Raw genomic sequence first — 144,179 nt, 5'->3', positions numbered from 1 at the left:
TAGGAAGAACCTTGGTGGAATGAGATCCCAAAATGAGCAGAACCGTAGCAATTGCCCAGCCTTGCTCAAGTCTGGCAGCAGCCACAACAATACTTCATGGTGGCAATATCATGTGTGAACTGTTTTAAGGGCCAGTGAACTGCATTCGCTTAGGTACTGCAGGATGCTGCTTGGCTATTTAAGAAGACATTTGATAAAGAAGTGCAACGACTGGTAATTTGACCATAGGAATGGAGCAACGGAAATGTTATCGGATTGTGGGATTGACGATGAGACGACTCGGAATGGTTTTGTAGTAATGTTGATGTTTTGATGAGATGTTTTCTGATAACGGATTATTTTACACTATGTTTTGTATTTTGCACCTGTTTCTCTATGTTGTACACCGCAATGAGTCGCCCTAGGGCTGAGAATTGCGGTATATAAGTGCAGTAAATAAATAAGTAAATAAATATAACAGGTCACTGTATCTCAGCTTCAGTTCCCTACTAACAAACTGGAAAGAGGAGGAGAACAATACCAATTTTTCAGGATGGCTAGCAAAAACCCGATACATGATTACATTATTAGTCACAAAAAATCAGGAGCACGTGGAAACATGAAGTTCCTACCCAAATTCAGAGTGTCATAATTTCCTGCCTTTGATTAAATCCAGGTGCCTTTCCATTTTATCTTTGTTTCTTGCATTACAATAAAACTGTAAAGAATTGTGTGCCACCTTTAAGACTGAAGGGTATTGTAAGATTGAAACGTTTCCATTTTACTAGTGCAGTTGTCGGAATCACAGACGCCTTAAAGGGCCAAACTCAGAGTTAGTTCCAAAACAGAGTTTATTGAAGCAAAGGAAAAAAACACAGAGACACTTAAACTCAATGCCTCTGGTCAAAACTCAAATGTAAAACCAGACCTGGTTCAAAAGGTAAACAGAAATATAATCCGGATTAACCGGATAAAAGAACCAAATCAAATACAGTACTCCGAGGTCACACAAAGAAGGCACAGCATGCAACTGGTAAACAAAAGCAGTAAAGCCACAGAGAGAGAAGCGTAGTCAGGTGAAGTCCAAGGTCGTAGCAAGAGAAATCTGAAATAGCGAAATTCCAAAGTCCACAGAAGCAGCGTCGTAGTCAAGCCGGTCCAAGGTCCAGGAAGGGAGAAATCCACACTCATGAGAATCCAATCCGAGTCGAAAACACACACAATCAAGAACAGTAACCTGCAGATCCCAAACCAATGCCAAACACGAAACAGGCAGCGACAAGTCCAGACAGTACCCAATGCACGAACGTTCACCAACACCTTGCCTTCTGCAAAGATCCCTCATTCCTGAACCCACTTTTATCTACACATCATCATCAGAAGATGAACTGACCACCGCCCCATGATTATCCCTTGCAACTGCTCCCAACCCTTCATGTGAAGCTCTACGCTCATCCCTCCATCTTCTCCATCTCCTTCTCCATCTTCCCCCCAAGACTCAGTTGGATTCCCCGATTGCCAGTCTTCACTCCCAGAAAATCCCATAAATGTATCACTAGATGTTGGCTCTGCACAAATAGCTTGCACTTCCTTTACCTTAGTCCAATCCACGGTATCATCCCTGTTTTCACCACTCTGTGACCCATCATCCCCAGAAAATCCCTCAAATGAATCCTCATCTGTAGGTGCCGTAAGTTTATCCCGGATCCTCTTTCTTTGCCGTTCCTCATCCGATTCCTGCTCCCAAGTAACCCTCTTTCTTCCCCTAGTCCAATCCAATGTGTCTCCTTCTTCTCCTTCACTCATTGACCTTTCATTCCCAGAGAACCCCTCAAATGAGTCCTCATCTGTAGGACCCATAAGTATATCCTGGATCCTTTTTCTCTGTTGTTCCTCATAAGATTCCTGCTCTCGAGTAACCCTTTTTGCCTTTCTGGCACCCATACTACTGCTTGCAACGTTACTCACAGGCTCTACTACAACAGCAGAACTGTTTTTCCTGCATGGCAGGGAATCGGACCAGATGACTTGTGTTGTTCTCTTCCAGTTCTATGATTATATGGTTCTAACCATCAGCTTAGCTTATCCCACATCAGCTTTATGATTTCCACAGATTTGCCACCAAAGTCCTTACCTACATTTATTAATGCCTCTTGCAGATGATCATAATTTCTTTAAATGCCATCTGAGGAGGTAGGTATGGAATTTTTATGATTTTTAATGAAAGCACAAGAGACGACCAACATGAGTTCCTGCTTTCTATGAAGGCCAAAATGGAGCTACGCTTATGTTTACCTTGAGTTTTGAATATGTTAAATATTTTTTTCATTAAAAAAAATACTTCCCAGTCTATTTCAAAGTTGTAATCAAAGTGCCCTCTTGTGCCTTAACTGTGTTACTGCATATATACATTATTTTGCTACCTACAGAATGTAAAACAGAGCTTTTCAAGCTCTGTGTTGTGCAGTTATGGACAAACCCAGGCCTGGGGGCTGGATGCAGCCCTTTGGGCTCTTTTCTCAGGCCCTCCTCTCTCGCTCCTTTCTTCTTTCTCTCTCTTTCCTTCCTCCTTCCCTCTCTCTCTTTCCCTTCCACACTTCCTTCCTCTCTTTTCTTCCTCCTTCCCTCCCTTACCTCTTTCTCCCTCCCTCCTTCCTTCCCTTCTACCCCTTCATCTTTCCTTCATTCCTTCCTTCCCTTTTGTCTTTCCTTTCTTCTCTTTCCTTTATTCTTCCCTGCCTTGCTCCTCCCCTTTCATCCTTCCTTCCCTCGTTCCTCCCTCCTTCCCTCTTTCTCCTTACATCCTTCCACCCTTTCATCTTTCCTTCTTTCTCCCTCTCCCTGGTTCTCCTTCTTTCCCTTTTGTCTTTCCTTCCTTCTCTTTTTCCTTTATCCTTCCCTTCTTTCCTTCCATCATTCTCTTCCTCCCTTTCTTCCTTCGCTTTTTCCTTCCTCCTTCCCTTTCATCCTTCCTTCCCTTTTATCTTTCCTTCCTTCTCTCCCTTCCTCTTTCTCCTTCCATCCTTCCCTTCCTTCCCTTTGTCCTTCCTTCCTTCCTTCTCCCTTTCCTTCCTTCCTCCTTCCCTTTCTTCCTTCCAAACCTCTTGCAGCCAGTCCTCCTAGCAGGGAGTGCTAGCATGCAGTCCCCAAGTTAAAAAGTTTGCCCATGCCTGTGTTAGTGTGTTGGCTGCAGTGTGTGTTTTGCACAAACATAACAAGAAGCCTCTGAGTCTATGTAAAAATATGCACAAAATTATATATTTTCAGAAATATCAATGAAGGTTTTCGTGAGACATGTTGTGTCCCCATACATCTTGTTATTACGATTTATATACGTGTCCGTATCTTTTATAAAGAATTGTTTTTACCCCCGGGTTGCTGGTAAAGTTGCTTTGTTGTTGAATGATGCATGTCTAAAAGGTGTGTCACCAGGCATGTAGCCGGGGGGGGGGGGGGGCTCGAGGGGCTTCAGCCCCCCCCCCCCCCCGAAATTCTCATGGTGGTTCGCGAAAAGGCCTTACTGGTGCATTATTTAAACTGTTATGTTTATTCATATCATGATCTGATCATCATACACAATATATCCCATATGCATGGGGGTATTGGGGTAATGATACACAAGGTTTGCTAGGCTAGACCCTCTTTCACTCAGACTCAGCCCCCCCCGAACCCCCCCCCCCGAAAAAAATTCAGCCCCCCCCCCCCCCCCCCGAAACGAAATCCTGGCTATGGGCCTGTGTGTCACCAACATGAAATATTTAAAACTCTCTGATGTAGGATGATAAATGAATCAAGAAAAATCAATTGTATACTTACCAAGGGCATACATTAACTTTACCTCTCTTTGTAACTGCAGCCTTCACTAACTCAGCCCTCCAGATGTTCTACTGTAGAATACAACTCCCAATATTCCACTGGCTGTGCTGTCTGGTGGGCGTTGAAGCCCCAAACATCTGGAGGGCAGCATGCTGGGAAAGGATTTTCAGTTTGTAAAGCAAACTTGCACAGTGGCATACTCTTCAACATTTCACAGATATAAACCAGGATACCTGTGGCCAAGGAAGAAGAGAGTGTGGATAAAATAGCAAAATACAATAATGAGAAAGAACACAGAAGCTAAGAGAGGCTGTAGCAATTTGCATTTACATGAAAAGTATGTAAGATTTCATTCTTTCTTCTCCTCTCTTCCCTGTTGAGGCAATTCCTCACCAAACTACAAACCCCAAGTTCCTGTAGCATTAAGCCATGGCAGTTAAAGTGGTGTCAAAATACATTCATTCTATAGAGTAGGTGCATCCTGAGTGTGCTTGAAGGCAACATTTCCTAAAACCTGGGCACTTCAGCGCCCTCTGGTAGAGAAATCTAAAGATCTTATCAAACTACAACTCCCAGGAACCCATAGTATTGAGCCACTACAGTTAAAGCGGTGCCAAACTGCATTCATTCTACAGTGCAGATGCACTCACATATACATAGAAGGTGGTAATGCACCGTTGATGCTAAATCATCTTTCTGATCACTCCTCGAATACAATTTAGAAGTATTTACTGATCTAAACACTTATTGTATTGTCAAAGGCTTTCATGGCCGGAATCACTGGGTTGTTGTAGGTTTTTCGGGCTGTATGGCCATGTTCTAGAGAGGCATTTTCTCCTGACGTTTCGCCTGCATCTATGGCAAGCATCCTCAGAGGTAGTGAGGTCTATTAAAAACCCAGTAAACATTATTAATTGCTACTCTATGAGCAATAACAAGCTTCTACACATTAGTTTCCATTGGCATTCGCGTCCGCCCACTTTAACTAATCTGACCCTCGTCCGTTTCCGTAGCTCAACCCCGAAGTCGGCTTTTAAGTCCCCGGATGCGGAAGTAGTTTCTCTTTTCTGTCTTTGACGGTTTGGTGGCTACGCTGAGCTTCTCGGTAAGCGGCGGTTTGGATCCGGTGCCATCCGTGGCGGGGGGGCCTCGAGGAGTGGGAGAGGGGCCCGTGGGGGAGCCTTGGGGGGCCAGGAGCAGATCGATGGGGTTTGGGGGTGAGAGGAACGGGAGGCGGGCGGGAAAAGTGAGGGAGACTACGGTGCCCCCCCCCCCGCCCTTTCTCCCTTTCATTTGCCATGTTGGTTTCTCTCCTGCAGGTCGCCGCCGCCGCCAGGAGCCGTTACCATGGTGAGTGGGCGGGAAAGACCACCTTTCTGAGTCCTGGGGGTGGGACGAGCGGGCCCTTGTGGCCCCTTCCCTTTTTGTGAGCTGTGGATACAGAGGCCTAACTGTACTTCCTGGAAGGGCTTAGGAAGTACAGTTAGGCCTCTGTATCCACGGAGTCTGCATCCATGGATCCCACAATCCATGACTTGGAGATATTCATAACGAAATCCCAAAGCCAAACCATAATTTTGCCAGCAGATATAAGGAATGCCGTTTTACTTATATATAAGGGGACATGAGTACGCATCTTGCTATCCATAGGGGTCTTGGAGCCAAACCCCAGTGGACACCAAAGGCCCAATGTAGGTTTAGTAAAGGGAATGAGCTGCAAAACGATGGAAGGCACATGTTTTTTCTACATCTGTGGCCAAGTAAGCCATGTTATGCATGCTGCTGTGTGAGAGTATTTCTCTATAAGTGTCTGTCACTGAATCATTATGCAGACACATTTGCTATTTTATATTGCCTCTCCAATCTCCACAAGTGGCTAATACAGTTTCCAATTCAGGACCATCCTCGAGACTCAGCCTCCTTCCACACAGTGGAATAAAATCCCACACTATCTGCTTTGAATTGGACTATATGGCAGTGTGAACTCCAGTAACCCAATTCAAAGCAGATATTGTGGGGTTTTCTGCCTTGATATTATGGGTTCTAGGGCTGTGTGGAAGAGCCTTTAGGGGGAGGCTCATTTGACGTGAAGTGTTGATCATAACTTTGCCATTCAGATACACACACACACACACGGAGAATGCATTTTCATTTTTGGGTTTGGTTTTTGTTGCTCTTGTTGTTTTTTTCGTGTCAGGAGCAACTTGAGAAACTGCAAGTTTCACAGCCATATAACCCAGAATATCAAGGCAGAATAACCCACAACATCTGCTTTGAACTGGTTTATCGGAGTCCACACTGCCATATATCCCAGTTCAAAGCTGATTTTGTAGGATTTTATTCAGCTGTGTGGAAGGGGCCTTAGTTTATTTAGGAGATGGGATAAGAAACATCTAAAGTTTCCAACTGGTGATCCTTCCACCTGGAACCAATCTTGCCAAGAAAATTGTATAATAAATCAGAAATGTTTTGAAGGTACACAATAACTTGCTTTAGCTAGAAGGTGGATTGAAATCAAGATTGAGGGTGAGCTCTGGCACCTCAGTGTTCAGTCAAGAGTAAGTTCACAGACCCCTTGGAGAGTCTTCTCAAATAACTTAAGCCTTGCAGCACAACACCCTTTCCTCTTGCCCAGAGCTGAACAAAGATAAATGAGAACTTTGTGTCCCCACCATGAGATAATGCATGAAAACAGAAGACTAGCGGGCTAGCTGTGATGTTTAGTTGTCTTGATATCTCACAAGCATCTCTTGGCAATTAATATATTTATATGTACAGTAGAATCCTTGTATTTGTGGTTTCATTTATCCATCTCCAACAAAATGTGCCATTGGTTGCTATGAGTTTTACAAGCTGTATGGTTTGCTCCAGTAGCATTCTCTCCTGATGTTTCACCTGCATTTGTGACTGGCATCTTTAGATATCTGTTTGAGGTGAGATAAGTGGGATGTGTGTGTGCATGTGTATCTGTAGAATGTCCAGGGTAGGAGAAAGAATCCTTGTCTATTTAAAGCTAGTTTGACTGTTGCAATTAGCAAGCAAACTTGAGTAGCCATGAAGCTGCAAAGTCAATCATTGAGGGTATCTGCATAGAGATAGCCTGGCTGTTATTGCCTGAAGACATCCTCTTTTTGGTAGGCATTCACTGCCACTTGATTGGTTGCTGTCTGGAGTTCCCCTGTTATTGAGTGGTTTTCCTTATTTAGTGTCTTGATTCTGGTGTTTTAGTACTGGTAACCAAATTTTGTTCATTTTCATGATTTCACCCTTTCTCTTGAAACAGTTCACGTGCTTGTGATTTCAGTGGCTTCTCTGCGTAGTTTGACACAATGGTTGTAGTCTGACATGATGGTCTCCCATCCTGGACATTCCATAGATATATATACACTCCACGTGCCTTATCTCAAACAGACCTCTCAAGATGCCAGCCACCTATGCAGGCAAAACGTCAGGAGAGAATGTTACTGGAACATGGCCATACAGCCCGAAAAAAACTCATAGCAACTCAGTGATTCCTTCCGTGAAAGCCTTCGACTACAAAATGTGTCCTTTCTAATCTTTTTCTACACCCTCCAGTATGACTCTATGATACTCTCGGGCTTTCCTTCAACTATTGAAATAAATTATCTATGGCTTGTTATATCTATACGAAGTCCAGAAACATGGATACAGGGGTTGTATTATATGCTTGCAGGAGGCTTGATGTTTCTTTCCTTAGCAGTCTTGAATATTAGGACATCCTTTATAATTCAATGTGCTAAATATCTAAATTCCTTTTGGGAATATCAGTTGCAAAGCAATCCTTGCTTCCTGTGACAGATCAATACACTTGCCCTCATAACAGATTCTGAGGTTTCCTTCCTACTTTGAAAGTCCAGGGAAGAGTGACAACATCCCAAGTGTTGCAAAGCTGTCGCTGCAGCTTTCAGATTTGGCTGAAAGGCTAGGAACTATTAGATAGTGATGTGAACTTAGTCACATAGAACCCATCAATCTACTACTCTTGGGTTTTCTTTCCCTCATGTACAAAAGGGCAATACAGAGGAGGCACTTGGGGTCATCTATATGCTACTGTTCAGCCTTCCCCATGGAAACAGCCTGGGAAGATTGGATCAGAATAAAACTTCTTTAAGGTACTTGGGTGAAGCTCAATGCAGCATACTCCTGAATGGACTGGTGAGAAAGGAATGTTATTGGGAGGCACTCATGGTGCCATTAAACAGAAGAAGACAACCCAGAAGTCATGACTTTTCTCCTTAAAGGAGGAGGAAAACAGATCGAAGTGCCTTCAACCGATCCCTCACCCACTCATGCCCCTGGGTGAGCTTGCAAAGATTATAGACTCTTTTTTTTTTTTTTTTTGAAGTTCCTAGCTGTTCAGAATGTGTGGTGTGGAAATTTGAAGGAAAGTTTATCAGAGGTAGGAGGTAAATTTACTTTCGAAATGCATAGGACAGAAAACATGTTTTCATAAACTATTTTCTTATTGCAGCCTCGCAAAATTGAAGAGATCAAAGACTTTTTGTTGACAGCTAGGAGGAAAGATGCTAAATGTGAGTAATGATAACTAGCTTTGGTTTTGTCTGAGGGTGAATTTTTTTGCTATTTTCCCTGCAGAGTTTCTGTACTTCCTGTCCTTTAATTTTGTGAGTCCCCTTTGGTAACACTCTGGGAGAAAAGACAGCATATAAATGAAATCAATCAATAAATAAACACTTCTGGTGCCACAAGCAGCTTGAGAGTGATGCAGCGTATTATTAAATAATACTAGTAATCTGTTTTTTCCTTGTCAAAAGACCTTCAATGTTATAAAAGTGGACTCCTCTGATTGGGAGTCCATGCAATTCTCATTTTAATATTCACGCTTGACTTGTGTGCCTTAGGTGTGGGCATAAAAAGGTACTTGCTTCTCATTTGAGCTGTTCTGTGTTTCATGTGTCTTTGTATGTACACATCTAGCTAGCTCCATCCTTTATTGAACCATTAGGCTTTATAGTCTCTTCTGTGAAATGTCACCTGGTTATGTGTAAAATTCTGCACCTGGATGCAAAATTGGAGAGTAGACTCTGCATAAGATTTTCTGTTTACAACAATTATTAGAATTGAGTGAGTTGCAGAAAAGGGAAAATATAAATGTAACCATCAGTTAAAACCTCCTGCATATGATAAATGTTCACCAATATTTGGATTCTTTTGGAGGAAGGCATGATTTTTTTCTTCTTCATCAAATGATAATTTAGGTCAGAGTGAAACCTACTGCTATGAGATTTTAAAATTTGTGTAGGTTAATACCACACAATCTCCTTTAGAACCAGGTATCTGATGTTTAAGATTCCTTAATGGTCCAAGATAGAATCTTCAATGGAATCCAGAAACAAATTGGTAGCAAGCAGAACCAGTGTTTGAACTTAATCAACTTGTACCAGAAGCTTGGCAATCATGTTCTCTACTAGTTGTAGTTTCCTATGTTTTTTCAAGGACAGATAATCAGTTCTAGATATTATCTAGATATTACCAGGAGATGAATAAATAAATCAAGAACCATTAGTATTACATTTTATGTAATACATAATCAGGGGCAATACATAACTTTTCTTGAATACTAAATGAGTAAACTGTCAGTATATCCTTCCTACAATACAGTGTTGCCTTGTGCCTTTTTGAGTGGTGCTTTCAAAAACCATACCACTTTATGATCATTTTCATCAGTTTCATGTGCCTTACAGCTGCTGCTCAGGACTCTTGAAAACTTGTTGTGAATGTTTTTTCCATCCATGCTAAGATTCAGAAGGAAACTAGTTCTCAGACAATTTTCTGTCAGTAACTAAACACCACCTTTGCAGTGGTTTTGCATAGCTATAAATATATGGGTTGTTACCATGAACTGCACAGCCCGACAAAAAAAAACTTTGTTGTCTTGGTTTTTAGCCCTGTTGTGGGGTTATTTGTGGTGCTGATCAAATCAGTTCTAGGTAGATCAAATCAGTTCTAGTTTCTTAGATATTTTTCGAATGACTGGAAAATCTGTGTTATGAATGTGTGCTTTTCTTATGAAAAAAGTATTGTAATGTAGTACTATTTTAATGTTTAAATAATATATTTCCTTCATGCTTAAAAGATATTAATTTAAACACTACAATAAAATATCCATATTTTTATGGGTAAGCAGAGGATGAATGCTATAGGGCATATTACTGTATCTCAAGAACTATAGCTAATAGGGGAAAGCTGGTGGCATTTTTGGAATCAGCAGGTCAAATATACCCAGAAAGAGGGCTAACATTTGAGGCAACAAAATGTGTGTTGACCAGTGTTATTAAATATGGGGTGAGTGCTATAAGGTGCAATGTGGTATTTAGAGGTTGCTTGTTTACAGAAACTTGCTTATTGTGAGTTAAAGCAAGAACTAATTTGTTTGTTTGTTTTTTTAAAAAATAGTTTGTCTCAAAAAAGGAACATGCAATTCTGCAATTCTGATGTTTTATTCACCAGCTTGTTGTTTGGATCCTATGTTGCTAATCCCAATGTTCTTACATTGTAGCTGTCAAGATCAAGAAGAACAAAGATAATGTCAAGTTCAAAGTTCGATGCAGTCGGTATCTGTATACCTTGGTCATCACTGACAAAGAAAAGGCTGAAAAACTGAAGCAGTCTCTGCCACCAGGTAACTGAACGATACAGGAAATGGAAGGGCACTACTGATTATACTAGCCCTTTTATGCTTATTTCCTATGCTTTCTCTATGTTTTTGAGTGTTAGTAGCAGAATATTCTTGTCCAGGGTCGTTTCTGTTAATTTTTCAAAAGTTCTAGGTGTTTATTAAAGTCAGGTCTCATTTTGAAGAGATACAATATCATTTTTTAAATTAGGAATCCCGCTAAAATAAATTTTATATCAGTCCTAACTGTCTCATGATATAACTAAAGTAGGTAAGTGAAACTAGTGGAACGTAACCATAGACATAGAAAAAATAATATTAAATGGATGGAAATGTATTTAATAGTGGGTAATCAAAAACAGTGCTAGTGCTTGTATCTATTTCAGCAGTTGTATTGGAAACAAGAATACATAGAAATTTATGTCATGAAAAAAATGGAAAAATTTATTTCTCTTTTAGTCAAAATGCATTATGGCGGTAGAGGAAATACTTATTTTTGCCCCAGAGATTGTAGAAGTGGTGGTCTAATAAACATTGCTTCTGGAGTGTAGTGTTTAAATATCACTTGTCTAGGAGGAAAGCCAGTGAGAAAATCCAGATAAGTCAACCTTTTAAAATGACACATTGGATATTCACTGACATTTCATATCAAGCCAGAGCAGCAGTACATTTTTGAAACTATCTCTGAATGTTCAGATCATCTAGTTCACAAGCAAGCAGCCAGCATGTCTCTTGCATACAGTAACAAACTTCAGCAGTCTTTGTGTGGGATGTCATGAAAACTCTTTTGAGAACATGATCGCCTTGCAGGCAGAAGTTACACGTCCTTCATATCTACTTACCATCTTTATTTCCCTTCTCTGTAGGTCTGGCTGTGAAAGAGCTGAAGTGAGCTGGTCATTCCTGGAATTTGTCCTATGGATAATAATAAAGGGGTCAAATGTTCTGCCTTCTCAGTGTTTTCTTTAAGGGGTAGATTGAGCAGTCTGCTCTTCATGCTGTTTTATTCGTTAGGAAGTTGCAACTGTTTGTGGACTCCAGTCTACAGAGTCCACAGTTTTACAAACGGTGTGCACCCAATAGAAAGAGGAAGAGAAACTCTAATCCTTAATCTGCAATTTTTTTGTAATAAAAGTCTATAGTTAAAGGCAGAAAAAACAGTAAAATTGAGTACCCAAACTCAGTCTCTCTCTGAAGAAATTCTCTAATAAAATTTGAAATCCTGCAGTATGAATTTATGGACAGACTTCTGCTCCCACAACTTCTAACATCTGGTAAGCTGGCTGGGATTTCTGGGAGTTGAAGTCCAAAACAACTGAACAAAGGTTGGGAACCACTGATCTAGAAATTTAGGTGAAAGTAGGATTCATTTAGCCTGCTCAACTTGTAGCCTAACCTGTAATTCTCTGTAGCAAGATTTGCATCTCTCCCCAGGCAGCCCCTAGAGAGAGGCTCTAGCAGACTGCACTGCTGCATAAAATCTGAAGTGAATCGTTTTCAGCTGATTTGGGGACTTTTATGAATGATGGGGACAGTGACTTCTTTTTCAATACAATTCTTTTAGGGGATTGGAGGCTTAGGAGCATCCTGAGGGCTTCAGGGATTTGTGCCTGACATACAATTTATATGTTACATTTTTGTCTGTCCTGTTGTATTGCTACCAGTTGAAAGGAATGTTTCTCTACAGAATTTAAAATGCTTTGTAGAAGAAAAGAATTGCAGCAAATCACATAATACCTCAGAAATGTTCATGTAGGATGTTTTTAGTCTACATATTTTCCAGGTGTGAAGAGCCCTTGAGTAAATAAGGAAATTAACCTAAGGTTCAAGCTGCTAAAAAATAAAATTTGCGAAATACCAACTGTATAGTGCTTGAATTTAAACATTCTTAATTCATAGCAGGTCGTTAACATTCAGTAGTCAAGGTTGTGTATTTTCTACACAAGCCAGAAGCCTCTTAACAGATAAGACTCATTAAATTTTACTGCAACATAGTTTGTCCTTGCAGACCAGAATCGGTTTCTGAGCAAATTTATTTTCCCCAAAAAAGATATTAAAAAGCAAAGCCATTCAACAGAAAGCATCCCACTGTACTCCAAATCTAATATATGCAACAATGTGAGCAGAGATCATTTTACAGTGCAGCTATTCAGTCTACTTGGAATGTAGTGCTGATTCATGACTTGAAGTTGAATTGTTCTAAAGATAATTCTGTGCTTAAACTACTTGAGCTCTAGAACTTCCTGCATCTTTTTGTACGTGTACTCAAGCTCAAGTACAGTTTTAAGGACAGAATTCTTTAGAACAATTTGTAGCCTAGCCTGTCAGGCACAAATCTCTTGGAGCTCCCGTTTCTAAACCTCTAAACCAAGCATGGGCAAACATTTTTGCCTTGGGGCCGCATTGCGGGCCCAACTGAAAGGATCAGGCCATCAGGGAGGGCAGCCAGGCACGTGCTGGGCGGGACCGGCCTGGGTCTTCCTCAGGTTGTCGTCCTGGCATAAAGATGGGGCTGCTCAACCCATCCTTATGCCAGGAGGAAAATGAGACATGCGGTGACTGTCCTGATCCTCCTCCCCTGATCTTTGGGCTGCCCTCTCAGCATTATGCCAGGAGAATGTGAGACAGGTGACGGCCGAGAGTGCTCCTGAGGGCTCTCGGCGGCTGTGTGCCTTCCTCGGGCCATCCTCTCAGCATAGACGGGCCGCTCAAGAGGACTCTCAGGTGCTGCGTGCCTTCATCCCCTGTTCTTTCTGCAGAAGCATGTGGTGGGCGGTGTCCTTTTGCTGAGAGGACAGAAAATGAGGGTCTGAGATAAGTGCCCAGGGAGCTGTATCTGGGCCCCGGGCCTTAGTTTGACCATGCCTGCTCTAAACTCTTTAAAAAATACTGGAAAAGAAGCCATTGTCCCCACCGTCCATGTAATCCCCCGAATTATTTGAACATCTCTTCAAAGACCCAAATATACAACCTTAGGTACAGAAGGAGATTTTTTAAAATACAGTGTTTCATTGTGCCATGTATTTTACAGTGATGCAGTTCAGTTGTTACTGGAAAGAGTGAGGGTAGCTTCTTTAGTTTCTGTCTTACCTGCAGATCTGTTCAGACATAGAACTTGTTTGCTTCTGAGAAAAGCATATCTGTAAAGATCTTGTTTGAACATCTCTGTTACTAAAGCATACACATACTGCACCATTACAGAGTTTGATTCCATTGTAGTTGCTGTGCCTATCCTCCAAGGGGTTTTTGGGATTGTGATTTGGCAAGAGACTTTGCTAATAAATTCTTTTAGTGGTTCCTTTGGGGCTCCCTGGCAGAGAATTCTGAACCCTTCACGAGACCACACATCTGAGGAGTCCATAGAGCAGAGCCATAGCGGTTCATGTACTGAAGAACTAGAATTGCACTGTGTGGATACATATTAAGACTTGCAAGAACCACCAACATCAAAAAGGTCTTACTATTTTTTACTTTTGTCTTTTACGGTTGATATGGTCAATAAACAAATTGATCATATCAACAGTAAAAGACAAAAGTAAGTTTTAAGAAAATCAATAGATCTATTTACCAGAAGAGAATCTCTTCTGAGTAAAAAGGATACTTTATGTGTAGGAGTCCAAAGAATATTTGAAAGAGGGGTCTTACTGTTGCCAGCTTACAGGAAAAAAGGGCATTTGTTCTGTATTAAACTTCTTGGCTTCCATTGCAGCTGTTTAGGAAATGGAATCACCTGAAAACAAGCCGGCAATGTTCTGTGTGTCAGTGCAAATTGTCAGGTCCTGTGCTGGTCTTTATCCCAGTGGAGCCCCCCTGACAAAGGAGGCACATACCCACTCTGCCTCATGACACACCTCTCATCTGCTCATATTTCATGCAAATTCTCAAAACCTTTCATGCAATTTTAGGACTTGTACCATAATAATCTAAATTAGCCAGTCAAAGGTTGGGGAAAAAGTTTTAAAACCTTGAAAATATAAAGTCAGTGACAATCTTAGCTAGATCTATTGAAATAAAGTCACCACATATGCAAGTCCAATTGAGATCAGTCAGTGATTAACATAAAATAGTCTAAATTCCCTAAAGCAAGTATGTCAAGCTCATTTTCACTGAGGACCACATCAGCCTTCAAACACATCATTGTTTTCTGAAGTATAGACAGTCCTTGAGTTACAAACATCTGACTTACAAATGACTCATAATTAAGAATGGGGTGAGACAACAAGAAATGAGAGAAATCTTCCCCCTTGTCAGAGAAATTCACTCATAGAATCATAGAATTGGAAGAGACCTCATGGGCCATCCAGTCCAACCCCCTGCCAAGAAGCAAGAAGAACTGAAAGAGTTACCATGGGGGAAAGGTGTTTCCACTGAAACTTTATCACCAATCCTTGTTTCCACAATAAGCCAGCTTTTCAAAGTCCACAGGGAGAGTTAGGTGAAACCTTCTGAACAGGGACACAGACAGCAAAATAAACACCACGGAGCTGGGCATGTTTAGCCTGCAGAAGAGAAGGCTGAGAGGAGACATGATGGCTATGTCGAAATATGTGAGGGGAAATCATAGGGAGGAGAGAGCTTGCCTTCTGCTACTCTGAAAACTAGGACACTGAACAATGGCTTCAAACTACAGGAAAGGAGATTCCACCTGAACATTAGGAAGAACTTCATAACTGTGAGAGCTGTTCAGCAGTGGAACTCTCTGCCCTGGAGTGTAGTGGGGGCTCCTTCTTTGAAGGCTTTTATGCAGAGGCTGAATGGGCATCTGTTGGGGGGTACTTTGAATGCGATTTTTCTGCTACTTGGCACAGGTTTAGACTGGATAGCCACAAGGTCTCTTCCAACTCTGATTCTATGAACACTTCCTTATGCTTTGCAAAGCTAAATCTTCCTGTGTATTTCACAGTTAAGTGAAATATTCAGAATCCCGCCATTAGGTGGTGCTATCTGATTTTTAAAAACAGCAATTTTATGTTGCCGGTTGTGAGACCTAAATCCTGGGGCTTTACTTACATGAATAAGTCTGGAATGAAAAGTCATCTTATGCACTTGCTGCTTTATGTGTATTCTACCACATGGAAATATGACCCTATATTGGGTAATAAACTTCATAATCGTCCAAGCCTGCAGCCTTTCAAAGTTTAACATGCTTAATTCTGCTTGAAAAGCTCTTTGTCATTCTTAATCCATGTTGGATTTGTTGTGTCAAATGCTAAAAGAAAGAAACTTTCTTCACATCTAGGAGTAGTTGGCTGGTTGGGACAACATTTGAATTAATACTGGAAAATATGATTATTCTAGCTTATTCTAAGGCTGAAATGGCCCCCTTCAAAATTTTGGTGATCTAAGTCTGCGACCTAATCTTCCTTGCTCCCTGGTGGCTTGGCTAACATATCATCTACCAACTAGGAATTAAAGATTAGCAGACCAAGTTGCCCGTTGCACTGACAGGGACAGTGTAGTCAAGTCTGCAAGCCTTTTGAGACCTGGCTCCATGCGTGTGAGGTCTTCTTCTGGACTTTTGGCTTGGGAGGATCTCACCCATTTTTAAAACTCACTGAGTGTTTTTAAAGCTGTCAAGTTGTGGCTCAGGTTGTTGAGATGGATAGAGACTGGTAGAGTGCTTGGAGTTTATTTCATGTGCTACTTTTTGGTCCTTTTAATTGTATTTATGTCAATGCTCTGCCCATTGGAAGAAAGACTGTTATAAATAAACCTTGTTTTTAGATGAAAACGGTTGTGAATGAGGAAGATCATAATTCAGTTGTTCCCAACAGATCAGATAAGAAGTCCAGCAATCCCATTTCCCTGATGCAGCCTGATGAAATTAGTTTTACAGTTACATTATTAAAAGCATGTGGCATCTGTTTGTTGCCTCTGGAGCAGAAATACTGCTGTGAAAAATTTAAGCCACTGTTTATGTGACAAGGCAATTTGGTGAGAAAATGTGCTACTGTCCTATAAAATTTGCACATGACTGTTGTAATATTTAAGAATGCTAGCTCAGGCAAGTGGTTCAGCTTAGTTCAGTGTTCCCATTTTGGCTCAAGACATCTGCACCCCAACCTGAAGTGTCAGAAAATACTGAGCTGCATGAATGTTTGTGCATCTGCCTTCAAGTTGCCTCTCAATTTATAGCACCGCATAGATTTCACAGGCTTTACTTAGGCAAGAAATACTCTGAGGTGTTTTTGCTCTAAAACAGAGCTTTCCAAATGATGTGTTGCGACACTAGTGTGTCTCCTGTAGTCCATAGGTGTCATATTAAAAATGTTTCCCCCACCCCCACAAACAAAGATTACCTGGCAGCCACTTGGGAGGTTCATGATGGTGCCACATGAAGGTGCAGCACCAAACCCAAATCTGAGGCCCTGCCATCCTCTTCCTCCTTGTCCTCAGCTTTCCGCCTCACCCCGATAGCAGCGACACTAACAGCAGCCACGGCCATGGGGGGGGGGGGGGGGGGGGAGAAGTGGAGAAGGAGGAGGAGAGTGAGGGAGAGAGCAAGGAGGAGGAGAGTGAGAGAGAAAGCAAGGAGGAGGAAGAAGAGACCCTCAAAGAGCTTCTAGTCCAAACTCCTTCAGCCAGGCAGGACATCACAGTCAAAGCCCTCCCGACATAGAGCCATCCAAACTCAGTGTAAATACTTCCAGAGAAGGAGACTCCACTGGACTCTCAAGAAACCTATACCTCATGAAAGTTGAAAGATGTCCCCAAAGGGAATCTAGTCCAACCTACTTCAGCCAGACAGGAAGATACAGTCAAAGCATCCCTGGGTGGCCATCCAGCATCTGTTTAAAAACCTCCAGAGAGGTTTAATCATTACAGAAGTGGAATCTGGTGCTACTCAAGTGTAGGAAGTATTATAATTCTTATAATTTGTACAGTTTGTTGATTGAGTTGCCGTAATTACCACTAAAATGGATAAGTTTCTAATTAAGAAAAGAAAATGTGTTGACTATGATATTTGTGATGAACCATATGGTGCAGCTATAGAGGAAACCTATTCAAGCATCAACTGTAGTACATAAGAAATGTTTAGGGAAAATTTCCAAACCTCCAGTTTCTTAGTAAAGCTGAATTACTATGTCATGAATGGATACAGGTCTAGAAAGTGGGTCACCAACATGAAATGTTTGGAAATCTCTGCTCTAAAATATAGCCTACGACATCAGGTATTTGTTGATGGTCTCCCATACAAGTATTAAGCAGATCTGCCACTGCTTCACTGGATCAATGATTCAGAGGCTGAAAGGTTTTCCTTAACAGCACTTGTCCTGTGACAGAGTCTGCTTGTGAGTATGTTCCTTGAATCCCATGCTATTTCTGTCACCTTTCATTAACCTGATGGGGCTGATGGAAACTGAAGTCCAGTGGCATCTGGAGAAAGAACTATGGATTTCCCACCCCTGCTTTTGTGAAAGCTCCCAGGGATTCTTTATCCTTCCCAATGCTTGTTTTAGGATTTTTTTTCCTGGGATGCTAAAAATTCTTAACCTCAGTAGGATATGATTACTGCAACACCAGAATGAAGCACACCCTGTGCACAGTAGTTGCTTTTGTAGTTATTGCTTAACGTAGCTGAACACAGCAGGTGGGGTGAAAAGTAATATGTACAAAGCTTTCGCTTCACATCTTTAAACAGTTCACAGTGATGTCTAATAATAGGTTTCCAACTCTTCCCATTGTGCTATTGTTACAAGCTGGGGAAATATTTGCTAAATAAGACTCTAAAGGCTTCTGATATGGCTTCTGGAATGAATGCTTTGTTCATTGTTCCCACTGCGGTGCACATGAAGAAATTTAGTTTGAAAGGAACAGAAGGTGCATTGGCCACAGAAACAAACAACAGCAGAGTAAGTGAGCCTAGGGTTTATCAGCACCACAATGGGAGATGTTAGTCCAAAGCAATTCTTTTGTTTCCTGGCTTGAGTCCGGGCTTTGAACACAGCCCCGTCCCCCGTCCCACCCACCCCCCATACACACCATGTGTATTTTGCTTTGTCATAAATTGGGATATATTTCCTCTATTTTTCCTCTTTCAGCAATAGCTCTGAAACAACCACAAACTGATGAGCGTGACAATAGCGTTCATAAGATCAGTTGCGATGATAAATAGATGGTCCCCTTCATTATTTTCAAATGCAATCTTTCTCCGTTTACAAATAACAACCAGCCTCACCAGTTTGTTGTAGATTTTGCGTCACTCCCCTTTTGCCACCCCTTTGAAAGTGGAATGCTTGGCACTTTTCATACAACCTTGTACATACAGTACTTACAAGATCCATGCTGCTACATTCTGCTTTTCCAAACACCAGACCTTCTTCCTTGCTGCTTTCTACAAGTTATATTGATAGCTCCAGTTCACTAATTGTCCATTAGTATTTGTAGAAGGGTTGTTGTAGAAAGCAGAAATCAGCCTTAGAGTCCCCCTCTCCCATCTGCTGCAAGAGCAACGTATCAGTGGAACTAGGCATTTGGCCCAGCATAATTATCTTTGAAATACTGTTACAAAGGGACCCTGGATTTATGAATATGATTATTTGACTATCTGGCTTTGGATCTATGCACAATAGTCATCTAATGTTTACATATGTTATTTTAATGTTGTTTTCATTTGTTGTTTAGTTGCTTTTAATTGTTGTTGCTGTTTGGGCATGGAGTCATGCCAATTATGTAAGCTGCCCTGAGAAGGGCGGGATATAAATGTAATAAATAAATAAATAAATAAATAAATAAATAAATAAGGCATTTCAATCTAGTGCATTGAGTTGCTATTTAATTTCTAACTCTGGATTACAGCAAAACATAATGTTGATCATGCAAGACCTAAGATCCCCCCCCCCCTTTAGTGAATACACACTGCTTTTAACACTACAGATCTGAGTTTTTTAACCATGTGAACAGCTGAAGGGTATGAAATAATCTTTTCATATCTATTTGATCCCAGGAGTGAAGATACCATGGTTTTTTTCTGGGTGTGCCGTTTTGTGTTTCCTAATAGTTCACTTTGTCCAAATTCTTTGGAAGGGATTCTGAAAAAAAGTACAGAAATAATATAACAAAATGAGGCATTTTGTGATAGTCTGATCAGAAAGATAGTATAGAGTCAAAAAAGAAAAATTATGGATGAACGTCTGGATCCCCTGAAATGTGTTATGAAGGACATCATCAACAAAAAATGGCCTAATGAATTGATATAGACTCAGTGCCAAACCTGACTTTCCAGATCAACTTGGACCAGTCACACCGTCTCAGCCTTTCCTACCTCATAGGGTCTTTTATGAGGATAATGTCCAGAGAGCCTGGGTGATATAATGTTTTGAGCACTGAACTAGGACACTGGAGATCAGGTTCTGAATTCCCACGTGTCCACGAAACCAATTGGGTGACCTTGGGCAAGGCACACTGTTTGAGCCTCAGAGGAAGGCTAAGAAGCCCTTTCTGAACAAATCTTGTGAAGAGAACTGCATGATCAATTCCTCTTATGGTGACCATAAGTCAGAAATTACTTCAAAGCACACAACAGGAAGGAGACTAGCCATGTACATTGTTTCTTTATGAAAAAGACGGGATAAAATATATCTAATAAGTAAATATAATAAATGTAATAATAAATCATAGTGTGAAATAATTGTATTTCCATGCTCTCTGATTTCTCCTTTTGAACGGCCAATAAATGGTTGCTTTCAAAATCTCAACTTGACCTAAGTTTGCAATTCTGGGGCTGCAGGCAAAATATGACTTGCAATATTTGAGATATAACATGCTTCATAGCTAGCTCAGAAGTTGGGAGGAAACTGGAACACGGAAAGGGAGATGATCAAGCACAGTGCTCATGCTTTGTCATTATTGCTAAACACATTTATCAAAGAATGAAGTAGAAAAATGCTATTGTGTGTGCACCACTGGTAATGTACAGTTTTAGAACTGGTATTCTAGTAGAGCGATAATTGCCTTTCACTAGAAGAAGCCATGAGCTGGAAAGACATGTGAGATTCATTGGCTGAAGCTTGAGGCCATGACATCATGCTGAAAAGGCTTTGGGATTTACAAACGCTATTATATCAAAGGCATAGGAAGCTATAAATACAGAGCAGAGCGACTGTGATTCATAGATAAGGCGTCTGTCTAATTTCCTGTGACCCATTGCTTAATACCCTTCTGTGAAGGCAGGCTTTTTATCCAGAGCTTTTCTCAAATATAATTTGTTTTAAGCAAGCGTTTAAATGTCAGGCAAAGTTCAGTTCTCAACTGGGGTAATCAGATTGTCACCCCATTAGCAGACTGAGACAAGGGACTCAGGTGTAGAGGGGAGGCGTATTAACAGGACTGGGAAGCAGTTCCTCTCCTCAACAGAAATTAGAGGTAACACAACTGGGCAAGTGATGGTGCGGACGGGGAGAGAAAGCAAAACAATGCCAAAATATGGCAACCTTTTCTTTGGGAAAAAGAAAAATTCTGATGAGGCCCAGTTCAAACTGAATTGTACTGTAAAACGCCACAACTGGGTGCACTGGTCCTCTGAAAAGCCTCTCATTCATCTGGAAAAACATGTAAATTTCCTGGAACTTACTGTGTGTTATGGTTCCGGGCCCAATTGAAAGTGCAGATTATTATCTATAAAGCCTTAAATGATTTGGGCCCTACGTATCTTCATGACCATATCTCCCTCTATGAACCAGCATGAACTCTAAGATCTGCCAGGAAGGCCCTTCTCTTGATCCCACCTCCGACACAAGCACAGTTGGTGGGAATAAGAGGGGGGGCATTTTTGGTGGTGGCCCCCAGCTCTGGAACTCTCTTCCCAGGGAGATTAGATTGACCCCCACCTTGTCCACCTTCCAGAAAGACCTCAAGACTTGGCTGTTCCCATGTGCCTTTGAATAATGGTTTAGCTACCAATAAAGTCTGCCTAGCCCTGATTTTCTGGTTGAATCCCCAGCACTTTATTCCCAGCCCCGGCCCTACAGGTTGCATTTGCATAAGCCCTTGTCCTGCCCTATTAGTCTCAAATCTGCACATGCCCACTTCTCTCGGCTACTGGTTGTTAGATGTTTGGTTCATGTATTATGATGTCTTATATTTTATTGTTACATGTTTTTAACTGTGTTACTTTGTAACCTTTGTTTTTACTGGGCTTCATCCCCATGTAAGCCGCTCCAAGTCCCTTCGGAGAGATGGAGGTGGGATATAAGAACAAAATTGTTGTTTGATTGGACCATTCATCGTTGAAGACATTGTTACTGGTGCGCTGTATCCTGATGTGCTTCAGACATCAATTTTACCTGGCAACTGAGAGCTGTAAGGGGACAAAAGCTTTTACTTACAACAAGGTGGCACTCCACTATACCACCACTGAGATGTCAGGGTGTATCTGGATGAAACTCTACCTAGACAATGGATAGGCTGAAGAGGTCCTGTTGAGTTTCCATCACAGTCCCTAGATCTAATGACTCTTGACTTCTACCTAAGGGGGTGGGGGTTCCCTAAAGGATGATGTCAGAGGAAACCAGCTACACTGGATGCTGTATGAGAAAAAATTGCAATGTCTTACTTACTTACTTAGGCGATCCCTCGTAGTCCGAAGATGATGGTGCTCCAAGTGTAGTATCCTGGCGGTGGGTCCGTAGGTGACTGTGGAGCCCTATTCTTGATCTGCGTGTTCTCCCACAGTGAGGGCATCGTTTTCCAGACAGAAGGCGGTCCCAGTCAGGGTTGGCTTGACGCGCCTTCCTCTTGGCACATTTCTCTCTTCCGCCCTCCATTCATGCCTCTTCAAATTCTGCAGCACTGCTGGTCACAGTTGACCTCCAACTGAAGCGCTCAAGGGCCAGGGCTTCCCAGTTCTCAGTCTCTATGCCAAAGTTTTTAACGTTGGCTTTGAGCCCGTCTTTAAATCTCTTTTCCTGTCCACCAACATTCCGTTTTCTGTTCTTGAGTTCGGAGTAGAGCAGCTGCTTTGGGAGACGGTGGTTGGGCATCTGGACAACGTGGCCGGTGCAGCAGAGTTGATGGCGAAGGACCATCACTTCAATGCTGGTGGTCTTTGCTTCTCCCAGCACACTAATATTTGTCTGCTTGTCTTACCAAGAGATTTGCAGGATTTTTCAGAGGCAGCACTGATGGAATTGTTCTAGGAGTTTCATGTGACGTCTGTAGACTGTCCACGTCTCACAGGCATATAGCAGGGTTGGGAGGACAATAGCTTTATAAACAAGCACCTTGGTCTCCGTACAGATGTCCTGGCCCTCAAACACTCTCTGCTTCATTTGGAAAAATGCTGCACTCGCAGAGCTCAGGCAGTGTTGAATTTCAGTGTAAATGTTGACTTTTGTGTGGCTGCCAAGGTAGCGGAAATGGTCAACATTTCTAATGTTACACCATTAAGCTGTATTTCTGGCATTGGAGAGGGATTGGCCAGTGACTGCTGGAAGAGGACTTTGGTTTTCTCAAAGTTTAATGACAGGTCGAGCTTCTCGTATGCTTCTGCAAAAGTGTTTAGAGTGGCTTGTAGGTCTTCTTCTGAATGCACACAGATGACGTCATTAGCATACTGGAGTTCTATAACAGATGATGTTGTTGTAACCTTGGTTTTGGCTTTCAGTCTGCTGAGGTTAAATAGCTTGCCATCTGTCCGATAGATGATTTCCACTCCTTGGGAAGGTTCCCATCAACAAGATGAAGTATCATAGCAATGAAGATGGAAAATAAGGTTGGGGCAACCTTATTGCAATGTCATGTGCAGCTCTCACACTGGACATATTTCAAAAAGTAGTTTGTGCAACTTTGGCAGTGTTTCGATGCCAATGTTGGCCACTTCAAACATCTACATTGAATCTAAAATTCAAGGACACCTCTCATATCATTTTGCTTTTGTATAAATATAGTAGCGATAATTTTATAATACTATTTTTAATTTCAAAGTGTGTATACTTTTTTAGGCCACTCTATATGGGGGGGGGGGGTGCCCTCTCTCTCTCTCTCTCTCTCTCTCTCTCTCTCACACACACATATATATATACTTTTATTATTTCAGATATACAGCATGTAGCAAATATTTTGTAAATATTTTGTAAAATTTTGTAATTTATATTTTGTAAATAAAGATACATTTAGCTAGAATTTTGCATTTTCCCTATGTATGGCAACTTTTGGAACACTTTGTATTTCCAAACCCTGGCTGTATACTGAATTGTAGATGAAATTTGTGTTTGTGTATAAGGACACACGCATGTCTAAGTATATGCAAAAATAAAAACAAGTAAGAACTTTAAACTGATTGGCCAGAGGCAAGTCATAACTCAACTTCAATCTCCTTCTTGGAAAATATGGATTGATGCTGATCCTCTTATGGAGTTGATATCTGAATTCCCAACTCTGGAGAGTGTAAACAGTATGCATGCATAATAGTGTGTGTTGCAGCAAAAACAAGCAACGCAAAATTGAAAATTCCTTCCAGTTGGTCAGAGAAGAGATGTAGCTAGTCATCTAATTTGGGGATGCTATATACATAGACATTTGCTTTTATACATGTATAAATTGTTAATGAGAATGAAAGGAATGTCCATTTGGATTTTTATGACAACATGTATCTTAATGTTTGCTTGATCTCGTTGCTTCAGGGGAAAATTAGTGCACTGTGAATTTGCCAGTTCTAGCCTTACATTCCCCCGCAATTCCCCAGGCCCCACAATACGTCCTCGTGTGTTTTATATGTGCTTTTTATAGCCTTGAGATGGAATAATGATAGTAATATTTTAAAAGAGTATTACTTAATATTTAGGAATATTCATACTGCTTGTGTAGTTAGTTCAGAAATCCAATCAAGTCCCTGTAACATATTTGGAGAAGGCAAACTTATTGATTTTATACCTTTTCGTAATCATTTGTAAGATTTTTTTTTCTTTTTTAGGTTTCATTTTATATCCTCCTGGATCAAGTCAACTCATTGCACAGAGAGTAGAAAGTACCAATGCCAACTCCGTGATACAGTGAGAATAGAGATGCTTTTCAGGTTCCCCCAAGGCAAACTAAATTCTTGCCTTTCACTCAGAGGAGAGGATTCCTTAAAAATACAAATTAAGATACAGTGCTCACACTGACCAGTGGGTGAGTCAATCCAGGTATTTGGGGTTGATTTTTGATGAAAATTTCTGGACTTACACATTAATATATAGAGTACTTAGATAGATGGGTGGTTGTCAGAGAATGCTACAGTCCCCAGACTGCTACTAGCCAGAGATTTATTATTATTATTATTTTGTCGTGTCAGGAACGACTTGAGAAACCACAAGTCGCTTCTGGTGTGAGAGAATTGGCCATCTGCAAGGACGTTGCCCAGGGAATGCCTGGATGATTTGATGTTTTTATCATCCTTGTGGGAGGCTTCTCTCATGTCCCTGCATGAAGAGCTGGAGTTGATAGAAGGAGTTCATCCGCCTCTCCCCGGATTCGAACCTACGACCTGTCGGCCTTCAGTCCTGCCAGCACAGGGGTTTAATCCACTGCGCCACCAGGGGCTCTGCCAGGGATGATAATACTGGGTTCAATAATCTGTCACTATATGACTGCCCCCTATGATCTCTCCATGAAAGCTAGTCTAAAAAGTGCCATTGGATTCTTTTGTCTCTGTCAGTATTGTCTCTAATGGTCAGTGAAATAGTTCTGCTGCTGCAGTATTAACCTCATTGTGCAGCTCATTGCCAGCTGGAAGTAGTTGTGGATCAAATGCAAAAGTCTGATCCTTCTTTCCCTTTAAGAATTCCTTCACCAGATAGTAGCAGTCATGTATGCATCTGGCATTCATTTTTAAATCTCACATAAGATTGTGGAGCTCAGCACACACACTTGGAACACATTGCTGATTCTGTTTGTCTATGGAACTCTATGGGTCCCATCAAATAACACACAGTCATGGGTTGTCCATTTCATAAACAACCCATAGGATCCCGTGGGCCAGAGGTCCCCAAATTAAGGCCTGTGGTCCAAATGTGGCCCTCCAAAGTTATTTAGCCAGCCCCTGCCCTAAATTTTAGTTATATGGTCTCTCTAAGTCTGAAACAACTTAATAATAATAATAATAATCATAATAATAATAATAATAATAATAGCCCACCCTCTCTCCCAAAAGGGACTCAGGGCGGTTTACACACAGGGACAGGCAAACATTCAGTACCTTACAAAGTATAAACAACATCAGAAATAATACAAAATAATGCACAATAACAACAGTAAATTTATAATGAAAGTTCAACATTGAAATGGGAACTAGGTATAATAATCCAAATTAATGTTTTGTCCAATGTTGGAAACCACTCTATTGAGTATTGTTGTTGTTGTTCTGTCGCCGCTGGGCTTGTATTTGGTTGGCTTTAAATATAGGATGTGTAACCTTTGCCCAGCGGGAAGCCAGGGGCCTAAGAAGAAGTTCTAAGCGATTTCCACTACAAAAGAGTCTTGATATGGCTTGAAAAATACAACAAAGTATTTTATTAATGAATCAAACAGGTACTTCAAAGCTTTATTGATAAAGAATTAGTTCTCTCAATCTTGCCCACAGGGGACAGGCACTATCTCCAATAACTTTCTCTAAAGGAAAATTCCCCTTTTTAAACTAAAATCCAACCATCACTGGTGTGGGTTCCGCTGCCAGGCCGAACTGCTTCTCGAGCACTGAGAGGACCTACCAGCAAGGCAATGGATGTTCTCCAGCTGGAGTTCTTTAGACCTTAAGGCTGTCTTCCTGGAAACTCAAGGCTGTGGAAGGCTTCCCTGGAGTTCTTAGGAGCCTCTTAAAGCTGTTCTCCCCTGGAGGTTCTGTTAGAGTTTCTGTGACCCTGGAATTTTTAAAGGTTGAAGCCTATGTACAGGGGAAGTAAACACATCCTATACATTGGCTAACCTGGCTGAGACTAAACTCAAAATGGCTCACTTCCCTACCAAAGCCCAAAAGGGGGCGGGACTAGGGAACCTAACTATAATTGACAGGTGGCTTGCCCTATGATTGCAGCCAAAAGAAGCCACCTATCTGCAGAGTCCTTGAAACTTAGGACTACAACAAACATTCAATGCAAAACAAACAAAATTGGGGCTCCAGATACAGTTGTACCTGCACAGTTGTTGTTGTTGCTGTTGCTGTTGTTGATTCATTCAGTAACTTCCAACTCTTTGTGACCTCATGAACCAGCCCTCACCAGAGCTCCCTGTAATTATTATTATTATTATTATTATTATTATTACATGAGTGAACATTAAACATATTATTAAAAGCAGTTAAAACAAATTGCATTTGAAATGGCTAACAGAGGTGTTTATTAAAAATATATCGTAGCTGTCATATAGTGCAAATGGGTTTGCCAACATTCCGGTGGAAAGCACACCACAACAACAATCCTAATGAATTTGACTATCTCATCAGCCAAAAAAGCAAGTCCACATTTCCCATTGAAATGCTGGTAAGTTTACGTTGGTTAAAATTGTGCTTCATTTTATATTGTTCTTTGTTTTACATTGTGTATTGTTATTCCTTGGCTTTTTTGCACTACAAATAAGAGATGTGCAGTTTGCATAGAAATTTGTTCATTCCCCACTCCCCCCTGCAACAGTCTGAGGGACTATGAACCTGCAATCTGTTTGGGGACTTCTGCCATAGACAAAAAGTATGCATTGAGTGGTTTTTGAAAATCGGAAAACAATTGGCTCCACTTCACCCTAAATATATCTAGCAGTGGGAAAGTGAAATGACATCTTAGTGAAATGACATCTGCCAAGTACTAAATGCTCATCTCCTTGATAGCTCAGCCTACAAACAAGCATCTTTTCTGTTCCTGAACACCTTTTGATGGGATGTCAGATTTCACTGTCTTTGCCGAACCAACCACAGCCCCTCCTAAAAGGCCACAATAGCGTAGAACAGCTTCAACAATTTTCTGGGGGAAAGGGATGAAATCTCTGTTCCCTGAGACAACAGATCCCATGCCTGCTAATTGAAGATAAGCATGGATCTGAGACTGCATTGCAATGGCCCATGCAGTCTTGTGTCACAGCAAAATGGTTTGCCTGTAAAGTTGAGTCATATTCTTTGATATTTTTGCAACCACACCAGTACTCTCCTAGAACTGGATTGGAAAGAAACCAAAGAAAGTATTCTGATAATATATCTTAGCAATGGCTTTGCTGCATCCAAGTGACACAAAGGAAAAATAGATGGAAGGGCTACTGCATTCGCCATGCAGCCAAATACAACAAATTCCAAAATACACATCATGACAACTTTATTATCCTAACTGCAAAATACACTACGTGTAAAATGTGTCCTGCCTCTTTTATTGGCCTGATAAAGGTATTACTGTGATATGTATATTCCTGTACAAGGGAAAATATTTTCTTCTCTTCCCCAGCATTTGTCTGTGCTACTTACACAGTGAAAAATAGCCTTGTTTCCTGGGCTATGGTCAACAGGTCAGATTTGATTAACTTACCTTATTTCCCATTGATTTGCTTGAACAGTGCTTCGAAGGTTACCTGATGTGTTGCGTCTGAAATTGTCCTTTTCCTATTTTCTTTGACTCACACAAATAGATTATTTGTGTCTGCACAGTGCATTGTTTGGAATTTTTAAAGCTATTAGTGTGTGTGTGTGTGGCCCTGCCCATTCTTAGGGCCTCATCCCCTTGCTTCTTGGTAAATTATTTAGTTCCTTTTTATCCATTGCTGCAGGAGCACTGAAGGAGGATCATGAGGTTTAGCAATATGTGGCAGTGGGCTTGACAGTCAGGGAAGCTACTTCATATTTGATTGTGTTTTTTCTGCATAGCAGAGGGTTGGACTAGATGTTCCATGTGGTCTCTTCCAATTCTATTATTCTATATTGAGGGGTTTTATCCATGATCTTTTTTTTTGTTCAAGGTATGACTTGCTTCATTTTTTTGTTGTCAGATGTTCTTGATTTAGATTGTTGTGCAACTTTGGTTCGATAGTTTTCAGCGTTTCTGCAGTTTTTGGATTGATACATATTTCCTCTGAGTGTTTTGGACTGCTGTTTGCCTTGGGTCTGTTTGACGTCATCATACAGGGTGAATTTAGCATCCTAGGACACTTTCACCCCATTTAATGGACAGTGTCCCATGTTGGACTGTTTCCTGACTTGCACCATCTCTTTCCAACAGGAAAATGTTTTCCAATTGGAGAGCCTATATTGGCACACTGTTTCAGTCCTGTGTCACGTTCTCTGCATTAACTTATGGATGCCTGGATCAATGGACCTACTGTGTAGAGCAGCGTTTCTCAACTCAGGCGTTGTGAGGGGGTGATGGTCAGAGGAACCCCTTTGGCAGAGAATGCTGAAGATCTCTCTGCTTGTCCTTCTCTTCCTTTTTGGAAACAGATGGCAAATCCTCTCTGCTGGCCTCTCAACCAAGGGAAGGGCTGTTTCTGAGACTCCAAGCAGGAAGAAGAGAGCAGGCGTGTCAAGGTCTATTTTCCCCAAACTTCACCAGTGTTCAAAATTGAGTATTTGTGCCAAGTTTAGTTCAGATCCATCATTGTTTGAGTCCACATTGCTCTCTGGATGTAGGTGAACTACAACTCCAAAACTCAAGGTCAATGCCCGCCAAATACTTCCAGTTTTTTCTCTTGGTCATGGGAGTTCTGTGTGGGAAGTTTGGCCCAATTCTTTCGTTGGTGGGGTTAAGAATGCTCTTTGATTGTAGGTGAACTATAAATCCCAGGAACTACAATCCCCAATTGACAAAATCAATCCCCCCAACCCCATCAGTATTCAAATGTGGGTGTATTGGGTATTTGTGCCAAATTAGGTCCAGTGAATGAAAATACATCCTGCCTATCAGATATTTACATTAGGAATAATAACAGTAGCAAAATTACAATTGTGAAGTAACAACAAATATAATTTTATGGTTGGGGGTCATCACAACACAAGGAACTGTATTAAGAGGTCGTGGCATTATGAAGGTTGAGGACCACTGGTGTAGAGGATGCGTCGACCAGTTCCTCCCATTAATTCTTGAGTTCCCTGCCTGCTCAAGTCACCCCGCAGTCTTCTTCATCAAAAGATTCTGATCTTTCTTTCTCATCTAAGAGCAGTGCAAGAGCAGAAGAGATGTGCTTTCACAATCTCTTCCTCCAGATGTCAGAGTAAAGAATTTCGACAGGGAGGAAAAAGGCCCGAAACACATCTGTTTTCCTTAAATAGATAGCCTTATTGGGTTCATGTGATTTATCCATGCATTACTTCAGCTGATGATCTGAGCTTGGGGGAAATGTGGTGAAAAACATGGCTCCATCATAAAGATTGGATTTAATAAGTCATTTCCTCAATCTTCCCCACTCTCCTAGATTCCACATTTACAAATTGGTCATGAGTGGGTAGCAATCAACACTAAGCCATTTTTCCACAAGAGCTAATCCTTAGCACTCCCTCCCTTTTCTCCCTTTAAATGAGTACAAATCAAATCAGCTGTACTTAGGAAGCTTCAAGGGCAGGCGACCTGGTGTTTGCTAGCGGTTTTAAAACTGCAACTCCCAGTCTATGCTGACTAGGCTTTGTGGAAACTACAGTTCAAAACATTTTGCTCCATCCTTGGTCCTCATGTGAAATAAAAATTATGCTTAACCATGGTCACATTAAGTCAAATGTATCTTTGGGTTCCATCCATCCTAAAATTTAATTAAGTTCATTGAGACAGAAATCTCATCTTTTTTTGTGCCATAATTACTGATGGTTTGTTGTTGTTATGTGCCTCCCAGTCAACTCTCACTTATGGATACCTTACCCTAGAATTTGGTTGGTCAATTTATTTCTTTAGAGGGTGTTTGACATGACCTTTCTGTGAAGCTCTAAGAGGATTGTGACTCGCTCAAGGTCACTGAATGGGTTTCTATGTCTGCGTTGGGTATTCAAAGCCAGGTGTTTCAGAGCTCTTGCTCCCTACTCAAATGACTATGCTGCACTTGTGCTCACTAACACTTACTGAGGATACTATAAAATAAAAGTGCCCATAGCTTAGAAGTCCAGACTGAGAAGTGTCTTTGGGCCCTTCCACACAGCCCTATATCCCAGAATATCAAGACAGAAAATCCCACATTATCTGAATGTGGACTCAGGTAGCCCAGGGCCCGTCTAAACAGTACTTTTATCCCAGGAGCTTCTGCAGCAAACAGGAGGGTGGCCAGACGCTGTTCCCTATAAATGCAGAAGCAATCGCTACAAAAGGCAAAAAAGCGAGATTTCCAAGTGTGGGAATATTGCAGTTTTGATGCAAAATGCAGATCTTCACAGACGTATGCCCCTGCAACCAGAAATCACTCTATTGTTTGTTCCTGATTGGTTGGTTCCTAAAAAGAAGGTGACAGTTGAGTAGAACGTGAAAACTTTGTTTGTGTGGCAGATACTTCATGAAACATCTGGAGGCATAGTTTCTCTGGACAGGACAAAGAACTGAACTCACATCTGCATCTTGAGTTTGTTTTAAAAAGCTGCCGAAGTCCCGTGGTGGCCATCTTGGGATCCTCTAAAGCATCAAGTCTGGACAATGGAGGCAGAAATCCCGGGACCAACAGGTCTGCATGTGGACCTCTTCTGAAGTCCCGGGACTTTTTGTCCCTGTTTAAAACCCTATTTTTGCCCCTGTTTTGAATGCATTGTGTTGGAAACCATCCTGAGTCCTTTCAAGGACATAGGGCAGTATACAAATAAATTATTATTATTATTATTATTATTATTATTATTATTATTATGTTGAATTAGTTGAGACTCTTATGAGATATTCATTGAAAAATTATAGCAAAATCTGCTATAAATTAGTGCAGTTCAATACCCCTTTCTCATGTTTTTATGACAGAACCCATTAGGAAATGACATTTATAACCCAGGAACAAAAATTGTGTTCCACGGTGATATTGATTTAATTTGAATTCCTGGGTTTTGAAAGGAATGAGTGGCAGGCCCTTATTTGTGTTCATGCCCTTGGACTTGAACTGATAGAAACAGTGCGAACACTGGCCCCATTTACACTGCCTTATGATGTGGTTTGAAAATGCATTAAATGACAGGTCAAATGGGGCTACCGAGGGGGAGGGGTGTCTCCTTCTGTGGATGGGAGCCCCACGTATATGTAGATAGAGAGTTAGGCCCGTTCCACACAGCTGAATAAAATCCCACATTTTCTGCTTTGAAATGGAATATATAGTGGTGTGGACTCGGGGATTTTCCGCCTTGATATTCTGGGATATAGGGCTGTGTGGAAGGGCCCTAAGAAACCAGAGCTGATGGGGTCAATCCAATGCAATTTTCTGAATCGGCACCCCAAATAACCCCAGGAACAGGCCTAAAAACTAAGACTCTTGGGGGCCCTTCCACACAGCCCTATATCTCAGAATATCAAGGCCGAAAATCCCACAATATCTGCTTTGAATTAGATTATCTGAGTCCACACTCGGATTTTCTGCCTTGATATTCTGGGATACAGGACCGTGTGGAAGGGCCCTCAAATAACCCAGTTCAAAGCAGATAGTGTAGGATTTTCTGCCTTGATATTCTAGGAGCCCTTCCACACAGCCCTATATCCTAGAATAACAAGGCAGAAAATCCCACATTATTTGCATGTGAACTCAGATAATCCAGCTCAAAGCAGATATTGTGGGATTTTCTGCCTTGATATTCTGGGATACAGGGCTGTGTGGAAGTGCTCTGGGTTGTATGGCTGAGTGGAAGGGCCCTGAGCTCCCAACCTATCAATCAGGTGGGTCAAAGCTTTCCTGGGAAGCGTGTGGAGTTGTGGACAATGCCTGTCGCAATCCCAGTCCTGGCCTGCAGGGGGCGCCGTGCCCTGCCAAGGAGCGGAGTCCCGGCCCCGCCCGTCTCCACCTTCCCTCGTGGCCCCGCCCAAGAGAGCCCCTCCCTCCCTCCCTGTCGGAGAAAGGAGGAGGAGGAGGAGGAGGAGGAGGAGGGGCGGGGCCTGGAGGGAGGGAGGGAGCTGGGCGGCGAGGAAGAGCGAGCGAGCGAGCGGCGAGGGCGGCAGGGATGTTGTTGCCGGCGGCGGCGCGGGCGGACTACCTGGCGCCCTGGTGGGCCACCTGGCTGCACGGCTTGCCCCACCTCAGCCTGAGCCTGCAGCCCGTGCCCAGCGCCTTCCGGCCCAGGGATGCCGACTACCAGCAGGTGCGCCCCCCCTTCTCCCCCCTCCCTCCCTCCCTTCCTTTCTTCCTCCCGCGCTCGCCCTCATTGCAGCCCCCTCCGTCGCCCACCTACCCACCCATCCACCCACCCGCCCTGCCTTCCTCCTCCTCCATGCTCCACATCGCCCCCCCCCCCCCGCTCCCCACCAGTCTTCCACATCTGGGGGTGAATCCACATTGTAGAAGGAATGCAACGTGACACCGCTGTGGCTCCGTGCGATGGAATCATGGGAGCTGTAGTTCTGCTTTTGCTTGAGACTGAGCTGTGGGGTGGGGAGATGGGTAGTGCAGGCGGCTGAGGGGGGAAAGGAAGGGGCCCGAGGCTGTTAGGAATGGTGGGAGTTGAAGCCCCAAACACCTGGAGGGCCCAAGCTTACCCGTGCCAGGGTAGTGGCTTCTCTTAGGGTTAAGGCAGTTGGACCCCACACTGGTTGCCATGGCTCAGGATGGGACTTGAGGTTTTGCAAGCCCTTTAGCTGCCTCTGCCAAAGAGCGCTGGTGCCTCTAGACTTGGAAGATACCACAGAGGCCATCTAGCCCAACCCCTGGCCATGCAGGAAAAGCATACTCGCTAGACTACAATAGCATTGAGCCATGGAAACGGAAGTGGTGCCAAAATTCATTCTGGGGTGTATTTACTTATTTATTTTATTTACAGTATTTGTAGACCACTTTTCTCACCCCGGAGGGGGACTCAAAGCGGTTTACACAGAAATAGTGGCAAAATTCAATGTCTTACAAAAAATACTCCAAATTACAATCAGATGCAGATGCATTGTGGGGCTTTGCTTTCAAGGGGGTCTCCTTGGCCTTAAGGTAGAGTGAGCTTCTGTGACTCAGCACTTCATCTACCCCAGGCATGGGAAAACTTGGGCCCTCCAGGTGTTTTGGACTTCAACTCCCACCATTCCTAACAGCCTCACTTCCTTTCCTTTCTACTTATGCAGCTGAGGAAGAAAGGGAAAAGGCCTGAGGCTGTCAGGGGTTGTGGGAGTTGAAGTCCAAAACACCTGGAGGGCCCAAGTTTGCCCATGCCTGATCTACCCCATTGCCTGTCTGGGCTTTCCATATCGTCCTCCGTACCTCAACGTCCTCCGTACCTCTTCCATCAGAACAAGGGGTCGAAACTACACCTCCCCCATTGTCCCCCCTCCCCCTAGAATAGAGGCAGTTTGACTCCACTTTAACTGCCCTAGCTCAATGCAATGGGATCCTGGGGGTTGTAGTTTGGTGGAGCATTCACACTTTTGGCCAGAGAATGCTGAAGACCTACAATGGCAGCTCCAAGGATTACGTAGCATTGGGTCATGACAGCTGAAGTGGTGTCACAGTGCATTCATTCTGTGGTATAGGTCAAGGTTTCCCCAACTCTTTCCATGGTGTTTTGGACTTCAGCTCCCAGAATCCCTGGTCATTAGCCAAAGCAACACAGGTGTCTAGGAGTTTAAGACCAAAACACCTGGAGGATTCGAGTTTGGGAGTTGCTGAAGGAGGCCTCCAAGCATAGCGAATCAGCAAGAGCTTTGCACTTCTAGGGAGCTGGTGAGGACACCACCCCGTTGCCAATTTGGCCTTTCCGTGCTATCCTCTCACTCACTTTCAGAATGAATAGTTCCTTACATTCCTTCTTTGTTTATTCTACTCCCCACCCCTGATGGGTGCCTTCTGCTTGCAGTGTCCTGGACTATTGAAGCCGTCCTGATGTGCCCCCTCCTCCTCCCCCACATGAATTTCCTTGAGGATGCTGGTCAGTCCAATCTCCACTAGTGCTGCTGTGCCATCCAACCCACCACAACCCATCCCTTGTTTAAGTTGACCCCCTTCCCTGACACCAGAGAGGCATCCCTGCTCTCCAGTAGTCTATGCTCAGAGTTGGGGTACTGTGGGATCCAGTATTCAAGATAGGCATTTGCTTGATCTTTGTCATCAATCTTGATCTCTGGAGCATGGAGATTAAAATGGGCAGAACTTTATCATCTATATAACACAATGTAACAACAAAAAGGTTCTTGGCGTTTCGGTTTTTAGGCCTGTTCCTGGGCTTATTTGGGGTGCTGATTCAGGAAATTGCATAGAAACTCATTATCTCTAGTTTCTTAGATATGGTCAAGCAGAGGGCAACTGGTAGATGGCATATAATTTTTTTTCTGTGTCAGGAGCAACTTGAGAAACTGCAAGTCGCTTCTAATGTGAGAGAATTTGCCGTCTGCAAGGACATTGCCCAGGGGGCGCCCGGATGTTTTTGATTTTTTACCATCCTTGTGGGAGGCATCTATCACGTCCCCGCATGGGGAGTTGGAGCTGACAGAAGGAGTTCATCCTCACTCTCCCTAGATTCGAACCTGCGACCTGTTGGTCTTCAGTCCTGCCGGCACAGGGGTTTAACCCACTGCGCCATTGGGGGGTTCCTATGGCATATATTACATATCAGATATGGCATATATTACATATCTGAAAAACTAGAGCTGTTAGGGTGGAACTGGTGCCAATTTTGGAATTAGCAGGTCAACTATACCCAGAAACAGGGCTAACATTTGAGGCACCAACATGTGTGTTGGCCATTGTAATCGGTATTTTAAAGGCATGGCATTTCGGTAGGATGACTTTGTGGAGCCCAGGGAAGGTTATATGTTAGCTTTTTCTTATCTTTGTGAAGGCAGATGTTTTTTTCCATCGGTTTTCTGAAACTTGACTCCTACCTTCATGAACCCTGTCTCACCTCAATGCCACAAAAGAAAAATCAGGAAGTTCTTCCTCTTATCTGCCTGTGAGATAGGCTAAGACTTATCTGTGGTTCAGATAACTCGACCCTGTATCTGTTCTCAAATTCCCTATATATTTGCTTAGTGGTGTAAACCTCTGTGAGCAGTGATCCCATCAAACTCAGTTGGTTAGCCGCATTTTCAGAAATGTCATTGGCCGTTAAAGAAATGCAGCATGGTTCCCGGACTTTGTGTGTATTCAAGAAACTGCAGATAGTAACAAACCTTTCTAAAATGAAGGACTTCTGGCTTAAGAATATGCTAGAGGCCTAGAAAATGCCTAAAGAGGACACCAATAATTGAAACCAAGAATCCCGGTGCTGCAGTTTTAGGGATCATGCTGCATCATGTGTTTTCTGTTTTGTACTACTTCTGTGCATCTGCTTTCCTGTGTCAGTTGCTTCTGGAAAACTCTTTGTGTTTCAAGATTGGGTACTATTCTGGAGAACGCATATTGTCTTAGGACGCACCTGAAGAAGTAGACGTCGGGTGCATCTATACAGTTTCGAATTAAGGCAGTTTAACACCATTTTAACTGCTAAGGCACACTAACTCTGCAAAAGCTTATGCCATCAACTGCATTCTCTCAGTCTCTAAGTCACCACACGAGCCCTTTGTATACTGTCTTAGGCCGTTTGCCCAACTCCAAAGACTTTGTAGAACCGAATAAATTGGGAGGGGGGTTCTTGTGCTTTTTGTTGCTATTATGAATAAAATATTTCTTTCAAGTGGCTACATACTAGTTCAGCAAAGGAAAGGGAGATCACAGAATGTAGAAAGAGAACCTTAGATCTACTTACATCTTTGTCAGTGTGGACTTTTCTGTGGTCTGTCCTAATTTAGGAGTGCTTGTGTATACAGTTGTATGATTCTGTGGGCAGGAAGTTGTATATGTTTTATGCAATACAGTAGTATATGATGGTTCTCTAAGAACCCAACATTCATGCTAGGAATCTAGTTCAGAGACTTCCTTATGCAATTATAGTGCTTAGAAGTGTGAGAAATGTGTTTAGACTTTGTATAGACATTCACAATTATAGATGAGTGGTTATTTATAAATGACTTGGCTGAAGGCAGAGAGGAGATGCTTATCATAGAATATAGATGAATAAGTTTATTCCTTAATATCATTTCAGAAGCACATGACTGTTCTTGTAGAGTTTGCTACTGTATTTTTGTGTCTTTTGCACTTGAATTCACTCAGGAAATACAGTACATGTGTTGCGGAAGATGACCAGAAACTATGTTCCAGTTAACAGAGAGTAGATGGTTGCAGTAAGGAAAATTCCTTTCCAAGATTAGTTGGAGTCATGCTACCTTAACTGCGGCAGGAGATTTGTTGAGTCATCCATTTGGAAGTGAACTTGGAGGTTATTTAGTCCAGTCACTTGCTTATGCAGGTCTGCAGTGCAGGAAGTAGGCATAATGCCATTGCCAAATGTCTTCCCGGTCTTGGCTGAAATGTCTCTAGGAAAGGAAAGTCTTCCAAACAGTCTCTATCCATGTTGAGCAACTTGCATGATTATACCCATGTATAAGTCTAGATATTTTACTCCAAAAATAACTACAAGAAACCCTTCCGGTTCGACTTATCCATTAGTTAATGCGAGTACTGTATCTTAACTCTTATCAAGAAGAACCATGACCATCTCTGAATAGAGTAGCAAAAGCCAAGAACTTAGTCCATTCTGGGAGAACCTAAAAGAAGGACTAATTCCCTCTAGTCTCTCTGGCCCCTTTATAAAGGAAAGTGGTACCCATGGGTCGTTGACCTCCTGATTTGGCATTGATACATTCCTTCTGCTGATTGATCCTCAAGATGTCCACAGTCATATCAAAATTTGCCGTTTTGCCCCCCAAACCTGCCCTCAACTTAGACATGAGAACAGCAAGAATATGCTATGCGAAATTGTGGAAAAAAGAAGATATACCAGAAATTAGTGATTGGATAGAAAAAGTGATAGACATTAAAAATATGGACAGGTTAACATATCTAATAACAAAAAAATAAAGGGACCCCAATAAAAGAGACCGTCTGGACAAAAGTAACAAATTATTTGAAACAAAGAAATGGACATATAATAACATGAAGGGAAGAGAAAACAAGACTGAAGACTGAGAGGAGAAGAAAGAAAGAAGAGGAAGAACCACCAGGAAGATACTCAGGAAGTCAACACAGGAGTCACAACAATCTGCTCCTATTTTTATCTTTTTTCCTTTTTTTTCTTTTTCACTATTTTTCTTGTTTTTCTACTTTTTTTTGCTCTCTAATATTTCTTTTCCTTCTTTTTCTTTCCTTCTTTTTCTTTTTCTTTCTTCTTGTTTTTCTACTTTTTTTCTTTTTAGCACTACTCTTCATCTGCACAAAATGGAATTTTTTTTTAAAAAAAAACTTAGACATGAGAATGGCTTATACATGAGCATATCCAAAGCATACTTATCAGGTTAGCCAAAACTGTTTTCTGAAATTTCAATCATTTGGTTCTTTTTCTGCCATCCAAAGTGGCCTGCCTTGTGTCTGTACAACAGCCCTTTAGATGTTTGAAGGCTGCTTTCATGTCTACACTTCATCATATCTCAACTAAACGTATCAGCTTTTCAATCCTCACTCATTGATCTTGGATTCCAGACAGTTGTCATGTTCTAGTTTTGTCCGTTCTTAAAATGTGACACCTAGAACTAGATGTGGTGCTCCCCATACAGTCCGTCCCATGCAGACTAGAGAGGAAGTCATCTGTACACTCTTTCTGTTGGTGCAATTTGAGGTTCAAATTATTTTTTAACCATCTGCATTCTACTAGAGCAGGGGTTCTCAGATTTTTTCAGTCATGGAGCCCCTTTTGAAGCAAAAGATTGTTGTGGAGATCCAATAAATGTTTATATAATATATCTCAGGCATTGGTAAACTTTTTGATGCATTGAGTTTTAAATTTTGATAGATAGGCCGCGCCAGTAGCAGATGGATGTAGAGAGTTTGTGCAAACTAACTTAAAAAAAAAAACACAAACAAATTCCAATGCATACAGCACATATCTCATTTGTAATGCGAAAAAAGGGAAGAAAGAACAATACAATATTTAAAACAGAGAACAATTTTAACCAACATAAACTTAACAGTATTTCAGTGGAAGATCCCAGGGGCCATCCAGTCTGATCCCCTTCTGCCATGCAGGAAAGGCACAATTGAAACACCACCTGAGTGGTGAGAGGGAAATAGGGTTTTGGAAACAAGGAAGGCGAGGGGAAAAGGCTTTCGGCAGCAAGGGAGGCAGAAGTGAGAGGAGCAAGAAAGAGTAGGGAAAGCTTGGAGATGGAGGAGGGCGAGGGAGAAGGAGTAAGAGGGAACTGCAGGGTCCCTCTGTATGCTTTGCAGAGCCCCAAGGACTCAGCGGAGAACACCTAGAGAACCCCTGTACTAGAGGTTCAGTGTTCTCAGCTAGAACGCCTGGTATGTTTTTGTACTGATACAACAGCTCTCCTTCATACTGTGCTTTTGCTATTGATGACAACATTATTATTGTTGTTATTTTGCTGCTGCTTTGTATCTCAATACAAGCTTTATATTTAGATCTTGAATGTGATCTTTCTGATTAACTCACCAGTGGAGCTATCAAGATCTATCAAGATCTCTTTGAATTTTGATTCTGTACACTTTGATGTTTGCTAATCCCTCCCAGCTTCATTGTGACTGCAAATACGATAAGCATCTCCTCTCTGCCTTCAGCCAAGTCATTTGTAAAATGTTGGAGCCGCAGCTGGCCAAAGCGAGAGCCCTGTGGCATTTCATTTTGAGAGTTCCCTCTAGCCTGATACAGAGCCATTAATGAATGCTTGCTGGTTGTAGTTGTTCAACCAGCCATAGATCTGCCTAATAGTTAGTATCATTGAGCCCTTGGGAAACTTTTGTCAAATAATTGCTAATATCAAGATGTATTAAGTCAGGGATGAGAATCTGTAACTTTCCAGATGTTGCTCTGCAGCTTCTGTTATCTCTCGGCGTGAGTTGTCCTCACTAATGCTGATGGGCATTGTAGTCCAACAACATCAAGATGGCCACATGATCCCTACCTCTGAATTAAATTGGGAGTAGTATTCCCATGATTTAGTCACAAGCTATCAGAAGCATTGTCTGTGGTGGGGGGACAGGTAGATTAAGCTAGAACAATATATTCTTTATAAACCATGGTGCATCCTTGTATTATTTTAATTAGGATGCTTGCCATAGATGCAGGTGAAACATCGGGAGAAAATGCCTCTAGAACATGGCCATATAGCCTGAAAAAACCTACAACAACCCAGTGATCTCAGCCATGAAAGCCTTCGACAATACAATAAATAAGTAGTCCATACTTTGCTGAATCTACCCTTTTATATTTCATTTTATTCATTCTACAAAAAGTAATCACGGCTTTCAAAAAGAAGGGTGTACGCTGCAGGAAGAAGCCAAACAGGAAATCCTTTGTTTCTCGATGCCCACATGTATTTTGAAGGAGGAAGTTCAAATCTGTACAGTCAGCCCTCTGTATCCACAATTCTACATCGAAAGGTTCAACCATCTACTGCTTGAAAATATGTTTTCAAAATTATCCAAAAAGGAGATGTTGATTTTGCAATTTTATATAAAAGTTTCCATTTTAAATAAAGGGCTTGAGCAGCCATGGATTTAGACGTTTATTAATTGGGGTGGTAGTGATGCATGTGTCCTGAAACCCAATCAAGTGAATACCAAGGACCCACTGTACACTGCCATTCTTGTCTAACACAGTATGGACAAGATCTTACATTGTTCCAACATAACATAAATATTTTGCGATAGGGTTACATTACGCAGACCTTCACTCGATACCAGTGCAACACAATGTTTGTGAATCAATGGTCAGTATGGATGATCAATGCAGTGGTCAATGCAAAATAGTAGTTCATAATGTGAAAAGCCATGAAGCCCCCTTTGAACATTGTTTGCCAGATGTAATGGGTGGATTTCTATGTTCGCTTGTTGAACAGCACAAAAGTAGGCTGTTCAACTCCACCCGAGAGTTGATTGTGTTTTTCTTGTGGCAATGCTATAATTAATTTTTTATTCCACATATAGTTCAAAATGTACTGCCTCTGGTTCCATGCTTCAAAATTTTGGCTGCTGTTGATGTGCCTGTTTGTGGGTGAAAGCTTTCCAATTACGTTAGAAGGCATGCTGAATCCAAACTGGGCTAATTGAATCCAGGATTTCAAGTAATTCCCCCATGTGGTTGAGACATGTTCATGTCTGCTATGCCAAGAGCTAGCACTGTAGTCGGCCAAAGTGGGTAATGGTATTGACAGATCTGTAGGGGAAAGCATTGGAGTGGTGGGGGAAATCACTTAACTGGACATAATTGAGGCCAATCTTTCGATGTTTGCCTGGAAGGCAAATTGATGGAGTTTGGGTTCATGGAGAGAAATAGTGATATTATTTAGTCTGTTCTGTTTTGTATAATATAGACTGTGGTTCTCGGACAACTGCTATAAATGTAAGGTTGCTAAACTCATTGGGGCTAAAGCAAAATTTTAATATGAACTCCCTGCTACAGTTTAATTGTATCAAAAGCATTGGTTCAGGGAATTTCACGCAGTATTGCGCGATTTGTGCCCCCTGTTTGCATCACTGTCTCTTGTTGTTATTAATTGCTGCCAAACCAACTTTAACTATGGTGAACCCCTGGATGAGAGATTTAAAATCTCTCTATTATCAACAGCCTTGCTGAGATATTGCAAACTTAGGGCAATCGCTTTCTTGGTTGAGTCTATCTACCTATAATAGTGTCCTACTTTTTTCCTACTAGATTCTACTTTACCAAGCATTATTGTTTTTACTAGGGGATCATGTCTTCTCACAATATGTCCTGAGTATGACCATTTCAATTTGGTCATATTATCTGTCAGGGAGGGTTTGGGCATGATTTCCTTTAGGACCCATTCATTTGTCTTACTGGCACTCTATTGCCTCTGCAGAACTCTTTTCCAGCACCACATTCCAAATGAGTCAATTTTCTATCAGTTTCTTCACTATCCAGTTTTTACAACCATACATAGAATTCAGAAACACTTTCTCTTACATTGACTGAAAAGCTAATCCAGGAGATGAGAGACTATGGAGCAGCATCAGACGTGGCAATAGAATCTGCAGCTGGATGAAGAAATTGGCAAACAACCTGCAAGGCCTGTTTCCAATTGCATGCCTTTTGCTGGCGCACAAAATTTAAGAAATGCATAGCTTCTGTTGCTTTGCAGCAAGTGATACTGCTAGATAACAGACTGAGCAAATCATAGCTAGCGCTGAGGGTGACAGAAGTAGTATTTGTGGCAAGCACACCTGATCTAAGATAAGTCTGTTGAGTCCACAAAGAAATACAACCCTCTCCTATATTTCATGTTGCTCACAGGAGCACTGCAAGTTTGTTGTCTTGAGTAAATGGTTGGCAGGCACTGGTAAGTCATATGTTTATGTGGACTGAAGCTTGCTTCAATGGGTTGAATTATTTATCAGTTCTTCCAGGAGGAATGTTTGTAAGGATGTTCTGTTTTGCATCCTTACAAAACAGGATGCAATGTACGGCTGTGTTGATTTTTAATTTTATTTTAAGTTTATGCCTCCATTGACATACTCTTGCAAAGTTTCCATAGAAGTAGTCTTTAAAATTGCTCCAACACGTTTCTGTCAAAATAATAAATTATGAGATGATGTCATGCTAATGGTAGTATTTTTTAAAACTTTACGCTTTTCCAGAATCTGTGGAAGGGGGGCAGATTTCTAAATAGCCCCCAAATAATATCACGTCCTCAACCAAACATTTATAGATCTTCCTTTGCAGGCAAAATTGGGTGGGAGAAGAGGGCAAACTGATAATAACTAAGGCATTGTGTGTGTGTGTGTGTATGTATGTATGTATGTGTGTGTGTATACACACACATACACATACATACATACATACACACACAGAGAAAATGTCCAAAAAATTGAAAGAGAATGCCAAATGTTTTTACCTCAGCTAGTTGTGATGGAATTCCACATGAAAACATGGTGCCTTTATGTACTGTGGTTCAGCTGTTCTGAATTGTTTGGCACATTGTTTCCTTTTCACTTCCACCTGTCAATTCAACAGCTGCAAACAAGTGCAGAGGAGCCAGGTTTTCATTTGGAAACATCTGCAAGGCTGAAGCATTCACTTATGAGAAGCCTTCTTTGCCACTATCATTGACCACGTTACAGACCTGTGATTCTCCATCCTCCAAAAGCGCCCCTCCCACCAAACTTCTCTCTAAATGCTGTTTCATTTCTAGGCATGATTCAAAGTGCTGGTTTTGACCTTTCATTTTGGTAAACAATGCAATCAGTCAATTGATCAATACTCAGATCGTGGTTTCTGAACCTGCTTTTGAACCCAACTATCATTAATGCTAACCTTAGTTTACAGCTTGAACATAGAAAGCTGTAAATAAATGAAAGAGAAAGTAACGGCTTCCAAATTCCTTGGGAGCCTTGGGTTCATTTCAATCCTGCTTATGTGTTTTATATAAAACCCTATTTTAGTGGGACCAAAAAGGAGGCCTTCTTACTGCTGATTAAAAGTACATTGTCATTATGTGGGATCCTGGGATTGTGTTGTAGCCATTGCAACACAATACATTATTTCATAAATGCCTTTGCTAAGGCATGGACTTACAAAATAACAAATGCCTTTGCCTGAACACTGGCTTAAGAATTCATCAGTGATTTCCTTAAAGCCTTCTGATGACAGATCTTTGAATTGTCCAAAGTAGCCACTATATTACAGTATATTAAATGGGCTTCATTGTAAATATCAGTAAAATGTATTCATCCAGTTTCAGAATACCTGAATCACAGTTATTATCCAAGAACTGCTAGGCATTTTACCTAGCACATGCTATCACATGATTTTAGAGGAAAGATACTCTTTTGCCAAAAATGCTGTGTAAGTGAAAATTATATTAAGACTTTTTCTTCCCTAGACTTTCAAAATGATGCCCAAATGCTTCCTCCCGAAAAGTACAAAATATAAACAGTTCATAAAGCCTGAAAAAGATAGGTGTTTGTGTGGATGTAGCTGTCATCCAGAGAGTAGAGTTACTGCCAGATTCTATCCCAGAAACTTTGGTGATCGTCAACGTGATTGGCAGCATGCATGTATAATAGTCTCCTTCCCCACTTCCACAGGAGATATGCTCCTGGAAGTTAGATGTGAGGCAGTGGAAGGTGAGAAGTGCTGAGATGCTTATGTGGGTTTGATTGATCTCTTCTATTACCAAACTTTGTAGAGTAGTTAAGTGATGCACCAAGGTATTGGAATCTGAAGATGGGTAATGACAGTTCCTAAGACAGAGGGGTCCTGGTGGGTCCCTCCACAGACAGAGAGGCACACTATTTGCAAGGCACAATTGTTTGTGTCTGGTTGTGGGGCACATTGCCAGGATGGAACTGAGCAACCATTTACCAGCTCTCCACTGACGGTTGGAGAAGGAAGTGGATAGAATTATCCTTCCCTGTTTCTCCTTCTCACCCACCCCTTTGTGAATGGCTGCTCTGAGCTCAGGACTGGAAATGACCCAAGTGGGAGCAGATCTACACAGCCCAGGCAGTGGAGTGTGGCCTCTTAGAAAGCCTGGCACTGCCTGGAAAGATTTGTGCCAGCAGGGGAACAGAGTGTGGCACAGCTGCCTGATCTGGAAGATTCCTGCTGTTTATTCTTCATTCCCAAGGGTACTTGATGATGGCGGGGGCGGAGAAATGCAGACTTGTATCATTTTTCATTGCAGACAGAAGATAATGGGCTGGAGGTCTGCTGCCAATTAAAGGCTTTCATGCACGCGACTGCTGCAGCATCCTCTGCCTACTGTTCCATCTGTGTCCAGCTATTACATACTGTAAGTCACTGTGCATCTGTATAATATGCACTGGTGAGTTGAAGAGCATTGTGTCCCCCAGTACAGTATATCTCAGAGCATCACAGATTCAGTGCAGTGACAATACTGGAGCCTCCTCAGCACAAATCAACAAAATGTCTGTACTATCTTGCATGTCTTGCATGCACCCCCATAGGACTTTCACTTTGCTCTGGGGCTTTTTCAGTTTAACACAAAGGGTTGTTTTCTATGCATCTTAACTATATGCAGACCAGAACAACACGAATAACACAACTCTCCAATTAAAATGACATATGAAATCTATACATACAAAAATGCACTTGAAAGACCATGATTTAAAAATAGTCTGGATTAGCTGCCAGAAGAAACTGGTCTGTACTGCTGATTTAAATACAGTCCGTTCTTCACGTCCACTGAGGTTTTTGGAGCAGGAACCCCATAAAAGTGTAATTTTTAACCTGAGCAGCTCTCAAGTAAAATCTCTAATGGGAATTGATCATAGAGTCACACTGGAGGATCCAGAGATGAGACTATAGTTATCAAATCTGCAAAACTTAAACCCACAAATTTGGGCTGGCACTTCTGGCGGGTCATTCTATAATCCAGTAGCAGCCAAAGAAGATATTCTCCGAGTAACAGTCTAGTTTTGGCTGATTTAAGTAGATGTTACACAGAGGATCTGAATGTACAGGGTAGATTATAAAGGAGAAGGTGATCATGCAGATAATCTGGACCAAACCATGGTAAAGCTTTAAATCTAACAATAAAACTTTGTCCAGATACTAGTTGTTCTAATATAGTCACTTTTAGATGTAACAGTAACCCATCTGGCTGCCACGCTTTGAACTACAGTAAACTTTCTGAATTTAGTATGGAGCTATTCCAATATACAGTGCATTAAAGAAGTCCAGCCTTGAAGTTACCAGCTTGTGCATTCCCATCTTTAGGTCACCAAATTCTAGAAGAGAGCATAGCTAGTGGAACATCTGAATTCAATCTACTGGAAAGAATAAGTATTCTGTTCCTCGATTGTAAATTCTCTTCAGTCTCCAAATTTCTACGTTTCAAAGAGTGAGACGTTGGAAACTGTTCAGAAGTAGAACTCTTATAATGGTTTTGTTCGCATCCTTTGGTACCTTTTCCTGCCCCTTTTCTTTAGATAATCTGTATTTCTGACTGGTGAACTGAAGTTTTAAGGTACTGTAGCACTAAAGATGTCAAGTTTGAAATAAAATTTGGAAGGAAGAAATCTTATTGGCGAGGGCAATGTTTTCATGCCACTACTCCATAGATATGTCTCCCACATAAAGACTTTTAATGCTGCATTCATGGATGTGAGGTATTTGATATAAACTTTCCTTCCAGAACAGTGGTTCTCAACCTGTGGGTCCCCAGGTGTTTGGGCCTACAACTCCCAGAAATCCCAGCCAGTTTACCAGCTGTTAGGATTTCTGGAAGTTGAAGGCCAAAACATCTGGGGGACCCATGGGTTGAGAACCACTATTCCAGAAGGGCTAATGTAGACCCAGGACTTAGGAGTATATCAGTATTAAAGTGCATGGTTACTCCTTTCCATGTTGCCCATTTCTATCCTCTTAATGGTGTTTACATTCTCAGATTCTTTTTCATCCATGTGTTTATAACGGAACATTTGCAACAATAGTCAAGGAAGAAGAAAAAACTGATTTGGAACTGATTTGGAGTTGAGAAACCATGAGTGACGAAAGAGTGAAAAAACCCTCTCACCCTCAGTTTCTCATGTATTTTTTTTTTAAGATATTGAGGATGGAAGGAGGATCTTATCTTCAAGATAAACTGTTCTACTTTGTACAAACCCTGCATTCATGGATTAGTACTGTTTTGCTCTTCTTTTCTTGACTAGTCCCCTGCGGAGGCATTGCTTCTTAAACCTTTGAAATGTGATGGGCTATAGTTCAAAACCATCATGAGAATACTAGTTTCAGAAAAACTAGACTATGTTTGCGCTCTGAGGAATCTATATATGAATCAGGGCCGTAGCCTGGGGGAGGGTGGGGGTAAAAGTTCAACCCCGCCCTGAAATATGTCAGAAACCTGGTTACAAACTTTGATTCATAGGATTGGATTTACAACCTGTGATTTACATAGTCCTCCATGTAGAACATGAACTTTATATGATATTGGAATCAAACCTTGATTATAAGAGAGATGCCTTCTATGAGTATGTTTGTAATACATTGACCATATTCCTTTGGATCCTGTTTCAGTAATCATTTGTCTGTCCCATATAAGGAAGATTTTGTGTTAAGAGACTTGTATTTTGAATCATTGTGTAATATACTTTGAACTTTGACAGTCTTTCTTTGCACATTGAATGCTCTATGACTATAGCATACATATGAAAAACATTCTTGTGATTTACATTATTGGATTGTATTATTGTCTGTAGTGGCCTTTTGCCTGTGAGAAACCTGGTTTACTCATAAATTGGTTAACCAGTTAAAATTCATGAGTAAACCAGGTTTCGGGGGGGGGGGGGGGTTTGAACGCTTAACCCCCCCCCCCCCCTTCTTCTGAAACCCCTCTGTGGCTACGGCCCTGATATGACTAGCCCCTTTTCCTCAGTAATGTGTTTGTGCTTCAGCACTGGTTTCCTCGGGGTTGCAGATGTTCTCCTGGCTTAAAGTTACTACATGTGTTTGCTTCATCTCGATCTTTCCTTCCTTCTTCTGGGGATGTCACTGTACTGAGAATTAATGATGTATACAATGATGGTGGAACAATGGGAGACCATCAACAAATACCAAGTACCTGTAGGCTATATTTCCGAGTAAGGATCTGGTAAAACTACCTTTTGAGGTTTTCTTTCCCTATGAAATTATGGGTTCCTCATAAGTCAGCAGACAATATGAAGCCACACATGCATATGCATACATAAACACACACCACACGTTATAACTTTAATAATAAGAACTTCATTAATAACTTTAATAATAAGAACTTTATTTATGGAGCCCCGGTGGTGCTGTGGGTTAAACCACTGAGCTGCTGAACTTGCTTACCGAAAGGTTGCAGGTTTGAATCTGGGGAGCAGGGTGAGCTCCCTCTGTCAACCTCAGCTTCTGCCAACCTAGCAGTTCAAAAATATGCAAATGTGAATAAATCAATAGATACTGCTCCGGCGGGGAGGTAACGGTGCTCCATGTAGTCATTCCAGCCACATGATCTTGGAGGTGTCTGTGGACAATGCCGGCTCTTTAGCCTAAAAATGGAGGTTAGTACCAACCCCTTGAATCGGACACGATTGTCAGAGGAAAACCTTTATCTTTACCTTAATAATAACTTTATTCTTACCCTAAAACAGAACATAAAAATATGGCACAGTATAAAATACAATTGAATAGAACATATAGGTATATAAAACAACAACTTAAGACTAAATTAAAACAGCGCTCATCAAACAATAAGCTACTGTACATATGATCCTTGTATTTCAAGTTGAACAGCATATCTCTAGTTTATATGCCTCTTTATAGGAAAAGTATGTCCTGTGACATGTTTTTAGCTTGACTTTGCCAAAAGGAATCTTTTTTTCCAATCATGGTACCAGTTGGCATCTTTCCAGAATAACAATAGCTAAGCTTATGTTCAATTTATTTATCACTTTTAAAATATGATTAAAAGTTGGGCTTATACTGTATTAATCCAGTTTTTAGCTGCATGATGTGTTAATTACTAGGACATGGGATAATAGCCCCTCCTTTTAGAAGCAGATAAAAACCTCACCCTCTAGCATTTTTTCCCTGTCATTCAGAGTGGATTTTGCAAAGGGTGGCTTAAAATGTTTGAAGTAGGGAGATGAATTGAGTGGTTTAGGTCAGAGGAATCAAGGCACAAGATCACAAGTTCTTGGTGTCTGCCATGGGGATTTTGGAGGTTTTGCTCCAAAGGCAGTAAAATATCACACTGAGTATGGCCTGTCTTTGTTCTTCTGTCGCTTCCTGTTTAAGGTCTGCCATAAAAGGCTATAATAAAGTCTTTCTTTCTTTACTATGCCCCCCCCCCCCCAAAGTATGACCTTGCAAACCTCTTATCATTCATCCTCTCAGACAACTTTCCACATCATCCAGATTGGAGCTTTTGCTTTCCAGTGGGGTGGCTTGGCCATGTGCTTCGCAGCCTGTGCTCCCCTCCACCCCTTTACTCCACTGCTGGTCTGAACCTGCTGATGGGAGCCGCTGATCCTAACCCATTCTGACAAAGCGTCCTTCTATCCTAGTGGGTGAAAGAGACGCCTCTTGACAGGAGCTAGGAAGAGGCCGAGAAAAGCTGCTCTATGCCTGCAGCAATCCCTGTGATTTTCTTTTCTCTCTCTCTCTCCTCTAACAAGCTCCATCCTATTGTAGGGACTCATATTTAGCCTATAAGAAGACCTTCACTGTTTCAAAGCTTAGATGATGAAAAGCAGCCCCACAACTGCTGAAGTCACTAAGATAAACAAAGCCTCATTGAGCAAAAGTGTGGGAAAACTCCCTCTTCTTTTCAGAGAACAGCCTTGATGTGTGAGCTATACATTCTTCTTTGTCGCTAACTTAAATTGATATCCCGATTATATGTATAGTAAAAGAAAAAAGATTATTTTGAGAACTGTGGTCCCAACTGGCCAGAATATGACATCATTTAAAACAGCGTTTCTCTGGTCTTCCAGGCATTTTGGACTTCCCAGAATCCCCGAACGTTGGTCAAGTTAGCTGAGACTTCTGGGAATTGAAATCCCAGATGTGGATACAGAGGGCCAACTGTACCAGTGTTTTTCAAAAATTCTTATGCCGATAAAGGGGCTTCCTTTTATCTATGAGTTGTCCTTGAGAAAAATCTCCAAAGTAAGAGCAAAGCATTTGCCTTTAAGTGATCTATAGGCCTTTGTAGCCCACAGCACTTGGCATTCCTTGGTGATCCCTTATCCAAATGCTGACCCTGCTTAGCTTCCCAATCCAGATGAGATCTGGTGCCTTTGGGGTATTTAGACCTTTCTGTGGTACCTGCCAAATAAGTCTGATAACAATAATTTTAAAAAGCAAGACAGCAGAACCTGGGATGAAGATCTTAAGACTTGGTAACAGGGTCAGTCCTATCATTAGGCAGAGTAAGATGGAGAATAAAAATAATGGAGTGAATTAGGGCTGCCATGAAAGGGCAGCAAATTAATTTGTGGTTATTGTAGTTTTACTTTCTATGAGGAGAGAAATCACTTTGGGGATTTTCTTCTTTATGTGCACTTGAATGGCTTTAAGTACTATGCACCTTGACTTGGATTAAGGGTGTATGTGCACCCCATTTATAGCTGCCCTTTGAGTAGCAAAATATCTGGGGCTGGCCCAGTCAGTTGGATTCATATGAGGAGAAGCAGTCCTCCCAGTCACCAGGTTGCAAAGTGTTTAGGACTTTGAAATTCAAAAGCAGTTCTTTGGATGGTATTGAAAAGAAATTTTTCACCAGGGCAAGTGTTAAAGGATAAGTGTCCTGTGATCTTGCTGTCTTATGTTCCTCAACATCTGGATGGATGCATTTTAATACTGAGGGTGCTGCCTTGCTACTAATTTGAGCTAGAAGTGATCCATGTGTGAGGGCTGCCACTGTGTGCATGAAGCTTATGGCGGACTGACAGGACTTTCATCATGCTCAGCTCTTGCAAAACACTGCCATAGCCCTGTGCTATTCTGTGGCTCCCAGATAATTATTCAACCATGCTTTGATCTGAACTATCATTTGGCTGTATCATTTGAGCCCCCAGTGGTACAATGGGTTAAACTCGTGTGCCGGCAGGACTGCTGACAAAAAGGTCAGCAGTTCAAATCCTGGGAGCAGGATGAGCTCCCATCTGTTAGCTCCAGCTTCTCATGCAGGGACATGAGAGAAGCCTCCCATAGGATGATGAAACATCTGGGCATCTCCTGGGCTACGTCCTTGAAGACAGCCAATTCTCTCACATCAGAAGCGACTTGCAATTTCTCAAGTCGCTCCTGACACGAATTTTTTTTTTGGCTCTATCTTAGTTGGGAGAGCAGGCATAGGGACAGGAGAAGGAAGGCTGGATGTTTATTACTTCTACTTCTCCCAGAAGTTATTTGTACTAAGGGTTAAAACTTCAACCTAAATTTGCACAGAGGAGGAAGGGAAAAGAGAAGCAGCATTTGTAGAGCCATGAGACAGCTCTGCCCCTTTGCTCCAGGAAATGGTTGTGTCAATTTAGGAGGTTATTGACTGCAATGCAGCTGTGTGTATGAGGACTGTGAGAATCTGGCTACCAGGCCTAGGGTCAGTATATCAGCATGATGCTGCTCAAATGGACTTCCCTTGATGACATGCTACCTTCAAGCATGCTTTAAAAGTGAGTGCTTCAGAAGTGCTTTTCTGTGCATGGGGCAAAGACACATCTGAAAAACAGAAATAAACTAAAACCACCAAAATAGATTAACTGCATATGTGAACCTGCACTGAGTGTATGTTGTGATGGGCAATTTTGCAGGTTGAATGAGTAGGCATTGAAGAATGTAATTGGGAGCAGTGGAAGAGAGCATTACCCAGTGCTACCCTACATTTCCCCTCTGAATTGTTTCTGTTTTCATTAAATTAATTTGCAACATAATTAATGAATGTAGCACCAGGCAGGCTGGATTATTTTAGTGGTGTGTGCATGTGAAAACAAAAAAAAAATGTCTTCCTGGGAAGTCTTTTTCTATATATAAATGCAGACTTTTAATGGCATGTTGATATTAAGGTCAACGGTTTGTGGAAATTGTTCTTTTTTCCCTTATCAAGAAGCAGCTTAATGAAATGTAAGCTGTGGAGTTGCCATGTCTTAAGAATGCTTGCATCTGTTGTAGTAATATACAAGTCAGGTTCTTGAATTTTGTGGGATATAACATTTATAACACACTAAATTTGTTGGATTGGATTTTTCCTAATCCAAGACCACTTCCAGTACTTTTGGCAGTGGGAAAACACTGTTGGGATTGGGTTGTTGTAGGTTTTTCAGGCTATATGGCTATGTTCCAGAAGCATTCTCTCCTGATGTTTTGCCTGCATCTATGGCAAGCCTGCCATAGATGCAGGTGAAATGTCAGGAGAAGATGCTTCTAGAACATGGCCATATAGCCTGAAAAACCTACAACAACCCAGTGATTCCAGCCATGAAAGCCTTTAACAATACTGTTGGGATTTGTGCAATTAGTAAGATTAGCAAAGCACACTCTTTAAAAAAACCTTATTTTTTTCAAAACATAGATGAAGTTTGTGGCTTAAAGCATTTGGCAAATGTCCATATTCAAAATATTCTGGAAAATTAATTTCACTGCAGATAAAGTTAAAGAATACTAATGTTTTTCATGGGTTAGTCATAAAGATGGCCTCCCTGTAGTTAGTGATCCACACAGGAAGTTACACCATTAACTTGCACATGCCATGACTGTGTAAAGACCTGCATCTAAAGCACTCTCAGCTTTTTGAGGGAATAATGTTGGTATAAATCCAGTTATTATACTCAGCAGTGTTGAAGTGACTGCCTTGTGGTAGGTGGGAGGACTCCTGAATGAGGGCAGTAGTGATAATCCCATGATATGAAGATATGAAGAACTAGTAACTTACTAGTCTTTTTAAAACAATGAAGGGGTGAGGAGGGGGTCAATGCATTTGTTTCAGCCTGCTGTTTAATTGTAGGAAGATGAAACTTGCTTAAGTGAAGCTGTAGAGCTTTCAAATAAGGCAGGGACCAAACTATACTCAGTGTTTGCCTGTCATGCTCTATCCTCCATTATAATTGCTTTGTAATGCAATTATGTGTGTTTGCAGAAGTAGTTTACTTATGTATTTGCATAAATAGTTTACTGTGACGTTTACACAAGCAATAAGAGAGTTTGCAGATGATGTGAGCTGCTTGATGATGTGAGCCCCCCCCCCCCCATCCTGTGTTCTCATACCCACCACCATATCATGGTAAAACACTGTGGATTCCATTATTGATGTTGTTTATTCATTCAGATGCTTCTGACTCCTCGTGACCTCATGGACCAGCCCACACCAGAGCTCCCTGTCAGCCATGACCACCCCCAGCGCCTTCAGAGTCAAGCCAGTCTCTTCAAGGATACCATCCATCCTTCTTGCCCTTGGTCGCCCCCTCTTCCTTTTTCCTTCCATTTTTTCCAAGCATTATTGTCTTCTCCAAGCTTTCCTGTCTTCTCATGATGTGGCCAAAGTACCTCATCCTTGCCTCTAATATCTTTCCCTCCAGTCAGCAGTCAGGCATTATTTCCTGAAGTATGGACTGGTTGGATCTTCTCATAGTCCAAGACATGCTCAGAATTTTTCTCCAACACCACCGTTCAAAGTGTTTATTTTCCTTCTCTCAGCCTTCCTTATGGTCCAGCTCTCACACCCATAGGTTACTATGGTGCATACCATTGTGTTAACTAAACGGATCTTCATGGATTCCATATTGTTTCTATTATGCCATGCTGAAGAAATGTAGGCCAAAACACCTGGGGACTCACCAGTTGAGAAACACTGCTCTAAATGTTGTTGGATCATAACTCCTTTGATCTCTGACTGGAGCTGAAGGGACATCTAGAGGACTAAAATATTCAGAGGCCCAAACATTTGTGGCAGCTCCAAAATAAGCTTTCAAGTCATAGATAATTGGGATGTCAACCGTGGAATGATCTGCAGGAATAGATCCAACAGCTAAATCAGCTGTTGGAATTTAAGAGACAATTGAAGATCTGTCTCTTCTGGAAGGACAACCCAGTAAATTTTAACTATTAATTTTAAACCAATGTCCTGCATCTTAATCTTTGTTTTGTGTGTTTTCAGTGAAAGAACTGGGCAGAGTCTGGGATTGGTGCTAAAAACTTCAAATGGATTAATTAAGAATAAGTGACATTGTTTTGCTGCCTTGAGTCCCTGTATTGGGAGAATGGTGGAATTCAAAATATAGCAAATAAAATAAAATTAATGGTTGAGTTCTGAATGTTGGGTTCTTATTGTTCTTTTATCACCGTTTATCCATAGATTCATGCGTGGAAATTACTATATTTTATCTTTAAAATACAGGCAGGCCCCAAGTTACGAACAAGATAGGCTCTGCAGGTTTGTTCTTGTGTTGAAGTTGTATGTAAGTTTGTCCAGATACATTTTGTAAGTGTAACTCCAACCAAAAATACGTATTTTTAAGCTTTGGATAGCATATGGAAGAGTTAACACCCCTTTGGTATTTGTTTTGCTGTCTGTATCCCTGTTCAGGATATTTCCCATCCTATCTCTGTGATAATTGGATTTTGAAAAATTTGACTTGTTGTGGAAACAAGGATTAGTGATAAATGTATTTATTTGTTTATTTATTTATTTATTACATTTTTATCCCGCCCTTCTCCCCACAAGGGGACTCAGAGCGGCCTCACATAGGCATCAACGATACTTACAACATATACATCAAAGAATACATTAAAACAATAAAATCATCTTAAAACATAAAGCTTCAGTGGAGGCACCTTTCCCCCATGATAACTCTTCCAGGAGTGAATTTCCCTTCCTAGGGGTAGATTTCTCTCACTTCTTATTGTCTCTCTCCCGTTCTTAACTATAAGTTGTTTGTAAGTCAGATGGTGCTGGACAATTTGATTGCTGCTCAGGATCATTCAGTATGTTTTATCTGTAATGGCTGAATAGAAATGTGAACCTAGATTTGGGTGCTCTGAACCAAATGTAGCATTTCATTCATTGCAGCCCACTGCCTATATTGAGTGAATTGGAAGCCTAGAATGAACTGAGAAAATGCTCTTTTAATCTCTCTGCTAGGATATGGCTAAAATCCATATGGTAATATGTTAATTTGTGAATTTTGAGAATTTGGCTTACAGCAGGAGAACAAACTCTTCTTATACCTTCATCTGGCCACAATCTACCGCCAGCAACTGCTCCATTCCCTTTTGTCTCTGTTCACATAGGAGTTTCTGCTCTTTTCTCCAATTTCTTGGTTAGCCTGCACCAAAATCCCATCATGTCATGTTAGCTGACAAGCTAGAACTAACGCATTTAAATGCTAGTATTATTTCTGTCTCTGTTGCTAGGGAACACAGCCTAGTGATAGCCTTGCCTTTTAAAAGTTTATTTACTAAATCATGAGTGTTTGAAAGTCTGTTTGAGGTAGTAGTGTTAATACTTTCGTGGAAATCACCTCTAGGGGAAGCAGCGATGATTCAGAAACCATGTCCACATCTTGGTTGTGACTCTTGTGCGTTTCATTCCTTGACCTCTGAGTGATTTTTTACTAGTGATTTTATTTTATTTTATTTTATGTTGTGGTCCCTCTGTCCCATTCTGCTTCCACCTGTGTGATAAAGATGTCACATGAAACTACAATTGTGTAAAGATGCAGGATACAGGGACACCTGGATGTTTTTGATGTTTACCATCTCTCATGTCCCTACATGGGGAGCTGGAGTTGACAGAGGGAGCTTATCCATGCTGTCCCTGGATTCAAATCTCCAACCTATCAGTCTTCGGTCCTGCCAGCATAAGGATTTAACCCAGTGTTCCTCAACCTGTGGGTTGGGACCACTGGAGCAGTTATGAGGGGGGTGTCAGAGGAATCGCCAAAGACCATCAGAAAATACAATATTTTCTGTTGGTCCTGGGGGTTCTGTATGGGAAGTTTGGCCCAATTCTATCTTTGGGGGGGGGGTCAGAATTTTCGTTGGTTATGAGTAAACTAGAAATCCCAGCAACTACAACTCCCAAATGACAAAATCAACCCCCCCCCCCCCCACCCTACCAGTATTCAAATTGGGTGTATCGGTTATTTGTGCCAAATTTGGTCCAGTGAATGAAAATACATCCTGCATATCAGACATTTACATTACAATTCATAACAGTAGCAAAGTTAAAGTTATGAAGTAGCAATGAAAATAATTTTATGGTTGGGGGTCACCACAACATAAGGAACTATATTAAGGAGTTGCAGCATTAGGAAGGTTGAGAACCACTGGTTTAACCCATTGTGCCACCAAGAGCAATTCAGTAGCTAAGGTGGGTAGATTAGCCAAGCAGACTGTGAATTGCTCTGCTCTGGACTTTCTATTGAGAGTTAAGCAGAGTTAGGTTCCTATTGCTTCAGGCGCCATATTTTGGATGTCCCCAAAAAGGAAGCATATGATTATTGTTTGATTATTTGATTTATTTTATGTTTACAGGGAAGAAGTTCTTAAGGGACAGCTTAGTTGGGGGTGTGGTTGTCACTTTGTTGTAGGAGTTTGTGTGCTGGGCAATGACTATAAATGAAACTGCCACTCAGCCATTAAAACCAGCTGGATTGTCATGGGTAAGTCTCAATTCTCAGAAGAGGGCAATGGCAAACTTCTACTGAAGAAATCTTGCCAAGAAAACCCTATGATAAAGTCGCCATAAGTCAAAATTGATTTGAGAGCTACAGTTGCTACAGTTGCCAATAATACAACTGGCAACTACAGTTGCCAATATAATACACTATTTGATTTGGGAGCAGGAGCTCTTTGAAGCTGTGCCCTGGGTAGGAAAATATCCTGAGCTGTTGCTGCCACCTTAATTGGCCCACTGTGAGTGAAAGAGAGGGCAAGGACTGAGCATTTCCATAGCATTTCTTTTTCAAGGGATTAAATTTGTACTGGAAATGAAGAGATGACAGATATAAACCTCTTTAGAAATTCTGGCTAATCACGCAAACTGCCTCTGGGTGTATGTATTGCACTGAGTACCTGACTTACATGAAAGCCCACATTTGGAAATCAGAACCACTTGTGCCTGGTGATGTGTAGTTTAGAAGCAAAGCTGTCCTTTAGATCTATATCAAAACATAGGCTGATAACCAAAGACCTCACAACCACTTTGAGATCTCGAATAGGCACTAATTAGTCCCATCATTAATAGTATAACAGATTGATGTGAGAGGCTCAGAGTGTGGGAAAAGTTGCTTTTTTGGACGACAACTACCAGATTCTTCTAGCCACCATGGGAGTTGTTGCCCAAAGCAGTCAGTGTATTCTCAACTCAAGGACAGAAAACAGAATGTCAGTGGAGAACAAAAGAGATTTAAATATGAACTTGAAGCTAATCTTTTAAAAAACATGGAATAAACACCAAGAACTGGGAAAACCCTGGCCCTCAAGCATTGTAATTGGAGGTCAGCTGTTACCAGCAATGCTGTGGATTTTGAGGAGGAACAAATAGAAGGCGAAAGGGAGAAACATGCCAAGATGAGGGCACATCATAGAATAGTAGAGTTGGAAGAGACTACATGGGCCACCTAGTCCAACTCCCTGCCATGCAGAAAAAGCACAAAGTATCCCTGACAGATGCAAACCCTTGTCAGGAAATGTGTGCCCTCACTGCAAAAGACTGCATGGATCCAGAATAGATATTCACAGTCATTTACAGATCCTCCACCAAGACTACCTCTGAAAGACAATCATACTCAACCACGAGGGATCGCCTGTGATGATGACTAGCTAGAGTGAAAACAGTGGTGGGGAAACTTTGGCAATGGAAAAATTTATCTTCTTTCCCACCAGACTCCCTCTTCAACTGAAAGATTACAACTTGCTGATATAAGGTGGTAACACAGATTTTGCAGGTTGTTTTACTTCAATGGCATATTTTTTTCTGTTTGTTCAACAACTAGGGAACAATTTTATATTTACTTGCTGGTCAATGGCTGGTTTGGCGGGATGCTGTTAGCAGAACTTTTCTATGCACTTTGATAGCTAAGGGTAAGCATTCTGCATTGCTGATTTGGTGTTAATATCTTTCTGTGACTTGATTGTTAGCATATTTGGGGCGTGATGTAGGCTATATTTGAGAGGAAGAAATTGGTAAAACCACCTTTGAGTATTCCTTGCGTAAGAAAATACTATGAAATGCATCAGGTTTCCATACGTTGACAGGCAGTTTGAAGGCAAATACACACATAAGAGAGAGAATTCGACATACACATTGTACCAAGTTTGCAGATGAGCAATCTACCATTTGTCTTTAGGCATAAGTCGAGGGCAAGTTTGGAGACCAAAATTTCAGATTTTGATATGACTCGTGAACAGGTTGAGGGTTATTCTACAGAGGGGAAAGTGCCAGCATCCCCGCGGGGGGTGGAGGAGCGGCCCCATTAAGACATTAAAAATAATGAAAATCTGTGCCAGGGTGAAAAGAGAAGGAATTGGTGCATCTTTTAGGTTCTTCCAGGATGGAGTGAGCTTTCCCCTTTCTCTTCTTAGAGAGGGTATGGTTCTTTTTTGAGAAGAATACTTACATTGAGCTGGAAATAAGTCAACTCAAGTTTTTTCAGCTAAATTTTCTAACTTTATCCATTAGTACATAGGGTAGTTAAATAAAAAAGTTGATTGCTGTATGAACTGAAGGGGAATAACTGCAGAAGTGGTGATATCATATATCTACCTGTGTCCAACTTAGACAACGCTCTCTAAGGCTGCAGAAAGAAGTAATTTTAGCATATAATAGATTTCCTTGATGCACTTTGGTGCAGCTTGATATGTCAGCTAGTCATCATTTGGTTTGATTACCATAGAACATGGATGAGGGAAGTAAAGTCTGTGGTCAGCCTCCTGATACTACTTTTCATTGAATAATAGAGTTGGAAGAGCCCACATGGGTCATCCAGTGCAGCCTTCTGCCATGCAAGAAAGCACAATCAAAGCACCCCCCGACAGATGGCCATCCAACCTCTGTTTAAAAGCCTCAGCTCTCATGGTCAGGAAGTTCTTCCTAATGTTCAAGTGGAATCTTGTTTCCTGTAATTTGAACCCATTGCTCTGAGTCCTAGTTCCCAGGGCAGCAGAAACAACCCTGCTCCCTCTTCCTTATGATATCCTTTCAAATATTTAAACATAGCTATCATATCTTCTCTCAACCTTCTCTTCTGCAGGCCAACCATATCCAGCTCTTTAAGCCTCATAGGGAATGGTTTGCAGACCTTTGATCATTTCAGTCATCATCGTCTGGACACCTTCCAGCTTGTCAATATCCCTCTTGAATTGTGACTCTTCCATTATCTATAAGTCCTCCAAAGATATTAATTGTGAAAGAGTGCATATTTGGGGGGAAACCACTATTGAATCCACTTGTATAGTACTTCATTAAATTTTTCTGCTTGTCCATGCTGCAATATGGGCAGGTTACACTCTCTCAGCCTCAGAGAAATACAGTGGCAAACCTCCTCTACATAAATCTTGGATAGGATTGCCATAAGTCAGAGACCTTGAGGCCACAGATTCACAACCCCTATATTTATATATTACTGAAAATTGTGTTTGAGTCACAACAAAGGCCAATAGTGTAGACCACTGTAAATTTCAAAAACTACTGAATTAATATGTGGAATTTGGAGGAATAAGGAGAATGATATTGGATAATAACTTAACTGTTTTGGGAATATTGGCTCTGATTAACATTACAGCTTCAAGTGTGCATGAGGGATCTTTCTTTTGCAGAAGGAAATATTTATCATCCATCTTTCCCTTTTCTGTGTCCTTCCCCAGTCCTTGCTGTTCTTGGCCCTGCTGGGAGCTGTCTTTCTGGGCCTCAACCTCATCTTCCTTGGCATCTATCTCATCTGCCTATGCTGCTGCAAGAAGGAAGAGGAGACAGAGACAAAAAGGCCCAATTCTTGCTGCATCACTTGGACCGCTGTGGTTGCGGGCCTCATCTGCTGGTGAGTTTCTTTTGAGTAGAGAGCAAAAAGGGTGTATGTGAGAGAGTGGGAATGAGTGCTCGTACATTGCCTAACTTGTGTGTTTTGACAGCACTTTAACTGCCATGGCTCAATGCTATGGAATCGTGGGAGTTGTCGTTTTTAAGGGTGTTTAGCCTTCTCTCCCAAAGAGTGCTGATAACTCACCAAACTATAACTCCTTTGATTGCATACCATTGAGCCAGGGCAGTTAAAGTGGTTCCAAACTGCATTAATTCTACAGTGTAGATGCATCAATATTGAGAGACACCCACAGAGAGGACCGTTCTTTCATGGACAAATTACAATGTGACTTGTAGGAAAGGTCTTATGTCCAAATCATGTGGTGCCCTAAAATCCAGCTCTTCCCCACAAGCTCCACTTTCTTTCTTTTGTCTATTGGTAATAACTGGCCTCTGCTTCCACTCTGATTATAGACAGTCATGGGGATGGGTGTGCACCATAGGTCACAAAGCCATTTTTGTTTTGGACTCTCAGAGGGCTGCATGGTGTGTGAATCCCATCCCTGAGCAATGCAGAAAGCCCAGTGATTTTCCACCCTGGAGATTTTCTTTCTAATGAGAAGAGAAGGCTCCATATGGCAGGCTATGACTTCAAATTTGTGAAAGTGTGGAGGCTGTGCCTGAGGGGCCTTTCTGAATGGGCTACAAATTGATCAAAGAAGTCCCTGGGAAAGCTGACCAGGGACAGGCGGGACTCCTGGGATGTGTAGCTGCCACTTCCTTTCCTCCTAATTCAGCTGGAGAAGTAGAAGAGTATGGATCATGTAGAAGAGAAACAGAGCTGATGCACAGCATCGCTAGCACCAACAGCAAGCGTTGATGCCCCTTAAGAAACAGTCCTTCCCAGGCTTTTCCCTGACCTCTCCCACCTTCGAGTTAATGCCAGAAAGACAAAATGTGTGGGTGTCCCAACCCCCCCCCCCCCACCACCACCACCATACGTCATTAGTATCTGCCTGCCACGCCATTAAATAGGAAGTCTGTTTAGAGTCACTTGGTGTGTTTTCCCTCTGAAAATGTTTAATGGGGAAGCAGAGGAAGTGAGTGAAGTCATGCTAGGCATCAGCAGTAACATATTGCTCTGGGTACGGAAACAGAAGCAGAAACGAAAACCCTATTTTGAAGTGATCATTTGTATTTATTCACTTGCTGAGAAAGACTGTGTGTGTGTGGGTGCGCGCGCGCGCGCACGCAGTCAGCTTTTAGGATATGAGCCAATCAATAATGGACATGTTAGATAGCAGAATTTAAAGGCCAACTTGTTTGGTTGCACTGAGTGCGTAAATTCGTTTACCACCTTTCCGTTCTCTCTGAAATCCATTTTTCTCTGTTCAAGTAAAAGAGATATTAGGGGGCTACCTCATGGTGTTTGTGTGAGGATTAACAAGGTTTATGCTTATCTCTCCTGATGGAGATGCCAAGTAATCCAATATAGATAGGCCCCTTTAACTAAAACAAAGATGATTTCTTGGAAGGGTTAATTTGATTTCAACCAAATTGATTAAAACCATTTATTTGAAGGGCTCAATTTTAATTATTTTAATGCATCAGATAGGAGGATTTGTGATTGTGATTTTTCATGGACATATGTTTTTCTTTAATTATTATAACTTTAACACAGAAATGTAGGCTTCTTTAGAAGGTAGGTGTATAAGCAATTACTATGTATTGTTTTCAGACTAATTTTCAGTTGGGATTCCTTACTTTGATATCCAGAGTTGTCTTCCCTATTCAGATCTAGTACATCTTCTCAAAGTCTCTATTTATTGCTTTCTCTTGTCTTTTCATTTAGGGAGAGGTTTGGGGGAGAGACAGAAAGATATTTGTTATATACCAAGGCTATTCAAAGTAGTCTTTTATTGTTTATGATTTGATGAGTTTGTTATGTCTTGTTGGCATAAAGCAAGGGTCCACAAACTTTTTAAACAAAGGGCCAGGTCACAGTCCCTCAAACTGTTGGCGAGCCGGATTATAATTAAAAAAAAACATGAATGAATTCCTATGCACACTGCACATATCTTATTTATAGTGCAAAATCATTTTAAAACAATACAATAATTAAAATTAAGAACAATTTTAACAAATATAAACATATTAGTATTTCAATGGAAAATGTGGGCCTACTTTTGGCTGTTGAGATATGATTATTGTTGTTGTTATGTGTGCATTCAAGTAGTTTCATACTTAGGTTGACCCTGAGCGAGGGCCGGGTAAATGACCTTGGAGGGCCGCATTGAGGACCCCTGGCATAAAGTGTTTGTCATTTTTTGTTTTAAACCACCTCTTAGTCCCCTCGGTGAAGTAGGCTTCTTCTTCTTCTTCTTCTTGTTATAGATAATTTCTAAGAGGGTGTGTTTGGGGATGAGGGAGAGACAGAAAGATACTTGATATATATCAGGGCTACTCAAGGTAGTCTTTAGATCATTTCTAGGCCATCATTTGCAGAACATAATATGGCACAGATAGGGTACCATTACCAAATATATTGGGGAGGTGGAGATTGGTGATCCATCACATCAGATATTTGATGTATCGTTATTAAAAACATTTGAACTCAAAGGAAGAGGAGTTGCTTCTCCAAAAGCTTCAAAGACTGTTCAGTAAAACATGCATAATTTTGACCCTTCATCCTACTGAATGGAGCCCCTGGTGGCGCAGTGGGTTAAACTGCTGAGCTGTTAAACTTGCTAACCGAAAGGTTGCAGGTTTGAATCTGGGCAGCAGTGTGAGCTCCCGCTGATAGCCCTAGCTTCTTCCAACCTAGTAGTTCGAAAACATGCAATTGTGAGTAGATCTCTCCAGTGGGAAGGTAATGCAGTCATGCCGTCCACAAGACCTTGGAGGTGTCTACAGAAAACACTGGCTCTTCAGCTTAGAAATGGAGATGAGTACCAACCCCCAGAGTTGGCATGACTGGACTTAATGTCAGGGGAAGCCTTTACCTTTGCCTTACTACTGAATGGAAAAAAACTTTAGCATACTCGTTACACTCTCTTTCTCAATGCAGAGGTTGTGGGCCATTCCCTGCTCTTGACCTCTCTTATCTATCTTGTTAAGAGAAACAGGCACAGCCTGTCTATTTGCAGATGCTCCTCAGATCCACTGAAATGCTGTTTTCCTAGAAAGGGCTTCTGTGCTCCAATATTCATTCCTCTTGTAGCTAATCCCAAGAGGAGGGGGAGGAGGAAGGAGATTGGGGTGTGGAGGAGTCCTTTAGCTTTTAATCTCACCCCCTGAGCAGATGGCACAGCTGGCTGTCAGGGCTCATGTGAGGCAAGAGGTTAATTGTCCATGGAGTCTGAATCAATTAAAGGAGGACATGCAGGGTTGGGTGTCTCTGGAAAGGGAAAGCTCCCTATCCTTGGCATCTCCTTCCCTTCTTGCCTTCTGCTCTCCATGACCAGGAATTCTCTCATTTAAGGATGCTGCATGTGGCATAATATTGGATTCCAGGGATTTGAGACTAAAAATTCACATCGTGTAGTAGTTTGTGGGTTGGACTGTGACACTGGAAACTCATTGGGCGACCTTGGGCTTCAGAGGTGGTGAGAAAACCCCTCAAATACATCTTGCCAAAAAACTACTTGAAAACACACAACAATAAGAAGATGCTCACAGTCTCCCTTTGATAATGAGGAGCTGTGAGAAAGACTGCAACAATGCACAAAGTAAGCATGATTAGCCCATCAAATTCTATGTTGTAGCATAGCATTTGTTCACTCATAGGGCATATTTGTGTAACAAACTGAAAAAACTACTAAGGTAAACAAAATGTGAACGGAATCTCCTCTAGCTTTGCACCAAAGAAGAATCTTCTATGGACTCCAATATTGTTTCAGTACAATTTGTACAGTATAGGTTCATCTGCTGATGGTAGGCTTCACAACAGTGACATGACCTTTAAGGATGTCTTTACCACCAGAGAGCAAGTCCTGCGGCACAGGTGCAATTGCTCCTGCTATTACTACTGCAGGTATGTGGCTACCATGTCACGTCATCTTACTTGTACGATCAATATTCACCCTTCCTGAACACATTCACACAAGGAATTGCAAGCTTTTAAACCCCACGAGAAGCTACCCCTAATTTGTCCCTGAAATCTAGTTCACTTTCCTAAGTGTCCTGTCTCCAATGAGGGCTATCCTTGCCATCATAAAGAGGCTGTTTTCCCAGGGGCCAGTGGCAATGTGAAAACTATGGACACAAGCCCTATTTCTGTATCTGCAAGTTGCTCAAGTTGATCACATCTTGTTCTGCAAACACTCACTGCCTCTGTTGGGGCTTCAGGGACTTTTGGCAATACTACTCCCTTTTCCCAGCAGCATGAAGGAAATGTTGCAATGCTTGCTCTCTTTTGCAGCAATTTCCACAAAAGGGATTTTGGTTAGGGCTGACTTTGCAAAGCCATAGCAAGCCAGTTCCTGCATTTGTTCAACAGTCTATCAATTGCCTTTCCTGTGGATTCCTAACTTTCCACTAATGGGGAACATGCTATATACTACCAAGGGGCAGTTAGTCTATCCAAAGGATATAGCGAGAACTAATAGCTAAGAGGGGAGTAATAAAACTAAGAAATGAGATATAGTTCTCCCCACCCTTCCCCCCCAAAAGGAAACCAAACCCTAGAGGGGCTTTCCAGTGAGCCATGAGTCATGGAAGACAGCCAAGGAAGGATCAAGGGGTAATAGGCGCTTTAATGTAATGAGAGGCCGCTTTTCCCTAGCTTTCCCCTCCACTTTAAAGCCAATGCACATGCCTTGCTCAAGTTGATCACATCTTGTTCTGTGGCCAGGCTGACGGCTTTCTGCTCATGATAAACTAGCTCTCCAATTAGGAACTGAACTCCTGCCCACAAATGCATGTGGCCTTGCTGTTATTTAGAATTTGGAGATGTAAAGACCCCATAAGTGTGCCTTGTGAGTAGCTGCCAAGAAAGACAAACACAGTTACTGGAACTAGTTGTCTCATTCAGTCATGCAATACAACTGTTATCTCCCTGTGCTTCAAAGACAGGGGACACCTGTGCTGTCTCTCCTTTCATCATCATCATCATCATCAATACCTCACTTTATCTCCCAAAAGGGGACCGATAGCATCTTGACGTAAAAGCGTCAGTATACAATTTAAAGTATAAAAATATTCAAATATTAAAACAGAATTAAACACAAACAGCACTAAAAATTCACAGTTAAAATCCATCAAGACATATTTAGACATATCTTTCACTGTTGGCTATGCTGGCTTGGGCTGATGGGATGTGCAGTCAAACAATATCTGAAAGGCTACATCATCACTCCTGCTGTATTTGACCTCTTTACTTCAGTTTGGATCTTGCAGAGAGCTGCATCCACTTCTGTGCACCTGGATGGCAGCTCGTTTTGTAGGTCGCTCGTGACAATCTACAAGGATGCCCAAAGTCCATCTGTAAATGGAGAGTGATTTATGTATTACTTATTAGCTATGTATGTGTTCTGCTTCTCTTTCAAGTCAACAGGTCTCCTCTTTCCTGATTTATCCTTGCCAGGTTGAAATAGATAACTGGTCCAAAGTTACCAAGTAAGCGCCTGGCCCTCTCAAGTCTAAATCCATCTCATTAATCACTAGGATGCATGGCTTCTTTCTTTCACTGAATGAAAATGTAATTCTGGGTGAAATGAAGGAAATGAAGCCCCTTTCCACAGTTCTTATAATTAAACCTGTTGTGTGCATCTGAAAGTCCCCATATGAGCTGCATTACATTTGCCTTGCTTCTGATGTATAGCGAGTAGTCAAATTATATGAACCTGCCTGATCCTTGTATAACCTGAGTTTTAGGATTTTTGATCTTCTTTCCCCCCTCATTGTCAAGCTTTGATCTGTCTTCCATCATCCCAGCATATTGAAATAGCACACCATTTTAGTCCCTGTTAATCCCCGGATGCAAACACAGAGGAAGTGACATCCTTACATCAGATTGCTTTTCCCAGCCTTCCATATGCCTTGTTGGAAAGCTTACATGGCATTCTGCTGGCCCTTCCTTTGACTCTGTATGCCCTCCTCAATTAGCTCATACAATTCTCTGTTCCAGGGACTTTCCTTCCGTTCCAAGAACTTTAGTGCTTAATTGTTTGAGGGTGATCCGAGTCTCCAAATGCAGAGGAAGGCTGTTAGTTGAATAGAGCTATCTGTGTCTTGGAGTAAACATGCTGATTGAATCAGCATGCTCTTCCCATGACTTGCTTTCTTTCCTTACCCAAGCACGTGACCTTGTGGGCTTTGGGCTTCTTAAAACTCTGGATATGGTATCTCCTGTGCAATAATACAAATCCATAACGTTTGGAGGAGTGAGACGAGCAGCAGGCAGAGTAATAATACAACCTTAAGTGCTTTTTTTGATCCCCAGGGTGCTTTGATTGCAAGCGCAGCCATATGGAGCATTTCTTCACCAACTCCTAGGCATCAAGGTTCTTTGAATCTTAAATGCAGAGTGAGAGCATCGATCAGAGGGAGGCCGCCCCCTGCATCTCTATATCTAACTCACTGGTTTTTTGGGGTTTTTTTGCTTGTCAGATGCTATGAAATGGATGATTTGGTCAAATCTATGGGGATGTAGAATGCTGAGTTGCAGCACACACTGAACATTCAGATCAGGAAAGTTTACCTCTTTAAGCTAGATTTCTCTCTACTTTTTACTGGCTTTTTGGCTAGATTTTTAAGCTAGATTTCTCTCTACTTTTTACTGGCCGGCACAAGGGTTAAACCCTTGTGCCGGCAGGACTGCTGACTGAAGGATCAGCAGTTTGAATCCAGGGAGTGGTGTGAGCTCCTGTCTGTCAGCTCCAGCTTCTCGTGCGGAGACATGGGAGAAATCTCCCACAGGATGGTAAAACATCCGGGCATCCTCTGGGCAAGGTCCTTGCAGATGGCCACTTCTCTCACACCAGAAGTGACTTGCAGTTTCTCAAGACACTCCCGACACACACACATGCACACACACACGCACGCACACACAAGGCTTTTTTCTATTTCAGGCCTGTATCACCATGAATTTATCTCAAGATTTGAGTAAAAGCACTGTAAATCTGTACAGACTATTTTAAGACAAAGAGAGGGTTTTCTTCCCTCCCATCTGTAGGAGTTCATCACAAGCAGCCTGCACCACTTTCTGATTGTCTCACTCTCACGTAGCGCACGTCAATGCCAGCTCAAGGGATTCCTCAGAAAAATCCATTTTGGACAGGCGGTTTTGATGGTATTTAAAGACAACCTGGTGTTTTCATGGTATTTGTGGATAAAATAGAAAACATCAATGGCTACATAATCATAGTTTTCCTTATTATGGTAAACTATTTTGATCCAAAATCAGATTATTTCAATTTCCCCCCTCTACTAGAACATTTTGTGCAACTCTGTATCCTCTTTTCTCTCCTTTGTTTGGATGTGTGAATGAGGAGAGTGTACTTCCTATTTTTTGGCAATGCTTAAGTGGCTGCCTGTCATAAACCCATCCTCTGTTCTTGAGATTGAATGAAGTAGTGAAGAAAGCATGGCACATGGGCCACAGGTTGTCCCAGACTCTTTTTTTGCAGTTTCCCAAGCCCCCCCCCCCCCCCCGAGATATACAGATGATGGAAATAATTGCAGAAGTATTAGATTGCCTAATTTACACCCCTTAGTTTGGTTCTTTGCTCCCAGGAATCGGAGAAGTGAGTGATTTCTGCTCACTTCCAGGTCAAGTTTTATAGGGTAGTGCAGCCCATCATGGGATGCTGGGGTAAATTTGGTCTCATCATCACTGCAGCTGCCCAGAAATAGATGGAAACAGCAAGTGGAGAAGCATACTGGGCTTTTTCCCTCTAGGAAAAATGATTACTATATCCTGTATCCTAATGGATCCTTTATATCTGATGGAAATGTGTTTGTATCCCTCTTTTTTAGTTATTAAACCAAAGTTTCAATTGCCATGTAAGGCAGAGGCGGGCAACTGCGTGGAGGATGGAGCCCATTGCCCTTGTGCCCCCCATGTTGTAGTACTATGCTTTTGTGTGCTAGAAGTAATGTCACACCATTTTTGGTTGCTATTTTGAGTGGTATTCTGCTTTTTTAGTTTAGAGGAATTTGGAGGAGGGGATGAACTCCTGCGCTAATGGCTAGTATGGGCTAGTTTTGCCTGTTGTCTTTTTAAGGGGAGGAATCGCCCCTGGCACAAAAGATCTGGAGGTTTTCAGAGACTTCAGAAGAGCCAAACTTTTGCCTAGCCATAATTTTAAAAGTAGCTTTAGATGCATGAATGTCAAAGGAATCGTGAATGGGAAAGCGAGCTACACAAAAGAGAGAATGTGTAAAATGCAGCAGAAGAAAGGAAGGAGATCTGCTGGAAATCTCTCTTAAATATTTGCAAATGAAATTCTAAAAAAGTGGCAGCAGAGTTAATTCTGCACTATTTGATATTCTGAATGTACAGATATATCATAAGCATCCTCAATAATGTATAAGTTTACAAAAGAAGTTGCAATGTACACCACCTATCATTTAAAACATAATTCACACTCATAACTGCTAAAATCCGAAAACATGGCTGTGTGAGCCTGAATCAATATGCTTTTACACTCATACGTGTTTTATTTTATTTTATTATTTGTATATGCGCTATTTAGTTTTCAGCATTGGTTGGATTGTGCTTCAGTTAATAAGTGGAGTATGATGAGGCAAGACTAAAATTGGAGGTGCTAATGATTTAAATTTGAACCCAACAGATTCTTCCCCCACATGAATGAGATGGCTGAGCTGACTTTCTTTTCACCCTGGTTAAAAAATTGCTTTGGGAAATCTCATGCCAATTTTGACACTTTGAAAAAAGCTCTCCCTGATTGGCATGTGTACTTAGAGGCCATAACTGATGTGACAGCTTTAAAATACTATAATTCAAGGCTGCATCAAAAGGAGTATTTCTGGGTAGCACAATTCATGAAGGATATTTACAGTCTGGAACATGTCCAGAGGAGGGTGACCAAAATGGTTAAAGGACTGGAAACCATTCCCTATGAAGAGCAGCTTAGGGACCTGGATATGTTTAGCTTGGAGAAGCGAAGGTCAAGAGAAACATGATAAACATGTTTAAATATTTAAAAGGATGTCATATTGAAGATGGAGGAAGCTTGTTTTCTGCTGCTCCAGAGACCTGGACACAGTGAAATGGATTCAAGTTGCAGGGAAAAATATCCACCTAAATATTAAGAAAGACCTCCCAATGATAGGAACTATTTAATGGTGGAGTCTCCTTCTCTGGAGATTTTTAAACAGAGACTTATGGCCATCTATCAAGAGTGCTTTGAGTCTGTGTTCCTGCATAACAGAAAGAGTTTGTACTAACTGGTCCTTGTAGTCTCATTCAGCTCTTTGTTTCTCTAATTCTATGAACTTGTGAGATATATTGCAATCTATGAAAGGTTTTGTCAGTTTGTGAATACTGTCCTGTACATTTTCCATAGTCTCATCCTGTGACCTTAATATGTCAGCAATCTTCTTTGTAAGGACTCTTAATTTCAGAATTGGCCTTCAGTGTTCAATGAACAGATGCAGAGAAGATAATCAGAACCAAGGCTGCACAGTGCTTTTAGAAGTAAAGAAACATACATCAATATCTGAAGATCAAGGCCCATTTAATTATGAAGTCCATTAAAAGATTAACTGGAGAGCACTGGGTAGTATAGATAATTTTGATTGACCAATGCAGCAGAGTTTTGTGAGTATAAGTCCAGTAGTCAAGGTTAGATTATTTTACTGCAACCTTGGAGCACATGCCCTTGGCTTATGGATCCACACATAGAAAATCAAGGAAAGCTGTAAATCTCTCTTCCTGCCCACCCCAGTCCCATTTCCCAACTGTGAAATGAGAGTACAGAGGTGAAATGGAGCCACTTCCACTAAGGCTTTGACTGAAGGGTCTGCCAAGAGTTGGAATTTCCCCTGAAATCCCAGGGTGTGAGGAGAAATCCTGTGACCAGACAGCCCACACAGTGGAGCTACGAGTTGAGGAGGATCATGTGTTGTTTTATTAAAGGTGGCCTTGTATGATCCATGCCTTGGCCTTGCTGTTTCTGTTTCGTTTATGAATGTGGACATGAGATAGAATTTGGTGGTGATTTTAAGGTAGATTCCATGGAAAAGTCACCTAAATCTCTGACTTCAGATACTTCCCCTTATTTCCCCCCAAATACTTGTATTATGATTGATTACTGTAGTCTTACTACCCCATGACAAGTTTTTGAGTCACTATCGCATTCAATATGGTTATGGGGTTTGCTTTCACCATCTCCACCACAGAAACAATTTTTTCAGTGGCTTGGATTCTAAGACAAGTGAACTAAAAGAAGTTCGTCAGAGGATATTTTCATTTTACATTCAAATACACCAGGCAGTTCCTTATTCCTATCCCACTTTATCCCGTAAACCACTCCATCCCTCCCAAGAGACGGTGATTGTGTGGACAAGAGGAGGAGAGAACAAGATGCCTTACTGTGAAACTTGTTAGTTTTGCTTACCTTAAGAGTCTGTCTACACTGATCAGTTTTAGCAGTTTGATACCTCTTTTGATGTTGTGGCTGCATCCAGTAGAATGTTAGGATATGTACTCATATATAAGTCTAGAAGTTTTTGACAAAAAAATGGACCCCAAAAAACATGGTTGACTCTTTTCGAAAAAGCAACAATCTCTGAGGAGAATGGCAAAAGGCGAGAGCCAAATCTATCCTGGGAGAACCTAAAAGAAGCAGCAAGCCCTTTGGTCTTTCCACCATGGGGCCATTTCCTGCCTTTTTGAATGCCTGGATGGGAAAAGATTATAGCAGATGTCAGAGATGGGAGACCTCCTGAGGCAGTGCTGGGGCTTTTCTCTCTCCATGGGAGAATACTCAGTTTATCCACAGGTCATATCAAAACCTGCCCTCAACCTATACCTGGGATAAATGAGTATACAGTACTTAGAATACTTTACTAAGGGGTTATAGTCCCTTTTCTTCCCAGATGTATATCACTAAGAGATTTGTAAAGAATGCCAATGATCTCATAATGTGGATACATGGCAGGTTAAATTATATCCAATTGCTGTCACCTTACTATGAGCAGGTGGATGCTTAGGTTGTAGCCTAATGTGTGCTGGTATGTGGGACAGGCAGGGATTTCTATCTGTAAGGAATATGAATACAAAACCAGAGTGCTTTTGTAACTTTGAATGTAAAAATTCATTTTGAATTATTGGAATGTTATCCTTCATTCAAAGGAGGAAGACCTTTTTACTCTTGACAAGAGGTGGAAGGGAATTACAGATAAACTGGTCAAAAAGCTTGGAATTCATTCATACATTCTCTTTCTTTCTCTGGCATGCATTCCCTCCCTTCTTTCTCTCTGCTTGCTTTCTCTTGGGGCTTAAGCAAGGAGCAGCTGCAATCCAGAATAGTATTTTTCTCTCTCTCTCTGCAGATTCTCGTAATCTGCTTAGTTCTTTTTCTGTTTTTTTGTTTCGCCTTTTGGCCTAAATCTCTCATCAATGGGGAGAGAAATGGCTGACAGTTCAGTGCATTGCCAGCTTGTAGCATCTTTTTAAGCCCTTGAATTGGAAGGACTGAAACTAGGCTAGGCGTCCTTTATTGTATCTACTGGCAATGGAGCACAAGCGCCAGGTGGAGAAATTGTATTTTATTTTACAAACATGAAATGATCAATGGCAGAGGCTTATAAACAGAGCTGGGGGGGTAACATAGTTCTACCAATATTTATGCTCCCCCCACCCCCACTATGAAGGGTATAACTCTGATAAATGCAGTTGTGTCTTAACACAGGGTAACTTCACACATTAACTTTACTAAGAACAAAATTGGAGATTTGGAACTCGGCAGGATTGTGGCCTCAGTTTAGTTGTTTGGTCATTACAAGATGCAGACTCATTAAACTGTTGAGAAGGAAACACACATAATACACACATAATACAAAGTGCCTTCTGCTGTAATATGGGTAATGCCAAAATAGGGCTGTGCGTATAATTCAGATGTTGGTGGTGGTTTTTAAAAGTAACTTCAAACTGTGTTAGGTACTTTTGGAAAACTACCAGTAAGTGTCAGTTTGTACTACAGCACAACTAGTCTTAACTAACTGCTGTGTACTGGGGAGAAAAGGAGGACCTGAGGCTATTACCTTTCGAAAGCAACTTCCCAAACTTTAGATTCAAACGATATATACTTCTGTCAGTGGATCAATGTAATAAGACACCTGATATACGTAAGCAATTTATCTCTGGCCTTTTTCCATTTCACAGTATTGACTGTCTTGCGGTGTTTGCAATTTTGTACTGGCACACTTCGTATCTTCAGTTCTTCCTACTTGGAATCACTTTCATGGAGGAAAAATATGTGAGACCAACATGAGCTTTGTTCCAAACGTATGTTTTGGTAGATCTATTTTGCGGTATTTTCATACGTAGCCATATGTATGAAATGCACCACATTTACACATCTATCCATATCATGATCCAGTGTAGTGCAGTGGTCTGAGCATTGGACTGCTACAATCCAGAAAGCCAAGGTTTGAATCCCTGCTTTGTGATGGAAATCCACAGGGTGACTTTGGACAAGTCACATTCTCTCAGCTTCAAGAAAAGGCAATGGCAAGCTACTCCTAGCAAACCTTGCCCCCCAAAAATCAATGTTAGGTTTGCCTTAAGCTCACCCTAAGTCAGAAATGTTCTGAACATACACAACAACAACAACAACAACAAGCATCTTGAGACAATGTAACTAATTAGAAAAGCTAATAATGCTTGGCAAAATGGAAGGCAATATGAAAAGAGGAAGATCGCTCTACAGGTGGATTGATTCAGTCAAGGAATTTGCAGGACCTGAACTGGGAAAGCTGGCCAGTGATTTTGGAGGTTTCTCATTCATCGTGTTGCCATAAGTCAAAATTGGATCAATGGCAAATAACAACAAAAATTTACTAATTACAGTACCTGATCTGCCAGTATTTCCCTCCCTTTATTTGTCATTTTTTCTGTGTCAAAGTCAACATTATAGGTGGTTGTTGTATAGCACTATATGTGATGGCATTATATAAACAGTAGCAGTTTCTGGTCTCCATCAAGAGCTAAAGTGTACCTTCTAAAGCAGTGGTTCCCAACCTTTTTTAACCAGGGACCTCTCTCCAACATCAGTATCAAAAGGCTTACAAATCAGTTTTTGGTCAACTTTACTTTTGGTTTGGTTATTTGGGGTGCCGATTCAGAAAATTGCAATGGATAGACCACATCAGCTGTAGTTTCTGATGCAGAACATATGCCATCCATTAGTCACCATTGGCTTGTTCACAGAGAACTATATTTAATACGCCTTGGCATTATGAGAGGATTTTGTGAGACCAGTCTCACTCTTGTTGCAACAGTGTAGTAATGGTGAGGCCGCTGACCATATTTTAGTTCTTGTGGACCACTGGTGGTCCACAGACCACAAGTTGGGAACCACTGTTCTAACGGCTGGAATCTTTAAACACAATTACCTAGGAAGATAGCAGATTGGAATACAAACCTCTGAATTAATATGTTGATTTCTTCTGTTATACTATAAAAGTACACTGTTAAGGTGGTTCTCTAATAAGTCAGGCCCTTGGGTATTTGATGGGTTTATCAGAAGTCCCCGCAAGTGGTTGAGAAGTATGAGTTCAGGTCAAAAGACAAAGGCTTAGATCTAATTGTTAATCCAACTAGAATCAGTGGAAATTGTCTGAGTCAATATTTACCGTTTCAGTGAAGTTGGCTGTCATTGGGACTAACACTTAGATCTAAGCTAAAATGTATTTACTTGGGTAGTAGAGGTCATATCTATTTGTCATTTCATATTCCTGAGATTCATTTGTGGACTCTTATGAGCTACTTCTCCATATGAAAGTTGACACTTCCAGTAAAATGGAAAGCAATTTTAAATCCTTGCCTTGTTTAGCCATTCTGTATGAATGCACCACAAATATCTCTTAAAGCGCCCCCCCTCCCTTTTAATAAAATGAGCCTCAACCATTTCCACTTTGCAATCAATGCATTTCGGTTACCCAACATACACTTATAAGTCATTCCTCGGACATGCTCTGAAAGGAGCTTGGGATAATGATCCATCCTTGGATTCAAGGAATTATTTGAGGTCATGTATAGATTCCCAGGTTAGCGATCCACACCAGTAGATACTAGCCATGTAATGAGAGTGTGCAAGTTAAGACTCAAGATTTTAAGATGTTGCACTGGAATGGAAGAGGGGTTGAGATGAAGGGGAGGATTTACCATTGAAAGGCAGTAATACCCCTTTGTCTCTTAAAGGCCCCCAGTATAGGAAAAAAAGACTGATTTCCCCTCTCTTCTACCTGCTTTTCACGAATCCCATCCATTTTACAGTCTGAGAGAGTTTTCAGTTTTCATTTCAACATCTTGAGTATTCTACTCAGTGTCAGAGAGGGCCTTGATGGCAAGACATCTTGCTACAGATAAACCGATCCGGCTCTTCCTTTGCTAACTCATGTTTTTTTTCCTGCTTTCTTTCTGCTTGTTTCCCCCCAGCGCTGCTGTTGGCATTGGTTTCTATGGCAACAGCGAAACCAACGATGGGGTTTATCAGCTGATCTACGCCCTTGATAATGCTAATCACACGCTCTCCGGGATTGATTCGCTGGTAAGACTGGTTGAATTACTCCTCTTTTTGGTCTTCTTCTAATACAGATATTCTGGCTCCGGCAGGTTTGATATTTTCCCCTAGAATGGCCAAAATTGGAAGTAGCAGTCTAAGAATTTCAACATTTTGGGGGGAAAGCACCAGTTGAAATGTCTCTTCCTAGACAAGAGTGAAGGGACCAACACCAACAAGGCAATTGTTTTTGTTTTTGTTTTGTTTTTTGCCAAAGGCATTTCTGTCTCTATTACCTCTGGATAGAAAATGCCCATTGGTCCTGCTTTGATTGGTTCTCTTCTGGGAGCTTGTGCATTTGCACAAAAGGCAGCAACAAGAAGAAATGGGAGGCAAGCAGTCTTGGTGCATCCTTCTTAAATAGTGCTGGGTACAAAATTGCTTGTATTGCTCCCTGGTCCCAGTTGATGCACCTTGTATTGCTGTGGTCTGGGAACGAAGATTAGGTCTTAAGGTGGGGGTGATCTCTTCACTAAGATAGAAGGGTGATGTTCTTCTGGAAAAGAGGATTTAAATGAAAGATACAGAATGAGGCACGCCTGGCTCGATAGCAGTACGTGTGAAAAAGATCTTGGAGTCCTTGTGGACAACAAATTAAACATGAGCCAACAATGTGATGAGGCAGCTTACAAAGCCAATGGGATTTTGGCCTGCATCAACAGGAGTATAGTGTCTAGATCCAGGGAAGTCATACTGCCCCTCTATTCTGCCTTGATCAGACCATATCTGGAATACTGTGTCCAATTCTGGGCACTGCAATTGAAGGGAGATGTTGACAAGCTGGAATGTGTCCAGAGGAGGGCAACTAAAATGATCAAGGGTCCAGAGAACAAGCCCTATGAGGAGCAACTTAAAGAGCTGGGCATGTTTAGCCTGCAGAATAGAATAGAATGCGGAGAGGAGACATAATGACCATATATAAATATGTGAGGGGAAATCATAAGAAGGAGGGACCAAGCTTGTTTTCTGGTGCCCTGGAGACTAGGATGCAGAACAGTGGCTTCAAACTACAGGAAAAGAGAATCCACCTGAAGATGAGAAAGAAATTCCTGACTGTGAGAGCTGTTCAGCAGTGGAACTCTCTGCCTCGGAGTGTGGTGGAGGCTCCTTCTTTGGAGGCTTTAAAACAGGCTAGGTGGCCATCTGTCAGGGGTGCTTTGAATGCAATTTCCCTGCTCCTTGGCAGGGGGTTGGACTGGATCACCCATGAGGTCTCTTCCAACTCTATGATTCTGTTATTCTAGGAGACCTAACCTCACTGTCTGTTCCTGATCCTCTTTCTCAGCTGCCATTACAGTCAAATTACATGCACCCAGAAATAAGAAGTAAAGTGGCTACGCCGTATCTGCATTGTGCCATAGCCACCCTTTTCCAAGCAAGCATAGGAAGTGTGTGTTGTCCTCCATGCTGTCAGACTGTGACTTCCATTAGCCCCAAATGGCCTAGCAAATTATGGATGAAGATGGACGCTGCAGTCAGCAAGTCTGGAGGAACACATACTTCCTACCAGCGCTCTAGGGCACTTCCCCCCTCTACTCAACTCTACACTTTTATTACACACTGTATTGTAGCCTTTGGTGTATGTATTAATGCAAGGAATTGGGTTCAAATGTATCCACTTATTTCAGGGTGTATCATTACCTCTTTCCTTAAGCTTTTGTAATCTGCCTTTCAGACTGGCAGAGTCTTGGAGGGGCAGCTGCTTTCCTTTGCAGCTACCAGGATTGTGTGTCGTTTACTGGTCAGAAGCCATGCTGGCAACTTTTCCCCCTGCAAAGGGCATGTTGGCTGCAAACATGGAAAAATTAGTTGTGAGGAGAGAGACACTAAGCTCAAGATAGGAATTTTTTTCTCTGGTTAGAGTGAGAAAACAGAGCTTTGTAGCACAGGAAAATGCCTTGGTAGTATTTGTTCTCAAAGCTCAACAGCTCTGTCAGTTTGAAGTCATAGAGAAAAGTTATGGCCTGGCCAAACCCATAGGACCCTGGTGTTTGGCAGGGGTAGATCTTGTGATAGCTAAGAGACAATTGTTGGACCACAAAACCATCACAAAGTGAGAGTACCCAGAATGAAGTGAGAGTTAGGGGCAAAGGAAACTCCAGCTACTACTGATGTACAGATGCAGGTGTCGATGGATTATGGGTAGGTACTGTAGTAAACAATGAAGTCTGAGGCAAATGAAAAGCACATACTATGTGTGTATGTGTCTGTAACTTTACATATCTGCTCTTACATCTCTTGAAGTAAACTGCAAAAGCTTGTACCACTATGTTTTTAGTCTTTGAGGTGAATAAGATGCTTTGTTCTGATTTTTTTCCTCCCTCTCCCCCCCCCCCCCCCCCGGAAATTGTTCTATGGATGTATTTATGATAATTAACTCCAGCAACTCTCTGTCAATTTCACTATAAAAGTGAGATGGATGTACTATTCTGACTTAGCTGTTTCTTCTAGAATGCAATATTAACTGTATTAGAAAAGTTTCAGTAAAAATCCTGGACCTTTGTGCATTTGATAGTAAGTGAAAGAAATCCTTTGCCCTGTCAAAACTGAAAAAAGTCAAACTGATTTTGACCTTGCCTTCTACCCATATAAAATATAGAGGATTCACAGATACAAGCTGCTGGTTCTCATGGGTGTCTTTACTGTCTTTTGCCAGGTCTCCGGCACTACAACGAAGATGAAAATAGCTTTGGAGCAGCACCTGGCCCGGCTGAATGAGATCTTTGCCACTCGAGGAGACTATGTGCAGACACTCAAGTTCCTGCAACAGATGGCAGACAATATTGTGTTGCAGCTCTCAGGGCTCCCTGTCTGGGGTGACATGACAGTAGACCTGTCTCAGGTTGCCAGTGAGGTCAGCTATGTGGAGTATTATAGGTGAGAGCAGATGTCACCGAGGAGAGATTTGTGGCACACAGATCCCTTTGTTCCATCTGGGAATTCTGGCATATCATAAATGAGTAAGCATGTTAGTGCATGTTGTTCTGTTGCTTACACTTTCTCTCTCTCCAAATCAGGAGAGAGTGATTTAAAACCCAGCAATGAAGAGAGGGCTCAGAGGGTGATAGAGTACAGTCCCCATTGTTTTGCTCACTACTTCTTGCAATGAGCGACAGTGTTGTGCTTAAAAGACAGCCCAACTCTTGATCTGTCTGTGAACCCTCTGAGTGTTCATCTAGGTGGGAAGGGACTGCTGATGAGGAGTGGATGAAAGATGAATCAGTTTCAATGAGGATCGCTGGCCTTCCTAATCACCTGCCCGCAGTCCAACTCAGAGCATCTTCTTTCCGCAAAGCTTCTCCTAGTGGGTTTGTGTGTGTACTCTTAGCGTTCAGAGGCAGGCTTTAAAAGGAAAATACTTCTTTAGTCCATCTGTCAGCATCTCTCATTCCATAACAGGCCCAACTGACATTTCTGTTCATGAGAATGAGCAGGCATTTGGAGGAGCAGATGGCACTTTCTGTCTGTAGTGGACAGTCTTGCCCGTGAACAACTCTAGGGGACCTTGTAGCACTTGGTATTAGTGGGAGGAGCTCTCTGCTACATTAAGATAGAAGAGTGTGTGGTCCAAGAAAGTATTATCTCCAAAGTCAAAACAAAAGAGACATGGGTGGAAGAGGGAGATGCAGCTTACAAGTCTCATATCCCTTCTGAATGAGCACCTCTTACTTGGAATTTCAAAATCCCAAATATTGCAAAATCTAAAATGCTTTCTGATGGTTCCCTGTACACAAACTTTGTTTCAGGCACAAAATGATGAAAAGTGTTTTGTATAAAAATACTGTCAGGCTATGCTCATAAGATGTGTATAAAACTTAAATGAATTTTGAGTTTAGACTTGAGTCTCACCTCCAAAATATCTCATTATGTCCATAAAAGTATTCAAATTCCAAAACACACTTCTAGTCCCAAACATTTCAGATAAGCGATACTCAATCTGTACTTTGTGACTTTGTTGACTTACTTTTGTGGCTGTTGTCATGGGTTTGTTTTGCAGGCTGGTAAACTGGTGTACCAGCAGTTAAGAGGCCACTAGTTCAAAGATCATTGATTTAGTCTTGATTAATTGGAAGGTTATGGGAAGCTTTGATACAGACAGTACTTCTCAATCCCATTGGCCTAGCTGGTTTACAGCATGTAATGAACGAGATGCGGTTAGTCGTTTGACTGAAAGAGGCATGACTTAATATGAAGGAAAAAGATTGCCTTTTTAGAGGTGGGGAGAGTTTCCTGTATTTATAAAAGAGTGAGTTGGTGGGTGATGAGAACCTATGCTTTGTTATTAGATTTCTCAGAACAGCTGTCGGTCTTCCTGGAATTACATGTGCTTTTCCGGCACATCTTTTGAGTGCAGAAGGTTGTCTAAGCACTGGGGAAGGTTTAGCCTGAATACGCATCTCTTGTCCAATTGTGCCCAGAAATTAGCATAAAACCACATGGGTTTTCATAGTCTTAATGATTTATTGTCCATTCATATCAGCTAGCCATCCATAGGATGCCTTTCTTAGAAAAACTTTGTCAGCTGCAAATTGTTGAGTTCATAAAATAAAGAATGCAAAATACTATTAAATTCTTGTTGCTAATTGCATTATTTTAAAGCACAATTAACCCCCCCCCCCCGGGTGGCACAGCAGGTTAAACCACTGAGCTGCTGAACTTGCTGACTGAAAGTTTGCCAGTTCGAATCCGGGGAGTAGGGTGAGCTCCCGCTGTTAACCCCAGCTTCTGCCAACCTAGCAGTTCAAAAACATGGAAATGTGAGTAGATCTATAGGTTCTGCTTCACCGGGAAGCTAATGGCATTCCATGCAGTCATGCCAGCCTTGGAGGTGTCGACAGACATCGCTGGCTCTTTGGCTTAGAAATGGAGATGAACACCACCCCCGAAGTCAGACATGACTAGACTTAATGTCAGGGGAAACTTTTACCTTTATCTAAAAATTCTAGACAGGTATTTTAATAATTATTTACACATCTGTAATTCTGTATTAACTATTCCTTTTCAAATGAATGCTTTAATGTTAAGCTTTCAGATTTTGCATGTATGTGAATTAGGAAACTATTGTTTCATTGAACTCTGCACATGCTTCCCTGGCAAATGTCCTTTGAAGAGTGTAAGCATGAAAGACAGTGTTTATAACATTTGCCCCTACCACTCACATAAAAGCTTATGATTGCAAGTAGAAATCAGGCACCATGAATTACATGTTAAATGAGGCAGCAGAACGATCACCTGACTGTTGCCAGAGTAATTGTGGACAAAGCCTGAACAATTACATTTTGGAATTTTCAAAGAAAAGACCATGTTAGCCTGTCACAAAATAAAAAGAAGAAAAGAAATCTTGCTGTCGCAAGAATATTACTAGATATCTTTACCTTCTTTTTCCCTTTTATTTTGGAAGACCACTACCCTTTCTCAGCATGACCAATGGCAATGATGATTTGAATGTTTCTTGGAGTAGGTAAAGGTAAAGCTTTTCCCCTGGCATTAAGTCCAGTTGTGTCCAACTCTGGGGGTGGTGCTCATCTCAATTTCTAAGCCAAAGAGCTGGCATTGTCCATAGACACCTCCAAGGTCATGTTGGCGGCACGACTGCATGGAGTGCTGTTACCTTCCCGCAGAAGCGGTATCTATTGATCTACTCACATTTGCATGTTTTCGAACTACTAGGTTGGCAGAAGCTGGAGCTAACAGCGGGAGCTCACATTGCTCCCCGGATTAGTAGACCAAAAAATAAAAAAGAGGTTTTTGTCACCTATGCACTAGTTTTAGGACATAGAAACCAGCCTTATTCCAGTTGAGAGTCTTTGTTCATCTATCCCAGCATTGTCTGCTCTGACTGACAAAAACTCTCTAGATTCTCAAGCAGTAACTTTTGCCCTTTCAGAGGGGACTAGAAATAAGATTAGAGTAGGCCTACTTGTTTTGTTTACAGATTTAGCCCACATTCCCAGCAGTGGACCCCCAAGCTGGCTGCTTCCTTGCACCCAGCAAATGGCCACAGGAAAGAATATTAATTAAGTCCTCTTGGACTCCAGGTGGTGACAGAAACAGAAGAAGAATCCACTGATCTCTCTCCCTTCTGCATTGTTAATGAGTCAGAAATCCATTGAATACAACAGACCCAGCAGCATCTGCAGGGAGGGAGGAAGGATCAAAGCCCCCCTTTTGCCACTGTCCTCAGGGAGAGAAGGAGAGCTGCTTACATGTCCTAGAAGAGGAGGGGCTGCGGAGGATGCTGCAGGACAGTGGCTCTCATGCACAGGCCGGCACACAGAGCTCAGTGCACACTACAGCCTATCCCTGCCTTTGTCCCTTTGAAATAGCACCACACACAAGGATGCCAGATAAACCAGCTGAATCTAAGTAGCCTCTCTTCCTAAAATGTGAATTCTGTTTGTGATGATTGGGTCTTATTTCCTGTCAAGGATCAGAATTCTGCAACCTGCATAACTTCTTCCAAGTGAATATGATCCTCTCTGGTAACAGAGGTAGAATTCTATAGGGCAAGGAATGAAGTCCATGCTTCTTGAGTCCAAGCTTTCCTCCCCAGTTAGAGACTGTTTTCCAGTCTTTCTCATGCTCCTCTCTTGCTCTAGCCTTCTGGATATTTTATCCTATAACTTCCATAACACTAGATCACATGTTTGCTGTAGTAGAAAAAGCTGATCCAAATGGCTCTATTGTAGACTACAGGTACCTGTGATACCCCCCCCCCCCCCAAGATTTTTTGGTGATTTTTGGGTGAAAAAATGCAACCCTCCTTTTTCTACTTCCCCACATGAAAAAACTAAACTACCTGAAAGCAAAAGTGCAAATTAGGGTGTCATTTAATTTTCAGCTAATACGTTTTTGAATGGGAGATGATATGGCTAAGCATAGGAGCCAGCATGGTGTAGTGATTTATGTGTAGGACTACAACTCTGGAGCCCAAGGTTTTTATCCCTGCTTTGGTATGGATACCTCCTGGGATCCTTTGAACAAGTCACACTTTCTCAGCCACGGAGGAAGGCAAATCCACTCCCGCTCTGAACAAATCTTGCCATAAGAACTTGAAGGCATTTAGCAACAATGGCTCAGTATAGGGGCAAATATGGAAGACAGTATTTCACAGTGATATGGGAGTGCGTCACTGAATGACCACAGAATTTCATTAGTAAAACAAGGGTGGAGAAGTTACAATCAGAACTATATAGATTATAGATTAAACCCATGTGCTGACAGAACAGCTGATTGAAAGGTCGGCGGTTCAGATCCAGGGAGCGGGGTGAGCTCCTGTCTGTCAGCTCCAACTTCCCATGTGGGGACATGAGAGAAGCCTCCTACAGGATGATAAAACATTCAGGCATCCCTTCAGCAACATCCTTGCAGATGGCCAATTCTCTCATACCAAAAGGAACTTGCAGTTTCTCAAGTCGCTTCTATCAGTGTATGCAGAATTATTTTGTGTACTATTTTATACCTGGCTCTCCTACCTCTTTACTCACTTATATACAAGAACACAATGCACAGATATAAGTTTATTATATTGTATGTAGGTGCCCCAAGTCCAATTTCTCCTTTCTCTGGTTATTAATGACCCCAAATGCTCTCTGACTGCTGCCTTCTTCTTGAGTCCATCGCCTGAAGTCAATAAAGAGGCAAAACCTCATATTCGTGGCATCAAGTAGTGTTAACCAGCAGATGTCCGTGTTAAGCCTTGTTGAAGGAAGGCAAAAAATGACACATAACTAGCCAAATTTAGCTGGTTATTTCTAAGCTCTGCTCCCAGGTTAGTGTTCAGAGAATTAGAGCTCAACTGCTTAGATTTAAACAAAGCTATGTCTTATTCTGCTCTTCAAAGTGCAACTTCAACCTTTTGAATTCTAAATCCCTTGAATATTTTTTTCGTTTTTCAGATCATTGATGTATGTGTGCTTCTTGAATTTCAGTCTGTCTTGTAATGCGATAGTGGTGCTGGCACTTAAGCGAATTCAGTGGTTTTGAGGGACTGCAGTCTCTGAAGCTTCATATTGATTGCCTTGGTAGGGGATTGTCTGTGGTCTCCAATCCTGGAGGCCTTTCTTGAGTCTCATCAGCTTCCTCTCTCTGCAGATGGCTTTCCTACCTCTTACTGTTCATTCTCAACCTGGTGATCTGCCTTATTGCCTGTCTGGGACTAGCTAAGCACTCCAAATGCCTGCTTATTATGTAAGTACACCTTGCATGAGGATGGATGGGGGATGATGGGGTTTTAATGCACCCTTTGCGCATTCATAGTGCCAAGTAAGCCATCACTGTCAGATATTTATTTATTTATTTATTTATTTAAAACATTTATACTCTGCCCTTTTCACCCTGAAGGGAACTCGGGGCGGAGAACAACATAAAAACAGCAAACATTCAGTGCCATGACATAAAACAAGAAACATACATAAACACTAAAATCAGTTATCTCGATGTTAAAATCCACTGTTTAAAACAGTCTCAAATCATCCACATCAAATCTGATTGGCAGGGTAAGGTTTCCTATTGCTGCCTTATTGCACTGTCCCAAAGGCTTGGTTCCACAGCCAGATCTTCACCATCCTTCTGAAGGACAGGAGAGAGAGGACTGATCTAATTTTACCAGGAAGGGAGTTGCATAACTGAAAGGAAATCCTAAGAAGTCCCTCTGTCTCCTCCCCCCAGTCGTGTCTGTGACAATGGCAGGACGGAGAGCAGGGCCTCCTCGGAAGATCTTAATCTCTGCGGTGGTTCATAGAGGGAGATGTGTTTGGACAGGTAGATTGGGCCGGGGTCATTTAGGGTTTTATAGGCACTTTGAATTGTGCTCGGTAGCAAACTAGCAACCAGTGGAGCTGATGTAACATAGGAGTTGTGTGCTTCCTGTATGCTGACCCAGTTATTAACCTGGCTGCCTCTCGTTGGGCTATTTGAAGCTTCTGAACAGTCTGCAAAGGCAACCCCACGTAGAGCACATTGCAGTAGTTTATCCTAAATGTAACGAGAGCGTGGACCACCATGGCCAAGTCTGACTTCCCAAGGCGCCACTGGCACACAAGTTTTAATTGTGCGAAAGCCCCCTTAACCACTGCCGCAACCTGAGATTCCAGGCTCATCGATGAGTCCAGGAGGAGTCCCAAGCTATGAACCTGCACCTTCAAGGGAAGCTTAACCCCATCCTGATATCCTGGAGGCTAATAGGGTGCCACCCCACCACACTCCAAAACAGGGGGTGACTTATTTCTGTTTGCAACCCTGAAGGAGCAGGTTCTTTTTAAGGAAGTCTTTAAATTCTTGTGGTCAGTATAGTATTAGTAAAACAGCTCCATTCTCCCTACATTTTCTTTTCTGGGGTGTCTCAATACATGCACGCACGTGAACTGAGACTCATTCCAGCACTGATGTGGTCAGAGATTGCTTCCCCTTGATGAAAACCCCTTAATTAATCAGAGCACAGTCAAGGGTGAAAAGGGCATTCGGAAGTTTGCCAGATAGATATTATGAGTGTTCCCCAGACACTGTTTTATGTGTGGCCTGGGATGGTGGGTTAGTTCTCTCCTCCTCTCAGCCCCCCCTGCTTTCCTTTTCTGTGATTACAACCAAAACAAGCTAATAAGGCAAAAGGAAGACTGGATTAAGAGAGAGGGTTGGAGCAGCCACAGTTACTTGTGTCTGCCCCCCCCCCCCTCTTTTTGTCACAAAATTTTGTGTGCAGGAATGTTTTGATGTGTCAGTTCCCCAAATTGTGAGGAATCTTTGGTGCTTATGCAGTTGCTCCAACACCATATTTTCAGTCCAGAAATGTTCCAAAACTGAAATGTTAAGCAAGTATGATCTGGGTAGTGCACAACTTGTTTTTCCTAATAAGCACATGTAACTCAGTTAATTGGTCTTGAAAATGATTTTGAAGCATATTGAAATACTGTGTACATCTGTGGTGTTGAGATGCCTTGTTCCCAGTCTCGCTGCCTTCCCATTGCATCCCAGTTCTGCCCTCCTACCATTTGCTTTTTGTCTACAGGATCCTGTGCTGTGGGCTTTTCACACTCATTCTCAGCTGGGCTTCTTTTGCAGTGGATGTATCTGCAGCAGTGGTAAGCACAACGTTGGGGCCATAACTGCTTGCTCTCTGTCTGCCTTTTGGTGAAGCTAAGATTGCATTAATTCTGAAACTATATCTTTGAGGGTAGGCAATGTAGTGTCCACCAGAGTTTTGTATTACATCTCCCATAATTCCTAAGCATCAGTTATGGCAGTTCTAGACCAAAATATGGTGGCCTCCACTTGCTTCAGCTGCTGTTGCTACCTCCGTGTGTCATATGCACATCTTTTTTGCTACCTTTCTGACCAATCCATTATATCTCACTAGCAAAGGGAATCATTCTGCAGTCACCAAATTGCACTTGCAAGCATCCTACTGATAGGATGGCAGAGAAAACATTATAGCCTCCTTGCTATTCCTATAGTAAGCTATACTTCCAGATACTACTCCCACCCAAATTTCCTTATTCATTTAATGCTGATGTCCTTTGCCTAAATGTATGATGGCTGGGGATTGACGCTTTGCAGGGTGAGCTGGCCTTGATGAGCTGTAAAATGGTGCAGTTCTCCCGTTCATTTTGATGCAGGTAGAGCAGTCCCTGTGACCTTAGAAAGAATGGTTCACAAGGATTCTTGCATGAGTTACACCCCCATTGCTTAAAAAAAGATTTTTTTCCCCAGCCTAAACATTGAGAATTGCACCGCAGAATGATGTGTGGTATGTTTAAATCATGCACCATAGCTTCCAATCATGTGCCATTTTGGAAAAAAAAGGGGGGGAGGTGCAGCCTTCTGAGATCTAGGTCAAGGGGGCAAGGAGTGGGTAGAAGCTACTACTAACTTCATTTCCTGTTGTTTACAAACTCGTCTGTTCAATTTTTCACCTGGGCTGGATGTTCCACAGAGATACAGTTGAATAGGAGGCATTTCCTTGTTTACATACCCACTTCATTTTAATGGTTTTGTGAAAGTTATTATCTAGGAGGTTAAATTTGCTTTTTGCACATGCTCATAAACAAAGATTGTTAGTTGAGGACAAAAAGTTGAAAACGAATACTTCCCTTAATTTCACGTATACATTAAGTCTTCTAAACTTGGACATGTGTCTGTTGGTACTAGATTGGACATTCTCATGAGAGATGTAGGGCAGGAGTGGCCAATGTTTAAGCTTAGCCTTATGACCTCTTGAGTTCCACTTCTGGTCATTGTCATGACTCTTTTCAAGCATTTTTCATTCTCCTAGGGTACCAGTGATTTCTGTGTGGCCCCGGATAAGTTCATTGTGAACATGACAAAAAGCGACCTAAGTGCAGGTAAGGACACTGCTGTTTTGATGAAGACATTTAGCTCTAATGACAAGAAGGCTAACTTTTATTGAGTCGTGCTAATGTTTACCATCTGTATTGTTGAGTTGCCTGCAATAACGGTATATATTTCTTATTGTAAATTTGTTTTTATAGGTTATTGTTTTACATATGCATATTGTTTTGTTTGGTCTTTTATATAATGTTGTAAGCCACTTTGGGTCCTGTTTAGGGAGAAAAGTGGGATATAAATAAAGATTTATTATTATTATTGGTTTTGTTTGAGATGACATAGGGGCAAGACATGCTTGCAGGCCTATCCAGTCTATGACTTTTAAATCACATTCTATGATTATTGGGCTTTAACTTTTGTCTTGGGTATTTTAATATGTGTATGTTTTAATATATGCTTTTATTGTCTCATTTTAACTAATCATGTGCCATTTTGCCTAAATGTGATTTTATAGATTTATTTATGTCGTGCCCCACCTCAAGCTAAAGGGAGAAACAGATAATAAATGGTTATTGTTATTGTTATTATTAAGATCTAAAACTGATTGAAGTTTATTAGGCTGGCAGTCACAGACCCCTGCAGTACAGCCTTCTCCAACCTGTTGCCTATTATTATTATTATTATTATTATTATTATTATTATTATTTGAAACACAACAAGATGAGTCCACAGCAGACACTCTGCTGGCTGTTGTATTGGATCACACGTCGGACGCTTCCCAAGTGTCTAGGACTGTGTGATGTATCGGCGAATAATGCGTGCAGAACCCAGTAAGGTGGCCTTCTGCAGCTGGCAGATGGTAATTTTGTCAGCAGTATTGTGTTTAAGTGCAGACCAAGGTCTTTCACCACTGTACCCAGTATGCCAATCACCACTAGGACCACCTTGACTGGTTTGTGCCAGAATCTTTTCAGTTCGATTTTTAAATTCTCATATCGTGTCAGCTATTATTATTATTATTAGTAGTAGTAGTAGTAGTAGTAGTATGCTTTTTTCTCTAAAAGTAGACCCAAAGTGGCTTACAGGAAAACCAAACAGTACAATTAAAACATAAAATATACAAACATGAAAATTAAATTAACGTAAAAGGTAAAGGTTTTCCCCTGACATTAAGTCCAGTCGTGTCCAACTCTGGGAGTTAGTGCTCATCTCCATTTCTAAGCCGAAGAGCTGGCATTGTCCGTAGACACCTCCAAGGTCATGTGGCCAGCATGACTGCATTAAACTTGAACAGTAATAAAAAATAAACCCTTAAAATTGATTAAAAACATATCAACTGCAGAGGCTATTGAAAGGGTACACCCTCTCCCCAATTTTTCCTTAATCCTTTCTGTACGCATTGATTCTTTTCTATAACTGTTCCTTTCCAATGTGTAGAATCTGCTTTTAAAAAGAAAGGGATCGGGGAATGTAATTTAGGATACACACAGAGATCATGATTGTTGAGCAAACACAAACAGAATAGAACTTCCAGTGTAGATGATGATTATGTTGATTACAGCTAAAAGTTAAAAATGCCCTGAAGAGTGATCTTGTCCCACTACACAATAATACACCATCGTGTTTTTTCTTATTTATCACTCTCATTCTTGAAATCAAAATGTCCGAAGCTTAGCAAGAGAAAAAACACTTGTATCTGTAGCCAAGCTTAGCATTATGCAAAACTGCCCAATTTGTATAATTTATTGCTTGCAAATGACTTTGTTTTGCTTTGAGAAAATTCAGTCCGGAATACATACATTTATGAAGAGACAGAGGCAGTAAGCAGTGGAAGAAAGGGTGCTCTCATAGATTTATGCTATACCCAAGGTTCAGCACAAATCTTACTAATGTATAACAGAGCATGATGTGAATACTGTGTTCCCATTTCACATTTTCTGTATACAGCAAATAATAGCTTCTGCATCTGTCAGTATCTGAGGAGCCATGAGCTTTGAGCAGTGCTCCTCATGTCTACATTTACCAACTGCACAAAAAGAGAAAGAATGTGTGCTTGAGAAAAAGAGAGAGGAAGGGAGAGAAAAGGAGGAGGAGAAGGAGGACAAGAAGCAGCAGCAGAAGTAGTGGTGGCGCAGAGAGAGCTTGCTAAGACAACAAAAGATTAACTGGGGAGGGAGGCTAAGAAAACATCCTTAACTCAGCTGAGTATCCAAAATTTCGCTTCAGATTCTTGATTACATGACTCGTGGAAAATACAGTTGCCCCTCTCCATCTGGTTTTGACAGCAATTATAACTCTCAGACTTTTCTTCCAGCAGCTCCTCTTCCTAGTCAATATCAATAGGGCAGATTAAACTTTTTGGGAGGTGCTAACCCAGCTGCAGAAATCTAGCATTAGAACCTGAGTTTTTTAAGTAATGTTGGCGTATTGTAGATAGGTGCCATGCTCTTGACTCTCGTTTTGGTGTACTTTGCTTTGCAGAGATTGTTCAGTACTACCTATATTGTACCCAAAGTCTCACCAATCCCTTCCAGCAGGTGAGTACTTGACCTTATCTGTACATATCAACTTTTTTTTTCATGTCAGGAGCGACTTGAGAAACTGCAAGTCGCTTCTGGTGTGAGAGAATTGGCCATCTGCAAGGACATTGTCCAGGGGACGCCCAGATGTTTTGATGTTTTACTATCCTTGTGGAAGGCTTCTCTCATGTCCCTTGATAGAGGGAGCTCATCTGCGTTCTCCCCAGATTCAAACCTCGGACCTGTCGGTCTTCAGTCCTGCCAGCACAAGGGTTTAACCCATTCCACCACCGGGGGCTCCTATATATTGACAATGAGAAATCTGCATTGCTATGTCTCTGCATTTCTATGTCTCTATTCCATCTGCAGTAGGATAAGGGAACTCATAACTTTGTTCTAGCAGTGGTCTTACCATTATATTATAGTTTCTGTTTCCAGGCTTGTTAGATTGATGAATTAATTAAGCCATTGATATAATTGTCAAATTGCAAAGCATTTTTAAGTACTCATAACTGCCAAACCCCAAGTAACATGAATCACTGATTGTTAAACAAAAAATTGAACATAATTAACCATTGAAATAATGAATGCTGTTTTGTGTTACTAAAAGTATGTAATGGATGTGAAGTAATGAATCAGTTTTTATTCCATCAATTTTGTTGTGAGGGGACTTGCCTTTCTATGGTGAGGTCAGTCTAGAAAAGGAATTATTTGTCTAGCCGTGATTGTTTTGTTGGTGTTGTTGCTGCTGTTGTTGTTAATCCTTTATTTTTCCTACTTGGGGACTCGTGTCAGCTTACAGCTATTAAACCAACTTAGCTAAGAATTCACAATGTAGAAAAGCTTAAAATGTGATTAAACTATCAAACAATTAAAGTGTGCTTAAATCATAAATCATTTAAAGGAATGCAACAAAGAGAAAGTAACAGCACATTATGCAAGCCCCTTTCCCTTGAACAACCAGCCTTCCTAGGCCTGCCAAAGGAGAGAGAAAGGAACTTTAGCTGCCTATGGAAAGATAGCAAGGTGTGTGTCAATCGGACTTCTTTGGGAAGAGAAGCTGGGGAGCAGCCAACCAAAAGCAGCCTCCTGAGTTCACATTAGATGCCTCAGAAGAAGGACCTTTCCAGAAGATCTCAAGACATTTCAATATCATCTCAATACCATTTCATCATGAAATCCAGGTCCAGGTCCCCTCATGGAAAATGAGTTTCAGCTTCCCTAACACTCACCTCCCAGTATTTTGTCTCTTTCTGTGGAAAGGATTGACTACTTAAGAAAATCAGAAAGCCCTTTGGTTAGTCTCTGAGAACGGAGGGATACCTTAGCTTGCTCCCTCCTCCATGTGAGAGGAAATCACAGAGAGGAAGGAGCAGGCTTGTTTTCTGCTTCCCTGGAGACTAGGACATGGAACAATGGCTTCAAACTACAAGAAAGAAGATTCCATCAGAACATGAGGAAGAATTTCCTGACTGTGAGAGTTGTTCAGCAGTGAAACTCTCTGCCCCGGAGTGTGGTGGAGGCTCCTTCTTTGGAAGCTTTTAAACAGAGGCTGGATGGCCATCTGTCAGGGGTGCTTTGAATGCAATATTCCTGCTTCTTGGCAGGGGGTTGGACTGGATGGCCCATGAGGTCTCTTCCAACTCTTTGATTCTATGATTCTATTCTGCGTATCCTCTGCATACGCTAGGGGCAAGAGATGAACTGACTCCCAGGACTTGGAAAGGGCTGGTATTGAAGTTCTCCTTGTATTTGTATTCTTCACCTTTGAAGAAAACATGGCTAATGCATTGAATATATATTTTTTGCAGGCTCTGACTATTTACCAACGCTCCCTTACGACCATGCAAATCCAGATTCAGGGACTCATGCAATTTGCTGTGCCTCTTTTTCCTACAGCTGAGGTAAGTGATGCAACACTCTATCATGTTATAGAAATCAATTTCAACCTTTCTTATCTTAAAATCCACCAGTTGCCGTGACAAAGAATCTGTGTCCAAACCTGTTCACTGTGATAGAAACAAAAAGTCAGCTCACATGTTTACAGGTATTCTGTTCCTGAGTTTATAATGTATTGTAAATGGTGAGTAATGAGTAGAATTATTGGCAGCAAGTAAACAGAAACAAAATTAGTAATTCATTCAGTAAAAGAAACATGTTGATAATGCTGTTAAGCATAAATTTTACTGCTATGGCAATGTAAAATATAAAAAAAGTAGAAATGCAAATTGCAGTAGCATGACTTGGTATTCCGCTGTCCACATAGACTACTTCTGCATCCTTCTGGTAGTAACATGTACAAAATGTACAGAGCTACTGTCCTTTACAACAGCGCAGTGATCATCATTTTCATCTTATATATATACATTCATGCCCTTTACTTCTGCATGAAGCAGGAAAAAATGTTGGCAGAATGGGAAAGGTGCTGTGTCAATAGAAGTTGAGACAGGAATCTCCAAGTTACCACAGGAGTTGAAAACCATTTTCTGAACAGAGAAGTCTAGCTTTATAGGGTTGAGACTTCAGCCGGTACTGATGGAGACTTAATATATATGGTAAATACCTCAATTTTATAACAACAATAACAACAATAAAATTGTTATTGTTATTATTGTCACATTTTGAGGCAGGGTACACACAATTAAAACATACATATAGAAACAATACCATTAAAATACATAGAACAAAGATTATTGTATTTCATCAATTCCAAGGCTTACTTTTTTGGCGGTACTTAAATTAGCATGCATTTTAGAATTGATGGCATCTTAGAATCTTAAAAAAAATAGTAAATCACCAATACTAACAAAATGTAAAGTTAAAATACATAGTTTAAAATTAACCGGGTAGGCCAATTTATTTAATAATTCTATGATCAAGTAAGCTGTTCAGTTCTGCTATTCAGATCTTAATCATATGGAATTGGGTTTGACTTTTGCTGATTTGCCCTTTCACATATTTGATAGAAAAGTTATCTCTAAGATAATCTCTAGATTCTCCCATTCAGCTGTGTGACCATAGAGCAGTGGTTCTCAACCTGTGGGTCCCCAGATGTTTTGGCCTTCAACTCCCAGAAATCGTAACAGCTGGTAACCTGGCTGGGATTTCTGGGTGTTATAGACCAAAACACCTGGGGACCCACAGGTTGAGAACCACTGCCATAGAGCCATATTGGAGAACTAGAAATTCCTAGAAAGGTGTTGTTTCAGTAAAAGGAAATGTTATTTTATTCATGTTTTTCCCACTATCCTGTGCAACTATCACCAGAGAATGTGGAGGACTGACTGTATATGATGAGTTGGGAAGTCTGGCATCATCCCATGCTTAAGGGGCTCCTATGGAAGAGGAACCTCTCCCTTTATTGTAGAACCTTACATGTTTTTAATGTGGTGGCTCTATCCCTCTGCAGATACGCTGGCCCTGTTAGGCAGCATTTAAGTCAGCATAGCAACATATTATACCACAAATCACACAGTCTTCAGACAGCATGCCAAGTGTCTGTGCTGGCTAGGAATAAGGAGATTAATAGCTTAATGTTAACAGAAGATGACTGGTTGTGAGAGGCTGGACTATAGGGATGGGAGTAATACAGCAGCAACATTAGCAGTTGAAACCTTCAGATCTCTCATAAGATTTTTTCAAACTCTATGGGACTAATGGCCCTAGTTTAGTCTCTACTAGCAATCGTATTGTGAGAGTGTTCCCTCCTGTAGCCATATGCCTTTTTTAATGCTAAATGTGTCGCTTCACTCACTGCTTTTCCCTTGGATGCAGAAAGACCTGCTTGGCATACAGCAGCTGTTGAATTACTCTGAGACCAGCCTCCACCAGTTGACTGCCATGTTGGACTGCAGAGGTCTTCACAAGGTGAGCAGCAATGTAATGCGACAAGGTGCTTTGAGGCCATTAGCTACTCATGCCTCTTGACACCCTTAGGACCAAGACACTCCCCTCTTCTTCTTTCATCCCTTACAACTCAAGGACTACCTGGATGCTTTGATTGGGATCTGCTACGACGGTGTGGAAGGCTTGCTCTACCTCATTCTCTTCTCGATCTTGGCTGCCGTGTCCTTCACCACCGTCATTTGTGCTACGCCTCGTGCATGGCAGCATTTAGCCAGCAGGTAAGTGGAAGAGTCTTCTACTAACGCAACCCAATGACAAAATCACTATTGTTAATTCTGGAAGCGGCTTTTTTAAAAATAAAGATGAGTAGATCAAAAATGTCTGTCCTAAATTGTTGTGCTTAATGTTTCAGAGCCTACTGTTCTCGCCATTTCTATCCAAGAACATTGTATCTGTAATTCTAGACCTATCTCTCATCATCTTTATTTTATCACATGTTAATAGTTCTGTTATTTGTGGATTCTTGTGAAAGAGTCTGCAGATATGTCCCATGTTCCTCCTGCTTGAGATTATTCCGGGTTGCATAAAATTTTCCAGCTAGTATTTATTTTTATTTTATTTATTTCATCTACTTATACCCCGCCCTTCTCACCCCGGGGGGGACTCAGGGCGGCTTACAAAGGAGGCACAATTAGATGCCCAAATCACACAACAAACAATACAAAATATAACAGTTCAACAATTAAAATGAAACATCAATACCTATTAAAATCATAAAAACTATCTCATGTCAGAGTCCATATATCAGAGTCCATATATCCATTCCATTCCATTGTCCTTGTCTATCGATAGGTCCTTTAATCAGTTGTCAGCATGGCCAAAAGCTTGGTCCCACATCCAGGTCTTTAGTTTTTTCCTAAACGCTAGAAGGGAAGTCGTCGATCTGATTTCCCCGGGAAGTGAGTTCCACAGGTGGGGGGCCACCACTGAGAAGGCCCTGCTCCTCGTCCCCGCCAGTCTCACTTGTGCCACTGGCGGGGTCGAGAGCAGGGCCTCCCCAGAAGATCTTAAACTTCGAGGTGGGATGTAGAGGGAGATCCGTTCGGACAGATACACTGGGCCGGAACCGTATAGGGTTTTGTAGGTCAAAACCAGCACTTTGAATTGTGCTCGGAATTGGATCGGCAGCCAGTGGAGCTGACGCAACAGGGGGGTGGTGTGCTCCCTGTACGCCGCTCCGGTGAGCAATCTGGCTGCTTCTCGCTGGACTAGTTGAAGTTTCCGAGCAGTCTTCAAAGGCAACCCCACGTAGAGTGCGTTGCAGTAATCCAACCGGGATGTGACAAGAGCGTGGACCACCGTGGCCAGATCCGACTTCCCAAGGTACGGGCGCAGCTGGCGCACAAGTTTTAATTGTGCGAAAGCTCTCCCGGCCACCGCTGAGACCTGGGGCTCCAGGCTCAGCGATGAGTCCAGGATCACTCCCAAGCTGCGAACCTGTGTCTTCAGGGGGAGTGTAACCCCGTCTAACACAGGCTGTAACCCTATACCCTGTTCGGCCTTCCGACTGACCAGTAGGACCTCTGTCTTGTCTGGATTCAATTTCAATTTGTTAGCTCTCATCCAGTCCGATACAGCGGCTAAACACCGGTTCAAGGTCTGGACAGCCTCCTTGGTGACAGGTGAGAAGGAGTGACAGATTTGGACGTCATCTGCATAGAGATAGCATCTTAGTCCGAAACTCCGAATGATCTCTCCCAGCGGCTTCATGTAGATGTTAAATAACATCGGGGACAAGATAGAACCCTGTGGGACTCCACACAACAACGGTTGTGGGGCCGAACAGGTGTCACCCAGTAACACCTTCTGGGTCCGTCCCTCAAGGAAGGATCGAAGCCACCGCAGAGCAGTGCCTCCGAGCCCCATATCCATGAGGTGGCCCAGAAGGATACCGTGATCGACGGTATCGAAGGCCGCTGAGAGGTCCAGCAGAACTAACAGGGACACACTCCCCCTGTCTAGCTCCCTGCGTAGATCATCTACCAAGGCGACCAAGGCTGTCTCAGTTCCATGTCCCGGCCTAAAGCCAGACTGTGCCGGGTCTAGATAATCAGTGTCTACCAGAAACCCCTGGAGTTGTGTTGCCACCACACGTTCCATGACCTTGCCCAAGTAGGGGAGATTGGAAACAGGCCGATAGTTGTCAAATTGAGTGGGATCCAGTGATGGTTTCTTCAACAGCGGTTTTATAATAGCTTGTTTTAAGCTCGCTGGAAATTTTCCTTCCTGTAAGGAGGCATTAACCATCACCTTCACCCACTCTGCCAAACCCCCTCTGGCTTCCTTGATCAGCCAGGAAGGGCAGGGGTCTAGGATGCATGTGGTGGGTCGCACCTCTCCAAGGATCCTGTCCACATCCTCAAGCTGAACCAATTGAAACGAATCCAACAAAACTGGACAAGCAGATGCTCTCGTTACATCCCCAGAGACTGCCGTTAACATGACGCCAAAACTGGGGTTTTCTAAAAAGGCTTCCACATAGCATCCAGGAAGCAATTTATGGAGCATATAAATTGTTGGCTGAGCAACAGCCCCATGTATTTGTAGGCTCCCTGCACTCATCCTTCGTTTACTAGGGAAGACAAAAATCAGGAGAAATTAAAAAGGGAGTCACGTGAGCAAGCATGGAAGAAGGAAGCAACAAAGGAGTGTTCTCCTGGTCTTCCTCTATCTTTGTGTTTTCCTGCCGCTTGCAACACCGATTTCTGGAACTTGCAAATTCTTCATCTTACTTCTTTCTAGTATTAGAATAATGTTGTCAGAAAGCACTGTGAGATTCTTACACTTTTTTGTATAGCATTGAAGTTTTGCCAGTTATGTGTAAACTGCTTTGAGTCCCCCTAGGGGTGAGAAAAGCGGTATAGAAATACTGCAAATAAATAAATAAATAAATAATTTTTGTGCTCTTTTTAAATTCACAATCAGCTCTCAGGCTTGGAAACCTGGAGATCTTGTCACAGAACAAGGCAGAATCAGTTCTCTGCTTCCAACACTGTTGCTTCTCACTGACTGAGATTTCTGTCAGGGTCCCTTTGTGAAATTGATGCCTGAAACAGAGAGTTCAAAAAATTACAGTTTGGACACCAACTCCCCATATTCCTCATTGGCTTTGGGATTCTAGAAGCCTAACCCTTTCAGTGTCTAAACTGCACAACATTGCTGTTTTCCCCAAACCAGTACTAGTAAATTGTTATTTCCTTTTCTTGTTGGTGTGTCTAAGCGAGGCAACCTTTCCGTAGCTCCTTAATATTTTTTTCCTGCACCATTTACATGGGATTAAGGGAGTTGAGTCTCTGCCTCAGATCTACATTTACAGGGTTCTTTCCCCCTACCTTCAGGGATCGGGAATATGACGACATAGATGAAGAGGACCCTTTCAATCCTCAGGCCAGACGCATTGCTTCCCACAACCCCAGCCGTGGGCAGATCCGTAGTTTCTGCAGCTATAGTAGCAGCATGGGCAGTCAGACGAGTCTCCAGCCTCCAGCGCAGACCATCTCCAATGCACCAGTGTCTGAATACATGTGAGTAGAAGATGTCTGAGATACCAAAAGGAAAGCCTGTAATCCCATGCCCATGCCCAAAGTCACTATAATGAAAATGATTTGGGTGCCCAGGTGAACATGTCCAGGTCCCTAGCTCTCCATGCTGTGGTTCCATCTGCTGGGTTTTCATGCTGACTTTCACATTTGCTTCCATTGCTCCATCCTTCTCTTAGAACCGCAAAGTCTCTCCATCCCACCTTTTGCAGTGGCTGGCAAACCCCCACCAGCCTGCCCTTGACTTCATTTCCTGAGTTTATGTTCCAACCACCCAGTGGATGACCCTAATCTGGATCATCAGTTGCTCTTTAAACTCTGGGGGTTGCCTTCCCAACCAAAACAAAAGAAAAATGAAACCTTGAGAATCTCACGAGATATTAGAGTACGGGTAGGGCATCAGGAGGTCATTCTAAATGAAAGAAATGCTACAACTCTTGAAACGTAGAAAAGCTTGTGTGGAATTTTTTTTTGCTGTATTAGATGAAACAGCTAAAATAGTACTACTTTGTGGACCAGATGTTGTTGGCAAACATGCTGCAAGCGTTCCACTTAACACAGGGCCTTTTGTTTCTGGTCCTGTGTTAACATCTAAGTTTTCTTGCTCTCTTACCAAAAGGCCTTTGTCCATTTACATTGACTTGGCAGTTGTTATGTAGGGAATGAGACACACATGAGAGCTCCGTTTTACCAAGTTTCAATCAAGCTACCATTTGATCAAAGTCATGCCAGTTTAGCCCCCTCCCCTTGCTCCTTCCCAAATGTTTAATTTCTTTAATCTCAGTGCCATTCCCCATTAGAGTAAAAGGGGATGGATCACTGAAAGTACAGGTATACCCCAGTTAACAAAGGAGATGTGTTCCTTTTACAACCAAATTGGTACCAGACACAAACATAATGTGAAAACAGTGTCTTGCATCACAAAAATGGAATAGCTTGAACATGTTACAACAAACTAAAGAGATGCAAATGTGAAATGAAGTAATTAGGTCAGGTAAGCTTTGTATTGGTAAAGAAAAAAAAATATTTTGAACCTTCTAGAGACCCAGGTCTGTTTCAAAATTAATGTAGGGATTTTTTTATTCCTTCACCAATACCCACTTTACTTATAATTTCAGTTTTGGTGGCCAGATTTATAGATTTATTCCCTTTTAATGTGTTGGGAGTAGCTAGTAAGGAAGGTTTATCTGCTCTCCCCATTTTTTAAAACTTGTTTTACTCTTCATAAATGTTCAATAAAGGATTTTGGCTGTAGCTGGTGTTCACCTTGCCTGTTGAAAGCTGACACATGAAGCTACTGAAGTGGAATCCTCTTCTTTCTCAGCTCAAAGTTTATTGAATTGTTTACTGCAAACATGTTGCTGTTGAAAGTCTGTGTTTCTCCAGTCCTCTTTCAGTGCCTTTGTAGTGCCAACACTACTGAAAAACTTTCAGGTAGCAAGAGTACAAAGAGGAAGGAGAGACTGGACAGGCATAAAAAAGACTTCATAAAGATAAGCTTCTTAAAGTTTGTGAGATATAACTGGAAAGGAAAAGAGAACGGGATTTAGAGCAACCTGGTTTGGGGATACAACCCACCCTCATCCCAGCCAATGTGGCCAATGGTGTTGTTCAAACAGCTGGAGGGAACTGAGTTGCTTTTCCCTGAGCTGCCATCAGCCTTTGCATGTGTCTTTGGTAATACTCCATTGAAGTCAATGTGCTGTACTACAGTTTCTCTCCACCCAGAGAAAGGGAACTAGGGGAGCACACAACCAATTACTTGGAGAGGTTTAGCTATGGAACTGATTGCCTAGAAAGGTAGTTGGCCCTCTCTAGATAAATAGTTCCATTCTCTGGACATCTTCAAAAAGAGACTGACAGCTATCTGCTTGAGATGCTTTAGCTGCAGCTCCAAACTGTCTCAGTGATCCACAAGGCCCTTACCATCTCCACAGTTCAGTGATTCACAAATCATAGTGTTGGAAAAGACCACAAGGGTCATCCAGTCAAATCCCATTCTGTCACGCACGGCCGTACAATCAAAGCACTTCCTACAGATGGCCATTCAGCCTCCGTTTAAAACCTCCAGAGAAGGATGCTCCATCTCTCTCTGAGGCATCATATTCTAGTATGAAAGAGCTCTTGTCCTCATGAAGTCTTTTCTAATTTTTAGGTGGATTCATTGTAGTCACCCTATATACTCATCTGTAAATCTAGAAATTTTAATCAGAAATTCAATTCCACAACCTGTATCGACTTATTAAAAAAAAGGAACCATCCTCTTTTGTAGATAAAGTTACAAAAGATGAGAGCTCATTGCATCCCAGGAGAACTTCAAAAAAAGCACTGATCCCCTCAATTCTATCAGTCATGTTACCACTTCTGACCTTTTTTTTTTTTTTTTTTTTTTGAATGCTTGGGAGAGGACATAGCATTGGTAATTCCCCTCTCTGCAAAATAACCCTTAACTTATCTAAGTCCATACTTTTGTCCTCAAAAGCTGTCCTGAACTTATTCACGAGGTAAACTTATACAAGCGTATATACGGTAAGCAATACAAAGAAGGAAACACGGGCTGGTAGTATCTTTGTCAGTAACAAGTAGCTCAGTTCTCAGGAACTTTTTAGTTGCTTATAATCCACAAAGTGAAATGCTGATAATCTTTTTCTTCATTAAATGGATCCTACCAATAAGTTACCATTACTGGGGTGGTGTGGCTACTGTGTGGAGGGCTGTATGAAAGATTCAGGGATAATATCTGTGTTTCCTAACTCAAAGAGTATATGTTCTTTGTATTTGCCATCATGTCTCATCAGTCTTCTGCCTAGTATGCTTTTTTAAAAGAAAATCCCCAAATTTAACATATTTTTGTACATTTAAATGTAATGCATTATTTCTTTTGGGGGAAGACCCATCGCCATCTTACTTTTCCTTTCAGCAGGTGTAACTGCTGCATAGCCACTGCCATTAAAATCACCTTACTTACCTGAGGAACAAACAAAACCAAGTACTTTTGCCATTCTCTAATTCAGGAGGAAATTATTCCACAACTACCAAGTCAGCTTTTCTTCCCTCACGATTGGGAAGGAAGCTGGCTCTTGTCTGCTGTTTGCCAGATGACAGCACCACCCTTGCCATGATGAATGTAGGGAACACAAAAGGAAAGATCATTACAAAATTAGTTTAGAAAGACCATTGCAAATTAAGTTGAAACAGATTGTTTATTTATTCAAAGATTCTTTCTTCTTTAAGTTCCAAAGTAATACTGAATTGAGATCCAGTTCTGAAACTGTTGGGCCCATTTTTTTCTTATTACATGAATACAGAAAGAAAGAGGGATAAAATACAAGATTTACTTTTTGTCCACCCTATACATACATAAATACATACATATACAAAACATCACATTAGAAAGGCCCCTTGGAATGCTGGTTCTGGGGCAAGCAGAAACTGATTCAAATGTGCTGTTTCTGACATACTGCAATAAGTTCTGGTATGACGCTGTGCCACATAAAGCTTTCTGAGGACATGCAAGAAGGTTCTGAAGTATGGAAAACATTTTCAGATATGCTGATTTCATTGTGAACATTCAAGGATGATGCACATCCATGAAATGACTGCATCACATACAAAGGCCCATGTGATGGAATTGCTGTCAAATGAGCTGTCATTCTTTCACGTAGCTGAAAAAGTAGTTAAATCTTCAAGAATTTAGCACATGATCACCATCTCTCTACTTTTATCATCTACCTTCCCTTTTGGGAGGCTTGGTAAGATAACATTTAAAAATTGGTAAACCATAGGCCTACAAATGATGACTTTAGGTGTCAGTCCATTTTGTGCATTACTAGCTGACTTACAGAAAAATGCAGAACAAGTCCCACTTCTTGTTTCTGCTCACTGAGGGAAAGGGTATGTCAAGAACATGGTGGAATTGGTTCTATTATGTATCTTTTACATTTCTTCCCTGCCTTTTTAATAAAAGAAGACTTAGAGTATCTTACAATTAAAGTGTAATACATGAAGCTGAAAACAAAAAAAGGAAGAGCAAATGAGAGAGTTAATTAGTTGATATTTATTTTGATATTTTAAAACCAGCTGGTCACAATTCATGAGTTAAGGCTTATATGGAGAAACAATACAACTTGATGCCAAAAAAAAGAAGATTATGTTGAAAATGAAAAATTCTCACTGGGAAAAGCACTGCACACATGGGGAGTAGTGCCAAAGAAGGGTCCCTCCTTTATCCCTGGGGGAAAAGACTGGGATGTTGATTTCAAAATGTGGGTCTACAACAAGAGATGCATTTCTTCAAATATAGAGAGCGCAAGCTGTGTGACGTTATATAGTTTAAAACCAGCGTTTGATTTGGGTTTCAAAAGGTACAATGCTTTTCCTTCAGGAAGGTACACAAAGGCCAGAGCAAATGAAAGCAGACTGACCTAGAGAGAGGAACCAGTGTGTACACTCTTTCTTCTTCCTCGATGGAAGGAATATCTATAGTTGTTGACTGGATCTTTCCCAGCAATTGACTTAATGAGTTATGGCTAACTTTTGCCACTGCTGTGCAATATCAGAGGGTCTTTTTCAACTGGATGCACTTGCAGTTTCTCAAGTTGCTCCTGACACACACACACACACACACACACACACACACACAAAACTGGACGCAGCCAGCCTTCTCGTATTCACAGATTCTGTATCCACAAATTCAGCCATCAACAGCTTGAAAATATTTCTTAAAATTTACAAAAGCAACCCTTGATTTGGCCAGTTTATACAAGGGATACCATTTATTATGCCATTGTGTGTAATGGGACTTGAACATCAGTGGATTTGGGTATCCATAGGGGAGGATGCTGGAACCTAACCCCAGCGGATACCAAGGACCCAGTGTATATGTAACTGTAAAGGCAGGCTAGGTTTGGCATTAGTTCTACTTTTAAGCAGCCATTTCTTTAAGATTTATAACCCCCCCCCCTCTTTTCCTTCCCTCAACCTTTTCCTGACAAATGTTGGCTGCTTCTGTATAGAAATGTGGCAGGGATATTTCTTAGCCAGAAGCTGACAGCAGAGTTACTTTTCATGAGACTGTCCTCCTGATCTTACTCCTCTCTACCTGCAGGAACCAAGCTGTGCTCTTTGGTGGGAATCCACGGTATGAAAACGTCCCACTGATTGGAAGAGGATCGCCTCCCCCCACGGTACGGTGGGCGTCAGAGGCTAAATCTTTTTTATAACAAGCCCTTTGTTTTCCTCTGCTTTTACTAACACTCTCTCTATAGGCAGACACATTTTTCCAAAACAAAAAAAGGGACGAGAAAGCTTCCTGCATTTTTAAAAAAATACATAGTTTTGTTTCTGATGCTAGAGATGAGGAAAAGAACATTTTAAAAAATCTCTCAATGCAGACCTTTCCAGAAATGGCAGTCCTGAACCCATAGGTTCATATCCACTGGAAAGTGAAAATGGCTGCAGGAAGTCCTACCTTTTTGGAGGCTGGCATTTCTTGGTCCCACAGTTGTTCAGCTGCCAAGGCTTAGATGCAGTCCGTTGAGACTGTGCAGTTCTAGGCCAGCGGTGGGTGATTATCTGGCAACAGGGCAGAGAATAAGTTCATGTGACGGCATTGAGATTTGCCTCACCCTTATTCCCAATCTGTTGTTGTGAGGCCATCCCGCAAACATATCACATGGGCAGATTTTGCCCACCAATATCTATGTCTTCGTATTGTCTTTTTTAGTATAAACATATTACAGAGTGCCATATTTTTAATTTACTTCCCCTGTGCTCATTTTAACGTTTTGTTTAATTGTCTTGCTTCTGAAGAAAAGAGTTTCGAGTTCTAACGTCTAGAAGATGAGTATGTACTCTTTGCCTGGTTTATCTTTTCGTTCACGTCTTTTCCTCCCAACTTATTTCACTGTAAGCAAAAGCACACAATTAAGTTTGGCATAATGTTCTACTAAATCACATCTTGCCTGCTAACGTTTGTTTTGTTTTTGCATCAACTGTTTTGGAGCTATGTTGCCCTTCAAGAGTAAGTTGCTTCTTCATTTTTTTGTTGTATCTTTTCTTGATTTGGGGCTGGGGTTTGTTTTGCGGGCAAGTTGTGTGTTTCCACCCACCTTTCCTGATAAACTGTAATTTTCTTCCCTGTGATGTGAATTTCCCCTTCCTTCATAAGCAATAGAATTGCTAGAATCTGGACCTGTATTTTTTTTTAGAACTTCGCTGTATTTTCTTGTTTTATTGGTGTGCATACTGACATAGGATGTTTTCCCTATGCAAATTATAATTGTTGAAAATGTAACATTTTCCCTCAGAATTTCTGGTGGATTATGTCTTTCCAACAAAATGACTCATTATTGTTGCCTAGTTCATTCTTTTGTGTGTAGTACCAAATGTTCAAAGTATTGGGATATGTCAGCAGGTAAAATGATCCCAGCCTGTAAGTTGAAGGGTTTTTTTTAAAGCTACATTTTCCATCAAACACTTTTTTACATAGCTAATTAAGACAAATGCAATGCAGTGAACTCTTCCTCCTTCGTGATGGTGTACTCAAATTGGCATTTTCACTCTATGCCAGAGTTTCTCAAACTGTGTTCCTCCAGATGTTTTGGACTTCAGCTCCCACAATTTCTAACAGCTGGTAAGATGGCTCAGATTTCTGGAAGCTGAAGTCCAAAAAATCTGGAGGAGCAGAGTTTGAGAAACACTGATATATGCTGTGTAGACAATCTTGTGAATGCAAAGATCTGGAAGCACTTTGTAGAAGCAGAACAAAAGCCTCAGATTGCTACTGTTTTGCTTGGTTCTTCCACTATTCTGTAGCAAGAGTATTTAATTGGTAGGAGGGAGCAAGATAATACACTAAAATAAATTGTCCTGCATTGGCAGGGAATATCTTTAGTGTTGCTCTTCCCACATTTCTGATTGACAGGAATATGCAAGTTGGGCTTGAAGAGTATTCTCTCATGGAGGAACAGCATGCTCCCAGTTTGGTTCTTGACTCTCAGGATAAAATCCTTCTTTTTCTATTCTTGACTTATCTATGGGTTATAACTAATTCCATAATTTTGGCCCCAAATTTTGCCCTTGACCTGTATGTGAGATTAACATATGAATGAGTATATACAATATCCAGATGCAGACTGCTTTTTGCTCCACAGCTGACTATTGGAGTCATAGTAGCTTCATGTAGGACTTCCATTAGCAGTATTTGTTAAGCTACCTGGTTTACCCAGGAGGGTGTATTATAAGTGATGGATATCAGTGATTAACATCCTTGTCTTCCTCTAGACCAGTGGTTCCCAAACATGTGTGCTCCATTGGCTTTGGACCTCAACTCCCAGAATCTCAGTCAATGTGGTCAACAGTCAGGAATTTTGGAAGGTAAAGTCTAAAGCATCAGAAGGAGCAAAGTTTGGGAATCACTGCTCTAGACTGCACCAGAACAGATCTGTACAATAATATTATGAACCTACTATTTTTCCAAGGACACTGATTATGTATTGGCCCTTCATGTTCTTCATTTTAAAATGTATCTGTAATTCTAAGAGCCTGGCCAATCTTCCTTTGAGACTTTGCAATGAGGTGTTTTACTAACCATGGCTATGTTCGTTTTCAGTCAGATTTTAGTTATGACATCAATTCTGTCTTTCATAGGGTAAAAAAGTTTAAATACATTTTATACTCTTATAGATAAAACATACTGAGAAGAAATGACACAAATTGGATATCAAAGTTTAACTCAAGCATGCCAAAGCCTTTCAGGGCCTCTGATTATTTACTTGTTTTCAGCTCAACAGTGTGTTATAGAAGGTCTTACTGATGATTGTGGTGAGGCTAATAAATGTGTTCATCTCACCGAGCTAAGAGGCCTTTGCCTGAGGGGCATCTGTTTATTATCCTGCCCTCTCTAGTAGTCATTTGCTGGGCTGCTACAAGGCCATCAGTTGGCACGTGCAATGACCAAGATAATCTGACCTTGACAGAAAGCTTCGCTGGCCAATGGCTTTCCCAGCATGCATTTATTTTTAGAAGTGTCACCATCAAATTGCTTGCTGTTTCTGGGTATCACTATTGTAAAGTTCCTTGTGGGGAAAAGAGAAATGAATTGGGGGTCTTCCCAAGGCTCCTTTGTTTTCTACACTGTTCGGAGTACATCTTTCTCCTTGGAGTAATTACTTCTTTTGGGTAGAATTCAGAAATCACTGATGGACAAATCACTCTGATCCTTGTAAATGTTACAAGATATTTTTTTTCTTCATTACTATTTCTAATAGTTCTGGAGCTTTTAAAGTCTGTGTTGTTTTGTCATTTTTTGTCTCTTTCACTTTGGCAGCTTCCAAGACTAGAAGCAAGTTGCTGTTAGGGAGTACATTTCAAGCCTAATTTGCATATTCCTTTCTCTTGGAATGATTGGGAGCAGCAACTCTTCCAAGAAAACAAACATATTGCAATAAGTCCTAACATCCTTTTTCCCACATGAATAATATCTCAGGAGCCAATGTGGGGGAGTGGTTTGAGCATTGGACTAGGAGTCTGAAGACCAGGTTTCTTATTCCCATTCAGCCATGAAAACCCACTGGTGACCTTGGGCAAGTTGCACTCTCTCAGCCTGAGATAAAAACAGTGGCAAACTCCCTCTGAGAAAATCTTACCAAGAAAATCCCATGGTAGTTTACTATACATTGGAAATGACTTGTAGACACACCACAACAAATAATAAAACATGCACTGCATCAATAAAACTATGTACCGTTATTTTACTAAAGTGATCACACAGTTGCCTTTACAAAGGAGTAATTTTTCACAGGCACCCAGTTTAGAGTACTGGTAAAGACAGGTTTTTTGAAATTGGCAGACCATCTAGAATGGGATCAGCAATAGAGGTGCTCAGGTGGTCACAGCACCCTTTTAGCTTTCAATTCCTGTTCTGATAGATGAAATAAGTTTCATCACCATAGATGAAAAAAGAGCCCCAAAGTAGACCTGTCTGCCAGCTCTGGGAATATGGTACAAACCTTTTGGAACCGAAGTTGTAGAGGGCAAATATATTGTGACCCTTTAATAACTAACTAGATAGAAAGCTGTTTCAGAAAATGACAGTAATGCAGAGGAAATAAGAAACTCAAATGATCCTCTATGTGTTCTTCCTTTATGTGAAATGCAGTGCCTGTTATTGCCCCTGACCATGATAAGTGCAGACTTTTGGCACAGTGGCAATTTGCACATCTTGCAAACCAGAAAAGTATATAATTTGTATTTGTAATGAAACCAGAATGGAACAAGGAATGCAAGGAGCTCTTAGCTGTAATAATAATAATCATCATCATCTTATATTTGTATACCGCTCTATCTCCCCAAGGGGACTCAGGGTAGTTTCCATCATAGGTAAAGCATTGCAATTCCCGACACAAAAACATACAAAATAATCATTATAAAATATAGACATTATACTATTAAAAAGTCATACATATTTAAAATTAAAAGCCAGTTCAGTACTAATGTACTACCCTTACTATGTGGCACCGATTCCATCAGCAGAACAAATAGATAAATTTATGGTGTGCATGCAGACATATCCGGTCAAGTTGTGATTTAACAGAGAGAAAAGCCGCATGATGTAGACCATAAAATAAGAACTAAATCAAAAGCCCAGATCAGGAGGAACAGTATCACTGAGATTTGAACTACAAGATGCCACAGTCCCATTTCTGAAGTCTTAAGTGACAGTTGTTCTGTCTTTTGCAGTTGCTATTTATAAGTCAGGTGTTGAAACACTGGGACTGTGCCAGCTTGGGAGCTTTTAATCTTGCTCTTGCAGAGTTTGCACTTACCAAAGCTGAAAGATGACGATGAAACTAAGTGCAGTTAGATTAATTCAGACCCCACCCTGCATATACTGAACTGTTCACTTTAAATGGGATTCAAATCCCCCAAGGAGAGGCTTTCAAGCTTTTCTGAGTTCCAGAAAAATAGACTGTGAATAATTATCCTTAATGCTGTGACTTGGAAGATACTCATTTCCTCCTAATTTATATTCATTTATCTCTTGCTCTGTTTCATCCTCTCTCACAGACACATGTGCGCAAGCATACAAACACACATACCAGCTGCTCCTTGATGCTGGGTTTCCAATACTATTGCAAGCCTGCTCAAGACATTTTGCTGCTTAAGTAGCAAATAGTGTCCTCGGTTCAGCAAATTCAAAGTAGCATATAAATCCCATAAGCAGCTCTCCCTTTTTTAGCAGTAAAAGATGCTGCCTGAGGGGACCACTGCATTGTGTAGAATGGTACAGTCCACGCATTTGCAATCCAGTTGTGGTCCTTTCTTACATTATGAATGAGATAGCAAAGCCATGTTGCTTTGTTTTTAAAGTGTGTACTGGTGGTGGTCTCTATAGCTTGCTATGCAAAGTAGAGTTGTACAAGAGAATAACAAACATAATTTCAAGTAATGATGAAGGTGGTTTGCTTAGGTGCTGAACTTGTCACCTCATCACAATAATCAAAAGTTTTCATTTTAATGTCTGTTCATACACATAGTTTTTTCCTAGGCACTTAACTCTATGCATCCAGGGAAGTACAGTTGACCTTCCACATTTGGGTTTTCACTTTTGTGGAATCGATTGTTTGAAGAATTGATTCTTATGTTCTCTCTAGGATTCCCTAGGTCCTCCAGTGTGACTCTGGTCAATTCCCACCACAGAGTTGTGCTGAAAGGCCTAGAGAGAATACTTCTTTTGGCATTTGTAGGTCCTCCAGCATGATTTTTCAGTCAGCTTCCGGCAGAAGTGATCAATAGATTTGTGCCTAGTGAGGTTTTCCTTCAGGTTCAAAAAAGTGTTTTCTTATTTGCAGTTTTCCCACTTTTGCAGAGTGTCCCTAACCCCAGCAAATCTGGAGGGCTGGCTGCAGGCTTGGTCTGCAAAAGCTTTACTACCAGAGTCTTTCTCTCAGTCAATCTCTAAAATGCTATAAAATACTTTTGCATACTGATATTACAGAGTAGCATGACTAAATCTTCTAGTGCTTACCCTGATTGTGTACTTTTAATTTAATGTATGTATATTGGGATGGGCAATGTTCATCCCAGTTCCATTGTTGTGGCTCTGCCTCCTAGGGTTACAAATTGTCCCAATGTCCTCAAAGGCATATAGATAGCACCTTTACCATGGAAGAAGTTTGAATCATTTTTGTGGTGGATGCAGTGGATAGGGTGCAGCCTTCCAAGGTCTCCTGAAAAGCTAGCATGCCCCTCCAGCCTACCACCGTTCCCTACTTTTGACATTTGTAAATAGTAGTAATGCCGGATGAAAGTGTTCACCTTTGAACTACAAAGTAGTAGAATCTGAATTTAAGGGTCCTTTGACACATCACATAGAGAATTCCTTTACAGGTACATATGGAAGAGAACTTGAATTCAGATATAGAGGCCTTTTGGAAAGTGAATACAACCTAGCATACAATTTAGACACTTTTTTGCAGAGGGGAATCTGGAAGTTGTAGCCCAAAAAGCAGCTTTTCTGAGGTGTTCTGCCATGCCCTTGTAGTAACCATTTAGGAAGTTGGCCTAGCTTCACATAAGCCCTTTCAACAATTCTTGCTATATAAACTGAGTTGGAGTCACTCTTTGAAGAAAAAGCAGCTTGCTCTAATGCTAGCACAACATGTCAGAGGGGGAGGTTAGAGGAGGGAATTGTTTTGTTGTATTATTAGTCTGTTTTGAACTGAGTTGGATCATTAAACTGAAAGGCTTGATATAAACCCAAGTCAGGATAGTTTTTGAAAAACATGTTTACTAAGACAGATTCAAAATGGGTGTTATTCTGTATTTCCAAATGGTCACTTCCAAGATGGGTCCCCCTCCTCCTTCTTTGGATCCACTTGTCTTGCTTCCATCTCTTTTGCTGGAACCTCAGTGTGTGCTTCACTTTTCCCCCAACTAACACCGCTTCTTTTGAAAATGACCTCAAGTTGTATAGTTCTGCCTAGCATTATTGCTTACCTTTTTCTGGCTGCCTTTCCGTTGTCACCTCATTTCACTCCTCACTCCTTCTATGTCAGTGGTCAGGATGCAACCCTGCTGTGTTCTAGCCACAGGGAATGTAAGCAAACGTTTAAACAAGGTTACCAAAAAAATTAACCAAAGTCTTCCTCGGTGGCAATTTAGAGGGTCACACTTCAATCTTTACTAGTTAGATGTCAAAGTTGGGTTTTTGAACCATTAAGTCTCACTTTCCTCCACTTTTTTTGCAGTATTCTCCAAGTATGCGATCAACCTATTTATCGGTTAATGATGATCACAGGCGACAGTACGGCACCGAGGTTCAAGCCTAAATCCCACCTTGTAAAGGATGGCACACAAACTTTGTAACAGAACCCAATACCAACTGAAGGCATGTGGAGTGCAGGGAGTAGAATTGCCTCCCTGCTGAAGTGGCAGAGAAAGGTGTTCGGCGAAGGAGTGAGCCAAAGGAGACCTTCACTGGCCCACCCGATAGTCTTCCAGGGGTTATCCTTTCTGTTCGACTGGCAGCTGTTTTCACACTCAGTGTTTATAGTCTTCCTCTCTTGTATACGTACGATGGTGCCCAGTACATCCATCCCCAGACCGAATGCCTCTGAAGTCTTCTCTGTGACCCATCGCCTCTTCCTGCTCCCTTCCTGACACCAGTGCATTGTCCTTCCTGGCCTTTTTTAGCAAGGCAGGGTGAGGAATTAGGATTTGGACTGTCACACATGTGTGCATAGCTTATCCACTTCTATTTTCTTCCGCACTGACTTTGGGGCCCTTTTGTCCATCGTTGATGGTGTGGTCCGGGCTTTTTTATTATGATTTTGTTAGAGCAATTAATAAAACTATACAAGTAAATAAAGCACTGACATGTGGTGTACCTTGACCTAAGGAACGTGGGGTGCTTGCCATGAAAGAAAATGCTCCTCACTTCTGAGTCAAAAATGCAATACCATCCACTACAGTGAATTTCATCTCTCCTCTGGAGAGGCCTCTGCACAAAGCCTATGCCTGGCTTGGCTCTATGTGACATTTTGTTACCATCACTACCACCACCACCACCGACACCATCACCTTTTGACAGCACTGGAATGGTGTATATGGTACAAGATTCATACACAGTGTTCACTTTTGTCATCTGTTCCTTTGCTTCTTGAATTGACATTAAAATCACCAACTCTTGCTATGGTGGCCTCAGGTACTATATGGAACAAGCTGAATTTCTTTTTGTTCTTTCACAATTTGTTGTTGTTGCATGTATTATTCTTTGTGTTTTCCCTCCATTGTTTTTATATCAACTATCCAAAGAACCTGACTTTGTTGTTCTTTTTACATGATTTTTATTACTTTGTTTTTTTTAAAAATGTATGCATATTTTAAAAGTTGAATTCTGTTTTTAGCACTGATTTTTCTAAAAAGAAAAAAATGAAAACAAATTTTAAAATTCACCTTTTTGAAAACGGTGTCTGTATGTCAAAAGCTGGATGCTTTTAACCATTCCTTTCTCCCACACTTTGGGGAAACAAGATTAACAAGAAGACTGGAACAAATTGGTCGGTCATACAAGACAACTGCCATAGAGCAGGGTTTGGGGGTTTTTTTAAATTGTGGGACAGTGACCCACAAATAGATGTTATGGTGCTTCTGGTTGGGTTATGCAGTGATGACTGTTTTTCCTTTGTTGTGCTGACAATACACAATAATGTTGTATAATCCCTTTAACAAGCAGGATTATTATTTCACTCTTTACCAAGGATGGGGAACCTGAAACCTTCCAGCTGTCAAAAGACTGTGTCACTCATTATCTCCAAGCTGATGGGAGCTGGAGGCCAACAGCACCTAGAGTAGTGTTCCCCAAATTCTGGGCTTCTGTGTGTTTTGGACCTCAGTTCTCAGAGTCCCTGATCATTGGCCACTTTTCCACTTGGGACCCTTTTTAACCTAAGAAATGTTTTAATGACCCTGAGTATATAGATGTGTAAAATGAGAATAAACCAAACATTTACTGATAACAAATCAGCATTTGCAAAGCTTGCTCAACAGGCTGGTATTCTTTTTTATGAAGTATAGCTGTAGCATCTGCTGCAGAGTCCATTGTAAAAACTGCACAACAGTTTCATGAAAATGTGTCAAACAGCCGCCACTAGGTGACATTCAGAAAACTTTTACTATTGCCAAATTTTTCAGGACCACAACATTGAGCTAATGGGATTCCCATTTGAAGTTGAGACCCACAGTTTAAGAAGCAGCAATATAGAGGGCCACGTTCCCCATTCCTGCTCTTTGCCTTGTTTCAGTTCCAGTCAAACACACAGGTTTCATGCATAATTAAAATTACAATGATAATGATAACTTTTTCTTTTCTCCTCATAGTGGGTCAGCCCTTCAGACAGAATGTGTGCTATAGTGGGGCAGGAATCATAGGCAGATTACCTCCATATGTATTCTGACTTGCTATTGTTCCAGAAAGCATCCTGCCTCACAAGGCCAGGGACTTCCATGGCACAAAATGGCAGCAGCAATTGGAGCTGCTTTAGATATAACACCTCTTGGGGTAAAAGCAGAATGCAGAAAGGTTACTTTGGGATCCTGTACACCTCTGGATTCCTCATCTATCATGACATTTTGAGAGTAAAAAAATTGTAGAAAGCATTGTGGTTGGTAGTCCAGGGTTTCCTTGTTGAGGGACTCATCAAGCCAACCACCAGTGTGACTTGTGGGGCATAACAGCCTCTAACCCAGTCATGCGCAAACTTTAGCCCTCCAGGTGTTTTGGACTTCAGCTCCCACAATTCTTAAAAACTGGTCAGCTGGCTGGGACTTCTGGGAGTTGAAGTTCAAAACACCTGGAGGGCAGAAGTTTACCCATGCCAGCTATAACCCCATCTTTGTATCCCCACAATGTCACCCCCCACTTAAAAAAAATCCTATTTCGTCATTTAAAACCCCTCCCAGCTACATTGAACTCACTGTTTTTCAGTCATATAGCAGTTAAAATGGCAGTCAGGGGTTATGGCATGTCACTTTTGGTTGTCATTTCTGCTGGTATGTGCTTTGAAGAAAGGAAATTGGGGAAATAGGTGGGAACAGCACATACATTGAGGGTAGAGGAGGTGAAAAATTGTCCTTCCTATTTCTCACCCTTGCTCTAACACAGTGGTTCTCAATCTGTGGGTCCTCAGATGTTTTGGCATTCAACTCCCAAAAATCCTAACAGCTGATAAACTGGCTGGGATTTCTGGGCGTTGTAGACCAAAACACCTGGGGACCCACAGGTTGAGAACCATTGCTCTAGCATCATGACAAAGATTAGCAGCAAACAACAACACACTTCCTTCAGCAATGAGTTTGCCAGTTTTTCATGCTATGTCAAGACTGTAACCTTGATCTAACTCAGTTTTAGGCAACAGTACAAAGAGAACTTGGGTGACCAATATCAAAAAGTAGGATTCCCTTTATCCTTTTCTCTGTGAATGTATGTATATGTGTGAGAGAGACGGGAATATATGTTACTGAATCATTGTGGATTTCTAGACAGTGGGAAAGAGTTTTGAAGGAAAGGCATCACAATATGTCCCAAACACGTGAATCAGATGTCATTTCACCTGCAGTTTCTCTCCAGTGCTATATTTTTAGGTTTCCAGATCTTTTTCATGAGCACATAAATCTTTATATTTTTAAAAAGGCAGTGAGGTTGAATTGCCTAGGCTATTGAATTTTCCCACTGAGTTGCTCAACTTTATATACTTTGACGTAGTTGGAAGAGAAAGCAATATATATATACTCTCATGGGAACACAAAATGAAAGGGCCAACACTCTCAAGCACAAACAACCTAGAAAATATCCTCAAGCATCAGCACTGCAAATGAAATTTCTTAGGTTGAATCAGGCCAGGATTGTGGCATTTGGACTGTGCATAATTGAGAATAGTTTCCTGCATAGGGGTAACAGTGCTAAAAAAAAACAAACCCCTGCAGAGGTGCAAGATGGCCCTCGGTTGCATCCAGTGCCACAGGGCAGTTTTAATGACTTGACAGCAATGACTCACTGTGTCTTTTTATCAAGGTTAGCTTGTACATATCATGTATGGCAACATAATTTGTACATTCATCTTAATGTGACTGATTGCAACATAAGGCATGGGGAGGGCAAACCCTAACTTGATGCTTTTAATTGTGTCATTGTAACAATATTGTTTCAAGTGTTTTTTTTAAAAAACAACAAAACAAAACGCATGTAAACTAACCTCATCTCAGGCTCTTTGGAGCTTTGCCTGATTTGTATGTACTGACTGGGAAACAATAAACACTTGTTCTAAAAAGCTGACCTTCAGTTGCCTGCTTTCTAGAGTCTTGTCAATAGAAACAAATACAAGATACTATTAGACATTTTTCCACTGGGGTGGTCTCCAGATATTTGACTACAACTCCCAGCAGTGCTATAGGCCACTCTCGAGCTGATAGGAGCTGAAATTAAAAAAAGAAATTGTGTGCACAAGTGTAGGGAATAATGGACCAATTTAGTGACCATCACATGGGTTCAAATGCTAAAACAAATTGAGTAACATTGGTTTTACATAACACATTCCTTTATTACATTTTATTGTGTTGTTAAGTAAATAAATAACTAAACCAAACACATTCGCTTTTCAGACCAAAAATGCAATGCATACAATCAAAATCTAAATGTTACAAACTTGAAAATCTTCATAAACTTAACAGTCATGCAAAATTCATGCAGAAACCATGTCTTGCAAAAGATATGCATTGTACAGACTTTAGAAATATTGTCCTAAAAGGTTATTATATACATAAGAATCATAAACCATCTGTCACTAAATTGAGTTTCTCCAAACTGAACTGGTTCAGTTTGCCCACCCAGACTGAATCCTATACCACTGAGCAAGTATAAGATATTATCACTTCTGTATAGGAAATAAATTCTTAAATGCATGGGCTATTTTAAGAGATTCTCTTCAAGGTCATATGGCAATATAATGAGAACCTGTGGCTGGGGAGATTACATATTCCAGACAGAATTGCCCAATACAAACGATGTTACAAAATTGAACATATTTGCAGTAGAGTTGTTGGCTATCATTCACATCTTTCTTAATACTGAGGCTTGAGTGCTGCTCTACACATGGATAATCTCAGCCACGTCCATTGGTAGAGAACATAGTTGCAACTGGGCAAGAAGAAGTTCTGACTATTTAAGAATGCCCTCCTTTTTCCTGCTCGCAGGGCAACATGCATGTCTCTTTACCATACAATTCCAGCCAAAACTTCTATCCAGAGATCTTTGTGATAGACCTAAAATGTGAACTTAGTTTTACACTTTGACATGATGAGCTCTAAAGTACACCTACTGAACTTCCTTTCCCCCAAGCAAGTGAGATCTCTTCATAGGACAAGTAGCAGCTCTCTTGAAAATACCATGTATGTGCTACATGTGGATGACATGGAACACTCCTTGGTTGCTCCCGAGCAAGTCTTCTTACAGACTTGTGCTGTACAGATTGCATGAATGAAATGTGGGGGCTGCACCGATTTACTTTGCTGTGTTGTTGAATAATACTGGTGGTTTCTTTACCTCGTGTGGGAAATGTTAGAGTAGGTGTTTCGACAGTTACCGAGATTTACTTCACTGTGGAGCAGAGGGCCATCTTGTGGCAAAAGCCAGCTTCCCACAATACTCATAAGTAATGGTACTTTACAAGTACTTTACAAGTACTTCTCATTGGCAACACACTTTTAGATGTGCATAATTTTGTAAAACAGTAATTCAATTTTATTAGCAAACCAGAGGTTAAACCAACCCCTTATAAGAGATACAGATATATACATAAATTGTTTTTGCTTATTTCACATAGACTCAAAAGTTTCTCGTTACGTCTGCATGCCACATCTATGCACTGCAGTCAGCACACAAACCTGTCACAATGCAGAGCTCTGAGATATAGTAACAAGATAGTAGTGCTGTAGCCATCCATCTGCACTTTTACAGGCTTGAGGGTGTTAGCTTGCAGCTCAGGCAGAAAGCATTACCAATGTTAATCACATGAAGCTTACAGAGCATTATACATAAGAGAGAGAGAAAATCAGTCTCAAATCACTGACGAGTTTTGCCTCTTTTAACTGCCAGTGGAGTCAAGGTGTTTAGTTTTTGAATGTCTGGAGATTACTGCTTGCCTGGGGAAGCAACAGTGAAACCAGGTGTCAAATGATCACAAAGATCAATCCCACCATTTTGTCTCTTTCATGTATGGAAATTCTCCTGTGGTGCAACAGGGCGGGGGAAGCATCTTCTTATTTATTTATTAAATATGTTTCCTCAAAAATGGTCATCAAGTCATTTTCTTCTTTTTGCCAGAAATCTACAGAATATTCTTAGGCACAGTACTTGGTTCTTGATAGAGCCCAATTTCAGGGCCTCTTCTCAACCCTGTTTATTTCTTACATTATTTACCCTCCAGACTCCATCATGGGATCTCAGGGCGCTACACAAGTAAAGCCGATTTAAGCAGATTAAAGTGATTTAACACTTAAACAGGAAAAATAATATAAGCCAACTAGAGCATTATTTAAGAAATGTTCAAGTTTAAATGGCATGAAAGTTGAAAACCAGGTCAATGTACATTTTGGATATAATGCCAAAGACCATTTTAATAAAGCTTGGCATAGGAATGAAGGGAGATGTTGGCGCCAGTTAGGACTCCAAACATGAGGGTGCCACAACAGAGAATGCTCTGCCTTGTCCTTCCACACGTTATAGTAATGTTATTGAAAATGAGACCCCAAAATTATGAATTACTGTCCATGGCTCCATGGAGACATACAGCAAGCTTGTGTTGACTTTTCCTTTGGCAAAAGTATTGCCTCACTGCACACCGGACCTCAGGAAGCAACCAAATGATTTTCATAGCCCTCTCACTGTACCTGGGGAAGACACACAGGACACACAATGGGCACACACAAGAGCCTTGGGGTCTTTCCCTCTTTTTCCTGATATGATCTGGTTTAGTCCTGGGAACCTTTCCTTCTCTCTGTCACTAATTTGGACCCCCTCCTTGGGTTCCCATTGAAATTGCCAACACCTTGGGCACCCTTTTCGTTTATCTCAACTGGCAGCCATTGTATTAACTGGAACTAGGATATCAAAACCCATTATCTTCTTCCTCACTATATGTTTTCCACTCACACCTTCTCCTGGGCAGATCAATAAAGGGACACAAGTTTCCAAAATAATCTAATAATAAAGGTAAAGGTTTCTAAGTCTAGTTGTGCCCAACTCTGGGGGGTGGTGACTCGACTTAAGAGTCGGGTCAAACCGCATTTATTCTATAGTCTAGAATGAGCAAACTTGGGCCCTCCAGGTGTTTTGGACTTCAACTCCCACAATTCCTAACAGCCTACTGGTTGTTAGGAATGGTGGGAGTTGAAGTCCAAAACACCCAGAGGGCCCAAGTTTGCCCATTCTAGACTGTAGAATAAATGCGGTTTGACCCCACTTTAACTGCCATGGCGCAATGCTATGGAATTGTGGGACTTGGAGTTTGGTGAGGCAGAGAAGGCTCAAGCAGTGGTTCTCAACCTGGGGTCCCCAGATGTTTTGGGCCTACAACTCCCAGAAATCCCAGCCAGTTTACCAGCTGGGAGTTGTAGGCCAAAAATATCTGGGGTTGAGAACCACTGTAAGGCCTTGTTAAACTACAACTCCCAGGATTCCAAGGCAGCGAAAGTGGTGTCGACTCACATTCATTCCAGTGCCATAGAGGCATCTATTTATATCTCTCTTTCAAAGACAGAGACTTGCGAGGATATTACTGCCTAAGGAGGAGGACTCTGACTTTGGGGATCAGGGTTCACTCTCTCAGCCTCAGGGAGAAGCTCTTCTGGGGACATCCTGCCAAGATACCTCATGGACAGGCTCTGTTAGAATGACTACACGTCAGACACAAAAACATTCTGTACAGTAGGAAGGAACAATGGAACGGGGTGCAGGCGGGGGGGAAATCCTGCTGGTCTTTCTTCCCTCATGGTCTATTCTCCGTCCGTGCCCCTTCCATCCCCCCTCTCTAGTTTTCAGATGGTTCCGTCCTCCTTGTTGCGAAAATGGCTTCTCTCCCTCTCGCTTCTTCTCCTTTAGCCCCGCCTGAATTCTTGGAGCGGTTGCTAGGAGACGAGGAGACGCTACGCCAATCGGCGGGATTTGCTGCCCGGCTGGGAGAAGCGAAGGTAAAAGGGAACTGGGGGCGGAGGAGGGACAGGCATGGAAGGCTTTTCGTGTCGGCGTATAGAACTCGCGCGCACTCTCGCTCTCACACTCGTAGCCTCCCTTTAACGTCGCCCCTCTCGTCCCGTCCCCCCCTTCCCGTGGAATGGTACAGACTTCCTTTCAGGGGAGCCTTTCAGGAGAGGGAACCGGGGCCTGTACCATTCCACGGGGGATAGGGGGAAAGTAGTCTGATCTCTACACATAGAATCATAGAATCCTAGAGTTGGAAGAGACTTCATGGGCTATCCAGTCCAACCCCCTGCCAAGAAGCAGGAATATTGCATTCAAAGCACCCCTGACAGATGGCCATCCAACCTGTTTAAAAGCTTCCAAAGAAGGAGCCTCCACTACACTCCGGGGCAGAGAGTTCCACTGCTGAAGGACTCTCACAGTCAGGAGAGCTGTAGAACTACACTGTAGTTCAGACCTCCATACACAGAAACAGTGAACTGGCAACAACTCTTCCCTTGTGAATTCCTCAGAGTTGTCTGTTTGGCGGATCTCTCTTTGAAAACAGGTTCCAGGGCTACTTCATCCAATCCACTGCGACAATGGCATTGACATCTTGGGCCCACCCCCTGTTTCAATATCAGCCAGCACGCCAACGCCTTAAATCAAGAAATAGTTTTCTAAGATCTACAGAGATACTTGCAGAAACACCTCAGCAAGCGAGAGTCCAAAAGTGGCAGGATGAAACCTCAAACCATGGCTGATACCAAATGAGAGACTCCCTCCCGGACACCCAGCGGACAGGCAACTTGGAAGGTGCTGAACAGACTGTGCTCTGGCACCACAAGATGCAGAGCCAGTCTTAAGAAATGGAGTCACAAAGTGGAGTCCACGACATGTGAGTGTGAAGAAGAGCAAACCACCTACTGCAATGCAGACTGAGCCCTGCCACATGCACAATGGAGGATTTGGAAGAAATGCTGAGTGCTGTGGTACTGGGACAGAACAGTTGTGCAGTTGAGCAGCCAGCTAAGAGCTAAACCGATTAGTGAAAATTTAACCACAGGGGACTAGTAGCACAAAAGAACACAAGCAATGTCACTTGGCTGTAGCCAAGCAGAACACCTGACCTACAGACCTAGATAGGGCCAACATGGGAGTGCAGAGAAGAGCAAACCACAGATCACCTATCACAATGCAGTCTGAGCCCTGCCACATGCACAATGGAGGGCCTTCTTGCAGCAACATCAGAGGCACTCCAAGTGGCCAGATACTGGTCAAAGGACATTTAACATAATTGCCAAGTTTTTACATTTTTTAAAAATACATTACAACTATACCCTCAGTTTGCTTCAGATGTGATAAATAAATAAATAAACTGTGACAATCCCTTTATTACAGGAGATAAATTATGTGTTATCAGTATTTCTACCTGCAATCACACAAACCTATGAGGTATACTCTGCAGCACCTGGTTCTGCTTGGTGGCCTCCCACCCTGATATTAACGAGGTAAAGGCCCACCCTGAAATTTTCTTCCTACCTTGAAAACCTACATTTCTTTTCAGTTGGTTTTACTGATTGTGGGTTTGGGAAACTGTGTTCAAAAACACTGGAGGGTTCATAGAATCATAGAATCATAGAATCAAAGAGTTGGAAGAGACCTCATGGGCCATCCAGTCCAACCCCCTGCCAAGAAGCAGGAATATTGCATTCAAATCACCCCTGACAAATGGCCATCCAGCCTCTGCTTAAAAGCTTCCAAAGAAGGAGCCTCCACCACACTCCGGGGCAGAGAGTTCCACTGCTGAACGGCTCTCACAGTCAGGAAGTTCTTCCTAATGTTCAGATGGAATCTTCTCTCTTGTAGTTTGAAGGTTGACATTGCTTTGCCTACTGTTGCCCTGCCTGAGCTCTGACAGACTTGCACAGAAGCCATCAAAGTTTCTAATTTCCCAACAGTATTTTGCTTTTCTGCATACATTTGAGATCCCAACATGAAACACACGTGGGAATATTGCATCACTATTTTTAAAAATATTTTATTGTGTATTGTTTTACCCCACTCCCACCCTCCTCCTCCCCTCCCCCTGGACATACAATTTGTATCATAAACTCCAGAAATTATATTTGAAATACCAGTCTTAATCTCAATTTTTTCCACTCCACTTCTTAATATATTCTCTAAGTAATTCCTAACTGGATCCCACATACTTTATTATAACATTTTCTATTTTACCTATATTGTTCAATTTGTAATTTGTGATTTCCATATTTAGCATATTGATTATATAACTATACCAGTTTGCCAGAGTCCACTTTGTTTTATCTTTCCAACCTCTCACTAAAACGATATGCACACATGCATTTGTCAACCACTCTTTCTTTTTGCACATTATTCACTCCTGGTATCCTTGCATGTAATACATTTCTATTGTCTATTATTATTATTTGAAGATTTAACATTCTATTAATTTCTCCTTCAAACATTCTCCAATATGCCTGTACTCTATCACATTCCCATATCATGTGATTAAACACACCTCTTTGTTTACAGCCATGCCAACACCTGTCCTTTACCCCAGGTAAAAAACGTGAAAGTTGTGCAGGTGTCCTATACCATTTTTGTAACATTTTCCTTCTTACTCTCCTTAGTACATTATATTTTTCATTTACTATATTACTTATTCCCCTTTGGATATCTGCCCTCACAATTTCCATATCCATTCTCCACGTTTGAAATATTTCCTCTATTATTTCTTCTTTTATCGTTATAATTTGTTTGTCTAGTTCTCTTGCCACTTTTTTCTCATCTCTCAATACTGCATCATTATTCATCAATAAAGTCATACTCTAGATCCATACTGACAAATAATGCAGTTTGAACTGTGTTAATGCAATTTGGACGGCATTGAACTGCATTTTATGGATCTATACCCGGCATAGGCAAACTTCAGCCCTCCACGTGTTTTGGACTTCAACTCAGACAATTTGGCTATTAGGAATTGTGGGAGTTGGAGTCCAAAACACTCAGAGGGCCGAAATTTGCCCATGCCTGATCTATACTGACCATATACTGTAGTTCAACTTGCATAATTTTAACAATGTAGATCAAGCCACAGTTATTGTTCAACAAACATCTGCAACATTTTTTGCAATTTTGCTCCCTATGCTGGGGAAAATGGAAGGAAAAAGGAAGAGGGGCCAACCAAGGGTAAGATGGATGGATGGGATCCTTGAAGTGACTGGCTTGACCTTGAAGGAACTGAGGGTGGCCACAGCCGACAGGGAGCTCTGGCGTGGGCTGGTCCATGAGGTCATGAAAAGTCGGAAACAACTGAATGAATAAACAACAAATGCTCCCTATGGAATTTCCCAAAGTAATTGAATCCCAGTTTGATGGGAAGAAGGAGTTTTCCTCCAATAAGAGAAGACTTTTTGAATAAACAATGAGGGGAAAAATCCAAAGAATAGAAAAGCTGTTTTAGATTAAGATGTTTAGAGTGGTGTGACTGTTTCACTACCATAGGTGTTTAAAAATCAATACAGTGTGATCACTTCAGCTGTATTTACCTCCCCTCATTGTCTAGTCATCAGTTAATTAGAGCTGACTTTTACGCTCTTGACAATACCCTTAAGCCAGGCTTGCTCCTCCTGGCTGCCTGCCCAACTTCCTTCTTCACATTTTGTGGCTTGTGCAATTCATGCACTGTTAAAATGATAATTCAGAAGTGACAACAGAAATGCAATATGAGGGCTTTTTTTCTTTCCCTATGAAGGGAGCACGATGGAGATAGTCTATGTTTATGTGAAGAAGCGCAGTGAGTTTGGGCGACAATGCAACTTTTCAGACCGGATGGCGGAGGTCAATGTGGACATTCAACCAGATCCAGTTCAAGCTATGAATTTTATTGAAAGAGATCCCATTGACACTGGAATTCAGTGTGCCAGTGACATGTCAGAGCATGAGGTACAGTGCTTACATTGCTTTTCTGTCTGTAAACACCGATTTCTAGTTTAAGTGCATATGCTGAAAATAAGGATCAATCCTAATGTTATCTCACTTGGATTATGACTATTATTAATAATGGCCTTATATGTGAATTCTGTTATGATGGCTGAGGGTGTGTTTGCCCTTATATTTGCCATTGCGTGTTTTCAAGTCCTTTCTGACTTAGAGTTTTCTTGGCAAACATTTTCAGAAAAGGTTTGCCATTGCCTTCCTCTGAGACTGAGAGAGTGTGACTTCCCCAGGGTCACCTAGTATAGATTCAAATCCTGTCCCCAAAAGCCATAGTGCAATTCTCAAACCACTCTTTCCCTCTATATATATACCTGCCCAATCATTAAGCTCTGCCCAAGACGGTGGGTATTCCTTTGTGTCACACACTTGTGAGTACTGTGGTGCACAATCTGGACATAGAACAGAGAGCTTCCTTTTCTTTAGTATCTGCCTCCTCTTCTGTCTCTGTTTTGGGGTTGCCTTCTCCTTGGAAACCTTACTAGCAACAAGATTTCCCTTATTTAATGCCAAGTTTAATCATGGCTAGTTACCCAAGCAGGAAGCCCCCGGTTGCACAGTGGGTTAAACTGCTGAGCTGCTGAACTTGCTGACCGAAATGTTGGCAGTTCGAATACGGGGAGTGGGGTGAGCGCCTGCTGTTAGCCCCAGCTCCTGCCAACCTAGCCGTTCAAAAACATGCAAATGTGAGAAGATCAATAGGTGCCACTTCAACACGAAGGTAATGGCGCTCCATGCAGTCATGCCGGCCACATGACCTTGGAGGCGTCTATGGACAGTGCCAGCTCTTCAGTTTGGAAATGGAGATGAGCACTACTCTCCAAAGTTGGACACAACTAGACTTAATGTCAGGGGAAACCTTTACTTTTTACTCACCCAAGCATTTGTGATCTCATGGGAATATGATTTCATTTTTGAGCCACCACACTGCAGTTTTTTTTTTTTTTTTTGCTTTGTTTTAGATTGATTACCCTGATAACATGGATGAAATAGAATTGTTTTAATAAATAATGTGTTTCAAAAACCAGAAGCAAGTTAATAACTGTCTTTTGTACCAGGTTAACACAGAAAGGTTTGAAATGGAAACTCGAGGCATTAATCATTTGGAAGGTGGGTGGCCAAAAGATGTCAACCCACTGGAAATGGAGCAGACCATTCGTTTCCGGAAGAAAGTTGAGAAGGATGAAAATTACATCAATGTCATTACGCAGCTTGGCAGTGTAAGGTTCTTTAGGTCCACCTTATTTGGGCATCAGCTTGGCTGGCAATTTTCCATGATTTTCTTTTTGTTCCCATAACACCCCACCTTTTGTTCTTTAGTCATCTAATGATTGATTCCGTGGGGTTTTTTTTTTGTAGTTGATGGATCATTGCATCAAACAGAATAACGCCATCAACATTTACGAGGAATACTTCGAGGAAGAGGAGATGCCAGGAGTTAGCGATGAAGCTCCATCCGCAAAAACAATCAATGTTTTCAGGTAACTCTTTAGTAACCTTTGTGCTTTCAAGATTTTACTCTTATTATCCATTCTGAGATAAACCTTAGTTTGGTTATATTAGATGCTATTCAGTAGTTATAGACTGATGTAATGCATGAGAAGTGAATATTGTTGCAGCACCAGTCCAAAAGGTACCATGAGCATTGTTGTTGTTGTTGTTGTTGTTGTTGTTGTTGTTGTTGTTGTGTGCGTTCAAGTCATTTCCAATTTATGGTGACCCTGATCAGGGCTTTTTTTTTCTCCAAGATTTCTTTTTCACATATGAACCTGATAGTTTCCCAAGATTGGGTTTGGTTATGATCATAGCTTTCCCTGTACCCCTTTTCCAATTACTAAGGCTGGATCTACACTGCCATACAATCCAATTTCTGATCTCAGATTGTCTGCTTTGAACTGGATTATATGAGTCTACACTGCCAGATAATCTGGGATCAGTAACTGAATTATATGGCGCTATAGATGAGGCCTCACAGCTGAATCCAATGGCAGACATGGAGCTGAAAACTCATTTCACTGCTAAATGGCTGGGAAACATTTAGGAGAAAAAGAAGGCAAAAGTTTAGGTAGAGAGATAGGGTTCTTGGCCCTGTTCCTATTCATCACTATCTTAGTTGAAGCCACATGAGAAGGAATTGATTTTTATTTCTAGAAATTCATATTGAATTCTCATTCATCGTGCAGTCTCCTACTAGGTTTCCTGTTCCAATATTCCAAGATGCTGAAAGCCTTATTGATGTTGAGTAGTGCTTTCACTGATGCCAGATTTGCATCTATTTATTCTTTCATGCGGCAACTGGTTTATTTCTACAGGACCACAGAAAGTGCATTGCTGAAAGGCATTTGCATAATGAACACAGAGTTGTATGGCTCACTTGATTCAGTTGTCACAGCTTGGAAGAGTTGCCTTTTGGATTGTAACTCCTAGAAACTCCCAGCCCATATAGCTATGGTAGGGGATTATGAAAACTGTAGCCCAAATAAATACCTTTTCCAATCTCTGGTCTTGGCATATTTTATGAAGACGTAAGAAAGAATCCATGGGTTAATCAAGCAATAATAATAAACTTTATTTATACCCTGCCACCATCTCTACAAAGAAAGGGACTTGGGGCGGCTCACAAAAGCACTCCATAAAATAAACAATACATAAGCATAAAAACAATAACAACAGAAAACTGTAACAGCAACCACAACGAATGCACATAATGTCACATAATAATGAGATTATTAACATTTATAAAATCCATTAGTGTGTGCAAATAAAACTGGCTGTCTTCAATTAACGAACTAAAGTGCGGAGTGAATAATCAGTCCTCACATGCTCTCATTTCAGTCTACTCAAGGTCAAAGACCCATTCAAAAAGCCATGTTTTTAGGTTAGAGTGAAAGGTTTGGAGTGTGGAGGTTAACCTAATCTCTCTAGGGAGGGCATTCCAGAGCCAGCGAGCCACCACTGAGAAGGCCCTCTTTCTCGTCCTCGCCAACTGTACTTGATACAGTGTGGGGCCAAGAGAAGGGCCTCTCCGGAAGATCTCAGAGCCTGCACCAGTTCATAGAAGGAGATGCAGTCTCAAAGATAGACTGGACCTGAAATGTATAGGGTTTTAAAGGTGATAACTTGCATTTTGAATTGGGCCCAGAAACTTGCCGGAAGCCAGTGGAGCTGCTTTAATAAGGGTGTGGTATGCTCCCTATAGCTAGCCCCACTATTAATATGGCTGCCAACCTTTATACTAACTGCAGTCTCAGAGCCGCCTTCAAAGACTTCCAATGCCTTCCAAAATAATTTGTTTGGAATCAAAGCTTACAAATATTTGTGTAGTTTTCCTGCTAACCACCCCAATGAAAGATTTCTGTAGTGCCTTTTCCACAATGATCAATGCTATAATAAATGCCTATCAATGTCATGGTACAGCCTACCATGTTTTAAGCCAATGAATGCCACTTTCTTTTGATTTATCCAAAAGGGATCCAAACCTCATCAAAAGAACAGCCACACATCTTTCCTGGCACCCTGACAGAAGCCGAAAACTGGCAGTATCTTATTCTAGCTTGGAGTTTCAACGGAGTTCAAAAGACATGAGCTTTGACTCATACATCTGGGATCTGGGTAAGAAGAGAAAAGACAGGCAATGCAGGCAGTGTGTGATTTTCCTAGACAGATGGTTCACCCAATACCAGATGTTAATCCTGGTCTTATTTAATTTTATAGGAGCCCCCAGTGGCACAATGGGTTAAACCCTTGTGCTGGCAGGACTGCTGACCGAAAGGTTGGCGGTCCAAATCCGGGGATCTGGGTGAGCTCCCATCTGTTAGTTCCAGCTTCCCATGTGGGGATATAAGAGAAGCCTCCCACAGGATGTTAAAACATCCGGGCGTTCCCCTGGCAACGTCCTTGCAGATGGCCAATTCTCTCACACCAGAAATAACTTGCAGTTTCTCAAATCGATCCTGACATGGGAAAAAAATCAATTTTATACTGGGTTAAAATAAACTGAACTGGTGAGCTGCTATAAAAAGTCTCTGGTTGTACTGAGAGATGAAAGAAAAAAATTCTGGGATATTTTCTCTTGACTGCTCTCTATTAAGAAGCATTCATTTTTGCTGTTATACCCGTGCTACCTGAAGTAAAGAAAGCAGCAAGTTCCTCTGATCTTGATTTTGCCCAGTGCTTACGTATTTACCAATTTATCTGGTAGCGTCTTCTCCTGTGACTAGAGGGGAAACGCAATAGACCAATAGAGGAATAATCTATTGCAGTGTCCTTCCTCTGCCATTTTCCTGGGAGAAGACTTTAAAACAATAATGCTAAGAAGCTGATGTGGAAATGTGGGCTACTAGTATTCTAACCAGCAAATTATTATTTTCTCCAGTTTAGTCAATTTTGTGGACTAAATCTCAAAGGTTCTGTAATGTGGCTCCTGAGATACAAGTTCTGTCTCCTGGTTTTGTTTTGTTTTTCTTCATCTCTATTTTTGAGTTTGCCCCATCTTCCAATTCAAGCGTATTTGCAAACAGGGATCATTAAAAGCGTGAAAGCCTCTTCCTCCTCAAAAACAAACAAAAAAACTGGAAATTTTCAGAAAAGTTTAACATATTTACAAGATATTCTTATATAGTTTTTTTCCCCTGAGATTATTTGTAAGCACAGGTAGGACTCAATATTGGAAATCTTTCAGATGTTACAGGAATAGTCTAACAATGCAGGCCGTGATTCTGTCAAGCATATGCTTCCTGCAAAATGACATCAAGTTCTTTGTATGACTGCTCTTTCCTTACTGCTGTAACACATGAAAAAGTATGTCTTGTGCTGAAAAAAAAAACCAAAATTATTTGATATGTGAAAGAGTATTCCAAGCAAACTTTCTGTTTCCAGTATATCCATAAAGATTATCTAAAGTGAAGGAACAGAAGATAGAGATAGCTTAAAATGAAACTTATTTTATGTAGTTTACTAAAGTAAAAAAGAGCAACCAGCCCTAACTGCCTCCCCACACACCATTTTTCCTCAAATGCTTATTTTCTTTAAAGTGAATGTTTTGTATGTCTTCCTGACACTAAGTTCAAAATATATAATAGCTTCATTTCCCCCCTTTTGTTGTCAAGTTCAACCTTTTGTCAAACTATAAGCATCAGACAAAAGCGAAGAGATGCTAAATTTCTTAGAATTTAGCATCTTGTAATTCAACTAGAAAACAAAATAAAATAACTACTTAATATATCTTTAGTTGCTATAATTATAGTTATTGTCTGAATAAAACATATTTTACATGTTATTTTCCCAAAGATTACAGGAACTATATTATACCTTTGTGAGTTTAAAAAAAACATAACAACCGTGTTTCCCCCATTTTTACCCAAATTTGTGGGAAAAATAGGGCAGTCTGGAAATGTTTCAGAACACAAAAACTTTCATTATCTTCAAAGTTTCTAGAAGTTATGCCTCTCCGGGTATCATTGCTGAAGGCAGATAAGGGTGGGAGTAATATGACATTATACTGTTATAGTTCTTCGTGATTTATATCAATACTGGGAAAAAGAATTGGTTGTCTTCCTTTTAGGGATTAAAACTGATGAATCTTCCATTTCTTATATTAGAACTGGAACCTCTATATCAGGCATGTTTTTCTTCTTCTTTAACTATATATGTCTTTTCCTCTTTCTTAGAAATCCCTAACAAACCAGAAATGGTTATCCGGCCCACCTCACCTCTTGTTTGCTTAGAATACAACCCCAAGGATTCCCATATCTTGATTGGGGGATGCTACAATGGACAGATTGGTAAGAGGAAGTAAATAATACAAACAAAGCCAAAATAAGGGGGCATTGATTTAGTATAATGATTTCTATCTTGGCTCTAGCGGAAGTTTCATTACACCAGTCTTGACAGTGGGAATGTTGAAATGAAAAGTAAAGGACAGCCTGCACACTTTCAGATCATATTTAATATAACTTTTTAAATTGACCCATTCAAATTAGAAAGAGCTTCATTACATGTTACTGATACACACCTCATTTCTGGAGAAAAAGCTGAAGAAACACTACAGTTGTATAATCACTGTGATCTCTCAGTCCTTTTTCAGAGGATTTTCTGTAGCCAGCCTTCCCTACTTCAACTTGAATAAATAGCATGTCTTTGTAGAAGACCACCAAAAAGTACCAGGTGCTATAGCTATATCTCAAAGGAAGGAAATAACAAAACCACCCCTGAGTCTTCCTTGCCTCAGGAAACACTATGAATTTTATGTGCTTGCTATAAGTAAACAGGTGACTTGAAGGCACACTTTGTAATAGCAGGAACAGCTCTAAAGAAAACAGAAAAAAAATATTGTCGAAGGCTTTCGTGGCCGGAATCACTGGGTTGTTGTAGGTTTTTTCGGGCTATATGGCCATGTTTTAGAGGCATTCTCTCCTGATGTTTCGCCTGCATCTATGGCACTATCTCACTACCTCTGAGGATGCTTGCCATAGATGCAGGTGAAACGTCAGGAGAGAATGCCTCTCGAACATGGCCATATAGCCCGAAAAAACCTACAACAACCCAGAAAAAAAATTACTTTATTTCTACACCGCTCTATCTCACCCTGAGAGGGACTCTGAGTGGCTTCCAATTTTGGCAAATATTTAATGTCATAGTTACACAAAAACAAACAATACAAACATAATTAACCATTAAAATCAAATAGACATATAAATTATAATTAAAACAATGCAATTTAAAACAATTAAAATATGTAAATTAAAGCAGCAATGCTGATAGTACACCTATTTGTTTCCCATGCCTTTCATTTTGGAGGTGGCTCCCATTATAGGAAACAGAAAATGGGATGACTCACCCTATTCATTCCATGTGTCCCACTGTATCGCACAGATATCTCAAAGCAGTTAGCCTTACTATTCTGTGTAAACCCTTTTCCTTACCAATATGCCTTCAGAAAATCTTTCTAACCTTTTTCAAGGTGGAAAAAATCACATAGAAGCTTGGAAAGCACAAAATGGTGCTGAAATTGAGAAAGGAGTGTGGTCACCCAAGAAACTCAAGCTGAAAACATTGAATGCCATTTTTTAGCTCCAAGGCTTGGGGTTGTTCAAATGGGAACAGTAAGATGTAGCACTGCTTTTGTGAATTGTTGCTTCAGAATGGCCAGGCATCATTATTCATAATTGCCTCCCCATCCATTTGATTAACACAATGTACCATTGTTCTGAGTGATCCACAAAGTCTCCCATTTGCCAGCTCCATTTATGAGCCTATTACTTTTAGATTCTCCTGTGACCTTTGATTTAATTACACTGCCTTTTATTGTATTAGTTGCCATTTCCAGCAGCAATTGGATACGACAGAGTATATGTTAGAGGGATGTTATCAGGCATTCCTTAGGTGATGGACGAGAGAGTAGATTTCACTTTGTCCTTCACAAGCCTCCCCAGGCATGCCGTAATGGCCCGCTGAATTGCATTCTGTCACTTCCAATTCTTTAATTATAACTGAGATGTGGACGGTGAAACCAATCTTCTGCTGCATCTGCAGACACCAGCTCTTCTTCCTGTTTTTTAAGAGACAGGGACCTCTGTAAGATAAATCTTTGCTAATGGGCCAATATTGACATGGGCCAGAAGGATACAGCATTTGTCTCAAACACGTGGAAACTTTCTACTTTTGCTCCAAATCATGGATGATTTATTTTCCTGTAGAAAGGCAACCAGTGAATCCAAATAATAATAATTTCAGTTATCATTTTGGCTAAGTTAATCCATTCATTATAGCCTCAAGATAATTTTGTATTGTTTCATCTGATCTTTCGGTACCCAACTTGCCCCCTAAAAGTAACATGGCAAATAAAATAATGACTCAGAAGAATCTGAGCAGCTCTTTTCATGTGGAAGACAGGCAACATATTATAGTGAAGGCAGCCAGGAACTGAATGGAAGAGGTAACTATAGAACTGTTAATCATTCTTATTGACTGACCCTCCCCTGTCCCTCAGCTTACTGGGACACCCGTAAAGGAGGACTGCCAGTGGAATTGACAACTGTGGAGCTTGGCCATCGTGATCCAGTGTACAGCGCGATCTGGCTGCAGTCAAAAACTGGAACCGATTGCTTCTCTGGTTCCACTGATGGACAGGTAAAGTACGGTGCAAGATCACCCCGGAATTGTACATTTTTGCCACAGATAATGCTGTCACAATAGAGTGCCTTTGTGTGGCACTGATGGTGAACAACTACACCAAACCTATGAAGAGGGTTGAAAACTTGGGGGCCTCCAGTGTAGTCAATGGTCAGGGATGATGATGAAATGCAAAGCCCCCTATGATATAGGCCAGAAAAGTATAAAAAACAACAGCTGTTCTTTTCCAGGTCTTGTGGTGGGACATTCGTAAGCTATCAGAGCCCACAGAATCACTGGTAATGGATGTCACCAGGAAAGGAATCTTGGAAAATGCATTAGGAGCCATTTCCCTGGAATTTGAACCAACTATGGTGAGTGTTTTCTGGATAGGCTCTCATCTATAAGTTTTAGGGCAGGTTTTGCAGCTTGGTTGTCTTTTCCCATCTCTTAGGTTTGCAATACTAATGTACATATATATGAGTTTCAAAGAAATCGTGACTGAAAGAGGAAGATAAAATGGAATAAACATGTCTGTCAAGGTGGTTGGTCGAAATTGAAATATAAAAAAGAGATATGCATAGAAATCCAAACAGAACGTACAAAAGTTTCATAACATACAATATAAAATACTATACTGATATTTGAAATCTGATGAGTAATTAAGAGCAACATAGAGGAACAAACTGGATTTTAAGGAATATCAAAGCAGCAAGATTGCTAAGTAAAATGAAGAATAGTAGCATTTTTAGTCTCTTTCTAGCATGAATATCTCAACACACATGTTGGAATATTACTTCTGAGTATTGAGACTGTGCTAGATCTTTTAGACCAATGTTCCTTAATGTATCTTCCGACCAACTTCGACCAACCACCTTGACAGACATGTTTATTCCATTTTATCTTCCTCTTTCAGTCACGATGTGAAAGTCCAACAGTTTTTTGGTTTTGTTTTTGTTTGTTTTTTTGCCATTGTGCCAGAGAATGCCACCATATTTGTGTCCATTGGCTGTAACTGTTCCTTTCTTTCCTGGTAATTCACTGCAGTCTGGAAGCTAATAGGTTGTGGACTTACACCTGTCCGTGGACAACGTGCTTGACTTGTATTGCCTTAGACTTTAGCCTCCAGTGTGTATAGGAGGAGATCACAATTGTTGAAGGTTCTTGCCACACTGAATTATTCACACTAGTAGGTAATTGCCTTCCTCTTTCAAAATGAAGGACTGTGTTTACAAAACATGGGGAGTCCATATACTTGCTATAGGAACAAATATTATAAACTACTGTGAAATAGATCAATGAAGTCCCTTATCATTTGCTGAGTGCAGACCAAAGTCATTCAAATTCATATGAGCATCCCTAAGTTTGGCAGAAAATTAATCTCCTTACTTAGTTGATGCACAAAGATGATTTCAGGTGTTATTTCTCTTACCTTGAAATAGATTTTTCCTTTAAACACATATGTATGTAATAATCTTATTATGAAGCCTGAGGATCCTATTGTCACGTTATTACACTATCACTACTGCAAGTGCTACAGCTAGGCCCTATTTCTCTTCTCATTGTTTTATTGGAACAATATCATGGCTAAACTGCCTTTCGATCTAGATATTGCATTACTTCCAAGATTTCTTAACTAAGAACTTCTCTTTCTCAGTTCTTAATAACCGGCACGCATGCTCTATAAATTAGAGCACCAATGGGAAAACCATGCAACTTTAAGTAATAAAGTACTGCTACTCTCCATATTAGAGATAATATATTTTCAAACACAATGTTAAATCTTCTAAAACGGTTGCTACCTTGACTTGGTTGCCAGAAATTACTTGCAGCTTGTTAGGGGCTTAATCTCTCCAGTCAGGAGGGATTGTATCTTGATAAGCATCTTTATCTCTCTGTTACATGGCCAAGCAAGCCCCTAATCACAGAGGTTGCAGGTTTTTTGAGAGCCAGCAGGGAGGCTAAATTGATAAGTACATCACATATGCACACACGCACATGCTGTTGCCCATCATATAAACCTAACTTGAAAGCTTTGAAAAGAAAATGAGTTCACAGAGTCTGAAGATTATGATTCTTTTCTTCACTGTAAAAATTATGTGGAGTGGAGCAGAGAAGCTTGGGATCATCTTTTTGTGCTGTTCGTCTTGTAATCAAGTTCTAAAACAGGGATGAAGAAACTTTAGTCTTTAAGATGGTTTGGCTTCCAACTCCCATCAGCCTGCTATGACTAATAGTACATAACTGGATGGACTGTAGTCCAAAATATTTGGAAGGCTAAAGAACCCCACTCTTGGTCTAAAGTTAAGATGTAGATCCACATTAAGATCAATATCCAGGGTCACTTCAAAATTTGGCAATACTTTGCTGCTTCATGCCATGATGATTGTCCATCTCTAAACCCAGTTCAAGGAGAAATTGACTAGATAAATAAAGACAATAAAGGGGAAGAGTGGGATATTAGGTCAGGAACTACCAAAAGTTTCTTGAGGCTGGCTGGAGCTCAATGGCCTTTCAAGATGGACTAAGGGAAAATGAACGGTCCACTGTTGGCTCAAGATTTTAATGGTAATAGAAATTGCTATTTTCCAGCATGGCTTGAGACAGATCCATTCTTTCAGATTTCAAATGCTATGTATAGTCAGCCCTTTGTGTCCAAGGATTCTGTATCCACACGTTCAACCATCCATGGCTGGACAATACCTTCCCCACAAAACCACACATCCTTTAAAAAGCAAAGTTTGATTTTGCCATTTTATATAAGGGACCCCATTTTAGTATGTCAGTGTATATAATAAGATTTTGGCATCCATGGATTACAGGGGATCCACCTAATGAATTCCATGGGGCCCACTTTATTTTTAGGGACAGATTGTTAACAATTCAACAGACATTCCTCCATCTCCAAGCAGCCTCAGATTTGCATTGTTGATTATTAATACAAGGATCTTTTAAGGTTGTCTTATCTCAGAAATAGCTACTTGGTCCAGCTATTTGTGCAGATATTGCTGCTTCTATAGGGCCAAAGATCTTTTTTTTCCCCTCTTCTGACCAAGCTTTAGACCTGGACTTAGTCCTAATATGATGTGTCTATCCTCACCACCCATTGATACCTTCTTATGGACAATATCCGTTCATGTTTTTTGACCTGTGAGGAGATGCCATAGCATACTTAAGTAACAGTAGCATTCTGTTGGTTTTCCACAGCCAACCAAGTTCATGGTGGGAACAGAGCAAGGCATGGTGATTTCTTGCAACCGTAAAGCCAAGACACCTGCTGAAAAAATTGTCTGCACATTCAGTGGGCACCATGGACCCATCTATTCCCTTTCTAGGAATCCTTTCTACCCCAAGAATTTTTTGACAGTAGGGGACTGGACTGCACGCATCTGGTCAGAAGAGAGCAGAGAATCCTCAATCATGTGGACTAAGTAGGTAACACATTCTTTTAATCTTTCATCACGATGTTGACGATTTTAATAACATATATGTGCTACTGATGATGATGATAGCAAATTCCTCTGTAGTGTAGATGCTTCAATGTCACTAGAGTCAGTCCTAGCTGACAGGTTGACTAATGGCTTCTTTTTCATCCTATCACTTCATAAAGCACATCAGTTGTGAATCTAATAATTCCTCATCCTTTCCTCATTTAATTTCCATTTTTGTTTACTGTATATACTCATGCATAAGTCTAGAAAGTTTAGTCAAAAATGAACCCCCAAATCCTGAATTGACTTATCCACAGACCAGTGTAACTCTTATAAGAAAAAGGAACCATCCCCTTATTGATTTTAAATCCTTGCTATATCACATCAAAATTCATAATTTTGGCCCCCAAATTTGTTCTAAACTTATATGTAGGCATGTATGATACATCTGTTATCTGCTTCAAACAGATTAGATGTTTTCTAACCAAGCAACGAGCACATCACAACAGTGCTAACCCATTGAATGAGGCCTGATTTCCTGTATGTAACATGCAAGGTAGCATGAATCAAGAGAAAAATGAGTCTGGAGTAGAGGAAAGCTGGTGGTGTTTCCCTTCCCAGCCTTGCTGTTCTCAACCTATTTTCCTGTTCATAATAAGAGTACAATAAGTAGGTGGGCATTACAAAAGATAGCAAATCGATAGGTTCATCTTACTCTTTTGTTATAGTGAGCACGCACTTAAGAAGGAATGCTTTGAAGGAGGGAAACAACTCCAATGTGTCTATGTAATGAAATATTTATGTATATGAAATCTATACCATTTTTGAGCAAAGCCTTCACAAATCCACATCTGTAACAAAAAATAAAATTACCAATTGTTGTATTTTTCTGCAGATATCATATGGCTTACATCACAGATGGATGCTGGAGCACCACTCGGCCAGCTGTCTTCTTCACCACCAAAATGGATGGGACTCTTGATGTCTGGGACTTCCTGTTCAAACAGAATGACCCCACGCTCAACTTGAAGGTTACTGCAAGGGAAGAAACACACACACACAACCACTAGCATTAGATTTATAGGTTCTAATCTTTTTCTTCTGAGAGTTCTGCTCTCTTGATTGTTGAGATTTTGTTGTTGCTAGTATTTGCACATTAAGGGCCCTTCCACACAGCGCTATATCCCAGAATATGAAGGCAGAAAATCCCAAATTATCTGCTTTGAACTGGGTTATCTGAGTCCACACACAGATAATGTGGGATTTTCTGCCTTCATATTCTGGGATATAGCGCTGTGTGGAAGGGCCCTAGAAATCACTGGTTGGGTTACTTTTCAGAAGTTCTTAATCACTAAATTGGGTTTCCTTAACCACATAGCCTACAGATGGGTCTGACTACAACTCCTAATATTCCAACCAGTACAGTAAGTGTCTGTGTTGATTGGGAAAGCAATTTGCTATATATATATCTCTGAAGGAAATCCAGTGGAGGAAAGCTATATTGAATAGCTTGTAGGTCTCAAAGATGTGTTGCCTTCTGTTTGTCACTTCCAGGGAAAACTTACGAGTGTATGGCCATGTTTGAACATGACACATATCCTTATTTTGTTGTAGTTAAATGTGTTTGAAAATTTCTAAAGTAGTGTGTATGTGTGCAAATGTTAAATTAGGGCAACTCCGTGGATTTCATAGGCAAGAAATACTCTGAAATGGTTTGGCCAATTCCATCCTCTGAAATAAAGCCAAGAGCATCTGGTTTCCATTGGTGCTCTCCCATCTGATATTTATCAATGCTGACCCCACTGGGCTTCCAAGATCAAAGAGGATCTTGTACTTCTAGGGTGTTAATATTTAAGCCTATATAGGAGATTTAAGAGAGACTGCTTCTGGAACATGGCCATACAACCTGGAAAACTCACAGCAACCCAGTGATTCCGGCTATGAAAGCCTTCAACGACACATTAAATCAAAACTCATGATTGAAAATTGACTGAGTAGGCCATTGAGGTGGGTCTTCAATTGTGTTTAACTGTCGGAGCTTTTCTGGCAAGTCATTCCACAGTTATGTGGTGGCTGATTAAAATGTCATCTGGGTGATAGTTACCAGTCAGGTCTCTGGCAGGCTGGAGTAAACATCTGCCAGGAGGCCTAACTGTTCTAAAGGGCTGATTGTGTAAGAGAAGGCAATCCTGTAGGTAACCTGGACCCAAATCATGTAGGGCTTTAAAAGGTCAAAACAAACACTTTATATTTTGCCCGGGAACTTTTTGGCATATAGTGGGTCTTCATCTTCATTTAAGCAACATGTTCCAGCAGGCCATTCCCTGTAACAGAATAAAATTATAAATAACATCTATTTGCTTTCAATCAATTTAATGGAAGGCTGGAATTGACGTGTCCCCCAAACCTTGAAAAGGTTCTGAAATCCTGGTGTTTTCTTAAAAAAAAAGAAAAAAGAAACAACAACCCAAAGCTCTCATGATATGCACACAAACATAAAAACAAAGAGCTTTGTCTCCTGAACTGGGTCTTTTCCCAACAGGTCTGTGATGACCCTCTCTTCAGCCTACGCTTACAGGATAATGGACGTTTCATTGGCTGTGGCTCCAAGCTGGGCACTGTGACACTACTGGAATTCTCCTCTGGCCTCTGCACTTTGCAACGGAATGAGAAGAACTTGGCCTCCGCAGTAAGTACTTCGTTCCTGTGGGAGGCAAATTGTGAACCAAGGTGGGCATAGCTCCCTTCAAGAGTAAAAGGGGGGGGGGTAGTGGGGGTGTGTGGGTGTGTAGTGAGCTCAGCTTCTCTAGCCTTATTCTTTTCCAGACATCCATACCTTGCTTCAGTTCCAGCACAGCTTTTTGCTCATTTCTTACTCTGTCATAAACACGTGGGAGAGCTTTCTGCTTTTTTTCAACCTCCTCTTTGGAGTGAATGGGAAGTTCCACACAACTTTATTTATCCAATTTGCATTCCATTTGTTTTTTTTAGAAATACCAAGGATTTATGGAATTATTTTTTATTCCTTACAGCTCTTTGGGTTTGGTTGGATTGAGGCCTCATTCACAAAGGGACTACAATCCACTTCAAAGTGGATGAAGAGGGTGAAGGTGTCCTGTTGACATGCAACCCCTCCCCATGCGAGCTAAATCTATCCCATCTTTTCATATCAATCTTTATCTATATAATGAGCATAAAGGAAGATAAAATACAGCTCTTCCTCAGTGTTCCCACCATTTAGAACCCCGGACTGGAAAGTGCCAACTTCTTCTCTTCCCATTTTCCTTTTAACTTGATTAGCTACGCCGAAACAGTGATTGCTAGGGGGTCTGAAATTGTGGAGGAATGTACAAGGCCCAACAAAAATGTGTGGATTCTCTTGGAGAGAAGGGAATACATGGTCTGGAGGCAATTCAGTTACCCCCTTTCGAACTGTAACCCTTCCCAGATGTTTGAGCGAGAGACTAAGCGGGAGAAGATTCTGGAGGCGCGGCACCGTGAAATGCGTCTAAAGGAAAAGACAAAGGCTGAAGGAAAGGAAGAAGACACCAAAGAAGAGGTGATGGATGAGAAACCCACGGAGACCCTCGAACGCATACAGAAGGAGTTCTTTGACATAATTGAAGGAGAGCTGAAGCGCAGGGAGCGAGCACGGGCCAAGTTGAAGACTTTTACAGGCCAGGTAACATTGAGAAGAGAGAGAGTCTGGGGGCAATGGAGAAGAGAGTCCTAGACATTTTCTTTTAGTTGAAGGGCACAATGATATTTAGCACAGCCACAGAACAAGGGAGGCTGGGGAGGGGTCTTAAAATGTATGCCAGGTGTTGTTTAAATAAGTGTATTAATCCCATCAAGGTATGAAGGAGGCAAAAAAAGGGCAGCATAGTTATGTCCATTCATAGAATCATAGAATCAAAGAGTTGGAAGAGACCTCATGGGCCATCCAGTCCAACCCCCTGCCAAGAAGTAGGAATATTGCGTTCAAATCACCCCTGACAGATGGCCACCCAGCCTCTGTTCACTGTGATTGAATTTTTAAACCTGGAAACTTGATGTGGGAAATGGCTTGCAGACCAGTAGTGGTCCGCAGACCACTGCTTTAAGTAGCATAGCTCCTAAATCTGCAGGGAATGGATGCAAGGTCAGCTCTAGTGGCAGGACAGAGTTTTTCTACACATAATAAGTCTTTCATATCAAAGAAGCAACTTAACTATGCTTGGGATTCGAAATCACAGTGTCAGTTCCCAAGCATCCATTTGGTGGGTTAAATTGTAGATTGATAATTCACAGCCCAAGAGGAATTTTTTTTCTTAGTGTCTTGATTTTTAGATCTATTCCTGGGGTTATTTGGGGTATTGATTCAGAAAATTGCATTGGATAGACTACATCGGCTTTAATTTCTTAGATATGATTATCATGGTTTTCTGTGGACAAGTATATGAAGGGTGGTATATGGCATATGTTCTGTGCGTCAAAAACTAGAGCTGATAGGAGAAAATTGGTGCCTTTTTTAGAATCAGCAGGCCAAATATACCCAGAAAAAGGGCTAATATTTGAGGCACCAAAATGTGTGTTGGCCAGTAAATTCATTAATTATAAACATTGGAACCCCCTGTGGCGCAATGGACTGCGGACCACCAGGTCTGCAGTTTGAATCCCAGGAAGAGCACGGATGGGCTCCCTCTGTCAGCTCCAGCTCCCCATACAGGGATATGAGAGAAGCTTCCCACAAGGATGGTAAAACATCAAACAGCCAGGCGTCCCCTGGCCAATGTCATTGCAGATGGCCAATTCTCTCATCAGAAGCAATTTGCAGTTTCTCAAGTCACTCCTGACACACACACACACACACAAAAACCCCCCACCTTGAACTAATTCTTAAGTTTCTTGGCTACTTCTATCCTTCCCACATGAATGGTGGAGCCCCCAGTGACACAATGGGTTAAACCCTTGTTCCAGCATGACTGAAGACCGACAGGTCAGAGGTTCAAATCCAGGGAAAGCACAGATGAGCTCCCTCTATCAGCTCCGGTTCCCCATGTGGGGGCTTGAGAGAAGCCTCCCACAAGGATGGTAAAACATCAAAACATCTGGGTGTTACCTAGGCAACATCCTTGCAGACGGCCAATTCTCTCACACCAGAAGCGACTTGCAGTTTCTCAAGTCACTCGTGACATAAAAAAAACCATAAACACTTAACCTTTTGTTCGGGGTGCCATCAAAAGAGGCGTACAAACATCTGTAAAACTATGAAACAATAACCTAAATGTTAATATTACCACCAAAATGTAAACACACTATGTGCAGCAATATTTAAATGTTCAGAAGACACCAAAGCTAGAAAAACAGCTAACGCACAACCAAAGAGAGAATAGAAGTCAAACCAAGGACAGCAATTTTGTTGATTGATTTGGTTAGTTTATTTTTTAATCTTTTCTACCTTGCCCTACATGAAATCCTCTCCCTTCCACACCTATGACTTTCATGCCATAACAAAAACAAGACAATTAAAGCACAATGAAACCAATGAAAGAACAATAAACACATTTTCCTAAGTTTTCTGAAATCTAAAGTAGATTTGAGATTTTCATCAGACTATAGATGCCATCAGCCATAAACAGCATAATCTGTGGCGTGTGGTTATGGAAGCTGCAATCCAACAACCTTTGGAGGATTACAGGTTGCTCAGCTCTAATAGAAGTGAAGGTTCTTCAATTTCCAGATTGTTTAGGGCTTAAAAGATCAATATTTGTATATTATGAACAGAAGTGGGGAAAGTTACCTTTTTGGACTGCAGCTCCCAGAATTCCATGGTTATGAATGTTCCAAGAAGTTTTTCATGTAACCCATGTATTGTAATGCCCTTTATTTTCCAGGACCAAGAAGGTGAAGATGCTGAGGAAGAACTATTCCTTCCAAAGGCCAGTATTCCTTTCACTTACCCACGTACTCTTTCATTTATAGAATGGGAATTTTATTTTATGACCTCCTTGATATTCAAGATGGACCAATGGCAGGCTCCTATTTTAGAAGATAAATCCAATGGGCACTTTTCCCACTAAACTGGCCAAACAAGGAGTATCAGTAATTTCCATAAAATAGCTGTAATGGTTCTAAGAAAAATGCCATATCCATTTTAGGATGTGTTTACCAAGTAAATTGAAAGGACAAATATGTGGCCATCTCACAATCAATTCCTTTAGCGAGGTGTAACCGGTTAGAGTGTGTGAGTGCACAGAGGAGACTTAAGATGCTTCCTCACAACCATTTAACCTGGAACAGAATGCAGATTTAAGGGATAAGGTGTGTGTGTGTGGATTGCCTACACAGGAATGACAAAACACAGTTTACACACCCACCTTAGTTCCTGACAAAGGGCTGCATCAGCAATTGCTTAGAGGTGGCAGAAACAAGACAAGAGCTGGGCCAACAAGGGGAGGCTCCCTTTCCCTTCTTTGGCTGGGCTGCACTTCCACAACTGCTGATTATATTTGTGTCCCACACTCTACGATCACTCCATCCTTTATCTTGTTCAGACACAGGACGGAAGAAACAGATCTTTAGGCTTGAATCAGGATTTATTTATTTATTTTGTATCAAAAGCATTTCATAAATTAGTATAAAACTGATAAAAAATAGAAGGAGCACAGTGGCTAAATATCTTTTGACCAAAACAATTCTTCCTTTGTACATGAGGCAGTGCATAGTGGACAAGCATACAGATGCAGAGTTGTTTGTTCTGCTCCATAGTCACACAAGGTGTTGGATTCTTTTAGGTAGTGCCATTTTGCCAGGTTGTCTTTTGATCTGCTCACTACACTTCTGAGTCTTTTCACGGACTTCCAAGTTGCCCATTCTTGGTTTGCCCCTGGAGGAAAACCCTCATTTGGGGGGGGGGGGGGTCCAGTTGGGATTTCCTGGTTTAGCTGCCCAATGGGATACTCTTGCAACAGCTGGAGGAACATTAAGAGGAGTGGTGGTTCTCATGAAGCTTTTCCTTGATTTGAGTCTACCGGGAGGAGACTAATAGCCATGCAGTGGATGGTTTTCACAGTATTCAACCTTATTTCTCTCAAAGTTAGCAGCAACTTCCCATCTCACAACGGTGGGGGGAGGGGGGCAATGCCAGCTAGCTTGTAAGACATCCTGTGATTATTCTGCATGCTTCATTCAATGCTGTGTTCACCTGATTTGCATGGGCAGACTTGTGCCAAAGAGGGCAGGCATTCTCGGCTGTTGAGTAAGTCAAGACCAGGGCTGATGTTCCTATTAATTTTGGGTCTGCAACCCATGTGCTGCCAGTAAGTTTCCACCGGATGTTATTGCATGTAGCTACTTTGTGCTTGGTGTTCATGCAGCATTTCCTATATGTTAGTGTTCGATCTATGATGACACTGAGATATTTAAGATATTTAGCCTCCAATTTAAAACAAATTTATACAGTTGTGTGACATTTATAAATATATATATAAATATACTTTAGGGAGCTTTAATATCACTTAGTACTGCCTTTGAAGAAGTGGGTTCATATTCAGGACATCTCGTGCTAAAATGAAAACCAGCTAGCTTTAATGGTGCTGCCATATTCCATTCCCCCTTCCTTTCTCCTATTTATTATCCAGTATTTATTATCTATTAGGAAACACAAAATATTTTATCAGCTGCTAGATATTTGTCCCTAAAGACTATGTGTATATGTCTCTGTCAATTTTCAATTTTATCCAGAATGTGAGATTTATTGCAGGGACTGGTTTGGGAAGAGCTTTCTTGCGAGGGAAAACCTGAAAAAAATAAAGAATTCTGCTTTTACTGCAGGAGGAGGAGGAGGAGGATGAAGAGGAGGAGAAGAAAGAGGAAGAAGAGGAGGAGGAATGATTCCTGGAGTTGGTGTATAGAATTTACTTTCCTTTTGTATGTTGTTCCCTATTTTTATTTTTACACAAGAGACGATATTAATAAATGCAAGAGCATTTAGGCCTTTATTGTCTGCTCCATTTTAATCAGAACCAGTGTCCAACTGAGCATCTGAGTGTCTTTGCCATGGGAACTCACAAAAATCCTCAATGTCAGAGGGATAAAAATAATATGAGATTACCTGTGATCGTTGGTTTGGATTATGACACTTGACAGGGAACCACCAGAGGAATTTCAGCATACAACACTATTAAATATGACATGCAGGATGAAATCCATGAATAAAGAATGATAGAAATAAATTTCTTTCATGGGCAGTTCTTATTGCAAAAGAAAAAGCATATATTTGTTGATTGCATTTGGATATGAATGAATCAACAATGTACCATGATTGCAGAATGACAGCTGCCATATAGTACCTTGACATTAATGGATATAGTTTATCTAATGGTTCTTCTGATTGTGTATGATATGAGTTATGGTCTAAAAGGTATTACAGAAGATCTTGGGAGTTGGAGAAAACTACCTGGATCAAGAGCCAAAAATATAAGCACAGATTGAGCTATATGTTGTCAATTGTGCTAAGCCCGTTCAAAAACACCTTGCCTCTCATATTTCTGCCTATTCAGGACTTTGCTGAAGAAAGAAGTCACAAATATGTCCTACATACTCAACAAAACCAGCCTGGAGTTGTGATTTAAGTGTTAAGAGTAGGATTTCAGGACACCAGTTTTCAAATCCCTGTTTAGCCATGGAAACCCATTGAATGCTCTTGGGGAAACACTCTCTCTGCCTTAGAGAAAGGTAGTCGCAACCACATGACAAATGCTGAACAGATCTTGACAAAAACTCATATTTTTGTCATAAGTCAGACACTATTTGAAGGTGTGTAACAGCAGTATCTCCTTAAAACATGCTTCTAAAAATTGAGTTGGTTAGATGTTTCAGGCGTCAGATACAGAACTCCTGATTTTACTGTGCAGATGATTACAAAGGAAATCATAGGACCAGTTTGAGTTTAGCTAATGATTTCACAAATCACAGAGCACTGGTACACATTAAAGGCTTTCTTTTGCATGCTTTTATGGAAGTTTGTTGTCTGGCCACCACAGTTTAAACCTAGCTTGAAACTGCATTAAATTGTCAATGTAGATGGTACCTGAATCCTTGGATCTCTAGAGGGTGAATATGCTTCCCAGAAAATGATTAAAGGTAAAGTTGAAGGTTTCCCCTTGACGTTAAGTTTAGTCTTGTCAGACTGAGAGGGGTGGTGCTCATCTCCATTTCTAAGCTGAAGAGCAGGCGGTGTCCGTAGATACCTCCGAGGTCATGTGTTAGATAACTTGGTACTTCTATAGTCAGAGGAAAATTTATGAAAATCAGAAAAGAGTAGCAGTACTCTACCTCATTAATATCCTTGCCTCTTCAAAGAACCACACTTGCAACAGAGTAAAGTAAAGGGGAGCCCCCGGTGGCGCAGTGGGTTAAAGCACTGAGCTGCTGAGCTTGTTGATCGAAAGGTTGCAGGTTCGATTCTGGGGAGCAGCGTGAGCTTCCGTTGTCAGCCCTAGCTTCTGCCAACCTAGCAGTTCGAAAACATGCAAATGTGAGTAGATCAATAGGTACTGCTCTGGCGGGAAGGTAACGGCGCTCCATGCAGTCATGCCGGCCACATGACCTTGGAGGTGTCTATGGACAACGCTGGCTCTTCGGCTTAGAAATGGAGATGAGCACCACACCTCAGAGTCAGACATGACTGGACTTAATGTCAGGGGACTACCTTTACCGTTACCTAAAGTAAAGGTAAAGGTTTCCATTCACATTAAGTCTAGCTGTGTCCAACTCTGGGGGGTGGCGCTCATCTCCATTTCTAAGCCAAAGAGCCGACATTGTCCGTAAATGCCTCCCAGGTCATGTGGTCAGCATGATTGCATGGAGTGCCGCCGGAGCGATACCTGCCGGAGCGATACCTAGTGATCCACTGGGGCTAACATTGGGAGCTCACCCCGCTCCATGGATTTGAACTGCCGACCTTTCAGTCAGCAAGTTCAGCAGCGCAACAGTTTAACCTGTTGCTCCACCAGGAGCTTCGGTGATGATTATTTTTCCAAATATCACATATTCCCTTTCTAGGATTTAGTTATTGGTTCTTTACCCATCTTTTCTGTGAAAGAGCAGGGAGAAGGCAAGACGGTTCTTCACCATTTACTGCATTCGTCTCATCTCCCATATCACTTCTCTCCCCCTCAAAATAAAAGTGTCATTTTTAAAGACTCTTTTTTTCTTGTACGTCTATTGTCACATTTAATTGGGCTCACTCACAAATGTATTAGTTTCTTTTTAAGCGACAAAATTTATCTATAATCTGCAATATAATAAATAGTGTGCAATTTGCCTTTTGCTTAAATAAAATGCAATCAACTATTTTGCTGTGGTCTGTAATATTAGCTGAATAAAATTTTTCTTTGAGGGTTTCCAGGTGACAGGAATCACCCCCAATCCCTTCCTAGAGGCTTCAGTAACAAAGGACACAAACAGGAATGCATTCAGAATCAGCCGGCACCAGCAACTATCCAACCAGAAATAAATGCCCATTTTCAGTTACGTCAATAGTCAGTGCTTATTATTGCAGACTGACAGCACTGCCAGTCGGTGCTGGTTAAATTATTAATGGGGTGATCGTCTTGCAGGTCATGAAAAATGTTTCCTCAACATTATCTATTTATTTATTTAAATATTAGTCCCGTCTATGGTAAAATAGGTTGTATGCATTCTATTTTCAAGGCTGGGAGATATTCAACATAGACTGAAATTTTCCTGCTACTCAATCTCAAACTGAATTTTCTTATATCTCCCTGCACTATTTTATTATACCAGATGTGAACGCTGCATGCACTCACTGACATCAGTATAATCTGGATGCCTCGTTTTTATGGAATTAGAATGCCATTGAACTCTCTATTTTTCACAGTATCTGCTTATTATGTGAGGACTCTCCTGAGAAACCTTACTTACAAAGCACCTAATAATTTTAGATAGCGGTCTGCATGTTCTTTCTGGTCACCTGTCAATGTATGGAGACCCCAAGAATTTCATAGGGTTTTCTTAGACAAGGAACACTTCCTTTCACTTCACTTTATTTCTTAATTAGTCACTCTCCACCAAGGTGCTCCGAGCAAAATACAATCTAAAATAGCATTTACACAATATAAAAACATTCAACATAAAAACATTCAACAGTGACTATTTGGCAATTTGATCTGATTACTTAAATGCACAACGAAACAGCCAAGTCTTGAGTGCCTTTACAAAAGGTCGCAACTCCGACATTGCTCTAATGTATGGAGGCAATGAGTTCCACAGAATTGGAGCATAGGTCGAAAAAGCTCTACGCCTTGTAGTTTCCAGTTGTATCTCCCTAGGGCCCGGTATGTATAGGAGATTTTCCTGGGTGGATCGAGGTGACCACTATGGAGAAAAGGAATGAGGCGGTCCCTAAGATGTAAAGGTCCTTGGCCATTTTGAGCTCTAAATGTCAGGATCAGTATCTTGTAAGAGATCCGATGTTCTATTGGTAGCCAATGCAGTTGTTGCAGAATCGGTGTGATATGGGATCTCACTTCCTTTGAAATAAAATCTTCACATTTTGTCATTCTTTGAAAGTCACTCTTTCAAGTGCTAACAAGGCCCATTTTAGTGCTGTACAGTGATTTAGAAACAACATAGTCCCTGCATGGTGACTTGGGGTGTATCTACACTAGAATTAATGCAGTTTAGCACCACTTTAACTGCCATGTCTCAATGCCATGGCTTCCTGGGCATTGTACTTTGGTGAGGCACCAGGACTCTTTGGCAGTAAAGGCTAGCAGCCTTTTAAACCTAGAACTCCTATGATTCCATAGAATTGAGCCCTGGCAGTTAAGGTGCTGTCAAAATGAATTAATTCCACAGTGCAGATGCATTCTTAGAATCTAGCAGACACCATGTGAAAAACAGGAGAATAGCAACTCCAGGCAGAGCATGACATATTCACATTGAATTATTAAAGAAATGATAAAGGCATGTCCCTGTAACAAGTTAGGATGGAGCATGGGCAGAACCCTCTTCTGTCTGATGATGACAGAAATCCGCTGGCAGAATTGCCTTGTTGCCTAAGGTTTGCCAGTAGGAGACTCTAAAAAGGAGTGGAGAAGCCAGCTCTGCCCAGTCAGGTGCCCTGCTCTGCTCCTGATGCTAGGTCAGAATTAAGGAGCCCTGCTTTCCACCTTACCAGGATACAAAGCCAATTTTAACTAGAAAGAGATCTGCTGGTTTCTAAACAGATATGGAGTAATAGATAACTGCACTCTGTTTGAATAGGGCAAAATATGCAATAGCTGCATTGAATGGGCAACGAATGTTAGCTTCCAGAAATGCCATGCTATGCATAATAGAGCAGTGGCTGACAAGGGACAAAATGACCAAGGTAAGTAGTGCAACAGCTGCAAAGATTTCTCCGAAGAGGACCTAACTTCCTGTTGTATCTCAGTTGATAATGCATCAAATTGGTCATTTGCATACATTTCACCCAGCAGCTCCTTGTCATTGCTGAAGTATTCATGGATGTCAAGATGAACTGAATTGAAGCCAAGCAAAGCTCAGTCATGATCAGTCAGCTGCTCCAATGATGTGCAGACACAGCTAGAAATGATAATATGCTATTACAGCAAAACCAGGAGGGGCCATCACTCCAGCCTCATATGCCGTTTTGCGTACATCCCCTAAACAATTTACAATTTCCCAGAAGAAAGTTATTCTCAGAGAGAGATTCAAGGGAGAGAAACGGCCACAGGAAAGATGTTCTTTTAGGACAGGTGTGCAGAATTCAGCTGATGGACCGTATGCATTCCTCAAAATCATTCCAGGAACATCCAGGAAACAATGTACAGTACTCCTAAACAGGCCAGCCATGCCCTCAAAGACCTCCAGAGGGTATGACTGGCACCATGGAAAACCCTATGAAACCCGGGGTTGCCATAGGTCAACAGGCAATTTGAAAGCACTTACACTCCTCAGCCAACACTCTAGAGAGCTTCCCATTACATTTTTGAAATATGTTGTGGGATAGAGGAGGGCCCATGCATGACAATCATGATTTCTCAAGCAGAGTAAATCTACTAAAGGCCTTTGCTCAATTTGTTGTATAACTTTGTAGAGGTGTGATGAAGATTTAGAACTGATGAACACAACAAACATTGACAGATGCTATCAAAATGTGATTTATTTTTTTGTCAATCAACTGGGGCACTGGTACTCAAAATAATGATCTATGGATTCGTGTTGCTCTCTGAGGGCGCTTCGAGACAGCACCAAAATCTGCATTTTAATTCGAAGACAAAAAATTCCAGGACGGTCAATCCTAGGAAATGCTCCCTTGCGTCCTC

The 144,179-nt window shown here is 41.3% G+C and overlaps 3 protein-coding genes across 6 annotated transcripts; all 3 read left to right on the top strand.

The window, feature by feature from the left end:
- The first annotated feature begins 4,796 nt into the window (after positions 1–4,796).
- On the top strand, positions 4,797–11,398 carry RPL38 (ribosomal protein L38). The gene is made up of 5 exons (XM_060764249.2): positions 4,797–4,900; positions 5,115–5,145; positions 8,288–8,348; positions 10,337–10,459; positions 11,320–11,398. The coding sequence occupies exons 2-5, from the start codon at positions 5,143–5,145 to the stop codon at positions 11,343–11,345; spliced, it is 213 nt and encodes a 70-aa protein (XP_060620232.1). The 5' UTR covers positions 4,797–4,900; positions 5,115–5,142; the 3' UTR covers positions 11,346–11,398.
- A 21,048-nt stretch (positions 11,399–32,446) lies between these two features.
- Positions 32,447–111,379, top strand: TTYH2 (tweety family member 2). 4 transcript variants are annotated; one of them, XM_067463872.1, is made up of 15 exons: positions 32,447–32,633; positions 58,890–59,062; positions 73,673–73,784; positions 76,453–76,673; positions 81,891–81,986; positions 83,803–83,875; positions 85,066–85,135; positions 87,561–87,616; positions 89,410–89,502; positions 91,373–91,465; positions 91,580–91,722; positions 94,843–95,028; positions 100,151–100,229; positions 102,328–102,420; positions 107,295–111,379. In XM_067463872.1, exons 1-15 carry the CDS (start codon positions 32,496–32,498, stop codon positions 107,373–107,375), a joined length of 1,707 nt encoding a protein of 568 aa, XP_067319973.1. In that variant the 5' UTR covers positions 32,447–32,495; the 3' UTR covers positions 107,376–111,379. The 4 variants fall into 4 exon arrangements, with proteins under 4 accessions (XP_067319973.1, XP_060620235.2, XP_060620233.2 ...); XM_060764252.2 differs by lacking the exon at positions 102,328–102,420 and adding an exon at positions 100,855–100,888 and having other exon boundaries at positions 32,448–32,633; positions 107,295–107,380; XM_060764250.2 differs by lacking the exon at positions 102,328–102,420 and having other exon boundaries at positions 32,448–32,633.
- Positions 111,380–115,157: 3,778 nt separating this feature from the next.
- Positions 115,158–138,824, top strand: DNAI2 (dynein axonemal intermediate chain 2). The gene is made up of 14 exons (XM_060764253.2): positions 115,158–115,290; positions 119,058–119,248; positions 120,358–120,519; positions 120,659–120,780; positions 122,769–122,911; positions 124,969–125,082; positions 127,290–127,429; positions 127,663–127,785; positions 130,619–130,842; positions 131,738–131,873; positions 133,385–133,531; positions 134,291–134,524; positions 136,719–136,763; positions 138,658–138,824. Exons 2-14 carry the CDS (start codon positions 119,066–119,068, stop codon positions 138,715–138,717), a joined length of 1,833 nt encoding a protein of 610 aa, XP_060620236.2. The 5' UTR covers positions 115,158–115,290; positions 119,058–119,065; the 3' UTR covers positions 138,718–138,824.
- The last annotated feature ends 5,355 nt before the right edge of the window (positions 138,825–144,179 follow it).

Source organism: Anolis sagrei, chromosome 2 (genome assembly GCF_037176765.1).
Source record: "Anolis sagrei isolate rAnoSag1 chromosome 2, rAnoSag1.mat, whole genome shotgun sequence".
In the NCBI taxonomy this organism is placed as follows: domain Eukaryota; kingdom Metazoa; phylum Chordata; class Lepidosauria; order Squamata; family Dactyloidae; genus Anolis; species Anolis sagrei.
Note: the sequence above shows the minus strand (reverse complement) of the source record. Positions and strands in the feature narration are given on the sequence as shown.

Excerpts from the sequence above, each read along its gene's own strand:
- DNAI2 (XM_060764253.2), top strand. The coding sequence starts at position 119,066 with ATGGAGATAGTCTATGTTTATGTGAAGAAGCGCAGTGAGTTTGGGCGA. Across the intron at positions 120,520-120,658 it reads TCATTACGCAGCTTGGCAGT|TTGATGGATCATTGCATCAA; the intron begins GTAAGGTTCTTT and ends TTTTTTTTGTAG. Across the intron at positions 131,874-133,384 it reads ACCCCACGCTCAACTTGAAG|GTCTGTGATGACCCTCTCTT; the intron begins GTTACTGCAAGG and ends TTTTCCCAACAG.
- RPL38 (XM_060764249.2), top strand. Across the intron at positions 8,349-10,336 it reads TAGGAGGAAAGATGCTAAAT|CTGTCAAGATCAAGAAGAAC; the intron begins GTGAGTAATGAT and ends CTTACATTGTAG. Across the intron at positions 10,460-11,319 it reads GAAGCAGTCTCTGCCACCAG|GTCTGGCTGTGAAAGAGCTG; the intron begins GTAACTGAACGA and ends CCTTCTCTGTAG.
- TTYH2 (XM_067463872.1), top strand. The coding sequence starts at position 32,496 with ATGTTGTTGCCGGCGGCGGCGCGGGCGGACTACCTGGCGCCCTGGTGG. Across the intron at positions 89,503-91,372 it reads CTCTTTTTCCTACAGCTGAG|AAAGACCTGCTTGGCATACA; the intron begins GTAAGTGATGCA and ends CCTTGGATGCAG. Across the intron at positions 102,421-107,294 it reads ACAGTCAGGAATTTTGGAAG|TATTCTCCAAGTATGCGATC; the intron begins GTAAAGTCTAAA and ends CTTTTTTTGCAG.